At 45.9% G+C, this 142,368-nt stretch overlaps 8 protein-coding genes and 1 long non-coding RNA gene across 28 annotated transcripts in view; 4 read left to right on the top strand and 5 right to left on the bottom strand.

The window, feature by feature from the left end:
- The window catches only part of msi2b (musashi RNA-binding protein 2b), a 171,204-nt gene extending 166,202 nt beyond the window's left edge, over positions 1–5,002 (bottom strand). For 2 of the 5 annotated variants that reach the window (XM_072701571.1, XM_072701572.1), the window contains exons 1-4: positions 4,552–4,988; positions 4,169–4,209; positions 3,773–3,854; positions 3,130–3,214 (exon numbers count right to left, since the gene is read on the bottom strand). In XM_072701571.1, the coding sequence (XP_072557672.1) occupies positions 3,130–3,214; positions 3,773–3,854; positions 4,169–4,209; positions 4,552–4,613 (270 nt within the window). In that variant the 5' untranslated portion in view covers positions 4,614–4,988. Of the gene's footprint in view, positions 1–3,129; positions 3,215–3,772; positions 3,855–4,168; positions 4,210–4,551 lie in introns of all 5 variants that reach the window. The other 3 variants (XM_072701569.1, XM_072701568.1, XM_072701570.1) reach the window with 3 other exon arrangements.
- Positions 5,003–22,524: 17,522 nt separating this feature from the next.
- akap1b (A kinase (PRKA) anchor protein 1b) lies at positions 22,525–33,941 on the bottom strand. 2 transcript variants are annotated; one of them, XM_023801588.2, is made up of 11 exons: positions 33,633–33,941; positions 27,405–28,972; positions 26,345–26,481; positions 25,746–25,872; positions 25,523–25,650; positions 25,258–25,435; positions 24,409–24,559; positions 24,000–24,067; positions 23,796–23,869; positions 23,494–23,559; positions 22,525–23,240 (listed from the first exon to the last, which is right to left on the bottom strand). In XM_023801588.2, the coding sequence occupies exons 2-11, from the start codon at positions 28,945–28,947 to the stop codon at positions 23,178–23,180; spliced, it is 2,535 nt and encodes an 844-aa protein (XP_023657356.2). In that variant the 5' UTR covers positions 28,948–28,972; positions 33,633–33,941; the 3' UTR covers positions 22,525–23,177. The 2 variants fall into 2 exon arrangements, with proteins under 2 accessions (XP_023657356.2, XP_023657357.2); XM_023801589.2 differs by lacking the exon at positions 33,633–33,941 and adding an exon at positions 33,313–33,588.
- Positions 33,942–38,597: 4,656 nt separating this feature from the next.
- nf1a (neurofibromin 1a) lies at positions 38,598–109,897 on the bottom strand. Of its 6 annotated transcripts, none has more exons than XM_072701375.1 (59): positions 109,618–109,897; positions 98,466–98,609; positions 97,823–97,906; positions 95,999–96,189; positions 94,305–94,411; positions 94,141–94,208; positions 93,350–93,425; positions 92,939–93,096; positions 92,569–92,739; positions 92,322–92,450; positions 92,084–92,158; positions 91,386–91,517; positions 90,475–90,609; positions 89,223–89,321; positions 88,988–89,067; positions 88,776–88,899; positions 88,387–88,633; positions 87,882–87,955; positions 87,575–87,658; positions 86,379–86,723; positions 85,765–85,904; positions 85,339–85,461; positions 85,088–85,171; positions 84,595–84,711; positions 82,911–83,092; positions 82,431–82,642; positions 82,169–82,330; positions 81,778–81,881; positions 80,601–80,736; positions 79,592–79,654; positions 77,199–77,357; positions 76,938–77,035; positions 76,159–76,305; positions 74,874–75,020; positions 74,519–74,629; positions 53,559–53,991; positions 52,421–52,761; positions 51,754–51,956; positions 51,229–51,422; positions 50,730–50,870; positions 49,667–49,946; positions 49,032–49,246; positions 48,692–48,753; positions 48,330–48,471; positions 47,762–47,863; positions 46,809–46,949; positions 45,075–45,201; positions 44,721–44,852; positions 43,987–44,122; positions 43,192–43,349; positions 42,832–42,954; positions 42,618–42,745; positions 42,269–42,369; positions 41,998–42,140; positions 41,527–41,573; positions 40,987–41,203; positions 40,120–40,185; positions 39,629–39,682; positions 38,598–38,863 (listed from the first exon to the last, which is right to left on the bottom strand). In XM_072701375.1, exons 1-59 carry the CDS (start codon positions 109,675–109,677, stop codon positions 38,721–38,723), a joined length of 8,397 nt encoding a protein of 2,798 aa, XP_072557476.1. In that variant the 5' UTR covers positions 109,678–109,897; the 3' UTR covers positions 38,598–38,720. The 6 variants fall into 6 exon arrangements, 5 of the variants coding, with proteins under 5 accessions (XP_072557476.1, XP_072557475.1, XP_072557477.1 ...); XM_072701374.1 differs by having other exon boundaries at positions 92,569–92,742; positions 109,618–109,896; XR_011983287.1 differs by having other exon boundaries at positions 38,787–38,863; positions 40,055–40,185; positions 92,569–92,742; positions 109,618–109,896.
- Positions 54,999–57,401, top strand: LOC140579055 (uncharacterized). Of its 2 annotated transcripts, none has more exons than XM_072701381.1 (2): positions 54,999–55,207; positions 55,975–57,401. In XM_072701381.1, the coding sequence occupies exon 2, from the start codon at positions 55,979–55,981 to the stop codon at positions 56,693–56,695; it is 717 nt and encodes a 238-aa protein (XP_072557482.1). In that variant the 5' UTR covers positions 54,999–55,207; positions 55,975–55,978; the 3' UTR covers positions 56,696–57,401. The 2 variants fall into 2 exon arrangements, with proteins under 2 accessions (XP_072557482.1, XP_072557481.1); XM_072701380.1 differs by having other exon boundaries at positions 55,003–55,207; positions 55,972–57,401.
- Positions 58,752–62,186, top strand: LOC111838522 (uncharacterized). Its single transcript, XM_023801585.2, has 2 exons — positions 58,752–59,144; positions 59,978–62,186. The coding sequence occupies exon 2, from the start codon at positions 60,018–60,020 to the stop codon at positions 61,449–61,451; it is 1,434 nt and encodes a 477-aa protein (XP_023657353.2). The 5' UTR covers positions 58,752–59,144; positions 59,978–60,017; the 3' UTR covers positions 61,452–62,186.
- Positions 64,093–69,957, top strand: omgb (oligodendrocyte myelin glycoprotein b). 2 transcript variants are annotated; one of them, XM_023801586.2, is made up of 2 exons: positions 64,093–64,694; positions 65,809–67,637. In XM_023801586.2, the coding sequence occupies exons 1-2, from the start codon at positions 64,681–64,683 to the stop codon at positions 66,977–66,979; spliced, it is 1,185 nt and encodes a 394-aa protein (XP_023657354.1). In that variant the 5' UTR covers positions 64,093–64,680; the 3' UTR covers positions 66,980–67,637. The 2 variants fall into 2 exon arrangements, with proteins under 2 accessions (XP_023657354.1, XP_072557480.1); XM_072701379.1 differs by lacking the exon at positions 64,093–64,694 and adding an exon at positions 64,963–65,496 and having other exon boundaries at positions 65,809–69,957.
- LOC140579057 (uncharacterized) lies at positions 70,803–73,713 on the top strand. Its single transcript, XR_011983288.1, has 3 exons — positions 70,803–70,956; positions 71,747–72,681; positions 73,123–73,713. It is a non-coding gene; the product is annotated as an uncharacterized lncRNA (long non-coding RNA).
- A 5,298-nt stretch (positions 109,898–115,195) lies between the features above and the next one.
- On the bottom strand, positions 115,196–122,881 carry LOC111849793 (galectin-5-like). Of its 6 annotated transcripts, none has more exons than XM_072701455.1 (9): positions 122,649–122,881; positions 122,188–122,276; positions 121,130–121,267; positions 120,674–120,740; positions 120,512–120,544; positions 117,510–117,536; positions 117,307–117,395; positions 116,643–116,799; positions 115,196–115,461 (listed from the first exon to the last, which is right to left on the bottom strand). In XM_072701455.1, exons 1-9 carry the CDS (start codon positions 122,772–122,774, stop codon positions 115,315–115,317), a joined length of 873 nt encoding a protein of 290 aa, XP_072557556.1. In that variant the 5' UTR covers positions 122,775–122,881; the 3' UTR covers positions 115,196–115,314. The 6 variants fall into 6 exon arrangements, with proteins under 6 accessions (XP_072557556.1, XP_023678749.2, XP_023678751.2 ...); XM_023822981.2 differs by having other exon boundaries at positions 120,674–120,793; positions 121,060–121,267; positions 122,649–122,878; XM_023822983.2 differs by having other exon boundaries at positions 120,674–120,793; positions 121,060–121,267; positions 122,512–122,785.
- Positions 122,882–128,723: 5,842 nt separating this feature from the next.
- On the bottom strand, positions 128,724–135,452 carry LOC140579113 (galectin-9-like). Of its 3 annotated transcripts, XM_072701466.1 has the most exons (12): positions 135,315–135,452; positions 134,995–135,083; positions 133,492–133,699; positions 133,127–133,246; positions 132,958–132,990; positions 132,344–132,373; positions 132,060–132,080; positions 131,013–131,039; positions 130,810–130,898; positions 130,148–130,304; positions 129,151–129,196; positions 128,724–128,987 (listed from the first exon to the last, which is right to left on the bottom strand). In XM_072701466.1, exons 1-12 carry the CDS (start codon positions 135,351–135,353, stop codon positions 128,971–128,973), a joined length of 876 nt encoding a protein of 291 aa, XP_072557567.1. In that variant the 5' UTR covers positions 135,354–135,452; the 3' UTR covers positions 128,724–128,970. The 3 variants fall into 3 exon arrangements, with proteins under 3 accessions (XP_072557567.1, XP_072557565.1, XP_072557566.1); XM_072701464.1 differs by lacking the exon at positions 129,151–129,196; XM_072701465.1 differs by having other exon boundaries at positions 128,980–129,196.
- Between the last annotated feature and the right edge of the window lie 6,916 nt (positions 135,453–142,368).

The following is a 142,368-nucleotide window of genomic DNA, read 5'->3' as shown; positions in this document are numbered from 1 at the left end:
AAATAAATAAATAAAATAAAATAAAAGAGCAGAGAATATTTCAGATCCCCGGGGGGAAGACAGAGAAGGGAGGGTTCTGGCCCGCCACGCTGGATAAGCCCTCGTTAGTGTACATGACGTGTTTGGGCAGAGGGGGCTGCTGGTATATGGGGGGGGGGACAAGAGAGAAGCGGACCGTCGATTGCAGCAAGATCAGAGAGGTGCTCTTATCAGCGAGGCCACGGTTCACCTGCTGCCACTCAATTTCACAACTTAAACAGAGAGCGCTGCCGCACATGCACGGCCCCGACTGCCGGGACCGCTCCTCCGACACTCGCTCCCGCGTCCCCCACCTCCTCCTGGCATCGTCACCCTCGATCTGCCTCCCTGACACACCGATCGCAGCCGCGATGTTCCCCTCCACCCCCGCAGCCGAGCGGACCGAACCTCCAAGTGTCTCAAATAGGCAAATGTGCTACACTGATTAAATAAAAAGAAAAGGAAAAAAAAAAAAACATAAGCAGCATTTCGCACCCTTGCGATGCCAGGCTAACCTCCGGCATGCATTTTTACACACGACAACCCCCCCCTCATTGCCATTCTGCTGCCGGTCCACCCGTGTACTTGCCAAATAATGTTATAATGAGTTAAAGCCGTCGCCTCTGCCAGCGATCACAAGGGAGAACACAGGCACTGGATGGTCATAAGGCGCTGTCTCTCTCTCTCTCTCTCTCACACACACACACACACACACACACACACACACACACACAGGTGAGGAAGCTGAAGTAACGACGAGAAGCACGAGAACATTACGGTTCTCGCTCGGCTGATGAACCCCGCAGGCCACCGCCAATCCACCAGCGAGTAACGCCATAAATAAGAGAGAGACATAAACAGCCACACAGACAGCAGACAGAATGACCTCCTGCGGAGGTTAACCGGCAGTCGCTTTCACACACCTCTCCACCGTAGCTGAGCCCAGGTGCCAGGCTGCCTAGCCGAATATTATTAAAATTATAGGGCCAGGTATTTTCATTTAAAAGAAAAATTGACATCTATGAAAAGCATCCTTCTGCGGTTTGCACAGCTAAATTCAATCAGCTGGGGACAGCTGTGCGTACAGGTACTGCCTGTCCCCCCAACCTCCGAGCACATTCCACTCAGAGATCAACTTTTATAGAAACGCACTGAAATTTTTTTTTAAATCTAATTTTGTTTTAAACCACTTCTTCTGAGTTTGTGCTATTAAACGGCTATTTAAAAAAATGCACAATGTTATCGGGCACTACGAAAACGCGCCCGACAGATCACACCTGACACAGTGCACAGACATAGGAGCACAACATTTCAGCAACGCTAAATCAAGAGGTTTCAGCGTCCAGCCTTTATTTTAATCTGCAACAATTAAAAATTACAACACATGAGCGGAGTGGAAACAAGAAATTATTTATATGATCTACATGCACCTTTTGTGTTGACTAAAAACTGCAAGAAGGAGAACTGAGATCTACTCCTCCAATAATCAGAGTTTTCCAACAAGTGTTTCCTGTTAGTTTCAGCTAATGACAAATAGGGACTCAGGAGAGAAAACGTCAACTGAGTGACATATTAGGCATGGATGAACAACCTAGAATAACCACCTGTTTACTGTAACCTGTTTATTTTAAAAACAAAATGTGTTGTCATTTTATCCATGTCCAACATACCCTTTTAATAAATGTCCAGCATGACTCAACAATGAAAATAATTTTTTAAATGATAATTTTTCAAATTCAAATCCAACAATCCAACACCTGCATTTGTTACAAATTTATTAAACTGAAAAACATTAAAGAGCATATCTGAGTTTTAAATCATACATTTAAAAACATTCTGATCTTCAAAAACAAAAAAGGCAATAGCCTAGATGCCAAATTCAATACCAATATAACAGCACAGGGGGAAAAAAAACACATTTAGCAACACAATTGCAGACAAAATTGCATTCAATGGTTCAAAAGCTTCAAACTACAAAGAAAAAAAGCATCGTTCATATTTAGAGGATTTGTGCTTCATCAATACATTAAATCCAGAAGTGCACATGTATCCACCAAAACAGTATTTGCTTAAATTTTATTTAATAGCACAATATCAAATGTCAGAAACCCAGCAAGAGAATAAATGTGATCGACATGCAATCTGTCCACACATGAACACAGTCACATCATCACAGGCAGAGGTTTATTAAAAAATATAATTTAAACATGTGGACATATCTAGCCCAGTATTTCAGCAGTTTTGATTTCCTCAGTTAAATAGCTCAAGGAAGGTTCTTTAAAAGGTGCGCTGGCATAACAGGCGCTGCTGCTGTAAAAGGGTCTTAAATAGCCTTTGAAATAAATATTAACGTTTGAAGAAAGTAAGCCTTTATAACAACTGCCCCCCCCCCCCCCCCGAAGCTAGGCTGTGGGGTGGGGGGCAGCTTTTAATACCGCTTTATTGAAAGGTTTCGAGTAAGTACATATTAGGGGTAGGGAGGGGGGCGGTAAATTAATATGTTCCAGTAAACTGCTCTATCAGTGCTGGTAAGCTCTCTGGGCACATTCTTCACGCAGAGTAAAACTGACAAGTGTCTCGAACCATTATTACAAAACGCTCCCAGAGAATGTCATATCTACCCAGTTTTAAATACACACGAAGGCAGCATAAAGCCTTGTATCACCATTTTGACATCCTAGGGCAGACTAATAAAAAAAAATCATCCCATAACTAAAAGGAGTGGCAGTGAAAAGAAAGAGTGTAGGATACAATTTCAAGCTTAGCTAAAGGGAGGGGGGTAAAAAAAGCCACTTTTGAAAGCAATTAAGTGGTGCTTTAAGCGCACTGGGGAAGTGAAGGACTTGGGTATGGAAAGGGTTAATTGAGATAAGGCAGCTGCAGGAACACGGTACGAAAGCCATGAGTTGGAAAGCATAATTACTTATTTGCGTCAACAGTGTGTGTTGCTGTGTTAATGACATTACTTATAATGTCACTGCGCAACTCTAATGGAAACAATGGAATATGTGACAGTGGCCCTTTAAAAAACCACGTTAATCACAGACAGGCACAAACACCATCCAAAAATACATACATACATATATATAAAATCAATAACGAGAAACATACCGTCTTTGAGTCTAATTCGTGGTGTGGCTGAGCTAAGACTTTATCTACACTGGCAGCATCCGCAAACGTAACGAACCCAAATCCCCTAGAAAAAGAGAGAGAAAATTAAGTCAGAGCGGTTAGAGGAGAGAATAATTACGACACATATGTCTTGCTAAATATCATGGGAAAAAGATAAAAATAATAGCGCAAAAGAAAGACATGCATGTAAAACTAAGACGCCGATAAAACGGTACTTGGCGACTGCATAGGGGGAAAAAATAACGCTGCCTTTTAACACGCCCTCAGCCGTATACAAAAGGTTACTTTTTAAACAGTTACAATATTTATCAACAAGCGAGGGAAACATGGATCGGCACTTTGAAACATTTGTAATTTTGTTTGCTTAAAATAAACCAGACACTGCCGGCGAGGTAAAGCAAAAAGAATCCGCCTGAAGTCCCAAGTCAATGTCAAATTGTATCACCTTTGCAAAGCGCCGATTTAATTGCGGACAAAGCACAACTCATGTGTAAAATAAAAGTACTGGATCGCCACAGTCCGCCGTGCCGACCAATAGGAGGGAAAAGTACATCTGTCATTGTGTGAATTTAAAGTAAAGTGAAAAACGAGCACCCCCGAAAACACGTCCCTTTTTTTTTACCTGGATCGCTTGGTCGTGGGATCCCGCATCACCATGCATTCTCTGATCTCCCCGAATTTACTGAAATAGTCTCTAAGGCTGTCTGCAAACGAAACAAGAGGGACATTATTTTCTTAGTAAGCAGTTTCTTTTTTTTTACTGAACAAATGCTGTTTCCTCGATTTAAAAACAAGAGGAAAAGAAGAAAAGAGACGACGGCCGATGTGCACAGGGGTCGAATAGAGGACTCTAAATGAGTGGAAATTTAAAATAAGACACGGGCATATCCCGCAAGGGCAATGCACACGCCGCACATCGCGACTGGCACAGGCGGACTGGCTCGGCTGCAACAACAACACAACAAGACAACTCAACAACAAAGGCGGCCGCTCGGGCACGGACGGAAAAATCTCTCACCTGGTGAGGTCTGCCAGCTGAGGCCACCGATAAACATTTTACTGTAAGGGGAAAACACGGCACAAGTGAGTCCAGATGTCAGATCGGCCATTTTGACGTGCAGCTAACTACTTAGCTAGCTACAAAAAAAGAAAAACAGCGAGCTAAACGAGAGGCAAGGACAGCAGCGAGAGAGCTGTTACAGCTAGCCCAGAAAGCTATCCTGGAAAAAAGAGGGGGGGAGGCCCCGTTTGCAAATATGATCAAACAAAGGTGTAGTTAACTCACTGCGTCCAGGAGACACACATTTGCTTGTGCACAGGCGAGGACAAATTTGTGTCTGAATAATGTAGCCTCAACAAAATAATTAAGGCAAAAAGTGTCGCTATAATTAGCTCCCTTACCCCGGGTCGTGTTGTGAATCATTCGGGCTTCCAGATGTGGCTTGGCTTCCGTCTCCCTCCATAGCTAACCCAACTATAGCCAGTAACTAACAAACACACACAGACGCGGCAAAAGCTACACGAAGCCCCGCTAAGAGAATATTACTGAGCCGGGAATGCGATCGTCACACGTGGGATCAGCTCAGCCTGGCTCCCTCCCCCCTCCCTAGACCCACATGGGGCGGAGCAAGGGCTCGTCGCCTAACCATTTCGATTGACGTCAGCGCGTTGGCCCCGCCCACATTCAGCTGAAACGCCGGTTCTGATGACTTTTTTTTCTTCTCTCCCTCCCGTGAGAAGCGACGCGAGGAAACCATTACATCATTGATATCGCCGCGCGCAGTGAGCGTGCGTTAATCCCCCGTTTAAGAGCAAGATGTCTTCGAAGGTATAGCGCGAAAAGGCGTCCGGGGGACAGTCGGTGACTTCAGATATAGCCCCTGCGATCCAATGAGGTCACATTCCCTAAATAGAACAGAAAATAAAAATTATTCATCTCCAGCCAAGTCAGCATGTGATGCTATCATACAGATACGGACGGATATTAATAACTAATGTCAATGTAAAAACAGCGACAAACACTAAAGACACAATCCATTCATAAGTCAGTTTCGACAACAAAATAAAATGATTAAAGGGAAAAAAAAAACATATAGTCCTTCCGATTCATGTACTAAAAACAATGCTATCTATGCTTGAGGACTACCTTAACTGTCATTAACACTAAACATAAGAATGATTATTAGTGTTTGCTCGCAATTAATAAAATTTGTGACACAAATTACATCCTGTGTTGTTTTTGTGTAACAGTATACAATCATATGCAAAGGGCCGTGGTCCTATAAAAACCATACCATTTAAAATGAACCACTTCCAATTTCTCTTTCTGACAACGGGTATGTAATGCATCTTACGCGCACAGATGCTTGCTGTGGTCAGCAGCAGAAAAGCCTGATTCATGCACACGTGCCGTTCTGCCACAAACCAGGCCACAGAGGCAGCGGCAGCAGCTCTGCAAAGGCAGAACACAGCATGTCTGGCAAAGCTCAAGAAATACGGTGTTGGAGAAAGAGAGACAATAAGGCTTCGAGATAACACTGGAGCTTTTTGTCACACATTAAGGCAGAAACAAGAATTTGATTATTTAGAGAGAGAGAGAAAAAAGATTCATCCGTGTTCTGTGGCTAGTTCAAGTCCTGTGAAGTAATTATATTATTTGTACTGCATTTTCCAGCCCTGAAAACGCTGTCAGTGACGAGACAGTGAACCCCGAAAAAGACTCATTAAAGAGCATTGTTTCTTTAATGCATGCTACTGCCTTTCAGTCCTTACAAAATGGGCTGTTCCGTACACAGCAATTTGAATGGGGGGAGAAAACAGAACATCTGCAATCTGTGACTTAGCACAGGTGTATCAGAGGGAACAAGAGAGAAAGCGACCAAGTAAAGGAGATTGTACTGCACGTGGTAATTTTCAAAATCTCAATACCGAGGCTTTTATTGCATGCGCTGAGCTCGCGGTACTTGACCTTCTGTGGAGTGTTCATCTTATACAGGAATTACGAAACTACGTAAGGGTGTTCTGATGCATAGAAGACCAGTCCGCGGGTTTACTTTTTTTTAATGAGACTTGTGAAAATACACTGATGTGCAAAAGTCTCAGACAGTTTAAGAAAATTATGTTTAAATGATCTTCATGTTGGTGTAAAACTATGATATTACATCCATCGAAGTGTGTCAGCTTAGCCATTTCAAAACCTCTGGTAAAATCACCCCAGCATTTGCAGCAACCATCCAGTACACCAGAGTATTTTTTGATTCCACCACTACTAGCACACCTTGTTTGGATAATCAATACATCACTGAGTTATTTAACTAATTAAGTTAATTAGCTAAGAGAGTTGGTGATGAAATTTGACAAACACACGGAATGACTGAGTGGCCCCTGAGGAGAGGATTGGGGACCAAAGCGGTGCATGTAGCCACCTAAGAAGATATCGGTAACTTTTTGGAGAACAGAAGAAATTCTTGTTCATTTTTATTGTGTTACTCTCGATTTGCGTATGTTCTAATGTTACATTGTTTTTTTTCCTGAACAAATATACCATTACTACCAAGATAAACAGCTTTGAACATTTTCTTTGATTGCCTAAGACTTTCACACAGTGTTTTTTTTCTTTTATGATTTCCCACAGATGCACCCTTAGATGTAACAAACAGTTTATTCCCACAAAGTACACAACAGCAATAAATAGCAACGTGCAGTCCGAATTAAGACATGCCTGATCTAGACTTTGTCCAGGAGTGTCTATTATGAATGTATGTTTAATATAAAGTAAATATAGATGCACAGACGTGCCTGCATCAGGTATATCCATTTACATTTTGTATGCCATTTACAAACTGTGTGTCATCCATTTTTCATAAGAAGATCAAAATGACATGACGTCCAACAAAGAGCTCAAACAATCGAAAAGTCAGATTCTCCATATATGCAGATTCGGCCTCCCACAGTGTCGCGGCTCCTTCGGGATGACATTCCCTAAAATATAGCCAGAATCCGTGGCATTTTAACCAGTATCAGCTGCTTAAATCGTCCCAGTACGTCACTGCATGCTTCCAAACTCAGAAATGTACAGGCAACCTGAAATGAATGTAAAACCGAGGTCGCAGTCCACGGCACATGCAAATGTGCCTCGTCCGTTTCGGTTTAATCATTGAACGTAGCAGAGTTCCGCAACTCACTTCCAGAACTTCTACCCCTCAGTATAGCAGCTTAATTACAACTCGCTTTGACGTCAGTAGTCTGTACTGCTTCGCACTCACTAAACTTTCACAGGGAATAGATTTTCACACTTAGGTCTATTAAGTGTTAAAATGATGTTTAAGAGAGATATGGGACGGGGCGGATTGGGTGTTGGACTTTGGGCAGTAGCTAATACCGCGTCTGATTGAGCTGATCACCGTCACACGCACACACTGTCCTGCCTGTAATCGTGGTGTCGTTCGCTTAACCCACTGTGACGCGCAAGATTCCTGCAGCCGCCTGGTTTTCACTAATAGCGGCGCATGCTGGCCGTAGTTTATTAAGCTGAACCAAACGTAGATAAGCATCTTTTCACAGGGTTTCCTGAAACAAGCTCTTAAAATGTAATGTTTGAATGATGTTGTCAGGGGGGGAAAAAACAAATTTCTTGAGCTAGTTCATTTATTTTATTTGTTAAACAGACACAAACTGAGTAAAAAATTAGTATTCAGCTGAAGATTAATGCACAGTTTATAAAACTAGCTAATGGAATAACAATTAAATCTCGGCAGAATGCATTAAGCAGTTCGCTATGTGCCCAAGTTCTGCCAATCTAAACCTTAATATGTTTACAAAATAATCTGTAATGTGTTTTGCTTAGTTTGATTCATAAGAAACAAGTGGTAATACGTGTAAGATTGAAGTTAAAAATTGTTTTGGCTCTATTATTTCACGTTTCTGGAGCTTATGTAACGTCAGTAACAATTAACTTAACGTTGTGCTTGGAGAATTTAATAGTCCAGATTTTGATCTTTTGCTTCTTGGAAAGAAAAAAAATCATTTTCAAAGGTTAACGTATGAGATTAAAAAACTCTAGTTAGTCACCTACAATAAAACTGGTTTTACCTGAGGACGGGAAAGTAGCGGGGAAAATTACGATGAGTGTCCTTTTAAACGTCACAACAGTTCTTATCTAAAAGTCAATTGAAATAAATTGATATTGTGCAAGTACATTCATTACTGGGAAGAGTGTGATTTGAAGGCGCTTTTCATTCGCTTGAAATTACCCAGTCATTTCATGATAAAGAAATTGCATTAACTAGTAATAAGTTAGGACATGTAAACACATCGGTTTTCACTCGGAAACCTTGCAGCTCCACCGCTTCAAAACAGATGTGTGAAAATCAGTGAAGTAGCTTTTCAAGCTACCGCAAAAAATGTAATTTTCTTACGACTAAACCAACGGGTCGCGCCTGTCAGCTGACAACTATGTCATGTTAAACAATTGTAAAATAGCACATAGTTCTTTTTTCGAATTCGCCCCGTCGACGCAAAATTATATTTAAAAAAACTGTTATGTATAAAAATGACATTTGGCGAAGAGACAATACAGCATTATAGAGAAACAGAAAGCAAAGGATTGGAAGATCCTATTACAAGCTCTAAATATGCATGCTCATTACTCAGTAACCGGCAGAAGCGGGCCTGCTTTTCCATTAAATCTGAAAGTGAGAGCTCAATTAAGGGGAGCAGCTCAGTGGATTCGGAGTCATGCTACAGTGATTGCTGTTTATTTCCTCTCTCTTTCCGAGCTTCACGGCTCGAAAGGCGGCTTACCGTTCCCCTTCTCCCCAACCCTCCCTGTTTGCTTTTCATTTTTTTTGCCCCCACCCTCCCGAAAGAAATCCTCCAGACAGCAGTTAAGTTTTAAAAAATACTGGAGGGGGCACATCAAGGCAAGGACTAAGCTAAGTTGACACGATTCCCCCTGACTGGCAGGTGAATGCTGCTGTTTCACCTCACTGAGTAGATCTTAGGAAACTGCAGCAGTTACGATATATATACGATATATATATAACGCGTGTTTCCGCAGGTAATTTCAGCGCCCTTAATTATGAATACGTTCACCGTCTCCGTATTTTAGTGCAGAAATTTAAACAAACGTCAGAAAATTAAATGCAAATTTGATACAGGTTGGAATTAAAATAAACACAGTTTTAAAGTGTTAGAAAACCTCAAAACACAACGTTTTTTCTAGGTAGCCTAGGAACTGCACTGCGTTTTAAAAAAAATCGGAATTAAGCTGTGCCACCACGATTTCCAGCCAAGTGTGGCACTCGAAACTAAAGGAAAAGCTCTTCGAGGCCGAAGACGCTTAATCCCAACCTAATAGTTTGAAATCCCTTGCCCTCTGTCTGAAGGCTTGTTCCTACCGGACGGAGTTCAGTTAAATTCGGCTTGGCCCCTAGGGACCGTCCGCTAACCTCTGGGGCTTTGCCAAACAGGACGTCACTGTGGTCCCTAACCCCCCCCCCCCCCCCCCCCACCAGCACCACACACACACACACACACACACGCCCCAATCGCAGATTAAACCACATCTCAAGAAATAGCCAGAAATGTGAGGCGCCCAGAAGACGTTCTTGAAAACGTCTGGCATTTAAGGATCACCCTCCTTCCGCAAGCTGTTACTGCAGACCCATACATCCCCCCCGCCTCTTTGCTTTACAGGATTGTGAAGATATGACCGCTTCTTTTAACAGACTTCGCTCATTGCTCGTTATGTGTGTTTAAGAATTCAATGACACATATTACTTATTTATAAATGGGTCACTCGCTGACCTTGACCAGGATAAACACTGAAGAGATGAATGAATAGGTAGGCCAATTTAAAGTGAGATGCACTTAACGATGTCTAAACATGTCTATGCATACAGCAGCCTACTGGATTATATTAATAAAGTAGGTCTATTTACGTTTATTTACGTTTCCCGTATGACGGAGTTTGTCTTATTTACTCCTTGTTGTGCCAGGGAAAATGAGGTCAGATACTGTCTGAGGCAAACCCAGACTTCTGTTTGAAATAACTACCCAAGCTTCTTGGCTTCCATCGCAGAGGATAGGGCATCAGAGCATGAAAGGATGAAGAGGAGGAGAAAGGCGGGTATCCGGAGGAACAACCTGGTCATACAAGGACAGCACCAGTTAACCGATCAGGCCATGCAGCACAAAACACACACAGCACATGCGTTTGTAACAAATGACCTTCGGATAATACACAAACACACAAGCCGTAGATCCCTCTTTAACTTTAATGCGCTTTAAAATTACATTTTAAATTAAGCCCACTAGAATTATCATTATGAGACATCTATAGTAATTCAAATTACTCCAGTTTCTAATTAGATTTTCATTAGATAGCAAAGACGCAGGCTCTAGGTTATGATTTTACTAGAAATTGACTAATTCGCTCAGACAAAACGCCGAAAATCCCATTTGCTTTTCTCCGATTTCAAATGCGCGTCCTCAAATGGAGCCGCAGTAACTTATCATTCATGAGAAACGCATTTCCTGCGGCAAACTGCACACCCTTAGGACAGCACCGAGACCACTTGTGACGCCCGACTTAATCGTCCTTATTTTTTCTTCTTTTCCCCCAAGTGCACCGACACAATCCGCCATCCGTAGCGATGGAGTCACCGTTAACCCTTTCTGGCACTTAACGACTTAACACCCTTTCCCTTAGCAGCAGGAGCCCGACCATGTGTCCAACAGCACACTGCGGAGAGTACAAAAAATATCTAATATTAAAAGCCTATTTCGCTTGTCTTTACAGTCTGATTTTCTGTGGGACTTTAGGGCACATTACTTGACCTTCTACATTCACCCACTTCTGCATGATAGTCCTCATGGAAGCGATTTTTCTGCGACAAATGAGAAGTATATATCGCTACAGCCGGGAGCCGAGTGGGTGGGGAAACGTCAAATGGGAGGGGTTTATCACGAAGAGTAGGAGGGGTTTATGGTTATGGTATAGGTATAAACCCCTCCCATATTGCTCCTCCTACTCGATATTTCTCCTCCCACTCGGCATTGCTCCTCCCATTCGACATTCGGCTCCTGGCTGCAGCGATACGCCTCTCACAAATGAGGCTGGCCGGCAGGAAGCCGTGACGCACATGGGCGTCTTCGACGTTTAGAAAACCTGGGTTCTTCGCTTGTTCTCCCGTTGCCATCACTGCAACCATCACCCCCGCGCCGGCAGAGCAAAGGGACGTCTTCCATGTAATAAAATCCATATTTAAATGTGAATGCTAACTTGACTGCGACAAGAGCTCCTTGTGCGTAACGCGCAAATATATAGGTCAGCAAACAGACTAAGATATTACCGCTGGGCTGAGCACACATCACGGGGCAAGTGCTCACCGTGGATAAATCATTGTAATTGTGACAGCTGTTCTATTTATTTCAATGAAAACATATAAATCCGGGGTTTATGGAGAGTTTGTTTATTCTCTTTAATCTGTGCAGCTATCAGTGTTAAGTGAGTGTGGCAGAGAAGCCATTAAACCTTCAAAACAACATAAGAGATGGGAAGCTCTTGTGCTTCGCCAGCTTTTAGCACAGCTGTCTGTAAGCGCGTTTCTTTTTACCCATAAAGACCTGGAAACGCAGTTCATAGCGCCGTATTAATGTTCTATAATGAAAAGCACATGTCAGTGTTTGGACACGGAGGGCACCTATTTTCTGCTGAGCGATTTAAGTTAATATGTAAATGGAAGACTCCTGTTCGGGGAAGTGAGTCAGGAAATATAATTTATGAACATAGATGTATTCGCAAACACTGCCTGAAGCGAAAATGACATCTTTGTTTCATTATTAACTTGATGAAGTATTTAAGGGAAGAGTTTAAATGTTAATGTCCTACAGTTGTTAAATGTCATGAAGAGATAAATATGAGTCCCTATTACTGGAGAGGATGAATCCTGTCTGTGTGTTTCTATACAAAATTGATTTACTTGGCAAACGAAGCAGCGAGCGTCAACAGACATTGTGCCCTGTCACACTTACCAACACTCACGTGTGTCATGTGACAGTCACTAGTGGCATTCACTCTGAGGCAAACCCTGCATTTGCTTGGGGCCCCTGGGTCTAGGGGGCCCCCTGTTGTCTGCAAACAGTTACTACACGGGGTGGGGGGAACCCAAAGTGGCTTGGAGAGAGGCCCCAGATATAACAAACCCAGCCCTGGTGACGGCCGAGTTTCCGAGGACAGAAGCCTATCGTCAGTGAAGGCTGAGAAAAAAGAGGAAGTCTGCTGGGAATTATGGGAGAGAGGGACAGCCGGGGACATGGAGCACATGCTGCAGGAACAGGGATCTCCACAGGGCTGAGAACACAGGCGCAGCCCCCGAGAACCTCCTGACGGCACAGTTCCCCTTGTCTGTGACAGAGCTGATGTTCTAGCAGACTCACACGTTACACGAGTTCACAGGCAAAGCTGTTGCACCGACCTGGAAAAAAAAATGCAATTATTCAACTGTCAAAATGCACCCTCTGCAATCCCCCCACCCTCCGGGTGAAGGTTCAGATGATATCTTCATAAGTCCCTAAGATTATATCATGGGAAAAAGACACTAATCTGTGCCCATCCACTCTGAAATTAAAAAAGGGAAACGAATTTCAGCCTCACTTAGATATACCTGATCAGCCTGTTTTATCCATTATAATATTTATACGTATGTTTAGGAATAAATATGTGATGCAGTGCGGCCACCTTCCTGTCTGGATCCACCACACGCAATTATTTACTGATCCGTGCAAAACCTGCACTTGGTTCTTAGGAGTCGACACAGGCTGACCTTTTGGGACACTCGTCCACTCGCCTGTCCATTATCAGCAAAGACTTATGTGATGCAAAAATGGGGCCTTTCTTGGGAAGCATGGGGAAGATGCTGGATACATGGGACAGGACTTGTGCTTATTGAGGCCTCTCACTAGTGTCACGGGTGATTTAGAGTACCAGAATGACCCCCCCCCCCCCCCCCCCATAAGGGAGAGAGAAAATGTGGACTCTACATTTAAACAAACGCGTCATATAGTGTTTATGATGTTTGTAGTGCTGCTGTTGATCCATCACACGCAAGATAAGCGGCCACAGGATGTCACTTCCCCTGAAGGTCGTTTGGGAAGTTATGGGTTAAAACCTTCCAGCGGAAGCCCTTCATTTTCATATGGCACTGAACTGAATAATGCTCTGATTAGGCTGTAAAGCCATTGTTACAGTTGGTACGGAGTCCTGAATATATTTAAGGTGCAGTCTTCAGACGGGCGGACAACATTAGCGCATAATCTCCAGAGTGGAGACGCCCGGCGCAGCCGCAGCCGTGCGCCGAATGAGATTAAGCCAACTTAACGGCGCGGCGAGGATGACGTACGAAGATTGCCTGACATGCCAAGCGACAAAAGGTACAAGAATAACAGCTCTGAAAAATACGGCACAATTTAATGGCAGCTGAAATTATATTACATGTTTTATACACTCTTTTATCATTCTTTCAATTGTACGGGAAGAACCAATCTAGTCGCCTGGTTTAAAGATAGAACTGAAGTATTCAATAAGGGCCCTCAAGTGTATTTTTGTCTGTTGTTGGGCAAAGGAGTCTGTTCTATTATCTGAGCCAAAGATAATGAGACTGACAAACTGTGATTTAATTAATCAATGGGGGTCTTTGAAAAGCCATTTCATTTCACCAAACATTGAACACGTTTACTGCTCCGTTCAGAGCCAGGCGTGCGCACCTCTGCCGGCTGCTAAACACTCAGTGCGCAAATTAGGAGACACGTGACTGCGAGCCGCATCAGGACCGTCAGGAAGAGAGAGCAGGCAGCGCCATTTATAGTGGACTGCGACGCAGGCTGACGGAAAAAGCGCTAATGCTGCTGCAATCCCCTAAGGAAAGGGGACGCAAGGTGTGCATTTGCTACCCACCCCCTCCCCCCAAGAGAATAGCCCAGGCACGTGTTTTGAGGTCCAAAAGTGTCTAACGTGTTTTCTTTTCCCGTCTTGAGCGATGGCTTCAAAGGTACCAACAATTTATTTCCCACCTCTTTTCTAAAGCAATCTTTTAATCAGTGTCACGGAACTGCGCAATTATTCTCCGAATTTCACGGCTGAGTAAATAAAATTCCTGTTTGACAATCGGAGCCGGGGAAAGCTGTCAATATAAAGCGGGGGGAAAATGCCGCGCAAGCTTTTAAGAAACCTACTGGCGGGAATATTTTTAAAGCCGCTCCCCATTACCTTGCCCAGTAAAGCTAGGTTTACCCTCCTGAGTTAAAAGTGATCACAATAGGGACTGTTGCCACAGCAACTGCCGAAAATGGATGTAGAGCTTTCATGGGTGATGTGTGGTTCAGGGCATCCCCTGACTGGCAGTATCCATCAGCCCGTGATACAGACACAGCCGTCACCAGAAAAAAACTTTCCAGATTACTGTGACATCCCCTGTTGTTGTGCACACGGATGGATAGTGTGCTGTCAACGGGCCCCGTAGTCCGCAGGAGTCGACTAAACGCTGTAAATCAGCCTCTAAAGTAACTAAGATTTCTTGACACCACCTTCACCAAACACAAACAGCTATCTTGTTATTCTGAGCCAAATCGCCTTAGGTGCACATGTTCAATTTGCTAAGAGAAGGTTCAATGCCTGAAGTTTTCTTCTGCGAGGAAAAAAATGTTACCTCCAAAAACGGTTATTTCCAGTGTTTCTCTTCTTCTCTGGGGACATTAAATAAATCTTGATTTAATAAAAACGATGGAGACAGGGTTGGGCGGTTGTTTTCTATTGGCCAATAGCAGTTAGCTCTGAATTCCGAGTCCCACGCTTATTCATCCTGTTAAAAAACTTTACATAGCAAAACATCCTGTTTTATTACCTCCCCCCTTAGATCTTGAGAGATTTGGAAACAAACCAAAAGAATTATCTGTACCTGGCAGCTTCTAATCTGAGCACAGATTTATTTGTCAATGAAAGAAAAAAACACAGTGCACGGTGTGCCTTCATCAGCCTACTATTTAATGTTTTGTTTTGGCTGCAGCGTGACGTGCCGCGGATTTTATTTTTTCAGCCCAGTGAGAGACTGCCTGGCGAAGATCGCCCCCCGTTTCACCACGGGGCAGCAGCAGAAAAACTACATAAAAGACGTTTCATTGTAATGAACTCCCAGAGGACCGGAGGCCTTTTCATTCATAAGCTGAGGGCGAGAATCTCACGCCTACATTTTATTTCTTTGTATTTTGAAGTTGCATGCAGCATTGATGGATGGCGCCCCTGGAACGTTCAGCTTTTTTTCCATGAGTAAATGTTTCTGATGATATCCATCCCCACCCTAACCATTACAATATCACGGCTCGGATATAAGTGACAAAATGAGAGAATATAGTAGCGTTATCCATATGGCTGCGGCCACAGAGTCATTTTTCGCAGTGCGTAATGAAGGTGCCCTTTGGCGGGGGTGTTTCATCGGTCCCGACTGAACTTGTCCTTATAATAAAAGCATTTCGATGACAGAAGAATTGCCCAGAACTACGCTGGCTGTTTTAAAACTACAGTTTAAAATACATGCTCAAAAGCGACATCCCTTACCATCGCAGGACCGAGTAAACCCAGAACCAGCCCTGCTTTGATTGGGGTTCTTGTAAAATCGCGGGTACCGGTTCCGTCTTATTTGCGGTTCCGAACCCCTGGTCCCATTTCTTCCTGTGAACTGTTCTGCTCTGTTTGGTCAAACGATCTACGTGCAAAGAACCCACATCCTACAGGAATAAAATATTTAAAATCCGATAAATACGCTCATTCATCTGGCAATTTTGATTTAAAAATGTTTTGGGGGAGAAATATTTCAACAGCAACATGGTATGAAAGGAATCTGAGATAAAAACGTGCTGTTACCCGAAATGCAATTTGGGGGTTCACTGGAGTGCAGTAGCGCGAGTGTGGAGGAGATAACGCAACACGTCAAAGGCTCAGGGCAACACGTGTGAATTATCGTTAATCACCATTCAAAATATATAATAATTGCCAAGGATTCGAATTTCTATCGATCTCCTATGTTAGTCCGAGGTCAGTGCAATAACCGAATGTGTCCTGTAACTACTAACAACTGGTTCCCTTGGATACAACGTACCTTCTGTCATCTGGTTACATCTCTTGTCATTACCGTTGACCTTGGTTTACTAAGTGATCTGGTGTAATTTTTTTAATGCAGCTCCAGGGAGCGGCCATTAGGATTTGCTCGGGAGTAAAATGGGCTGTATTTTGGCGAGCAAAAAATTGGGAGACAATGCAGATACCTGGGAAGGTCTAACACAGTTTTGACTTAATTGATGTGCGAAATCTAGTCAAAAACGTTCTAAAAAGCATTCAAACAAAAATACCAATTTAGACCGTAATACAACTTTTGGCGTTTCGCAACAATAAATTGTTATAATATTGTGAGGAAGTATCAAGTATTGAATCAAAAGAAAGAAATTAAAATAAGAAATCAATCAATCAAGCTAGTTTTCATATTAAAATATATAAATAATTTCTATATGTATAGTACAAACCAATAGTTACAGCGTGAAGTAATACTGGTGAAGTTTACATGAAATAGTATCAACATATGACAGACATGGTTATTTAAAAGAGCCTGCAAGTATTAAAACACGGTGCCTCATTCATGCCGCTTTACTAAAATCGAGGGACGTTGAAAAAACTGCTTTAAATCTTTAAAAATCTAGGGGATATTTGTTATAAAGATGTATCTAGTCAAACACTCCATCAAATAATTTCTTTACGCTATTTTTCCTTCTGCTATATGTGAAATTTAAGCCTCAGGCGCCATCTGGTGTCTAAATTAAGCAGTTACACGCCTGTCTTCAGAGGTTCAGTATTGCATGAGAAATGTTGCTTTCATTCGCTTGTTTTTGATCATTTATCCTGACACATTCTTCACGTTTGCCACTTAATCCTGATCTGCATTTCTCCGAGAATAATAATATTTGCTTGGTATATAAGGTAGGATCTATAAAGGAATAGGGTGTTCATATTAGTTGGGCATACGTCTTCAAATTTACCATCTATCCACCCATAAATCCATCCAGCATCTAACGCTTATCCGGGTTAGGGTCGTCGGGACCCTGGAACCTTCTCTAAATATGTGCTTTTATGTATTTCTTTGTATTATCAAATATTATACTACGTGATACGATTGTAATTTATTTTATTTCTAAATATAAGATTGATGACAGTAAATTTCGACTGAAAAACTGAATAACTATAATTTATAACACTGTGGTCAGTGGTATTCAGGCGTATTATAGAAAAACAACATGCAACGAAAAGCAATACATTAAAACTTCAATGTGACAATCGTTCACTGAGACATAAATAACAGCAAATGAGGGAGAATTTATTATGGGACTGCAGGTACGAGTGCATGGCGTCATCAAACAGCTGAGAAGTGTAAATGCCTTTTACCTCTGCGTCAAAACTGTTAAACCGATTAACAGGTCACTTGCACTTCCGACTATCTGATGTCTGGCTCGTCACTCCTGCGTTCTCTCTTATTTGCCTTCCCATTACGCCGTACCGCTATAAGCAGGCTCGCTCGTTACTTACGTCAGTCTCTGGTTAGGTTCCCGATCAATTTTTTTTTTTAAATCTTCATTTCTTTAAATCCTGGTTTAATCCTGGTTCTGTTGGCAGAATGCTACGCTGAGCAGCAGGATGTTTCCAGGTTCAAAATTTCTAAGACAGCAGTACACAAGAATAAGGTGAAACTGGAGACACTGGGAACGACCAGAAACCAGCCAGTTAAAGGGCAGAAGCGACTTTCTAATGCCAGAGATGACCGTTAACTTATCCGACAGTTTCTCATGAATCTGAGGATGGCATCAAGTGACCTTCTGAAAGAATGGGAAACATTAAGTGCAGGTGTGAAGTGCACTGCTAGGGCAGTTAGTATCAGGCTCCTAGAAGCAGGACTGAAGTCCCATAAAGCGAGGAAGAAGCCTTTCATTAATGAGAAATTACACACCACACACCATTCACTCACACACACCATTCACTCACACACATCATTCACTCACACACACCATTCACTCACACACACCATTCACTCACACACACCATTCACTCACACATCATTCACTCACACACACCATTCACACTCACACACACCATTCACACTCACACACACCATTCACTCATACATGCACATTTGAACCATTTCAAATAACTTCAAATATAACAACCAAGTTGTCTAGATATAACCAAAGTTTTTGATGTCTCATGGTAAATTAGTGGTGAATTACTGAATTCTGTAATTATCCAAATCAAAGTAGGCTGATGTTGATCAGTTTGCTGCAGAAAGGAAACTGGAGCCAGCTGGTCCCAATGTAGGCATCTGGAAGGTTGTTGGAAAGCAGAATCACAGTAGCCTAATACAGCTGGACCCAGCACACCCATCCCCGGTCTGCCTAACCTGCGGAGACTCACCCTACCTCCTGGCAGTACAGAGAAGGACGCATCTGTAGGGCTGCCGGACCCCTTCACGAAATTTACTTCCGGCTTCAGGGCCCGATTTAGAGTAACAATAAATGAAATTGTCCTGCAAAGAGGGGAAAACAAAGCCGTTGCACAAGAATGCCACATCGCTAGCTTAACGTCACAGCAACACAGGTCTATGTGTTTAATGTGCGACTGACATATTTTCAACTTAACTGAGATTTATTGACCGACACAATAGATTTAGCTTTTGGCATGCAATGTCATACGGTCAAAATTGGGATTCACAGTAATGCCATTAAGCCCATTAAGGGACATCCTTGGGTATATTGTTTGCATGAACATGTGGATTTTCAACAGAAAAAAGGGACTATGTTGTCTACATGGAGAATATAGAGTTACAGGGTAGGTGTCAGGTTCTCTTTCATGAAGCGGATGGGCGAGGTGACCCACTGCCAACTGGCGGGTTTCCCCTTTGATGGGATTTAATCAAACACAAACGGCGGGCAAGAGCTGCAACCTGAGACATCGGCCATTAAGCATCCCATTCGTATTAAATTGAGCACCGGATTTTTACCCCTTCAGATTCACATAAGAAATTGCGCACCAAACGGGCTCGCAAGAACGACTCAGGCCTTGTCCGCACATGCACAGGTATTTTTTAAAACGTAGCCTTTTCTGTGTGTTCAGCCCATTTGTGCACATGCAAGTGGTGTCTCAGGTCACTGAAAATGGAGCTTCTGCAGAACTGCACTTCTTGGCTTGTCATGTCAGACCGTGCGCCGTTACCCACTCCGACATGAGAGTGTGCATCGTTCACTGTTTACATTAGGCGAGTCTGCTTCTGACAGCACGTCTTCAGCATTTTCGTGTGGACGGAGATTTTTCAAAAACAGCGCTTGCGTGGACAGAATTTGTTTTTATGACATGCAGGGAAAAACACCATTTTAAAAAACACCTGTGTACGTGTGCCTCAGTTTGCCAAATTTCCCCCCACAAAAGTAACATGTTTCAGTAAAATGCAGATAAAACATGCATTCTTTACCACGTCTCTCTCGTCAGCTTTAAGACTGAAATGTATGTACGGGGAACAATATGCCTACTTTAAAACATGTGCCGGTTAGAAATCGTTATAATTACTATTATAATTACCGTACAGATCTCCCCATCCCTTCAAAGAGCGACAGGATTTAAAATTTAGACAAGATCAAACCAGTAAAGAAACACCCAGTTAAACCAGAATACAGTAATCGGTTCCTGTTTTTTAAAAAGGTGTCAGGATACAGCAATTTAAGCTGCCGTTTCCAGTATCGCTTGCATTAAAAATGCAAGGGCAGAAAATAAAAAAAAGAAAGACCATTGAAAGCCATTCTGACGGCTCCTTTCATAGAGAAAAAGCACAGAGAACCTTTTTTTTTTTTAAATAATTTTATTTTGCTTTTTTTAATAGATCTTTACAGCCAAGAATCAAACCTTCCATGAGCCTAGCAGACTGACCTGTACACCTTGATGCTTTGGGCAGCATTGCTAACACACACACAGTTTAAATAATCCAATGATCAATTACCTAGCTAAGCAAACACTTCAAACCAGTCTCAACAGAGAACATTGAATGGGACGGCGGCGTACAATTATGTTCCCTTTGCGTTTCCTATCATCTTCAATGTTATACAAAAGTACAGTGAAATCTTATTTACAGAGATCCACACAAGTCAGGAAGCCTGGTTTAACAAATCAAGCTCAACGGAAGCTGGGGATGAATGGGGGCGCGGTGAGTAAAAAAAACAAAACAAAATTTTTTTTAATTTGAATATAGGAAAACGTTCTGAATCAAATATGAGAATATGGAGAAGGATCTTTGCATTTTTTTCCCTTTCTATAAGTGGTGCAGGGCTTTGTTAATACTAGGCAGGTGTTACATATTTGATCTGGGGGTGGCGTGGTGGGTGGTTTACAAAACACTCAAGGAGATTTCCATGACACGACTGTTAGCAGAAACAAGGACCACCTTCCCCGTGATCTCCTGTACTTTTAACACTAGCCGAGAGGTTAAAAATGATTTGCCGTCAGAGCAGCACGTGCGTATGGTTCTACGTCATGTGTTAGGGGAACCAAAACACGGCTGGGACGTCTAGCTTCACACCCCCACGGAGAACTTTCGGCTTAGACAGACACAGTGAGACTTTCATATTTATATTAAAAAAGCCAGTCTCTGAGCTGAACCCATTTCGGGATGTTACTTGGAAGATTTGATGCACACTAAACCACAGTCTAACGAAAAGGGCTGGACCATCGGGAAGAAGATCAGGGTGTCGTTCTTGGTTGTAAGGTCTGGTTAATGGAGACGGCCATCATCAGTCTGAATCGTGGTTGGGAAGGGAGAGGACACGACTTTCTCGCGGGGAAGAAGCGGCACCCTGGGCTCCACTAGAACTGGCCTGGAAGTGAATCATTTTAGCGTTTCGGAAAAACATCGTAAAAACAGGCGAGAAACTCTCTTAGCAGTCACACATAACGAACAGATGGATCAATCACACCAACAGTGGTAATGCAAATGGTCAAGGAAAAAAAAAAAAAACAACAGCGTCAGACATCTTAAAATCAGTAGTGTGCAGACCAGGTAAACAGTCGCAGAACTTACTAGACATCCTCATATCTTAGCAAACCCAGACAATCCCCTCAAGTCTGAGTTTCACTCCGCATGACCTGAAGATGGTACTAAGGCCCGCTACGCACGCAGGCAGATTCCCCTGATAACTACATTTCCAATAATGCACTGCGAGAGCCAGCGGTGGGCGGGGCACACAGGGAGACTGGCAGCAGTCACAGGTCACAGCTGAACGCAGCCACGGTGACGCCTTGCACCCCCATTCCGACTACTTAGCGAAGATTAAAAATCCCGGACAGGAAGTGACTCACTTTCAGAAAGCAGGCTTCCAGGGATAAAAACGGGAGGCACCGACGAACAGATTCACATCCCAACAAAACAGGGGTGGCCTCTGGGGGAGTGGAGGGGGGCACGATGACATGCAGATAACGCCGAGGCGGTGGTATGAATCACAGCAGGTCTTTCCAAAACGGAAGGATTAGCCTCAACAGAGAGCTGAAGAATTAAGAGGCCAGAAGTGATCAAAACGGGGAGTAACAATCCCACACGCAGGTCTCAGTGCAGGGACAGTTCCTTCTGAATCCACGTACAAATCCATACAGCGTTTGGTTTAGGTCCATGTGCCGAGTGAGGTTAGCAAAGACAGTCGTTGGTGCCATGGCGATATGAAACAAGGATTTTTAAAACCAGGTGCGGTTGTGTTCGACATCTGGGAGAATCGGAGCTCGTGTACAGTGTGAGGCAGACTGGCGATGTAGTAGTGGGCGTGTGTGGCGAACACGGTCTTTGTCGTCAGGCCAGTCTCAAAGGAAAAGCATTCACAGGGAAAACATCGCCAGGTCGGGGGGGGGCGGGTCTGAGGGCTTTTCAATCGAACCCGGAACCACAAAATCACAGACTCAATCCCTTTTAAGGCCACAATGTCCAACAGGAGACCGGCAGCAAGATGAACCCCCCCCCCCTCCCCAGTGCTGAGAGGAAACTAGAGCTCCAGTCATCCTCTTGGTTGGGGGGCGACCAGGGGTGCACATCCCACAGAAGAGTGGGGATGTGAACAAACATTGGGAGGGGGAAAAAAACCAAAAAAAAAAAACAACCCTGGATTTGTCATAGATGGATCTGAGATGCAGAGGTGACAGTCTGTCAGTTATAAAGGTCCTCACAAAGATGTCGGCGGCGTCCAGGGCGCAACCCAAAACGCCCTGGGTAGCCATAGTGATGACAATGAAAGGGGGAGGAAAAAAACATCTGGATTTGCATCAGACTTTTATAGGGGGGAAAAAAAACCTGTATGGCATGAACTATACAAATTTATACAATTACCATTGTAAGTACTGTACTAAATTCTTCATATACAGTATTGTGATTTTTCACTATACATCCACATGATATTCCACAGTCCGGTCTATACAGAAGCCTGAGTGAAAAAATTCAGGCAGGACGGAGTTCATGAGCCTTTATTACTGGTAGGTTTATTATTCCCCATTTACAAGAAGCATAAGTGCTTTTTCTTAGAAGGTTCTTTTTTTTCCTCAAATTTTATTTTTTTGATAGATATCGGGATAAGGAGGGAGTCTGCCTGCGGCACGGCGGGATTTCCACCCTGGGATGGGGGCAGCGGTGCTTTGAAAAAAAAGAAAAGGGGGGGGGGGGGCGAAAAATAAAGTGGGGAAAAACACACCCCCACTTCACCAAATTCAAGGCAAAAAAAAAAAAGGAGAGACTCCGGAGAACGAATCCAGTAGCGCAGAACCGCAGGACTACCGGGATTCCAGTGTACAGCAGGAAGAAAAACAAAGAGGGGAAAAAATGTGGGGTGGTGGGAGTAAAGAGGAGTGCGGAAATTATGGTCTTTGGGATGTAGTGGAAGGGACATCTGGTGGGCTGGGGGGGGGGTCAGGATCAGAAGCTGTCCAGCCAAGTGCCAAGTCCTCGTTCTATGAGTGTACGGTTCACCGACACCAGCTGAAAGAAAAGAGACAGATCATGACTGGAGAACCCGCCTTCCCATTGTGACATCAGCAGCTGTCTAAACGCACCATAAATGCCCCGTCATCCCTGCCCACGCTGTGCCCAAGGCTCCTAAGGAGCTCCTCAGTCTTTATCAAGCGCATAGACAGTGAGGCGAGGTGCATAAACCAAAAGCATCATTAGCAAAAGACCCTGTCTCTATACAGGCAGGGCCTACAGACCACAGGAACCAGGAACGACACCTCACCTCATCTCCGACCATGTTCCACATCTGGATAAAAGGCAGGCCGGTGTTGCTGTCGTAGCTTGTTACCTACAGGGATAGAGGATGGCGTAAAAAAGTCAAGGTACCACCAGCAACTTCCAGTTCCACCAAAATATGCTCCTCTCCCATCTGCTTTGCATGTCTCTGATCTACAGATGTTTCTGGTTCCGTCGCTCAATGAGTTTCTTTGATATAAACTAAGGTTTCCCCACTTATCTGAATCCCTCTGGCGGACCCACGCCAAAGTAGTGACACGAGCTCTATTAAACATCTGACTGGCTTACCTGTGCCAGTAACGCTACACCCCTGGTGATCTCCTCCAATGCTGTGCTGGCCTCCGCTGAAAATCGATCCGCTCCTAGGGAAGACAGAGATGCATATTTAGGCAGGCGATCACGGGGACAACCTCTGTGATACCGGACTTCCATCTTCCGACGCAAGGGACCCCCCCGTGCCCAACGTGACTGACGATGGGTGATGATGCGTACCTGGGAGGGGCGCCAGGTTGTCCATTAAAACTTCGGTCCCTTGGAACGGTAATGTTACAAAGTCCGATCTGTAACGGTAATGAAATCCAACAGTCACCAGAAAACTTTCCATCAGCCATTAATAAATCTGTTGCCGTAACACAGCCAGTTACTACTTCAGCCTACTGGTTTATGGGATCCCGACAAAACAGACGCCCTGAGCATGTGATTGAAAAACATCACACCTAAAGATAATTAAGGAATAAACATCCATTTATCCATCTCCCTGGGATTAATAAACAGCAGAAGCTTCTGCGCCCATCAAACTACTAATAGTACAATTACAAGGTTAATGAGCATACAATACAGTTACCCAGAACAGAGTAAAAATGAATGATACTTATGATGTATGAGTGTAAACACAGCTCACCTTATCTGCCTAAGGGTATCGACCTTGACCCGGTCATAGCCTCCATAGTCGACGTATCGGATCTCCACCTCGCTGGAGTCCTTGAAGTAGGCGATGACTTGTGCTCTCCACCACGCTCCTTCTCCAGCTGGAGCTGCACATATGACGCCCACTACAGGACGGACAGGAAACGTGTAAATTTTGATGGGGGGGGGGGGGATTGGGGTGTGGGGTTGGCTGGGCAGGAAACTCAGAAACTGGGGGAATGTGGCCCCAGGGCCCCAAATTGTAGGGGCCCCATTTTTTAATAAGCATTTTATGCTGTAGGTGAGGCCCCCACAATGACTTCAGCCCACCTCTATTCTCTATAGTAAATGCAGCTCTCTGTGTGGTGGAGGGCAGGCAAGGGGACGTGTAACGATATATCACGCTACAATGAATCGAAACATAAAAAGTTACATTGCGATATATTGTGGAAACAAACCGTGAAATAGCTCAAATTACGATGCGTGATTTCTTCATTTTTTCTAGGTGTAATTGCGAAGTTTTGACAGCAGGAAGCGCAATATGTGGCCTACCCCCCTACCAGCAGCCAACAAATGCAACCTGTAGAAGTAACACTACAGAATGGCGAAATGATTGAGAAAATGTTGAAAGTTAATATATTTTCATTGCTACCACATTTTATTCCAAGCTTCACAAATACTTGAAAATATTGTTGGTTTAGAACAATCAAACTTAAAAAATAAATAAATAAATAAATAAATTAAGAAAAGGAAGATTTAAAGTCGATAAAGAACAGGAATTTTTTTGGCAATAAACCCAATATGGTGAATCGGGTTTGTTACATGCCTCGTGGTGGGGGTTTACCTTCTATGGGGGATGGGAGGGTGGGGGTGCCGGGCTGCGAGTAGCACAGGAACATCTGCTGGTCGAGGCTTCGCAAGGCGTGGTATGTGGGGTGCGTGTGCTGCTGCACGAAGATGTGGCCCGCTGACACGATGTTGACGACGATGACCTCCACCGTCACCCCGTTAGGAAGCATGAGCTGAGAGGGAGAGCCATAGCCGTCACATACCGGGGCGGGGCACGCACACGGGGGCTGCCGGCGGCTCGCGGGTCCATGTACGCTTACCCAGGAGGTCATGGGCAGCGAGGGCAGGCCGAGGGGCAGCGGGGGAGGGGCGTACAGGTTGGTCAGGTCCAGGTCTTTGAACTTCTTGCCAATCAGTGTGAGGGCTTTGTCCACCTGCTGCTGCGTGCCTGGGGGGCCCACGCATGGCGACCTTGAGCAGTCTGCTACCTCACCAACCGCCCACTGCTAGACGTTTTCACTTCCAAAGTAAACAGGGACTCACCCTCTATGTGGCAGATCTGAAAATCCTGAGTGTAAGGCAATGTGGAAATGTAGATCTTTGCGCCGGAGGTCTGCTTCAGGAAGCTCACGTATCTCCCCTGCTTTCCGATTAATCGGCCAACAAGGTGCTATAAAAAGCAAAAAGGCAGGTGAGGTAGGCTGGTATCTAGCTATCTGAAAGGTTAATGCCACGTCAGTGTCTATGGCTGCCTCATGGAAAGAACTAGGATAATTCATATACCAACAGAAACAAGAGAAAATTAAATGATACGTAAAAATGGGCAAATAGTGATGTCTAGTAAAATTAGAACATAATGCATAAAAAAAATTGCGCAACAAGCTTAATACAAGGCATGCATCAAATGCATTTGTGAGGAAAATTAAGCACGAACCCTACTTGGTCACCCGTTACTAAAAGCACCTTGAAATGTAGCATCAGAGAATAATAGTTTTCTGAAGGTGTGATAAGAACAGTCTAATAAAATGTGCATTACCATCAGAGGGGGAAAAAAAGAAAAAGAAAATATTCAGGCAGGTTTCAGAAAGACGACCATTAAGCTGAAATGTGATTGGACAGTGTATACGGTCACATGGGCTCACCTTCGGCACCTCGATCTCCCAGATGATGAGCTCTGTGGTCTGCGAGTGGGGGGGCTGGCTCCCTGCGCCATGGTGCCCGTCTGCCAACCCCAGCGTACAGCCGCTGTCCACCGAGTCCATACTGTTCACATCTGATCCTGGGCAGGGGTGGGGGCACACGCATTAGCTACACTCGGAGTGCAGTCACACCCCTCCGAGCAGGACGTGCTCGGAAGATTTCTGAGGCGGCCGCAGGGAGATCATGACATCCAGGAAGGTCAGAGGTCAGTCTCCCTCATCTTCCTGCACCGTACCAACCTAACAGCCTCACACGGCTCAAGAATAATGGCCCAATGAGAATGAAGCGATCATCCTCCATGCCACGCTGGCCTGCCTGATTTCACACACCCCCCCCCCTCCCGAGACAGTTCAACGACTACCAGACCATTACCGGCCACATCCTGGGCCCACACATGCCCTGAATGGTGACGAGCTGCTTTTCAGGTTCAAACTCAGCATGCTTTAAGCTTGGACCCTGTAGCTGTCTGCAACTGCCTGATTGGCTGAGTCAATGAAGTCTGACATAAACTGACATAAACTGACATTTGGCCTCTTCCGGCATACACGGCACACCACCACTCTGCAAACGTCCTGTAATCCGACAGCTGCAAAGCTAGACCCTCCATGCAAAAGCCAAGACCGACTTGTTCTGAGTTAAACAGAAGTCTGCAAACTTGGGTGGTTAGGTATTTAGCGAGGGCGTAACGACACGCATGGTTTTTCGCACTGGTAGCCCCAGGGTAGGTGATTTACGCACATAAGAGGTGCACTGAGCAACAGGAGGAACGACGCCTCAACGCACAAGGGGCAGATTTGCCCCACGCTGTCAATCACTTCCTGGTTTAACCCACGGGGAAGCCACACAACACAAGGCGTAACGGCACGCCGATCCCACGGGCTTTTCCACATGCACTGAATTGCGACTTTCCCCTCCACAGACCTCGAAAACAAGGCCGACAGGCTGGCCTACCAGTTAGTTTAAAACATACTATGAAGAAGTATTCCAAAGCAAGTAACTCACCACCTGATTGGTCCGCCTCTGTCTCGATCACGTGACTCCCATTCCGCAGGCTGGTGTCATTCAGGCTCCTCTCCTCATGCGCAAAGGGATGAGGTGCCACCCTCTCTGGGACCCACCCGCATGCGCCTGAAAGATGCCTCGGGTCCTCCTTTCCGTTGGGACCGGCACAGACGGACCCCGCGCCATGTAGGACGTCCTCGCCGCCAATGCCGTCTTCCGACTGGCAGGTGCTGCAACCGGAATCCTCCGCCAGGGTGACGGCCTCCTCCGCCTGGAGCTTGGCTAGGCTGGGGGGCGTGGCCTCTCGAATTTGGGCGGGACAGATGCTTTCCGGTCCGTTTTCCGCTCTCGTCCAGCTATGGTCATTCTCGGGCGTCTGCCACACCAGGCAGCCGTTCACCTCCGTGGCAGCGGTGGCGGTGCCGCCCTCCTCCTGTGACAGCAGCCCTGCCAGGGCACCCTCGCCAGTTTCCACCTCCGCACAGCTCGCGGCAGGACGCTCCCCGAGAGATGGGTGGAGAGCCTCGACGGGTGTCAAGCTGGCGTCCCTCATAGCCTCCTGGACCGCAAACGGGCGGCCGTTGGTCACAGGGGTGCTGCTGCTGGGCTCCGATGGCCCACCAGAAGCCTCGTCCCGTTCTCCCTCCGCGAGCACCTCCCGCGCGGCGGCAGAGATGACGCCGGTGACAAGGCCCGCTGCCAGGCTCTCGATATCTTCAGCGGGCAGCCCGTTCTCCTGAGGCTCCTTGGCACCCGGCGCAGAGAGCGAGGGTGGCTGGGCGTGCCGGGGGGGAGGACTCGGAGCCTCTGCGACGGGCTCAGAGCAGAGCACGACCTGCCGGCTTGACCCACAGGCCTGCTCCTCGGCCACGGGCAAGTCCTCTTTGACCGCGTCCGGCTGTATGCTCTCCACAAAAGGCACTGTGGTTTTGTCAGCTGCCACCTCACCCTCTGGTTCCGGCCGCACCAGGTTGGGCAGCTCTGCTGCCACCGCCCCTACTGCTGTGCCGGGAGCAGGCAACCCACAGGGAGCTGGGCTGCTCGTCTGGATGCTCGCTGCGTCCTCCTCTGGTCCCTTGGATTCCCGGGTCTCTTCCTCCGCCGGAAGCGTGGCTACGGCCATCACCGTCACGGCTACCACGCTGCTGTTTTCCCAGTCAGTCGCATCGTCGAGCTGCGGGCTAGCTGCGGCGGCGCAACTGTCCGCAGTCTCCAAAGACTGAGCCGGGCTGGGCGGCTTCGCCTCCGCCGGCACATGTACCTGCACCAACACCTGTTGCTCCGCCGGTTTCTCCCCCTTAACTTTCTGTCCGTCTCTGTCAGACCCGTAGGGGGCACCAGCTACGGCTGGGGAGCAATGCCTTTCCATCAGGCCGTTGCTGCCTTCGCTGGGGGAGACGAGGAGATCCACAGTCATCCCCTCGGTGCCATCATGACCGGCAAGTCGGCCTTTCTTTCGGGAGGTGTACCACCACCAGCCTCCTAACAGCGCCAGGACACCGGGCACGGTGTACGGGACTAAGGAGCGAAACCTGAATGGCATCTCCTCTGCACCCTAACAGCTACACCTACGAAAGACAAAAAGAAAGGTCAGGGAAACAAAGCAACCACCCCCCAAACTCGCACATCCCCAAAAGTCTCCCCTGACTGTCGCCGTCACTCAGGACAGTCACGTAAGCTCTTATGCCCGGAAAGCACAGTAGAACAGAGGCTTTACAGAAATCCGAATAGTGCACCCAGCCCCACGACAGAACACCAGGCTCCCCAGGCTTGCGACACATGGCGGGACAGAGTGCGATCGCGAACAGGAATACGACAAAAATATTGCGCGCCAGCCCGCGGAACAGCGCTCGTGTTTTACAGCATGCTGTGAAGAGCGGCATCATAAAAGCCCGACTGAACAATCAGACATTGACTTTGCACGGCTCCTGATTGCTCGGCCTCAAAGACACAAGCGGCTCTGTGGTTTACGGGATTTCCCCGACACCCAGCACAACTAAAGATTGTTCTCATCTGCTGTGTCTCTCAAAAAATAATAAAATGCATCTGAAAAATCTGCACACACACAAATACGCATCTACCACGGTTCAGAAAAACAAAAGTTTGCCAGTCCACAAAGCATGCTTGCCATGCTGTAACGATGATTGTGATGCGGGCACGATAATTACTCCTTAAAGTGTCCTTACAGAACAGCACGTTTCTCTGCTTTAAAACTAAATCCAAACTGAGGGGTCGAGCTTTACAGAAAGTGGGACAGGAACCCAAGGTAGGAAAAAGGTAAACATTCATCCTAAAGTCCCCATCAGGCCGGCTGCAAAAGCCCAGGGGTAATATTTAACTCAAAGGGCTTCCTGACATACATGCAGGCCAGGGCGGGAATGGCAGGTTGCTCCAAGTTTATAAAAGGAAGAACAGACATGCCTTTCCTTAACAGAAACAGGGAGGCCAGCCCCCAACAGGGAGCAATGCATCATGGGTGATACCCGGGCCTGCTACAAAGTGGGGAGGGAGGGGGGCTCAGCTGCCTTCGCCCATCAAGACCAGCGACCATTTCTGTGCAGGCCCGGAAATGAGGCAACCACGTGGACTAAGCCCCCCCCCCCCCCAACGCAGTTACGGTGCAGCTACGTCCCCCTGATGGACATTCGCTGCAGTTGCGGTGCTGCTGTGTGTTGAGGTAAGCCGAACAGAGGTACAGTCATCCACAAAATACAGAATTGCATTCTACCAGAGCAGGACTTAAGCAAAACTGCTGCCATGGTATATTAACATACGACAGGCTGCAGCGTTAATGAAAAGATGCTGGCAAAAACACCTGCTTGTTAATTAAATGGTAGGAGGGTCATAACATGCAATGAACATTTTTCAAAGTCATCAAATCACTAATTTTTCTGCCTACCAAGAGCTTATATAACAAGCCTACCATCAAAATGGGATATTAACCGTATTAATGAGGAACAGATGTATCCTTAATACAAACATTTAAGATGAATAACGAATAGAAGTGAACTGTAACAATCTGTAAAAATCAAAGGAATTCAACTGTATTAGTATTGCAAAATGTTATCAAACTTTATTAGGTTAAAGGGTTATTAACAATAAAATTTACATTCAGTGGAAAGATATTCTGAATGCAAACTTAGGTCTGCATATGTGACAAGGTCAACTGTAATAACTCCCTATTGACTTATTAATTTAACATGTTTGTCCCTGTTGCCCATCACTGATTTCAACAGACATGGAGACCAACATACTGAAAAGAATGTACCAATGAACTGCCATCACAACCCCCCCCCCCCAAGAGCATGACTTAACCCAGTTTCAAGAATTCTCTAATGCCACAGATGACACCAAACGCTTCAAAAGAATCTTCAGACAGAATGTAAGGGCTTGTAATACAACTACTGGTAAGCAGCCCCCCCCCCCCCACACACACACATACGAGCAAGAGAGGGCCATTACAGATACAGCAGTGCACAAACCCCACACTGGACGACACCAGATTAACAGCAATCTGCCAACGTCATGAAATACGCCGCCCCGTGCGACCATGTGCCTTAACGTTCTGTCACCAACTGTCTCCACAAGATAACAAGAAATGTCAGGCAATCCCTGTGCACCCCCCACCCCAAGCTGATGTCATGTGGCAGAGATTCCTGGGCTGGGAATGGTGTATCCACCCCTATCCCAAGGTGACAGGGACCCCATCTGATAGGACAAAGGATACAGAGCACAGCACAAAACCATAAAATACTTTCAAATTGTGCCAACTAGGTGTTTGACCAATCCCCCCCCACAATTCAATGAATATGAAAATGCCACTTTGGAATATTTAATCCAGTACATTGGAAAATACACTCAAATAATTTATTGAGCCAGGAGTGTTGAGGGAAGTGTGACTTTGAAAGGGCACATGACCGAGTGCTGAGGACACAGGACAGCCAATCAGGACGCACAGGAGCCATAGTGATCCCTCCCCTAAACAGGACATGAACCAATAGCGAACTACACCGCCAGCAGCTCCTGCGCAAACTTACTAGTAAATATACTTTACAAACTGCTTACAGGTGGACAGGCGTGTATATAAACTTGCGTATCAATTTTGGCTTAGGGGCCCAAAATCTACTTATCTTTGAGGAAAGATGACACAGGACCAACTGAGCACGTTTCCATTATTTAACACCTGCTTTAAATTCAGGTGTGAAACTACGTACCAGGGGTCCTGTTTCATGTAATCTCTGATGCTATATCAGCAAGTCAATGGGCACAAATCTCACACGTTTCCAAAAAAAAACAGCAGCCTCTCATCCTTTGGAAACCTTAAAAGACGGACACAGAGATGGAGATTTAGTTTAACAAGATAAAAAATAATATTTCTTCAGTTAATCAGAACAGTACTTTCGCAAAAATGCTTGCGCCACGCCTCTTACAGCCTTCCCTGCATTAGCGGGTATGAAATCAGATTGTAAAGTAAATATTTCAGGCGCTGCAACTGCGAGACAGAATAAGGAGCCCAACGTGTGGCGGCGGCTGAACATCACGTGACGTGACATGCCGAGACGATTCTGATTGGCCGAGCGGGTAGTGTGGGTCAAACGCTAAAGCATGCACAAAGCTCAGCGCGTCCCGTTAACAAACTACAAGCTGAATCTCTGCCCAGGGAAACGAGCAGCACCCAGGTGTGCGCGTCACCTGTCCCGCGGTGGCATGCAACGTCTCCGTTATGGCAGGCTGATAGTAAAAATGACCCGCCGACACTTGGCTCCTACAATTAATGGGCCAGCCGCATTAAAAGTGACGAAACGCCCTGGGAAGGGAAGGGAAGGGAGGGGGGTTCTCCAACAATAAGTGCAGAGTTGGGGGGGGGTTAATCTGGTGTCCTCCCCAAATCGCGAAAGGCATCCACTCTCGGAAGGAGGTGGAGTAACGGGTGGAAAGAGTCGGATCGAGCCTCGTCGCCGTACGACCTTGGAGCCCGATAAGGGAAAGGGTCAAACTCCGTACCTGCCCGATATGCTGCCGGGATCTGGGAAGCGTAAAAGGCGGCGCATCGCAGCCGCTCCGGCACCGTCTAACACACCAAAGTGGTGCCCCTTTCCCCCATCGGCCGTGCTAACGCGCCGGAGCGCAGCGGCAGCCACATTAAGTATACATGCATAATGGGGGAGGTACGCCGGACACACTCGCCAAGACGAGGTGCCGCTTACGTTTCGGACAACGCTGCACGCCCCGGTGCGTGGGAAAGCCGAGACCCTTGCGCCTCCTTCAACGGGAGCGACGGGACCTGAGCGAAGCGTCTATAATCCCCGCCGATCCTCCGCGCCTGGGCGGCCAACCCCCCGAAATCCCCTTATGCTCAGCCCGGTGTTAGTGGGCCGGTGTGTATGCATGTCCCGGCGGCCGATGCGCTTCGCATCGCGTACGAAGGACACGCTTTTTGGACCAACACGGTCAAGCCTGCGGCCGCCAGAGCGCTTTTAACCTCTGTAGCCGTATTACAGTAGCGCTAGGCCGCAGCGCTAGGCGACCGGTCGAACTGAGAAATTAAAATACCCAACGGGCCGACAAGCCGGCGGAAATTTACTGTGCTGTGAACCTGCCGTTTCGGCGGGACGACAGGCAGCAGTAGCGGCAGCTGCTCCAATCTCGCTCACGGTCGCACCTTTGCGGTCCAGCCCGGGTCGCACTCCAAAGAAAGTGACAATTCATCCACGCCGCTTGCGGCGTGTAACCGCAGCACGCATACACCAGTGAAACGTGCACCTACATATTCTCCGTGATCGATAAGCGGCGATGACCGCCATCTGACACATTGTTAGGAGACCACGCATTACTATAAGCGTTAAATAAATTAGGAAATCACGTACATGTCGAGAGGTCCGCATCCCCATGCTGGCCTGGGACTTACCTGAGGTATCGAGTTAAATAATGGAAGCCAAATGGGTATCAAGCTAGCAAGCCTCCCCGATCTCCCAAGACATTTATTTTCTTTTAAAAGTCTCCTGCTGGCTTCGCCGCGGTGCCCGGCAACCGCACGCTCCACCGCGGACGTAGATTGAGTCGCGCGAGGAGCCCCCGTCGAGGATGTGCTCGGTTAACGAACATTAGCCTCCGCCTGCACCATTCACCACTGTGCAACTCGTCCCAGCAATTAAAATCGCCCGGCATCGGGATCCGCTATACGCGAAACATCGACTATGGGAGAATAAACAAACAAAGCACACTTACTGTTGTGAATTGTATTCCGCACCGCCACCGTGAATAGGTGCACGTTAATCTACGTTTTCTGGGCCCCAGCTCAATCCTTAGACGTCCCCTCTCTTGTATGCACGGTTCTCCTCCCCACGTGTTGACCGTCCGAACACTAGACTCTAAAAACAGACCAACAGCTGATCAAACATCGCGATAATTGGAGGACGGGACGAGGCTCGCCGCCTCTCGCGTAGACAGTCACGAGCGCAGTTGCAGCGCAACTTTTTTTTCGGCCACGAGAAACCGTTTACCACATGGCCATTTTGGCTCAACCTCTATCCAAAGTCAGGTGTCCTTTCGAATCACGATGGGCACGATTACAACTATCCGCTTACTTTTGAAAGGTTTTCGGTCACAGCTGAAGTATTTTATTTCCCCCACTCTTTGCGCAGGGTCTATTAATGACAGCAGCACACAGTTAAACTGTTTATTGGCAAGTCCTTAAATAAGTGATATATTCAGTGTGAATATAAATACGTGGAGATGGTAAAGCTGATATGCCAGTGTCGTATGCAAAATGAAAAGGTTAATGAAGCAAGGTCAACTTTTTAGCAGAAAATCACGTGATAGATGCAAATCCACAAATTACTTTTAGAAGTATGTACATATACTATAGCGTCTGAATGAAGAGCACGAAAACAGCGCGATGTGACAGGATAAATTTACATTTTACTTCCAAAAAATACATACTGTACATCGAGGGATGCAAATGACAAAATCATGAGGTGGGATTTTTTTTTAAGCAATTTTCACAATATTTAAAGAGTATATCATTCAGTTTTGACAGCAGTTCTCCCTGGACCATAGGTATGCCCCAGAGCTCTAAACGAGATTCAGGTGAATTCCAATGAGAACATTAAACGGATCATACACAGTGTGTTTAACACAGCAATTCAAATACCTCATTTCAGTTTTATTGTTTTTATTCTCAATATTTTAATGACACGATGCAGTGGCAGCATGGAGAGAAAAGTTTTCAATACTAACACTAGATAATTCAATTTATATGTTATACATGTACAGCAACTAACTGCTTTACAAAAAAGCAAAATAATACAATATCATCACATGTATTTACAGTGTAGTAAATATACCTTTGTCAAATTTTACACAAAAAATATTTACAGAAGTGAAACGTACGGCATTTTAAAAAAAAGTGGCCAATCCTTAAAAGAGAGAAAAATTTGTTTTGCATAACCTTAAGACATGACTAACAAAGGCATTTTAATCTTACATACTAAACATCTGACTGCAATTAAAGATCTATGGCCTAACACCCACCTTGTTAACCTTGCAATGACAGGCTACAAGAGTGCCTGGTGTTTTCTGTGTGTGTGTGTGTGTGTGTGTGTGAGGGGGGGTGAATTCATCTCCCCAGGGGTAAACTCATACAGTACAATCCTTCAACCAAAGTGGGAAACTGTCACAACGCAGCAGGGATGATCCACCAGGTAAGGCAACGGACACGACGAATCCTTTTAATTCAGTGGGTTTTAAGTCTCCCTCAACACCAATAAAAAGCCACTACAAAAGCAAACAGAGTGGTTAACAACTTCATTGTGCTACATGTAATGGCCCTTTAAGAAACAAGGGTTTAATTCATTGGCTGCAAGTGAATAATACAAGTTCCAGGTCACCTATAGCAGATTATTCGCAAAATATTCTTGGTTGTAGTTTTTTTACGAGTCATATTTGGTGTGGAAAAACAAGTTCATGTGCTGCACATGAGATGGTTTGACGAAACCAAGCTATAAGCAGAACAGAACACGAAAAGAAACACCAGCATCCCAAACACTAATTCTGTGCCTTTGCAGTGGAGCCCGGCCAGAAATTTCAACAGCGAAAGACAAACTATCAGTAGGTGAGCTCAGGGGTGCTCAGGCTGGGAACCTGACATAAAACTAGCTTTTAAGCTTCGCCGCTGCTCACGGACACACAGAAAGATGACTCACTGCAGACTACGGGGGGGGGGGTCGTTTGCACATCAAGACCACTGGGGTCTGCATCAGTTGATGTCACTCACCATAATACAGTATCGGAATCCAAACAGCAGGACAGTCTGGTGGTCAATTCACAAATATATAATAGTTCTTTGACTTTTGTTAATACTACCTGTAGAGCTGTAACACTTTTCATATACTGCTGTGGACACCCTTACCGTCACTCCTTGAAAATTACAGACTTCCCTTTATACCCGACTGCATTCAAAAGAGGTGTATTCTCACAATTCAAGTATGTAAAAAAAAAAAAAAAAAAAGATTTGTAAACAAAATTGGCCCTTTGGACATTATTTCACTGATCCCCCCCAATCTCTAATGCACACCACAAATACAACCCGAACACTTTGTGAAATTTAAGTGCATGAATCACTTAACCCACCCCCTCCTCCAAATACAATTACATTATAGGTGATGTGAAACGGATTGCACAGAAACTAGATGCAGTAAAAACAAGATTTAAAAAAGTTAATGCTTACTTGTTAAGACTAATTGTTTCTGAAAAGAGGCAGTAAATGTTCAGAATAGCATCAGTTTTGAAATCCTGCTTCTTCAGCCCCCCCCCCCCCCACCCCCATTAATCAGGACTTCCAGATAATTCCAGTCTATTCAGTAAATACAACACACTCAGGGCAACAAGAAACCAGTTAAAATTCGTAATGGAAAAGAAACTTGGCTAACGAAGCAGGATCACGGAGACAGAGCGTTCATCATGTCAGGAAATCAACGCATGTTGTCGTCATTATGCCCCCCTTGCACTGGGAAATTGTTCCTTGATAGATAAAAAAAAAAAAAAAAATTAAGATAACATGTCTGTACACAGCAGAAGCTATAGGAGAAGTCAGTCTGGACAGACAGGAGGAAATGACACGTCAGGCTCCACGCCGCGATGGCCAGCAGCAGTTTAGTAGGGCGGGAACCAAATGCTTATCATTTGCTACATAAACTTACGGAGGTCAAACAAATACAGAAGGGAGAAAAATCAAAATCACTTTTTTAACTTTTATTTTTCAGTCAACAGCACTAAATAGGTTTGATTTTCCTTTCGCTAGTGCAAGCTAGTCTTTGGTGCAGAGTGACTGGGGCTACTGCTGTTGGTCATGGGAGGGGGGTCGCCCCGTTCCCCAAACGCGTGTGTCCACGTGTGTGTGTGTGTATGTGTGTTTGGGATGCTGTGCTGGGCCGTCCTGCGCCAGGCCCTGTAGTGTTACCCTTAAAAATTTCACCAGCACCATCCACCCGCAACGCTGCCCCCGTGTGGCGGAACCAATCACTACACCTCTGACATTTCCCTTTGCCATAAAGGCTATTGGCACTGCATTGGACATCTGGGGGCGCCAGGATGGCTGAATCCTCAGTACGTGAGGTTGACCCCAGGGCCAGCCCCTGCCATTCCAGAACGCTCATCAGCGGAATGCGGTCGCCAACCGAGAATCAACAAATACTTAGGGTTCGTTAACATCTGAATTATTTCGGAGGCATTTTGGCAAATCTGTTTTGCATATTACCTAGTATGAACTGTCACCGTCGAGACTATGAACAAGTCGAGATGTCAGCGAGGCCTGCCAGCTACTCTCATCCGTTAAAATAAATGCGTCTCGCTATGTACACATCTGCTGCTGCATTTCTAGTGTTCATCAATCCTTCTCATACAAATAATGTTTTAAAAAATAATAATAAACCACTTCACTACCTTTGCAGTTTATATTTAGCTATACAGGGAAATTAATCTCAGGCAGAAGTGAGCCATATACTGGATAATTTTTAGGATACTGTTTAACTGTATTTACATTGATACTGAACACAAGAGTCTATAATTAGTACCTGTTCTTACTTTTCAAATTTTTTTCAGATTTTTTTTTTTTTTTTAAACAAACTATACACATCTGAATACCCTGACAAAGGCACACAATGGATAAAACAACATCCCAAACTGTGTGTGAGAAAAGGACTTCACTGTTATATATAAGCTTTCAAGATTACATATTTATATATATAATTTTAAACATGTCGTCCTCCCCACCCAGCACGAACATCATCATCTATGCACACGCAACGTCTCACTAGTTATGTCTTGGCTACAGACGGAGGTTTCACGCAGTCAGCATCACGGCACATCTCTGCAGCAGAGGGGCAGTGGGGTTGTTCTGGAAGTCCCTTGGTAGGGGTGGCGGGGCTGGGGGGTGGGGGGGGGTGCAATCCCATTCTTGAGGCCCCGCCTAGAGCATATCTTCCTGTTGCTGGGTAATCCAACCATCAAAACAGGGACTGGCTGTTGGTTCCCCAGCGTTGTCTTTATCTGGGGAGGGGGGGGGGGTTATAAAAGGACTTGCTCCACCCATTCTATGTCAAAGGGGGGTCGTGGACTCAAGTGCCACCCAGGCACCCTCAATCTTCCTCCCAGTGGCTACTCAGAACAGTCCTTACCATTAGCAATTCAGCTCGTTCTGCTAACCAAAAAAAAAGTGCATTTCACTCTGAGGAGCCGAGTTTAACACATGTAGATTCAATCCAGGGAGGGGGGGAAAGAAAGTGATCTGAAGGAAAAGTGCACAAAACAATAGGAGCAATTTTCCGATAACACTTTGTCAATAACGTAAAAGGTTAAAATAAAGGGAACAGTAACGTAATGCCTAATTATGACAATCTGCAGTGTTGCGATATTTCAGTGCGTTCATTCAGCTAAAAGATGAATTTAAAAATCCTGTCTAGTGTATTTTATTATGTGTATTGTTACATCCTACTGCCACAAAAAAAGGTCTTTCGCATAATGCTTCTGAAACAATGAGCAGAGTTTTAAAAAATAAAAATAAAAAAAGGAAAACAAACGGACGAACGAATGAGCCTCTTGTTGCGTCAGGCAGTTCACTGTATTAATGTTGATCGTTAGGCGGAACTGGTTGACTTGGCAAACGAGTACTATTAAAACACGAGAAACGGGGGGGGGGGGGGGGGGTGGTGGCTGACGAGGAGGAGAAGTGGAGAAGAAGAGTGAGGGAGGCAGCACAGCCTGACGACTGGTGCGTTAGGCCGGAGACCTGAGACCCGGCGGAGTCCCCCCCCCCCCTCACACAATCTTCTTGATACTGGGCCTCTTGAAGCTGCCAGCACTGCGCTGTTTCTGCACCTGGCTGGCCGACCCGTGGCGCGTGCGCCCGCTGTTGGCGTGGCCCGTTGTGGGGGAGAGCTCCACGTTCTCCTTGTCGATACCTAAGGGGGGACGGAAACAGGAAGAGGTGGTCCGCGTAAATTCACACCGAACTCCGGATCAGAGGTCGTCACGCCATCTTGCGTTTCAGGAGCAACGTGAGTACATACTAAAAAAAAAAAATCAGTTAAATCGCTGATTTTTAAGCACTAAACTGTTAATACTGTTAATATTACTTATTCACAATTATTTCAAAGCTACATTTGAAATAATCCTTATATATCTAGTCAGGTTAAGTGGCTGTAATTTTCAAAGCAGGTTTAATGGTAAAAGCAAGCAGTGCCTTGCCTGGTGATGAGACGCACGATCACCACTAGGGGGAGCAAGTGCCTAACAGCGAACTTTTAATTTCAACTTTTCATGCTGTCCTTATTTCTCCATCTCATTGTAAAAGCCCTTCTGATATATACATTAAAGCTCATTACAAGAGCAGATCAAACCGTTCAGGGGCATCTGCATCTGCATCTTCCAAACTGCTATGTAACCGTGCACATACAAAATCTGCAGCTCCTGCACAGATAGCCCCAGGACCTAGCCATGAGCCGCTCAAAGGTGAAAAACAGCACCGCGGCCAGAAGCGAGACATTATCGCACATTTCTGGAGGAGATCACGTGCTTGGAGAGCTTCAGAGCTGCCCAGGCTACACCTACAGCTGTACGCTTCAAGCGTCAGGGCGCGCTGTGCAAGGCATCGCAGAGCATGATGGGATGTGGGACGGGGTGGTTCGGGGGGGGGGGGGGGGGGGTGCGTTTCTGGGTCGTAGTACCTGGGCTGACGAGGGGCGACGTGAAAACGGCTGACTTAGAGCAAGACAGTGAGGCTTCACAGGCGAGAGAGCAGAAAAGAAACAGCGATGAGTAGCCATGGCAACCAAAAGGAAAAAAAAACAACCTGAGCTAACATGGGAGAGAACGAAATGAACTAAACAGAAAAGAAAAACTATGAGAATGCAGCAGTAAAGAAAGTCTAAGGACTAAAACTATGGAGGAAACTATGAATTAATATAAAATTCAAATCACTGGGCACGACAAAATTAGGGAAAAAAATGATATCGGCTAATACATTCTTATTTACACAGCCTAGATAGGTATCAGTAACAGACTTCCTTTCCTTGATAATGTTATCACAGGCAGAGTGCAAAACTTAAAGAATTACAGTAACAAAACAGGGAAAAAATAAAGTGAAGAGTTACCACTTTTATAAACTATAGGCTTGGACATTAGTTGCCCAGTACAGCTCTATAGCTCTTATTTGTACCAGGAATTCTTGGCTGAACCACTTCGGAGGACCTCATATGGGACAAAGTCGGGGAGCGTCTATAAACTACATGCCCGGCACAGGCAGGCATGTTGAAAACAAACAGAAAATGGGAAGGATGGTTCAGTGAAAGGGTACTGAAATGTATTTATGGCAACAAACAGCACAATAGAGAAAGAGGTTCACAGCAGAGAGAGGTTTCTGTCTTCGTGCGTGCGCATATAAACATGCAGGCGTACATATAAATTTAGGCTCGTTACATATATATATACATACACACACGTACATACACGTGGTGCCCTAAGCCTGAATGAAGCGAATACAGAGATCATGCATTTCTCAACACACCAGCGCAGTGACTGAAAAAAACCTGCCACTAGGGGGATGTGGTTTGATAGCGACTCAGCCTGAGGTCACACCTGCAGTGCTTTAAAGTGAAACCGACAACTAGTCTCTACTTCACAATCGCTCACGGGTTTCTTCTTGTAAGCTAAGCATATTTCCCATGATGAAGAGCTGCACTGAGTTGTCTGGTAAAGGTACAGGCTTATGCTGGGGGGTGTTAACTTATTAGCTGGGGGGGGGGCTTACTACCTGTGGCATATTTGTGAACTGGAGATTTGGCAGTTATTTCACCAAAATTGGGCCGATGTGAGGTAGATGTGAGGCAGTGTGAGGCAGTGTGAGGTAGATGTGAGGCAGTGTGAGGTAGATGTGAGGTAGATGTGAGGCAGTGTGAGGTAGATGTGAGGCAGTGTGAGGTAGATGTGAGGCAGTGTGAGGTAGATGTGAGGCAGTGTGCGGTGAGCGCGTGACCCTGGAGCCGCAGGGCCGAGAGGCGGAAGGAGGCGGCACACGCCAGCTCACCCGGGGAATGCTGGGAGGTGGCCAGCGAGGTCATGGAGTTGGAGAGGTTGAGGTTAGCAGTGATGCTGAGCTGGCTCTGGACGGGCGGCGGGTAGGGAGAAGTGGGCGTCCGCAGAGACTCCTCGCTGGTGTCCTCATCCACCCCCGGCAGGTAGGTGTCGATCAGAGCGTCCAGGAACTTCACGATCAGCTCTGCATAGTCCGGGATCTGGGTTTGCTGTCATGGGGGTGGGGGGGGGGACATATAGTCTGACCAACTCCTTTGTTGATAGCCGACAGGCCTGAATGCACGGCTCCATCGACTTGCACTGAGCATTAGGACAGAATGGTTACACTTTTATTTATTCAAATGCGAGGCTGTCGGACTGCATGGTCTGTCAGATGGATGAAAGTAAGGCGACGTTTCAAACACCATAAGCGTCATCACAACTGCCACAAACTGTGGGGTCGCTCTGTCATAGTTTGTCTGCTAGTAACTCAGACTAGTGAACATTATACACTACAAAGGAATAAGAAATAAAAAACATAATAAAAGGTTACCTTTGAGAATGGTCCAGCAAACCTCCACAGTCCATTGAAACCAAAGCCTGAGAGAGAGAGAGAGAGAGAGAGAGAATCGTCAGAGTATATTCTAGGTAACTGGACATCTCAGTGACACTCCAGGGAACACAAAGATTCAGTCCCTGGGTGTGTTCAGCCATGCACCATGATGATGATGATGATGATGATGATGAGGATGGTATCCTCATCATCAATTGAAGAGTAAATTTGCAACCTCAGCCCATTTTTTGTAATTGAGATGAGATGATGAGGCGTCCTCATATGTTACAGTATTGGGAAGAATTTTCGTTAGATTTACGAATCTCACTAAGTCCGTAGAGATTCTCTCTAAAACGTTTCCCGCGGACTGAGCGAGTTTTGGAAATTTACAATTGGCAGATGAATGACAATCGTAAGGCATCATGAATGTCAGACATGGACTGTGTCTGCATCTAAGGCGGCGGGCTTTACTCTGCAGGTAGGACGGCTGGTACTGGGGGGGGGACTCCTCGTGGTATACCACGCTCTGCACAATGCCGTGGATGGGGTTTAGCAGGTTGGGGTCCTGACATAGCGACAGGAGGGTGCTGATCTTCGAGTCTAGGAGGTTGTGGCTGGGGGGGGGGGGAACACGCAAGTCAAACATCTACTGCTTATCGGTAGCTGACCTTTGACTTTCCTGTATCCATTGTCGGATTACGTGTTCACTCGTATCTGTCGGATTTTCCGCAGAGACACTTACACAACAGGAAAGACCTTCGGGAAGACGACACTAGCCTCGGCCAGATACTCATACAGGATCCGCTGGTCAAACTCGTCCGTAGTGTATTTCACCAGGGTGGCCTGGAAGAGAAAGGGAACTCAGATGACCTACAAGAAGTTCACCTTCCACCAGCTAGTTGCATAAAGCAGATGAAGAGGTAGACATTGCTCATGAAGGATTTAATGGGACATAATCCAGGTTTTATAAAAGCATCGGAACAGCTAGAGGGTACGTGCATGAGCCTGAATGCTAACGGAACCACGGAAGGGAGAACGAGAGACCAGCAGAGCCGGCGGATGGGGGGGCAGACCATGGTCGCCTCTCTCACCAGGACTGTGAGAAGTAGCGCCTGGATCTTGGGGTCTGTCAGCACCTCCTCGTCCAACAGCACATTGGACTCCGACACAGACACCTTGCGCAGGTGGGGGTGTTGGGGGTTGGCTATTCTTTGGGTCTCTATAAAGGGTGGGATGGGAGTCGAAGGTCAGGGCGCCCTTGATGTACAGGTGATCCATGAACAGGTGACCAACAAGACCACTCACCTATTTCGTAGTCATTCTCAGCCACCCTTCTCATCTTGGGGGGCGTGGTGACCCCGGACTCCATCTCCGGCCGTTTCGGGGCCTTAGTGTCAGATATTAAGTGGTCGAAGCTCTTCCTCGTGCCTGAAACACAAAGGGCGCGGTGTTGGGTATTGTGCACCACCATCAGGTAGGGGGACCGAGATGAACAAGCCTTGAACCTCAAACCTCAGTTGGTGCTGACAGGGAGTAAACGTGTGGTCAGAAGGGTACGAGTTCATAGCGAAGAAGCTGCCGGAACCGCGATGAAGCATGGGCTGAATGCCAGGCCGACCCTGGAACTAAAGCTCCAGCAGATGGTGTGGTCAGGTGGGGCCTCACCTAGCAGCTTCTTGGTGTTAGCCTGTGAAGGCTGCCCCATGTCCAGGCTCATCGACTTGCGAGTGCGGGGACTGATCTGGCCCATGGTGGGGTAGCTGGCAGCCAGGTAGCGGTCCGACACCTTTGGAGATGCCCACAGCTGGCTCTCCCGGAGGGTCCTGGGAGAAGAGGCGGGAAAAGGATGAGGTCTGGACTATAGGATCAGCAGTCATCCATCTATCCATCCGCCACTATTTAATAATGGCCATGGCTACTGGAAGCGTAACAGGGCACATGGCAAGGAGACACCATGGATGGGATGTATCAAAGGGCAATGCGTTCGCACATGCAATCACACACTACGGGCAATTTAGGAAGGTTACTTAGCCTAACTGCATGGCTTTGGACTGCGAGAGAAAACCACTGCACGAGGAGAACACGGGAACTCCACAAAGAGAGCGGAGGTGGGATTCAAACACCCTACACTGCCGGTGGGAGACAGCAGTGCTTCTCATGGGGCCACCACGACCACCCCAGGTATAAAGCACTTAGAGTGAAATCCATGGCGAGGTTTAATTTCTGCATGAGGACGGTTCCTTCATCTTGCTTATTCCAGTTTTTGGGTAGGAGTAGGGAGCTGTGAGTGTGTTTTGTTTAAAAAAGAACATCTGCATTACTGTTGGTGGGGGGGGCGCGGTTAATATTATGCTAGAAAAAAGATCATTAATCAGCCCTGCTGATTCGTTACTGCTGCCGCCACAACACCGAGAAAAAAAAAAAGCGGAAAAAACCCCACTGGGGGAGAGATGAGCTCACCTGCAGGCAGAGTCGCTCCGGGGCACCGAGTACGTATCCATGGGAACATTCTCCATGGCAACCTCCGAAAGCAACAACGACTTCCTGTGCTTCAGGCTGCAGCGGCTGCGTACTTCCTCCGAGACGGTGAGCAGAGCTGTCAGACGGGGGGGGGGGGGCGATATGGAGCTCAGGAGGAAAGCCAGCCAGCAATGACAAAAAAAACAAACAAACAAAAAAGAACATACAAGCCGCCCCCAAGACGTTTTAAGAAAGAGAATCAGCATCTCTACATACATTTTAAAAATGGTTAACAATACATCTTTAGCAATGTTTAAACAGCGATCAAGCTCAGCTGGTTATAAAAAAAAAAAAAACACATTGTGGGTAAGCTGACAAAAACAAAAAGTTGACCGCTGAATTACAACAACAACAACAAATTTATTTTTGTATAGCGCATTATCACAACATGACATTGTCCCAAAGCGCTTTACAGCATCCCCACCCAAAGCCCCCAGTGAGTAAGCCATAGGCGACAGTGGCAAGGAAAAACTCCCCAGAAGGAAGAAACCTTGGGAGGGACCAGACTCAAAGGGGGAGCCCATCCTCCAGGGGCCGGCAGGGAGAGTCAAATACAGTTATTATTAAAGTCTAGCAGAACTGAGCTTGCTGACAGCTAGAAGAAGCACCACCACCAGAGGGCGCCGTTACTGCAGCTAATGGATCTGTAGTCCCCCAGGCCCGCCGCCACTCACCCGCAAGGTAGGCCACGCTCTGTGTGTTCACCTCAAACTTGTCACAGTTCAGGTGCTTCCCCACCAGGGCCAGCAGCACGTGGAGGATGCGTACGGTCCGCGCCACTGTGGTCGGGGACGGGTGGCGGTAACCTGCAAGCGGCACGTAAAGTTGGGGCACATGGGCGATAGCGCGGTCAACTCCACGATATGGGAAAAGCGACCGTCATGGGGATTTCCAGATTAGTAATAGGAACCCCCCCTCCAAAATTCTACAGGTGGGACACCCACACAGAAACACCCCCCCCCCCCCACACACACACACACACACACACACACTTCAGACATGAGACCGCCCTCTCCTCCCTCTCTCACCTTTCAGCAGGTGTCCCACTAGTGCAAAATTGAAGTTAGAGTTGAAGTTGAGGCCCACAAAATGGTCCATCTGTTTGCAGTGCCATTCCAGAGGCTTTCGGATCTCCATGAAGACCTCCTCTGGGCTCTGTGGGGCAGGAGGGAGCACTGAGACACGTAATTTACCCCGGGGATGCATGTTTTCCATTGCTACGCATCCGGACATGCATCAGAGAGGAGACGGCCAGTTAGACGCCAAGTTCCTGGCTCAGCAGTTAACGTCTGGTCTTAAAAACGGACACCCTACCATCTGGGTATCTGCAGCAGGTATAGGAAGAAAAAAACCCTGAACGGCAAATGCATACTGATATGTTACCTGACATGATTTAACAGTTGATTTAAAAAAAAAAAAACATTTAAATGATCTATTTGCAGTTAAAGCAGAAACGCTTCACTGCTCCACTGGTACCGGAAGGACATTTCCTGCTCTCGCATGATTGGTGTCATTACTGTAAATCCTGCCATTGTATATCTATATTTATTCCCCCCCCATCCTCGTTTCAGGCCATAATGTGTACAGCCACCAGGGCACAGGAGCTCCTGTATGTGTCAGAGTCCCAGAGGACATGTAACCGGAAAAAGGTCAGATCAACCCAACCCAACCCAAACCAACCCAACCCAAACCAAACCATCCATCCATCAAAATCTGAGCAGGACTTCGGGGCAAATAAAAACCAGATCGATGGACAGATTAATGAACGAGTGATTTTTTGGAATCTTGGCCAAGTAAACAAGCGTATTGGCTAGATCACGTCTCCCAAATGCTACGTTAAAATTCCCAGCTCTGTTGTCAAGGGGACACACCAGGACGTCACCGATGTGACTCAACCCTCCCTTGACCCTAGAACGATGACAATCATGAGCAAATGATATATTATTTTCTGCAAGCGATTCAAAGTTTTATTTGTTGCGTGCGAGGGTATACAGTCAAAACTGTACCCTGCAGTGAAATACAAACCTGAGAACTCAGCCACAATCGTCATCAGTTTCAACATCACTCAATAAAGAGCATGGTGAATGAGTAGGATCGAGTGTCGCTGGGGTTTTCACTACATCTGACTGACGGCTTGAGGGTGCAGCTCCTATGGAGTCTCAGGATTCGACCCCGCTGAGAATGACCTCACGCTTACGAGTCCATCTGCATGCATCGGCATGCATCTGCGTGCCGTGCATGATTCTGTGCAGCTGCAGCCCCTCGCCGCTGTGTGATTCTGCAGGTTAGGACGCTGTGCCTGTGGCTGTAAGGTCGCTGGTTCAAATCCCGTCGTCAGCAGAGTGAATCTGCTGCGAGGCCCCTAACCTCAATTGCTCGGGGCGCTGGCTGAGCCTCCTGTCTCGACTGCGCGTCGCTAAACACGTATTATAAATAAATAAAAGGTATAAAATGTAAGACCTGCGTCCCCCATGACCTGTGTCTGACGCGCGCCCGAGTGGCTTTGCATTTACCGCAATGTGAGTATATTTAAAACACATTTTTCAGGTGCCCACAATATAAATGTCAATTTTATAAATATCTCTGACTATTTGTCTGTACTCAGACAAATGGCAAAAGTCTTGTATTTTGTTTGGCTACTTATGGTTAAGGTCAGGGCTGGGTTGCAGTTAAGGTCGTCATTGTTGGGATTAGGGTTTTGCCCATAGAAATGAATGGAGGAGTCCCCACAAAGATACGAACACAAACGTGTGTGTGTGTACCTTGTCGTTGAAGACCCGCAGGTTGTCCAGGGTCTGCAGGTTCTGCTCCAGCAGTGCCGTCCCGGCCGAGTACAGATTCACCTCATCTAGCTGCAGTACGGCCACAGCCACCCAGAACAGGGCCTTGTGCATGGGGGAGTCCTGGGGACAGGTGTGGGTGAGACCGGGATGGGAATCACACACACACACACACACACACACACACACACACACACACACACACACACACACACACACACACACACACACACACACACACACACACACACACACACACACACACACACACACACACACTACAGCTAATTACAGGGCAGATGAATTCACCAACGATCCCTCAGATTCGGGTCGGCCCGTTACTGTCGACCATCCTGCTTATTTTCTCAACTGAGCCATTTATTTTTTTCAAGTTTATTTCAGTATCTCTAGACAAGCAGAGCCTGATTGGAATGCTGTCAACTCTGCTGGGTCCCTATGACGTCTACCAGGGTTGGGGCCATTCCGGAACGCATTGATCAATTCCAGTCCAAATCAGGAAATGGAACTGGAGTTGGAACTTAACTCTCCCTGAAATTCAAATTCAACTCCAATTCTGTTCCCTGTAGTTTTTTTTCCCAATCCCAGCTCCAGTTCCATTTCCTGATTTGGACTGGAATCGATCAATGCATTCCGGAATGGCCCCAACCCTGATGTCTACGGTCAGCAGCATCAAGAAGGCACGGGCACCCTGGCAGATACACTACAGACTGGAAGCGCTAACCCAGGTGGGGGCCCAAGGTGACATTTTGCCAGGGAGCCCAATTATTAGCGATGGCCATAAAGATATATTATTGGTGTCGGGGTCCGTGAACACATCCGGGGGGGGGGGCTTCGAGGTCGAGATGTTCACAACGGCCAGATGAAAACCTACCGGCGAGTACAGAAAGACACAGTAAACATTGGGGGTGCATTACCTTACTGAGAAGGGGCTGCAGTTTGGTCAGCGCTATGACTGTAGCCTCTATCAGAACCTGACTGTTGTAATTATCCGGCCCCTTCAGACAGCTCTCCAGGCCCTGCGGAGAAAACGGGTCGGCTCATCAGGTTGCGCGGGCCACTGGAACCGGCGCAGAGCGACGTTTAAGGTTAAAGCTGGTAAAAACAGCCCAGGATGGCAGCAGGGGGCGCTCACAGTCACACCCACTGGCTGGTGAAGTTCATAAAGCCACTAAAGCAGACTGTAGCCATCCAGGGAACAGGAATGGATACACAAAGATATAACCACCATGACGACAGAACCGTACTTTGTAAAACTGATGCTTTCTTTTTTTTTGCTCTGTACGACGTCATTTCCTGTATCAATTTCCTCTCTTGATGTCACTTCCTGTTTCTATTCCAGCTTATAGCCGGATTAGCATGAATTTCAGCAGCTGCTACCCAAGTTGGGTGACCATCCAAAACTAGAACGGTCACATACAAAAGGAAGCTGGCGTGGCTGTAGTGGCAGGAGCGAGTGGTGCCATGTTTTGGGTGAATACGCACGCGGTCGATGCTGAGCAGGGGGCTGGCCTTGCTCAGGATGCGGATGATCTGCTTGATCTGCCCGTGCGACACGCGCTTGCTGATGCAGCCAAACACCACCAGGGCCCTCGGCTGCAGCGACGGGTTGTACTGGAACGCAAACCTGCGCAGGCAACCAGAAAGAAGGGACCTGTGTTAAAACGGCACGCCCCCTACAGGGCTCCACATGTGCTACTCCTTATATCGAATGACAGGATGAATGGGACAATCAATCCAGTCAATCACAAGCTGCGGGCAAATGTAAATGGGGACAATATATTAACGTGACAGAGGCCATTTTCACGCTGCTGTGTGGCATCACAAGAGGAGCAGCAAGGACTCACTTTTGTGCAAGCTCCGTCCACTGGTCAAGCCACTTGCACGAAGGAATGTCCCTCATACAGGCCTGGAGAGGGGAAAAAAAATATCAGCCATATTCTCTCTCTCCTACAGACACACAGAGCAAAATGGGATGGAAAACAATTTTGCCAGTCAGGCAAGGGGAACCTCATTTGATACAGAACACAGAGGAAACAAGTCACAGGCAAAGAAAATAAAATTCTGGGTTCAGGGTGTTTTGTGTGTGTGTGAAGTCAACTATGAGAGAGCTCATTTAAATGCCACCATGTTCCAGAAAGTTCTCCGGAAGCCTATTTCTGCCCGACGCTTCAGCAAACTCCAAACCTCCATGATCTCCAGCAGGGCCTCGGTGACTGTCTCCAGGGACGACAGGGCGAAGGTCTCCCGTTCGTAGGAGCCGGGGGAGAAGGAGCGGTCGCGGTAGCTGGAGCGGAAGGCGATGACAGCAGCCGACTTCACCTTGCTGATGCCGAAGAGCAGGTAGAACTTGGGCAGCGAGAACTCGGTCAGACTCAGGCGCAGAACCTGCTTGGTTTCCTCTATGGAGGGACATAGGAGACGGAACGCAGAACCGGCCAAAGTCAGAGGAGAGATCAAGGCGTTTCTCACGGCTGCTCTTCATACGCACACAGACAGTCAGCCACGCAGAGAGGGGGCCGCGTGGCAGGGGGGCACACGGTGGCAACGGTGCACAGATATACAGAGAGAGAGACAGAGGGGATCATGGGCGGGCACCCACAGAGTAAGGGAGAGCGAGAGGGAGGGGGGCCAGTCAGAGAGAGAGATGGAGGGCAGAAAGAGAAGGGGCACAGAGGGAGAGAGAGAGACAGACAGACAGACAGACAGACAGACAGACAGACAGACAGACAGACAGAGAGAGAGGGAGGGCTAGTCAAAGGGAGATGGGGAGAGACAAAAATATGCATGCCAACCCATGCATACAGAGAGCACAGCCTCACCGCTGAAGTTGAGCTGTGAGCAGGTACAGAGTGAGTGGATGATGTTGATGACCAGGCCGTGGGTGGAGGCGCGCAGCGAGAGGGGGCCCGTAGCCACCAGCAGGGTGACCACGTGGAAGAGGTAGGGCAGGTGCGTGGCCACGTCCAGCGAGTTGTGGAAGGAGAGCATGAGCATATAGCGCGCCAGGATGGCGATGTCATCCCACATCAGGTGCTGCACCAGCGTCGGCGTGGGCGACAGGCAGGTCTTGTCGATGATCTTGCACATCCGACTGATCACCTGCGAGTTCAGAGGTCATTCGGGTCAGAGGTGGAACACGCCAGACATCAGCAGCCAGCGAAAAGTCCAGCAACCGGCAAACATAATAATTCCACCCTGCAGTGCATGTTCAGGTTTCAACACAACTGTCAACCATATAAGAAAAAAAAGTGAGCAGACATATAAATATAACAGACCAAAGTGCTGTCTGTGGTATCGTTCGCTTGCTTTTTTTTTTTTTAATCTTATCCAGCACGTTCTACTGACACCAAACATCTATATATAAACGCGGAGCATGTCTCTGATAGGGCATGTTTCGGCCTGATGCTTTTGTTCTTTCGGCAAGATCAGACACACACCACAAGAGCAAATACTGAAGGAAGCTTTGCTAAAAACATGCATTAAATTAAAAAAGAAAATATTTGCCGTGCTTCCCTGTGTAGACAGTAGGTCTGTGAGGACCACACAAAGGAGTTTCTTGTTCCTGACCAGCCACAGGTACCGCCCCTCCCCCCACCCATTGGCACTGCACACTTCAGCTGGTGTTGCACCAACCTCCCCGAAGCATTTAGAAATAAAGAACGCAGTGACCAGTGTGACGTTTCATGCAGACTACCTCCAAGCCCCAGTCACATGACTGCCACTCCGGCGTAACCTACCCGCTACTCGCCAAACTGGGCCCGTCTGTGGGGCAGCAGAGGGAGAGCAACAAACCCGAGGACAGGCAACCGACTTCAGCCTGTGCGACCTTTGGCCAACGGGTAACTGGCTTTTCCAGAAAGTTCCTCAAAGGCTCGGGCTCACCTTGCTGGACACCAGCTTGACGTTGCCGGAAGCCAGCGCCACCGCTGTGTCGGCCATCACCTCGGCCTTGACGGACCCCAGGCCTCCAGTGGCGCTAGTTTTGATGAAGCTGTCTAGCACCACATCCAGGAGGTCTGTTATCTTTAGGGGGGGGGGGGGGGGGGGAGGAGGTCATATGCTTTTAGTATACTTTCAATTTTCTCAAAAAAAGTAAAAAGCAGAAAGAGTACAGAAAGGGACTTTCTGGCAGTTTCATCTCACTTTTTTAGGTCTACGTGCAGACACCTAAAAGCACCTTCACTGCGCACATCTGGACCCCCCCGGGACACGCAAGCAGTTGCCGATCCGCATTGGTGTTACAATACGAAATTTCACTTCCCATTCAACAGCTAAGCAAGAGACAAATTAAGCTCAAGGGCACCATAGAGTGGAAAAAATGCTTCTGCCAGGCTTTCGATCTACTGTGATAACATGGAGGAGGACCAGACTCTGGACCCACCTGCCCCAGGCTGCCCCAAATTTTGGCCTGGATGGAAGGGTACATCTGCTTCTCGTTGATGGTCATGGTGATGAGCTTATCCAAGATGGCCGTCACCCGCTGTCGCTTGGCGTCGTCGTTGTGCTTGCAGAAGCGCACCAGGTTCAGCAGCCAGGGCGTCATGTACTCCAGACACAGGTGTTTCAGCTCTATACCTGCAGGGGGCGCACAGGGTCAGCCATCGCACCCAGGAAGTCTCGGGAAGAGAGCAGAAACGGAGTGAAGAATCACTACATTTCATGTCTCCTTCCTCCAGGCCTTCTTAGCCCCACGTGAAGTGCACCACATTAGCTAACGAGGCACTAATTTTAACCATTACACAGAGATGCTTTTGTTTAGTGTCTTATTTAAAACATGATGCTATATCTGTTTATGAGTGTTTTGGGTTAACTATTTTGAACAAGACCGGGGATTCGATTCATTTGAAGTCAATATGGACGTTGTCGCAGACGAGTACAGAGCGGAAGACCTAAGCGGTATACTGACTGGACTTGCTGAAGCCAGAGATGCACTCCTCCAGGAACTCCAGAGTGAGGTGGGGCTCGTTAGCCGCCAACGTCTTGCTGATGGAGACGATGAAGAGCGTGTTGTTGGCGGGGATGCACAGCCCCGACGTCTCCAGCAGCTGGCCCTCGATCTTCAAGTTGAAGGTGCAGGTCAGGGCACAGAGCAGGTTGTAGGCTGCAGACCTGCGACGAGTCACGACAAGTCCGAGTCAAAGTCAGAGTCAAGTAAAGGGGGCTTTGCCATACCATCCATATACAGGTACGCAGTGACACAAAACATTGCTCATCCAGAACCATGGTGCAACAGCATCTACAGGGGGAGGCTTTACATAAAACTCAAAGTCTAAAACACAGGGCAGGCCTGGCTAAAAATCTGACATCTGCCAGTAGTCTACAGATAGAAACAGCCCCACCCACAGGACCTTAAAGTCTTAATGGTGAGGCTACATTTTCATGGAGCTAGGTAAACTGCAAGGAGAAACATGAAGGGGCGCATTATCTGTATCAGGTTTGTTAAATGAGGGCTGCAGGGTGGTAGATCTCCAGCAGCAGGGCTGGTGACCAATGCTCCTGACTGTTGATTGCCATGCCGACCCTCAACACTCGAGCAGTAAGCTGAGGACATGGAGGCCCAGAAGGTGGCTGACCTCAGGCTTGGGTCGGAGCTGCCCAGATTGAGCAGGGCGATGTTGAGCAGGGTGCCGGGCACATCCTTGGGCCGGATTTTGGTATGCTGAGGGATAGAGTCGGGCTGCGAGAGCTCCCAGCGCGTGCGGATGTGGATGATCGACTGGACGATGGCCTCGCACTCCTGGTGCATGAATGTGAGCGGCGTGCCCTGGTTGGCGATGGTCAGCGTGAACTGGTTCTCATCCACCAGGCAGATCTCCTCCACCTCGGACGCGTAGTAGATGTCGTTGAGGAAGACGGACTGGCCCAGCACCCGGGTGCGTTCCGCCGAGGTCACCTGGACCGCTGTAGAACCCACCTGCGACACGGCAAACAAGAACAAGGAGCAGTCGGGCAGCAACCCAACATCATCAGACCATGTCTGTTTGCTTGACAAAAGTCACAAGAAAAAAAACCATGCTGCACTTTAAGAGCTGCAGATGTAATGCATGTTCTTACAGCTTTGCCATTCATATTAAGGTTAAGATACAGTGCTGAAATAAAGTATTTAAAGTAAAGGGAAATGGAACCCTTCATTATCAAAGTCCAGACTACAACTCTAACCCACTGGTTCAGGGGTATATGCAGGGGCGGGGCCACAGGGGCACTGGCCCCAGCCATAAGCTGATTGGCCTCTGGACTGCCCTCTCCCCTGTCACTCATTTATTCAAAACATATCACTGGCTAATGATAAGGATGGTCCTTAATATGTCCCCCCATCTTATCCTAGAATCGTCCCTGCACGGGCTAGAGTGTCTCCATCTGAGGGCCATTGGTATTGACTGCTGATGTTTAATTCTGTTGATTGTTACTAGATGTACCAGTAAACATAAAAATCTTATACAGTGCGCTGCATATTCCAGACGTACATATATTGCACCACATGTCTGACCCAGTGTGCCAAATAAAATGTCGCATGCCGCAGTCTTGGGCAAAAATGGTTACAGTAGTACCTGTTCATTCACCGGAAGCTCAGCTTAACTGCAGTTATGACTAGTTGACGTACCAGTGAAACAAACTGGACATTGCAAACGATCATGCTGGCAAAGACACACTTCCGACAAAAGCATCTGCTATATATGTAAATGTTAGTGCAGCCTTAGTCCTCACTCTCACCTTAATGGAGACCTTTGTGTCCTTGTGGGCCAGCTTGAGGGCATTGTGGAACACCTTGAGATCTTCCTCCAAGGCCAGGGTGGCGGCGGGCAGCTTCTGCTGGTCGGGCTCGACGTGCTCAGCCAGTCGCGCCGGCGAGTCGATGAAGAGCAGCTTCTTGCTTCCCTTGAGGCCGGTGAGCAGACGCTCGTGATACTTGGTGTACTCTCGCACCCACGAGTTGCAGTTGTAGACGTAGACGGCGGCCACATTCTCGTAGGCGAAGCCCGGGAAGACAACGAACCACTTGGACAGGAAGTCGGTTTTGAAGCGATTGCTGGGCCCGACGTGGGTTAGGTCAACCACGATCTCGTACGGTTTGGCGTAGTAAGGCTTCAGCGTCAGCAGGACGTGGTAGATGAGCAGGTCGCCATTGATTTGACCAGTTTTGAACCTGGGAGGGGGGGGCAAGCATCAGAAGAATTCAGTCAACCTGCCCCAACCTGACCTATAACTCTCTCGGTGTCCTTTGAGTCCGTTCACCCTCCCCGTTCACTTTGCGTGTGACCAGACGTTACATTTGACCGACATTTAGACAGACAGGGTCGTAAAAATTCAATCATAATCTATTACTACCTGTCATTTTGAATTTTCACTTTTAAATAAGACTTTATTTAATAGCATTTTCATTCATTTTCATTTCTAAATAATCAATATAGAGAACAAGCTTATAGATTATGCATTTATAAGGGCATATAGGAAAAGATGAACAAGTGACCGTGTGGTCACTTTTCATGTCAAAACCACAGGAAGCAGATGAGTTTTTTTTATCCCCCGACAGTAACAGCGGAACATATATTGTCCTGTAACACATAATTTCAAATGGAACTACACCCTCTCCCGCCCAAACCATGGAGGATGGAAAAAGTCATTTTGTTAGTTATCGAGGGGATCAATCAGGCAGTCTGGAAATACAGGACAAATCACGTCCCGTATTGGTTCAAAATGGAACACAGCATTTCATTAATATTTCGTTTACATAACCCACGACATGTTTATAATTCATTAGTTAAAAATTAAATTCATTAATGTAATAACTGAGCTACAAAAATCTCTGCTCGATTTTTGCTCCACAATGTCCAACTCTTTGCCCAGCTCTTCTGCACAACTTCCAAGATACCGGTGCTTATAGTCAATCAATAAGCAAATGTACCAGAATAAGACAGAGGTCATGCATGTGAGACCAAAAACAAACCTAGAAAATAGCCAATTGATACGCACAATCGCCACTGGACAGGGGTATGAATTTCTTAAAGTTACAGTACATCACCCTCAGTGTTATAATCTGTCAAGAAGACGAACGGCTTTCAATTTTTTCTGTCAAAAGACGGAACATATTCTGTTAACACGATGTGCGACAGACGTATGTGTGGCAGGAATTACAGCACCCCCAAATAAAACCAGCGCAGGCGTTAGGGGGGGAACAGGAAGCCTGTTGGCCACGCCTGACGACTCAAGCGGCAGTCTTGCCATCCGTGTGCCTCATACTCCGCTTACCTTCAGAGCACAGCTGTCACACGCCAGAGTCCAGGCAGCCATACCTCCCGGCCCACCGGACTCGACCGCGACCAGACCGGCCAGAGAAACCGCATTCCCAGGTCACCCTGCAGGTGAGTGACCCTTTGCGAGACTCCCAGACAGGAAGGTCCCTCAGCGACCTCTGAGGACCAACACTGGTGTACCTACTAGAGCATGGATGCTGCAACATTTGATTTTGTTACTATTTGAAATTACTTATAATAAAAAAAAAAAAACCTGACAATTACTTATTTGTTCAGATATGAAATTATTATGTTTGCTGCCTCAATTTTACTTTATTGGTAGAAATGATATTTTTACTTATAATGCTTTAGATGTAGTTTTACAGCCCGAATAATTTTATCTTCACAATCATCTTACAAATGCGATTATGAACTACACTGCCCTGATCAGACCAGAGTCATTTCACAGTTGTGTCACTACCCAATTCATCTGTCGCGTCAATGCGTGCCACCGTTCAAACCACATGGGGTTTTTAGTTTAATTCAAGCACGCAATTGACACCTCAGAGAACCAGACACTAAGATGCAAAAGCCAGCAAGAGGCCAGCATGCTTTAATCCCAACACGAAGTCTCTCTAGTTCAGGGAATCTTTGTGGAGAAATGACACTGTAAAGATCGCAGGTCATTTGTACTCATGCAGGTGGTATAAATCGCATGACAAATCGACAAACTTATCGTACCGAGGCGACTGCCCGTTGCAACCCCTTCCCCCAAGAGATGAGCTCATGCGAGGGACATTTTTAGTCCTTGTGCACTTCCTCTATGGCTGGTGATCTTTTAATGATGATCATTTGCATGCAGAAGACGACTACCTTTCTCCTTTTCTTCACAGCAGAGCAATGGGCTCGTCCAAGTTCTACCTTGCAGTCGGCTTCATAGCGCTGATGGCTGCGCCATTGGACTTTACAGAGGACGTAGAGACCTTGGAGGACAACAAGAGCAGCGCAAAGCAGCCCGACAACAGCAGCACCACTGTGGAAACCACAAACTCATCGACATCCCAACCTACTACTCAATCCAACATGTCACAGAAGAAAGAGAATTCAATGAACCACACAGAAAAACCTACAACTTGTACAGATGACAGTTTAATTTGCTGGATGGATAAGAAGGTTACACTGATGGGGGGGGTTGCGGTTTTATTATTTGGCCTGCTGGTCTCCAACATGGTGCTGGCCTGCTGCATCTGCAGCCTTAGGCGCCGCCTGTCCTACTGGGCTATCACCAGAAACGAGATCCCGACGGATGTGACGGAGGACCGGTATGTCGTCGGGGATGCCGGGTTGCCGGCTGACCAGGCAGTGGAGCTGTCTACGATCTACACCATGCCGGACAAAACCGTGCGGGAAGGGAACGCCGAAGAGGCGCATAAAGCGGAGGGCGCCACCGCCACTGAGGTGGATCCTGCTAACGGGGATGCCCAGAGTCCTGGGCAGGCTGAGGCCTTGCTTCCAGAGCCCCCCGCTGATGTGGCAGAGCCCCCCGCTGATGTGGCAGAGCCCGCTGATGTGGCAGAGCCCGCTGATGATGTAACAGATGTTCTCCTGGTCGTGTAGGACCTGTGGGATACACCAACAGCCTGACACCATCTAGCAAAGTGCAGCAAGTATGCTGCATTCAAGACGCCCTCTTCTGTGTGCGCCCCCTGTAGGTGAAACTAGAGAAAAGATAAAAGGGGAAGGACACTTATCCCCACATCCGGTAATCTGCCTGCTGTGAAAAGCTTAAGCTGTTACTCATTATTCACACAAGAGCAGTGTTCCTCAATCCGGTCCTCAGGGACCCCATAGTCGGTCCATGTTTTTGCTCCCTCCGAGATCCCCAGCAGACAGTTCACATTTCCCTACTGGGACCTGGGAGGGAGCAAAAACATGGACTAGCTTGGGAAGCACTGAAGTATAGATGTGTACTGCATAGATGTGTACTGCAGATGCAAAGTTATATAGAATTGGATTTCATAACATGGTGTGTTACTTTTGATTTATATTTGATTTATATGTATATGTTATGCTTTTGCTGAACGCTTATTTAATTGTTTATATAAAAAATGGTATGAGAACTGTACTCTTCGCAAAGAAAGATGTATTGGTGTGCGACGAACAAACAGTAAATCGGCTCTAATGAGCGACTAAGACTTAGATTAAGGCTGGATTAACAGATTTGCCGGCATGCTTACGGTACGACTTTCACTTCTTAACCCCTTGTAATCTGCCAAGACCTGCTGATTTAAAAACTAATAAACGATCTTGTTTGGAACGAAAATCCAGCAAATGCTTCCGCCTCTTATGTTCCGGCTGGAAATGGGCGATGCGCAGAACAGCCGACGAGAGCACCCACAAACCCCCGTGGTTCCTGGTGGGGGCCGACGGAATGCTCCTGTGCCTCTCTCTAAATTACCTTTTAAATATACAAGCCTTCCACCCAAACCTGTGAATCCCATCGTCCACGGTGCGGCCCTCTCGTGGTGGCCAGGCGGTCCGGGCCTTACGGATTTGCCAGCCCGCGGCTTTGAGCGATGAGCCAGACCTGGTTGGAACACAAGACCTGCCCTGCAGCTCCGTGTGTGTCGATCAGGCCGGCTCCAACATCATCAATAATCCAGTTTTTCCTGCACACAAATCATCTTCATATCCAAGACTCCTCCACCTGAAGATGGGCAGATAAGCCCCCCTCCCTCAGTAGCCCATGTCTACACAGGAACCTCTTCACATTCGTAGGGTTTGGGGCAGAAGACCCCGCGAATATGAAAATTCGCAAATAATACTTGACCCATAACGTCAAGCCATAACAGGCTGCTAGCATGAGCGACAACATAAAAGCCAATAACCAATTACTAAACCAGTACTGTACACAGTCAAATTACTCTGTATTTTATATAATATACAAAACATCTAAATTATGGGCCTGTATCTACAAAATTACTACTGTACGCACTGGGAGCACTAGGTTTTGGACTCACGTGCTTCAGTCACACATGTATACTAACTAGTCTGACATGAAAAATGCAAAATTCACAGCATAGAAACGTTTCCACAGCCAAAAACACAATTAAAATGTGAGTGAGGCTGGTTGCTGAGACAAAGATGCATGGCAATACTTTTAGTATTAAAGACATAGTATGCATGCACAACAACAAATGTTATGTTTACTAATATTTATATATTGTGATTTTATGTGATCCAAATCACTTTCAGTATTGTTTTTCGCTTACGTGTCTTCTGTGAGTTTCTGTGATCTTTCAGCAAGCTCCAAAAATATTCCTGCTTAATTGCTCATGGCCATCTGACGAGTAACGGAAACCGCAAATGTGTGTCTGGGTTACTGCAAATCCAAAAGCGGTACCGAGTGGAGAGTTGCATGCATTTGGGGACGGTTTAATCCTGCTAAGTGCCCACAACAGACAAGACGACAAACCAAACTCCCCATAATTACGCAAAAGCAAAACTTTCATTCCATTTATTTTGATCACTTCAGGTGCCATAGGAAGCGTTTACTGCAATGCCCCCCCCAAGCCCCCCCCGCCGCGACTGTGGCGCATTTCCTACCATGCACGAAAGCAAGCCACACTTCTCTGCTACAAGTGACCAACAAAGACGTCTGGGACTAGAACGAGCTCAGACCTTGTAACCACTGCGCACTTTCCTCCCATCAACCTTATTGCAACATGCCATTCGGTCAAATTGCGGCAGCCAGCATCGTTTAAGGCGTTCTGCACTCAAGGCAGCATTTCCACACTCCTCAGAATACAAAAGGAGATGTTTCACAAACACCAGGCTGCCGTTACTAATCATACTGATAAGAGAGGCTCAAATCATCAGCGCTGCTTCAGTCTCTCACTTCCTGCCTCCGGAGTAACTGCAACAGGTTCCGTATTTTACCGCACTCATGCCTCACCCCTAAGTAGCAACTGCGGAGAACACCAGGGTTAGAACGCTAGCCCTGTTCCGTTACGGACCATTTATTAGCAGAAGAAATGTCCCGATGGTGACCTGGGCATCTGCTGAGGTAAGTCAGAGGCTTTTCTCTTCCACGCAGAGAGACTTATTGCGCTCATTTGAAATGTCAGTGATGTCTGTGTCCGTCTCCTGCCCGAGGAAGAACGTGTTACAGGAGGCCAAGCTAGCAATTCAGCGTACACCTGCGGCACAGACAGTTAACTTTTTGACCAGAGTCGGGTTTATCCTTTGAGGTTGAGAGCTCACGGGGGGGGTAAAGTTTCTGCAAACCGGAACCTTCCCTCGACGCCTTAGATCAGAAAAAGCCCCCATTACGGGAGGATTTTATACACGCCCACAGTGATGACAAACACCTTGCTATTTCCCAAATGTCATGGCAGCCGTGTGCGTTTCCGAATTCGTAACGTGGCTTCCAAATTAGTGATTAGGAACGCCGCAATTTATGCAATGGCACCTGAACGTGTATTTTAACTGACTTTAAAAAAAATAAATAAAAATCCATTATGTTCCCCTTCTACTAGGTAATGAAAAAAACTATTACCATGTCACACCCCAGTTTGACTGCTTTGGTCACACATGTATACTTACTAGTCTGACATTCAAATTAAGGAAACCAGGAAGAACACAAAATTAATCTAAAAAAACTGCACACCCAGGAAGTGGTTTTTTTTTTTTAGAATAACTCAAAATCAATCATTGATATTATTCCTGAGCCACTGGTAATCATTAAGTCTGTTGCGCAACACTTACTGTCGAAACTCTAACTTGCGACTTCCGATGACAAAACAGAGAAGCTGGCTGTTGTGAAGCCCTCGTGCCCGGCATTTCACGAAAAATGTCGGACAGAAACAACCTCTCTCCATCTTGTTTTTCATGAATCAGATTGGTTGACACGCTGAAGTTGAAGATAAGGCCCGTCAGCATGATCACCTTCTGGTTGCTGGTGGCTCTCTGGACGCCGTCGGCAGATGGTCACCCACTCCTCACCACAGAGGCTGCGACCAAACAAACAAGTAATGCCAACCTAGAGACCAGAGGAAATGAAGAAGCGGGGCGGTCCGCTGCGGAACGCACGGCCGCAGGAACCGAGCTGACTTCAGTGGGGGGTCCAGCACTGGCATTTTCGACACCGAGCTACACTCAGAGCAAAGTTCCAGATGCCCTCTCCTCTCCTATGGTAGCCTCTAACACGAGAACCCGGCGAGACACCTCGCTGCAGTCCAGTAAACCATCAACAGAACCTGCGGAGGCTGCTCATTCATCTACCACAGAACATAAAACCAGTCACAGACCACAACGGGATTCTGCTGGTCTTGACTCAGGCCACGCAACCACTTTGACAACAACCGCACAAAGACCCCGTCAGACATCGGCTCTGCCAACTACCTCGGGAAAAAAAGTCACTCTGACGGAGACTATCGGAATGACCACGACCAGCACGAGAGCGACGACAGCGAAAATTGGTGCCACATCAGATCAGAAATCAAGTCCATTTAGCCAATCAACAACATCCTTATTAAGGGACAAGACCACCGTTACCAATAAAACTCCAGTCAAGTCAACTCCAAGCCGTACCACCTTTTCCACGCGTACAACTACTACGGACAACGCTTTAACTACCACCAAACTAACTGCAACGACTGTATCCTCGACCAGCACTGTGACTACTAAAGAAATATCCAGTACGACTCAAGAAAACAACGTTAGTGGTGCAGGCACTACAGTGGGTGCTATCATAGGAGGGGCAATAATAATCATGATTGGGGCAATCGTGTTCATCATGTTGCGGAAGAAGCGCCGGCAGGAGAGGAACAAGTACAACACCACATGGGCCGGCCCCACACCCTTCCTGGATGGTGAGATCCAGTCTAACATTCCTTTAGGCGAGGACGATGATGGCGGCAAGAGGCAGCCACACAAGCGAATCTCGGTGCCCAACTTCCTATCCGGACTCTCATCCAAACGCGAGTCTCTCCTCAAGGATGAGGAGGAACAGGTGCCCATGGAAGGACTGGTGCAGGGAAGCACCTTCAGCAGGCCTCAGGACGACGTGTCCCCACCCAGCAACGGCAGTGTCTTTAGCGAAGAAGCACAGCCTTTCGAGGCCACGCCCACGCCAGATCCTGAAAGCCCGTCACCGGATACCTCGACCAAGGGGGAAGACAACCTTGGACAAGATCCTATTGAAGATGACGCAATGCCCACTCCACCAAAAACAGAGACCCAACCTGACCCTCCTGCACCTCTAGTGGAGGTCGACCTCGAACCCCCACCAGAACAGGAGGCTCTTCCACCTCCACCATCAGATGGCCCAATTGTCCCACCTCCGCCCCCTCTACCGCCCTCTACAGAGTGACGCAGATCGTTGCAAGCAGCCCAGCCATAGTAAAGCATTCGCCTTAAGCCTTGGGGTTATTCAGTAAACACATGACTTCCGACTGCTTATTCTTTATATACAGCTTTGCCGTACATTGGGAAAAAGGGATGACTGGGGAGGGACATCTAGGTCAACACTGGTGGTGGTGGTGGTGGTGGTGGTGGGGGGGAGTTGGCGCTCTGGCAGGTGGAACCTCTCTCTCTTTGGGAAACTACAGCAATTCACACATTAATCCAGGGTGGCTGGGGCGCTGCTTTTGTGAGCCAATCAGCATACGGGATGTATGACGAGGGCGGGTGCAGGCTTATTTGTGAAGTGAGCAGGGGGAGCCTTGCAGGCCCGGAGGGAACACGTATCTAGTGATCGCAGAGCACAGGGACAGCGGGGGCCAGGGGCCGGAGATCGATGCAGCCCCAGTCACTGCAGCGCTGCAGTGCGAAGATCTGGCAGTCACCGCGGGGGAAAACCACGGCCGAAAGAGAACCGCGTCTATGTCACTTCGAGCCGGGACAGGAAAAGCCCATGGCAGCTCGCTGCAAAAAGGAGAACAGACTATCAAGGTTGCTAGAGCACAGACAACACTTACGCCAGCTACTGCCTTCGCAAACGTAAGGGGTGGTTATTAAAAACCGAATCCTCCAGCGGTGCCTCTGTATGCTATACATTGTAAAATAAGCTTCTGCAAACAAATAAATATGAATTTTTTAAAAATGATATCAAAATGCTCACATGGTCCTGAATCCAACAGTCTGTAGTATCTGTGACCCCCCCCCCCCCCCCGACCGAATTATTATTATTTTTATTAAACTGCATATCAGCCAAGCACTTCTCCTCAAAAATCACCACAGCCCAATGCAATCAGGGTGACCAGTGGTGAACAACCCCTCCCACGAGCCCAGCCCTCCACTAAATCTGAGGCGGCATGAATCTGTGGGGGGTGAGGGGGGGGCTGAACGGGGGACGAGCAAAACAAAAAAAGAGAAGAGTGGCACCTGTAAATAGGGACTGAACACTTCGTTTAAACCAGAGGTGGAGATTTCAGATCCAGAAATTCAGATCCAGGCCAAGGTTTTGTTTCAACCAAGCAGTTGAGTTTAAAGAGTCACAGAGTAATCAGCCGGTTGGTTGAAACAAAACGCGCCCAGCACAGAGTCTCCACATGCCGGCGACGTCCTTCGTAATCATTCCTTCCTGATCGCTCCAGAGGACCTCTGTCTAACCAGGTCCTGGCCCGGCTGCATGGCCCGGCATCATCCGGCATATCTGCGTGCCAATCACACCATCCGGGGCTATCACTGCAAACCGGCACCCACCGACATTTTTATAGTTCTAAGGGTCCTCAATTTGCACAATTGAAAAGAGGAACTGATCCTTAGACTTACTAAATCTCAGAGAGATTTAGTAAGTTCCCTACAGTATAAAACCACATGGCATCTCCATCCATCTTCAAGCGGTGTGGCTCACATATGAAATGAAATGATGCTTCATCTGCCATCTGCATAAGTACGAGTACAGATTGACCAGCATGCTTCTTTGGTACAGATACACTTATGCACATTTGTGACTGACGCCTGGGGTCCGAGCACAGGGTTAGCTATTTGTCTGCCACCCCTGGACAATTTCAGGGAGGGGGTGTTAAGGGCCATTCTCAAGGCCCCGACGGACATGTGACTCTACTCTGCCGAGACCCAAACCGCTGACCTTCTGATCACTGGCGCAAGGGTCTAACCGGCTGGGCCGCGCACCCACAAGGGCGACTTCCAAGTGAAACGCGAATGCAGAAGCAGAGGTAGCTGAGGTTCTTCAGGTCTTCATTTTGGTCGAAAGTGAAACAGTCGCCGCTCCCAGTCTCTGTCTTACCTTCTTCAATCACAGGTGGCTGACACATTGGGACTGTCAGCCATGACAGTCGTGCGACTGGCCGCCATGCAGATGATGCAAGTCACAGAGAGGGTGTGAACAGACCGATAAGCCGCCATTAAGTTCCTGAGATGGTGGTCGAGTAAAACAAATTATTTTAATAAAAGCATAGATAATTTATAATTAAGCACAGAGCTTAATTATAAATTATCCGCTCATATTATGCAGTCTATAATAAGCCATTGGGCACGAGGGGGAATCCTCAATTCGATACCCTCAAAAAAAGAAAAAAAGAGAAAAAAAACAGGCAGCCTCACTATTGCACAGCTGTTTGTCCTGCGACCCCGAGCAACGTGTGTGGAGAGGCGGAGATCGATAGCCCACGTCAAAGGCACGACAGGCGGCCGCTGCCTGCACAAGAAGGCCCTGTTTCCGAACGGATCCGTCACACAGTGCAGCAGGACGTTCCCCGAAATGCCGACACCTACCTCTAGGAGTCATATGCTTGCGACTTGGTGGTGGGGGTGGGGGAGACCAGCTCAGAGTCCGTAGTCCCCCCCCCCCCGGTGTTAGTCATCCCTCTGTCTCTCAGACCCCAGTGTCTTTGTGTGTATTTTACAAATTACAGAAGCATCATGGGAGTGTGTGTGTGTGTGTGTGTGAGAGAGAGATTCGTTGAGTGAGCAGATCCAGATCATAAAAGATTTGAGTCAGCAGCCCCCCCCCCCCCCCAACAACCTCACCCCTACCCTCCCCAGCAGCAGAAGAGGCCGTCCCTATGCTGCGTCCCTCCATCAGTCTCTCTCTCACTCCCTCGCTCGCTTGCTCCGCAACTACCCACAGAAACGCTGTGAGAGGAGCACTGAGGAGCCTGCAGAGGCAGAAGCCGGCATCGGCGGGGGAGACGCAGGGCGGCCATGACAGGGGGCCAGCAGCCGCCAGGCAAGGGGTGAGAGAGAGAGTGAGAGAGAGAGTGAGAGAGAGACGCAGTCCGTGAGAGAGACCCCACTTCCCCCCCCCTCCTCCTCCTCCTCCTCCTCCTCCTCCTCCTGTCACCCCCAAACACTACCGGAGGAAACAGGAGACCCCATGCCAGGAAAGGAATACTGAGGGGAACCCAGTGCCAAGAAAGGAATACTGAGGGAAAGAAAGAAAGAAGGAACGCGAGAAAGAGGAAGAGGGGAAAAAAAAGAACACACTGATTGTTCACTCTGCAAAGATCCACTATTGCTGCTCCAGAAAGCAAAAGAGAGCGAGAGAGCGAGCGAGAGAGCGAGCAAGAGGGAAGGAGAGGGGGAGAGAGAGAGCAAGCGAGCCAGAGGAAGGGGAAAGCGATGACTGCACAGCCATGAAGATTATAAGGTGAGTTATTTACAACATGGATGGAAAGACACACAGAGGCACACCCAGCTCAACACACGCTCCCATTCAGAGTGCCGGCGTGGTCGAGTCCCTGGCACGGCTGCCCGGAACACTGCACCAGGGGTGATTCCCCACCGCGGCGGAAAACCGCAAGGTTCCCCCTACTCCCAGGCCCCCACCCCTCTGTCGTCCGGCATGAATTCTTCCGTTCGTTCAGCCGATTTCATCCCTGAATTTGGCCAGCGGGAGCCTCGATGGTCGTTTCGACGGGGGGGGGGGGGGGGGGGGGACACAAACATGCCGGACGCAGATCGCCCGAGTCCCGCTTCCTTGCCAAAGGGGGACAGGCTCAAAAAATATAGATATATGTAAAAATCCCGTAATCATGTCACATAGCTAATGATGGTACCGCAAAGCGACATAGGGTAACAGATGTATGACGGGGGGCCGGTGGCGCAGAGTTCCGGTCGAGGAGCCTTATCGCTGTGATTTGCATGCTCTTTGCCTGACTGACTGAGAGGCGCCATGTTGCCAGCTGTGTGCCTCAGACTGGGAGTGGGTGGGAGGGGGGGGGGGTGTCGGTGCCCCACCTGTCCCTGATTCCAGGTGCCTGTCTGTGAGCGTGCGAGAGAGGACAGGAGCAGCATTTGACAGAGGGGGAGGGTGTATGCAGTGATGCAGCACAGCCATGTGCACGGCTGTGCAGCACCCGCTGCGGGACGGGAGCTGGGAGACACTGCAGACTGCCATGTGGACTCAGAAAGGAACTGCAAGAGGAACCGTCAGCAGTCCTGGGACTGCGGTGTGTTCCCTGCTGCCTGTGGACCTGCCACCTCTAACACTGTAGACGTCTGAGAAAATTCAGGGTTAAATCTCACCATTAGTTGCCACAAGGGGGCGCCAACAGAAACATTCAAAATTGAGATTCTACATGTTGAACTTGACATATAGTTATTGATCTAGGGGGTGGGGTCTTGTATACCATGTAGAACTCTGGTTTAGCCTACTTTGACAGTATCGAGATGAATAAGTACTAGCCAAGTTGAGTTGAGCTGAGAGGAGTCCGCGTTCTCTAGACCACCTGATTGCCCCCAGACCCATTTTTGTTCAACAGGAGAGCCCCGACAATGTCCCCGTTCGCCTGGACGACCAGCATCCTGCTGCTGCTCCTCCTAGATGTCCGCGTGCTGGCTGTGTGCCCGTCCATGTGCTCCTGCTCGCGAGGCCACCGGACTGTGGACTGCTCCGGCCGCGGCCTGACCCACCTGCCTGAAGGGCTTCAGCACAACATCCGCGAGCTCAACCTGTCCCACAACCGGCTCCGCGACCTGGACGGGCGGCTGAGCCACTTCGCACACCTGCGCATCCTGGACATCTCGCATAACCAGCTGCCGCGGCTGCCAGGCGCTCTACCGCGTGCCCTCTGGGACATCCGTGCGGCAGGGAACAGTCTACGGCAGCTGCACAAGAACGACACGGCCTACCACTGGAACCTGCGGGCACTGGACCTGTCGGCAAATGAGCTGGAGAGGGTGGTCTTCATCAACAACACGTTGGCCAGCCTGAGCTCGCTCAACCTGAGCCACAACAAGTTCTGGACAGTGCCCACCAACATGCCCTACAACTTGGAGATGGTGGACCTGTCGCACAACTATCTGATGCAGATCCTGCCCGGCTCACTGGACCGCCTGCCACGGCTGGCCCGCTTCTACCTACATGGGAACCGCTTCTCGGCCGTAGGCGAGGAGGCCTTTGCCCAGTTGGCCGACCTACAACTCATCACGCTCTACGACAACCCCTGGGCCTGCGAGGATGAGGAGAACATGACCGACCTCCAGGCCTGGATGGAGCACACCTCCGCCCGGGTGCTGGGCTGCCCCTGCTCCACCCGGCACATCTGCGGCGAGGCCCACCTGGCCAGCACGGGCCACGGCTGGCACTACGCCTCGTACACGGAGCCCCCACAGAGCGCCGACGCCCGCGATGCCAGCCGACCGCCCATGCAGGCCATCACGTCGGGGCACCTGTCCAAATCGGCGCCGCTCGACTCGGCCCCAGATTGGAGTGGAATTCCTGCAGACCGAGAAGCTGCCGGCACCCCCGTGCCCCCGACGGGCACCCCCCGCCCCATCTCCACGCAGATAAGCACAACGGTCCGTACCCGCAGCACCAAGAAGACCAGGCCCAACGGCGCGCGCAGCACAGGTCGGGTCCTCAGCGCGCTGGACCTGCATACCGTCACCGCCAGCATCCTCCTCACAGCCACCATCCTCAGCGCCTTCTGAACCCTTGCCGGAAATTGCCAGAACTTCCAGACACTAAATGGCATATGAAATAGTAGTACCAACTTCTTAAATTGAGTTTTCATTTTAAAATACTGTACGACTGTTACTGCCTCTGATACTGTATGCATCTGTAACTGCTTCCAACACACCAACCGCCTTCCGCAGAGTGTAGCCCATATAGGCGATGGCTATATTGTGCAGACACATCGATATAAATAACCTATATTACGTGTAAAGCAACACTAACAGCAGTCCTGTGTGCAAAGGGAATGTTCCTCCCTCCGAACTATGCTTGTCCACTGAAGGATACTGCAGCATTTTATGGTTTATATAATATACAGTTTAAAAAAAAAAAAAAAAACACTTCTGCATTGTGTACTTTCCATTGTGCATGATTCAGAGAGACATCTCTTGGTTCTGTGGCATGAAAACATGTGCGAGACCCCCACCCCACCCCTTTAAGGGGGCATTAGGTGCTAATACTAAGGTTACAGGGGAATGGTCCATAGGACCACAGGGGTGGGGAAGGGAAGCACAACCAGAGAAGTGCGTCCGTAAGGCTAAACGCTTCCGTCGTAAACACTGCAGCTAATTAATAATGTGTTAGAGGCACTCTGGCTGAATTCAGCATCAACAAGCGGGCAGATAAAAACAAGAGAATAATTGTCCGATGTCTATGACACTGAATGCCCCCCCCCCCGTGTAATACTGCATGCTGACCTAGTCTTTAAAGGCCTCGCTGCCCTTCCCCGAGCGATCGATCGCTGGCCCTTAAGGGGCTCAGCCGAAGGCTGTCGGACAGGTACGGGAACGACAGGACAAATGTAAGCAGGCCCACAGGTGCTGTAATTCCTTCCCGAAAGGACGGGCTCCGCCAGCTCACTCCTCAGCTGGAACTAACAGGCACTGATATACACACCGAGATCCCTTGGCCCAAAAACCTCCACACCTTACCGCACATTCCACGACGCTGTGCTGCCCTCAGGCTGTCCTGCACTTCCTTCATGTTGCCACCGGGTGGTGCAATCGACCCACTCAGGAAAGTGCCATCCAACTCAAGGACACTGGGCACTAATTGCAGTGGCGCTAACAAGCGGACTATGATTATTAGCCCTGATTCTTTTTTTTTCCTTTTTTTTTTTTAAACTACTGTTTATATTCAAATACATGACTCAGTTGCTGGCTGTAATTAAACATCAGCACTTAAAAATTTCCCCCACGCTATAGTCACAAAAGCAGAGGACTACACATCAAACATGTGTGGCTTAATTAACAGCCCAATAAGCAGACACACATTCAGCTTAGCCTTCTGGGATGTATCAAATAGCTGTGAATGATAACAAAACAAAACAAAAAAACAAACAAGAATAAATTTGAAACATTCAAAACATTTTAAAAAAACCCCTGCAACCAGGTTATAATGAACTAAGGTTCAATACCAAGCTCAAGGCAAACCACGGAGCAAATTATTACCTAATAAATCCCTCCCAAGACTATTTCTCTGGAATGATTTACAATGGATGTATAATACAGTTTATAATATGATGTTCACCCCTTATCTGTGTTTACCCCTTATCAGCTCTCTTTTACAGCAGATTTATGTATTAACCACAAACCCATTAAGGGCTAACCTTACTTCTGTTAGCTTTCTGAGCATAAACTGATCCTCTAACAGGAAACTCTACACGCATATCTAAAGTTACAGTAAGACTGCATTTCTTTAAAGCAAGCTTAACTGAAACAATAAAATTCACGTTTTAAGGGAGGAATGCAAGGATCACCCAAGTCATGGTTCTCAACCAGAGACAGGTAGACTGCCCCCTCCAGGTTGGGGATGAGTTACTGCGCCAAGTGGAGGAATTCAAGCATCCTGGGGTCTTGTTCAGGAGTGAGGGAAGAACGAAGCAGGAGACCGACAGGCAGATCAGTGCAGTGTCGGCAGTAATGCGGACACAGTACTGTTCAGTCGTGGTGAAGAGAGAGTTGAGTGAAAAGGTGAAGTTATCGATTTACTGGTCGATCTACGTTCCTACCTATTGTCACTAGATTTGGGTAATGACCGAAAAAATGCAGTCACTGCACGAGAGGCAGAAACGAGATTCATTCGCAGGGTGTCTGGGCTCAGCCAAAGAGACAGGGTGAGGAGCTCAGACATTCGGAAGTCACTGCTCCTCCGCATCGAAAGGAGCCGACTGAAGTGATTTGGGTATCTGGCTAGGATGCTCCTGGATGCTCTGGGCATGTTCCAGTGGGAGGACATCCAGGACATGGTAGAGCGCACAGATACAAGGCGCCAAATTTGACGAAAGCCGAGGGAAAATCGGCAGAGGAAATGAATGCGCGCATTGCGTGACGACTCACTGTGCGCGAGCCAATGTACGCGACAGACAGTTATTATTGTGTGCAAGAGAGAGTTCCACGTGAAATATGCTGAAAATCTGTGAGAGAAATCGAGAACCAGTCTGACACCAGCAAAAACTAATTATTAATACAGAATAAATAATAAAGAACAAATAAATTAAATCAAGTAGTGGAAAAGCATGCTTACTGTTCCCTCTCTACGTCCCTTTCCTCTGTTGCCCATTCTCACGCTCCCTTTCATAATCTCAACTCTAGAGAATCACATCAGGAGTTTGGCTGGAAAGCTAGCGAGCTAACTAACTATCTTAAAGGCAAGCAAAAACCAACCAATACCAACAGCACCACACTTAGGACTGACAAAAGCTTACTAGCATAAGATCTGTTGTCTTGGCTGGCAGCAGCTACTGTCAAACCTCAACTAGGACCACAGAACTACATAGTGCACAGCCTGGGTGGCTGGAGAGAATAACAGGTGAGCTTATCGGTCCTTATAAATCAGATATGATCTAAATAAATTTGAAGATGATACCTAAAAGTAGTCACTTATAAATCATACCTCACAAAGTAGCAAACTATTGCATATTGCTGCTTTAACATTCTTAATTTAAGTGACCATTAAGTGACCCCAAAGTGATATGATTATTAATACAAAAAATCCTCTCACACACACACACACATTACAAAGGCTACAGAAATCTGGTTGGCATGTGTTCTGTGTTCTGTTTATTTGTGATGAAGCAGAAACTGATAGAGTATGTACCAGGGGTTCTGTTTATTTGTGATGAAGCAGAAACTGATAGAGTATGTACCAGGGGTTCTGTTTATTTCTGATGAAGCAGAAACTGATAGAGTATGTACCAGGGGTTCTGTTTATTTCTGATGAAGCAGAAATGTACCAGGGCTATACGAGTGAGCCAGGTGTGAAGCCTCTGCAGCCAATCAGAATCAGTAATTACTAAACAAATTACCTGGTAGAACGGAAAACAAAACCTTTAACTTGCACACACTTTCAACATCTCTCGCGTGGAATCGTTTGTCGCGCAGAAAAATTACACTCTGTCCCGCACATTCCCATATCTCTTAGGTACATTCTCTCAATTTTTGCTCAGCCTTTGTGCAGTTGTTCGGTGCCTCATACACAGAGACAGGGATGACAAGCAAAAAAAAAAAAAAAAGCAGTTACAGTGGCAGAGAGACAGTTGTAATAAAATCCATTACCACCCCCCCCCCCAACCCCAATCGGATGAGCTGACATAGGATGACACCCTCAAATGAGGCTTTCTGCTGTTTGCTGCCAAGTTGATTTGCAATACCATGACCGACCGTGACGACCATGACCGCCGTGACGACCATGACCAGACCTCAAGCCAGGGTCAGAACTCAGGAGAGAACCAAGGCAAGAAACAGAGAAAGAAAACCAGCGGAAGTTTAAATTGGGACCCAGACTGTTAGTGGCTGGGGAGGGAAAGGGGGCGGGAATTCCTGGTTCACACCAACGCAGGGAGGCAGGGATCACGAGCGCATTAAAAAGGGCGCGTTCATGCATTCTCGACTCAGCCGGGACCAAACGGAGGGACTCTGTCAATCTCATCATTCTCACCCACCAGGCACAAGAGGTGAGTGACATCAGTCATTCTGCTTTGCTTTTTTGGGGGGGGGTTCAGTAGCGCTAGGGCTGGGCGATATATCGATATTGCATCGCGCATGTGCAATAATCACCAGGGCTTCAGATGACAGGCACAACATTTGGCCTAGTACCAGCTTTTTGGTGCTATACGGACATTTATTTACGCCCATAATTTGTTAGCAGTTTAGTAGTATGGCTAAAATATTAATGAGGCTTTGTATGACGGCCAAAAGTCATTATCACTATAAATACGATATAAATATCCTTATGTTTAAGAAATGTGTCAGACTTTGAACTGCAAAAAGTTCCACCACACCGCCGACGTCTTTTTACTTTGTTTATCCACAAGATCTCCTCTTTTAAAAGATGATGTGGCTGCTCTTCTTCACCGCGACTTCAGCGCATATTGCACTGAGCTATACCAAACCGTAGTATACCAAAACAGTATTATGTGGTGTGCTCCGCTAATCGAATTTAAGAAACAAAGTTTATACAGATCATTAACAAAACGCATCTCATTAATATTTAAGCCATACTACTAATATTCTTACCAAATTATGGGCGTAAATAAATGTCCGTATAGCACCGAAAAGCTGGCATCCGGCCAAATGCTTCGTCCGTCATCTGAAGTCCTGGTGATTATTGCGCATGCGCGATATAATACCGATATGATGTCGCCCAGCCCTAAGTAGCGCTATTCAGGTGAAACAAAATGGATATCCTTAAGCAGAGGCTGTAGCAGAAAGAGCTGTAATGAATATCATACTGCCCCCCAATAGGCTGAACTGACATAAGACGAAAGCAGGCTTCCTGTTGCTGTTGGTGGTCATGCTGATTTGCAGTATGGTCGTCGTAAGAGACTCTCAACCCATACCCACGACCACGACCACGACCACGACCACGACAAAGACCCCACCAAACAGTGGAAGCGCCCCCCAGCTGGCAGGACACCTCCTGCTGACCCTGGGACCGGCCGTGATGCTACAGCGCCTCCTGTCGCCCTTCTGAGCCCGGGACAGCGGCCAGCAGCCGCGGCGAACAGCGGCACTGTTTTCATTTGCATGTTTCTCCCCTGACTTGTCTTGCTCTTATTTTAAACTTCCTCCTGTACGCATCACAATGTGAAAAGGAGCTGCTTTTGTACACCTGCTGCATGCAAAGGCGCTTCCAAAGGAAACTGCTTGTATCTTCTTAGTGCTCTACTATCCACCCCCCCCCCCCCAAACAGGGGTGAGGCCTCTCAGTCATGCCTACTGTCGCACGCCAATCTGTATTTGTAACCAATGAAGTTGCTGGGTGTGAGTGATGGTGAAAAGTTTTTGATATGACTGGGGAGGGGGGGGGGGTTATCTTCAATAAATTACCCCTGACCTACGACAAATCTGTGTCGCATTTCCCTTTTCTGCGATTCTACTCACACAACGAAAGCTTAAAGCAGCAGATGATCCAGGACCATCAAGAAGCAGAGAAATCTGGGGGCCCCCTTTTAATTTGCAAAGTTCCTGTATTAACAGAGAAAGAAAATTGGGGGAAGTCTATATTGGGACCCAGACTGTTAGTGGCTGGGGAGGGAAAGGGGGCGGGACTTCCTGGTTCACACCAACGCAGGGAGGCAGGGATCACAAGCGCATTAAAAAGGGCGCGTTCATGCATTCTCGACTCAGCCGGGACCGAACGGAGGGACTCTGTCATTCTCACCCATCACGCGCAACAGGTGAGTGACATCAGTCATTCTGCTTAGTTTTTTGGGGGGGGTATTATTCAGTACTGCTAATCAGGTAAAACAAAATGCATATCCTTAAGCAGAGGCTCTCATACATGAAAATAAAATAAAAAAAGACCTTTGGCAAAGTCAGGGAGGTGGGGGGGGGGGGGGGATGCATGACAAATTTTGGTGGACTGCAACAAAGACAGTCGTCGTTTTGATTATTCGGAAAATCTTCGCGCAACCCCTCCAAATTATTGTTTGCGGCCCGCGGTTTCGGACCCACTGTCTGAAAGAGAAGTACAGACAGCTTAGGACTCAGAGCCCAGCACGGGAGCAGAGGTGAGCGCTCGGGGAGGCGGGGGGCCATGTAGGAGCCCGAGGGATACGGCCAAGTAGTTTTTGCCACAGAAAGAGCTGTAATATATACCCCCCCCCCACCCACAACAGGCTGAGCGGACACAGGATGACGCCCCAAAAACGAGCCTTTCTGCTGCTGGGTGCCATTCTGATTTGCAGTATGGTCGTCGCAAAAAACGCTCAGGACATCACATCAAGCAAAAACCAAACCAATACCGAGACAAAGAGTGGAAGCGCCCCCCAGCTGGCAGGACACCTGCTGCTGACCCTGGGTCCGGCCGTGATGCTACAGCGCCTCCTGTCGCCCTTCTGAGCCCGGGACGGCGGCCAGCAGCCGCAGCGAACAGCGGCACTGTTTTCATTTGCATGTTTCTCCCCTGACTTGTCTTGCTCTTATTTTAAACTTCCTCCTGTACGCATCACAATGTGAAAAGGAGCTGCTTTTGTACACCTGCTGCATGCAAAGGCGCTTCCAAAGGAAACTGCTTGTATCATCTTAGAGCTCTGCTATCCCCCCCCCCCACCCCAAACAGGGGTGAGGCCTCTCAGCCATGCCTACTGTCGCACGCCAATCTGTTTTTTTAACCAATGCAGTTGATGGGAGAGAGTTGTGATGCCGAAATCTTTCTGATATGACTGGGGAGGGGGGGTTTCAATAAAATAGCCCCACCCTATGAAAAAGCTGTGTCTTCCTTTTGTACAATGCGACTTGCGGAGAAAGCATCTCGTGCGTTCGTGTATCGCACGGGGGGGTGGGGTATGGGGGGGTGGGGGTTAAGTATAAACACACTGATTCTGATTAAGCACCCCCAACGTACCTTGTACAAAAACAGCAAGGAATCTTATAACTTTATTGCACATAAAGCACATAAAGTCACTAAACAGGCCTTCAACACCAAAGTGGCTATTTTCAGTCCCCCTACCTAAAGCAAAATGGTTCATTCTTGTTTTGTGTCGTTAAGTTTTTTCTAGAAAATCTGCACAATGCGCTTCATATTAAACTGCCTTTCTGCGCAAAAATGCACTTGCTCAGAGGCACAGCGGTACACACAAGAAACCCAGCCACAAATCCACTTCCGGTACTACTGCTGTCAAGACAAAGAAAAACAAGCACACGAAAAACAAGAGGAAGAAGATGAGGAAAACGATAACGGAGAACGGAGTGGTACCTAATAACTAGCGGCTGCCCGATTATTCAGAGATCGTGTGGAACACAGGGAAATGCCTTAAAAAAAATGAATCATTCAATGAACATAATTCAAACTAAGCAAATCATGTGTCAATAAATGCATTCCAAAACGGGCAAGGCACAGACGTCTCAAATATCTCTCCACCCACACTAAGTGTGAAAACCACAGTCTTTTTTCTTATCTTGGATGCGTATGCTGTCATGACAGGCAGTGAGGAGGAGCGCGAAGGCATGTGTATGAACGTCGACACGCTCGGTTGAAAAGGGGAACTGGAGCGTGTGGTCCTATCGACTTGCCTTCGAGCGACATAGTAGAACACAGGATTTCCATTCTTGGACGTGCCGGCCTGGTAGAAGATGTTGAGCGTCTTCAGAGCTTTGAACTCCTCTTTCTCGTGGACTTGATGCCTACAAACATGAACCTTCTTAGCCATGTAAACTCACTCTTAAAAGGAATCAGTCTTTGCATGGTGCTTGCAACGAAATACAATAGCCAGAGAACAGAGTGCCAATTAGCTTAACAAGTCAAAACATCTCACTGTATACATACAACATATAATACATCAAAAAATGATGCACATCACATCTTTGAGATGTGTAGGATCATAACTATCCAAATCACACTTCAGAAAGCCTAAAAGTTTGGCCTCACCTGGTCATGAACTCCTCAAACTTTGAGCTGGTGAGGTTCAGACTGGACCAGTGGGTGTCTGCCACAGGCTTATGCTCTGGGGGGCCCAGGTAGGCCAGGAGAGTGGCCATCTTATCAAAAGGCCGTCTCCCTACCGCCTTGTGGTCCCTGGGGACAATAAGGTACCGCTGTCATCACACTGGACATACCTCTTCGGGTGAAATTCATTATTTATTCACGCAGATGTTTCAGTGTGCGAATAACAGGAAACTAGATTGTGCGAACGACAATGTATTCCCAGAGAGGCCCCGTTACTTCCCCCCCCCCCAATCCCTACACCTCCCACACCCCCCAACACACTCTCCCCACCTCTCCAAAAAAAATCTTCATTTTTTTTTTAAATTAATCTGCATTTGTGGCTGTCCGTTTATCTACCACCACTAAGTAACACTTCAGTTTCGGTCCGGTGTCTCAAAATGAAACAGACCCGAGCTTATCACCCATACAATGTGTCTGCAAAGTTTGAAAAAGATGCAAGAAATATTTTGGATTTACTATGTTTACGAGACCAAGTGTCTTCTAAGCTGCCATTTCCTTCCTTTGAAACTATTCTATTTTGGGACAATTTCTCTTGAAATGAAATTAGGTATTGCATCAACATAATGTTCTTATGAAGCAGTAATAAGATCTATCAAATACTTTAACTCATCGCATTGGTTAAATATCTGAAAGTCGTCCTCCCCTTTGCTGCCACTGTGCAGCATTGCTTCAGTATTTGTGCGATGGGTCTCAAAACCTGATCGGTTCCAATTCTGCACCCAACCGATGTGCCTTGGTGAGCTTTTGATCTGTCAAATACTTTTCGAGTTCTCTCTCCTGCTTGCCCACCATTCATCCTTTGGACTTTATCAACTAAGATGTTTCATCTTGTTTTGATTTCCTCTGCCTACCCCAAAAGGATGCCCCCCCCCCCTCTGAATCTGGTTCCTCCCAAGGTTTGTTCCAAATAGGGATTTATTTCCTTGCCAGTATCACTTCTGGCTTGCTCACTGGGGGGCTGTAAAGCACTGTGAGAAAATGTAATGTGAAAATGCTCAATATAAATAAATTTGGAAATGAAAAATTGAAATTATTGCACTAAGGAGATCAAGTGTAAATATGATCGGCGCACCTTGGTCTTGATTTTTAAATGCTTGATGTGTAAATCCACAACCTCTACCCCAAAGTAAAATCCAGCAAACTCAGTGCATACAGCTCCCCCCCCCACCCACCCCCCTTCTGGTCATGCTCACTGGCCCCACGTCACCTGTTGCTGGAGAGGTACTGTCCGATCCTCTCCTGATTGTTCCAGAGGAGCCGATGCAGGGCCAGCACATTGCCATCGCTGATGAAGGACAGGCTGTGGTTGACAGAGTCACTTGGGGGTGAATCGGAGGCGATGTCGAGGAAAAACCTGAGGGCCAATTAAAACCGCCGTAAATAAATGTGACACCTGTGCCATTGTCACTCCACCAAAAAACAGAAAAGGCAATAATAGAGGCTACTTGTTTCTGTCAGGCTTTCATTTATATACTGTGTTCCGTTTTAGAGTTTTATCCAGAATCCTGCACCCCTGAAACTGGTGCCAGAACCAAGAACAGTGACCCCCCCGCTATATCGCGGATTTTTCCCCGACGCATCACAGTCCTCTGCTTATCGCGTACCTTGCTTGTGGTCCAATTGTTGTGAGCAAACTTTTTGTGAACTTTTCATTTTGTTTTAAGCCCTACGTTTTTAAGGCTTAAACTATATTAAAAAAAAAAATTATTTATATGGTCTTTCTATATCGCAGATTTTCACCTATTGCTTTTAAAGCGTGTGGGAGGGGTATTTTAGGGCTTAAACTATTAAAAAAAAAAAAATTATTATGTATATGGTCTTTCTATATTGCGGATTTTCACCTATCGCTAATGGGTCTGGAACGTAACTTCTGCGATAGGCAGGGGGGTCACTGTAATATCTACCTGCTGGCCTGGTTAACCCATTTAGCTCCAAGGCGGCCACCAGTTATTTCTTACAACAACTGAAGACCCTGGTTCGACATACCGCCTAGCTGCATCAAAGTTGCTCTTCACAAAGTCATTGAAAGGTCTCATGTGCTCCTCTTTGGTGAACAGGACGTGGTTCGCTATGCTCTGCAGGATCTGCAAACAGGAAGAGATATGTGCAATCACCACATCTGCCATGTGGCTTGAAAAGAGAAGGCAACACAAAGGTTGCTTGTCTGGTGAGGTAACGGGACGGGAGTGGAGGGGACATGCAGGTGACTTTAAGGGAGTCTGTGGTCCGGGGTGAGGGAGGTGCTACCTTGGACATGAGCTTTAGGCCTCGCTCTATCCTGGGTGGGGGCTTTTTGTCCAGGACACCGGCCTCGTACGGCGACACGATGGCAGGGTTGATAAAGCGAAGGAACATGGCGCTGCCTACTGCCCCAATGCTGTTTTGGGGGAACCTTAGGCTCACCACCTGTGGGGGGCAGTGGGGGTGGGGGGTGGGGGGGGTGGTACAGGGCACGGTTGGTCAGCTCCAAGACGCAGACCCCAGAGAGGGGAAGAGTGGAAAAACCGCCACCGTCACTCCCACCATTCTCATAGGTCAACCAAGAATGGGTCAGCAGTCTCAGCCAGTCAGAGCGGAAGCAGAGAGAAGAGGGGGACACTAGAAAGCGGGCAGGCAAAGCAGAGTGAAGAAAAGCAGATGTAAGAGGAGAGGTGCAAGAGATGTGTACAAAAAATATAGTGCGATCTAGACTGGAGACACTACAAACAGTGATCATTACATCAGAAATCACAAGATGCAATAAAGTCACAGGACTGACCGCTGCCCTTCCGCTGAACAAGACAACATGCTATCTTGAGTTTCACAAACCATGTATCATCTTTCAGGGCTACCCTGCACACTTGGTGAAGGACAACACGCAGGCTGGCAGAACAGGTCAAGATCAAATCACTGGAGCTTAACTTGGGCAGTGAAAGACTGAATCAGCCCAAACCTCTTTGAAGCACGTATACTTGCAGCTTTCATGCAATTTTACTCAAGGCCTTGCCGGTGCACGATTTGGTTACATTCTACAGAACATTCCAGAATGTCTTCAACGTAGAGAAACACACTCTGGTGCTAACACCGTAATGAGTTGTGCCCAACTGGTTTTTTTGTGTTTTTTTTTTTTTTAAGTCAGTCCTGAAACTTTATTGAACTGCCAAATCACGTGACAGACTTTTGGAGTTTTTTTTTCCCCAAGAACACAAATGACTTTCCTGACCCCCACCATTTAATACTAAACACGCAGAGATCACCAACTAAGGATGTTTTTTTTATGCCAACTGTGGGTTGCCCCAGATATCCAACCACATACGCCTTTCCCAGAGAGAGACAGACTGACCCGATCAACTGAGCAAAACCCAACAATATGCAACAGAAAAAATAAACACCGGCAATTTGAGGCTTTTTTAAGTTGACCGTCAAGTCAGACATACGGGGTATTTCCATTGCATATAACATGAATGCAGTAGTCACTGACCCAAAACCGATAACTGCGATACATGAGAATGACGTCAATCAGACAGATAAGAGATGCAGATACAACATGGGTTGAAAGTCTGATGAGAAAGTCAGTTACACTTGATGAACCCAATACCGAGCATTACTTCAGAAAACTGGCAGGGGTGACCACAAATAAGTCCCTCTTAACAAGACAGTCACAGATCTACCGGAAGAGACAAGCAGATGAAGTTTATTTCAAGAACAAAGTCAACAAGAATGGTGAAGTACACCCGGCTGCGAGTTTTAGCAACAAACAGTGAGTGTAACTAACAAAACATCCAGGTCTCATAGCTCTAGCAGGTAACCACCTGAAAAATGTGCTGTGCACCATCACCCAAGAAGGCAGCTTGTGCCCGCCCCCCGTGAAACTCCAACCATCCGTCTGCCAGCTCAAATGTCACAGATGCGCCGGTGCAGGAGATCCGATGACTCGTCGATTCGGGGTGGTTCTGCCCCAGAGACGAAACCGCTGACACCCTCTAATGTACAATTAAAGGCAGCAAGATTGTGTCCTAATACATCATAAGCATTCTTTGCCTTTTATTTTTATATTTGCTTTTTCATGATTCCAACCTTTAGTTATTTTCCTGCAAGTAGGCTGCTGGCCAGGTTACACTCACAGAACTCCATTGATTTTGTGGGACGAAGACAGACGTGTATCTGCCCCTAACCCCTGGCTTGACTGGGCGGGAAGCCCCGCCAATTGCCAAGACAGCACAAGCCATCCCATCGGAAACACAATGCCTTGGTGTCGCAAATGCAGGACGTTTGAAGGAAAAGTTATAATATCACGTTATAATAAAGCAGACCCTGGGCGATTAGTGACCCAGAAATACACCTCACAGAAAGTCTACCTCACTGTCTCGACACTCAACGAAATGACTGGAGGACGACGAAACACCACAGAGCCACTACTATCAGTGTGTTGAGTGTTAACTGAAAAATGGAGGGGGGAAAAAAAAACTACTCAAAGCTGCAATATTAGTACGATGATTTCAAGTGGAAGTTGAGCACAGACTGGAGTGTGAAGATGTTTTTGGATAAACAAAGTTATTCATTTAAATTAAGGGCAAATAAAAAGCAAAAAAAAAAGAAGCTTTTTTTTTTGCTTCGTAAAAGAAACAAAAAGCGTCTAGTGAACGGTTCTCCAAACTTACTGATTTTATGCCTTCCAATTTTTCTTTAACTGTGGCTTTACTCAGAAGAGAGTGGCAAGTTGCCTACAGGATAGAGATGAGCACAAACAGGTCACAGAACCGGCTACACAGTCACACGAAAAAAAAAAAAAAGAGAAAGAGAATCTCACCTACACAGAACCTAAGAAAGGACACGTGACAGGTGCGGGGGTCGGGGAGGGGGGTGTCTGCACAAAGTCTACATAAGAACTAAGCCCCGTTTGATATTGTTCAGCCACAGTAACCTTTTACATAGTGTGGCGTCTCCCAGTAAATAATCACAATATTCACTGCTGACACACAAACCATCTACTACCCAAGCTATTCTGGGGCATAGGGAGTGCTGACACATGATGAAGATGCCTGTGATGTCACAGGCCCTGGCGCGGAGCTGAGACTGAAGTACAAGTAGAGCAGGGGTGTGGGAGGGGTGGGGGAGGCTGTGGGTTTGTGCAGCAGCAAGGTCACCTGCCGGTTCTGTGCAAGCAGTGCAGATGGGCACTTTGCTGTCATACCATAGCACTTGCGAAGCGGAAAGCAGGCTGCACGCAGCGGCACAGACGTAATCATTCTCTCTGCCTGAGCCCCAAGTGAAGGTGAGATTTTAAGCAAGCCAGTAGTGGCGGAGGTGTGGGGGGGGGGGGGGGGCGGTGTTGTAGGTTTCGGACTTTGTGAGCGTGCGATGATCGCGGGCCCAGAACTGCCAACAGATCAAGCTGCGGTTTGCTTCATGCCGTGCACAGGACCTGGTCCTGCAACGTGCACGGGGCTGTCCAAGTGCACGGAGGTGCGGGGGTGGCCGGGGCCACCACTGTTTTATTGTGGAGAAACCGCGGAATGATTAATGGTGTGTGAAGGAGAGGAAGAGAGCAAGAGAGGAAGAGAGGACTGGCGATGTGTTAGCGCTGCATGGGAGACAAGGGGGGGGAAAGCACAGTGGGCACTATCACACACCCAAGCACGCACAATGCACGGGGGGGGCGGCGCGTACCTGGTACAGGCAGTGACACACACTGCGCAGCTGTGGGGGGAAGTCAGACGAAGAGCTGATGATGGCCAGGAAGAAGCGATCTGTGATCCTCAGCAGGTTGCGCTGGTTGTCCTCCAGACACTCGCTTGGTTCTAGCCTGTAGGCCGGGGGGAGACAGTTAGTAATTGATGGAGGTCTACCAGTGATCGATCGCCCCAGTCTTGGCACTGCTCCACCACACCAAGTACTTTCGGTACTTTCTCTGTTTCATTGACTTCTGGCTGAGCACCAGTACCAGGCGTTCCAAACCAGCTGGGTTACTTGGTACTTCGGCACTTTGGGGTGGAACCAGAAATACTTTCTAGTCAATCTGATATGCAAATAGCCAACCTCTTAAACACCATACAACCTCTTAAACACCATACAACCTCTGAAACACCATACAACCTCTGTTACACCATACAACCTCTGTTACATAATCAGGATGATGTGACAAGAAATAAAGTATTTAAATAAAGACAGCTCTGCATTGGAAATTTTTCATAATATCGCAAGATAATTTTGTTGTAATAAATATTGGGGTATTTAAATAGCAAAAATGAGTTTAACAAAAGCCTCACAAACCCATCTAGGAGTGATTTAAACAGCAAGGATGAAAATGATTATGATCTCGGAGAATCATGCAAAAGCAGCAAAAGGTAAACTTTAAATGGATTTTTAAACATTATACTAAATCTTGAAAAGGAATAATCATTAAAATGGAAAAACGTGCTGTTTTTTTTTCCTATGACAGAGTAAAAAATATTTTAGCGAAGCTGCTATAATGCCATAAAGAATGAAGGTTAGGAATGCTGGTATTAATATCGCACATCGTCCAGCCCTATAATATAATACAGCCATTTTTCAAATTCCGTACAAAATACCTCCTCTCACATTGTGATGTCATTCGGCGCCGGTACCAGTTTTTACATCAGTGGATAACCGACACCTTGAAATACCGTACTTTAGGTACTTTCTTGCAGTACCAAAGTTATGGTACCTGGAGTGGTGGAAAAGCGCCCTCTGAACCCAAAATGTAGGAAAATGATCTCTGAGAGCGTGGGACCAGGCGCAGCGTCACGCTGACCCTGTCACGAGGGTCCCTGTTGGGTACGACCCACTGGGGGGGGTCACAGGGACGGAGAAATGGCCAACCTACCTGGTCGGGTCAACCTCAAAGCTGATCTGCTGTGCCTCTGGCGTATTGATGACTCCTCTGAGCAGGGGCTCTAGCAGCTTCTGCAGATAGGTGGCGCCGTAAACCTGGACCATGAGGGAGCCGTCGTTCAGCGGACTGATTGGCAATAAACCTACGCTGACACTCAACAAAAAAACCCTCAGCTCCTCATTTAATTAATCTGACACTTTTTTCTAAAGTAACTTACAGTAGAGGGAAGGGTTACAGTTAAAGTGTACAATGTGTACAATTACAATTAGATCCCATGACCAATGCTCTCTGCCCGTTGAACTACAGGAACCATTTGTGGCATTTAAAATCATTTTATTTACAGCTGTGCACTTCGAAAGGTGGTGAGGGAGACTGTGCGTACCTTAAAGCAGAAGGTCATTATTTTACTGGCTAGGCTGTTTCCACGGAAGAGCGTCTGCATGGAGTCAGCCAGCTCAACCTCCTTGGAGAACATGTTCCACAGAAGCTGGTAAAGCAGGTGCCGGGAGTCGAACAGCGTCACCAGCACGCGGGCCAGCTCGTCCTGTGGGGGGGTGGGGGGGTGATGAATACACCGACTCCAGTGACGATACCAACGGCAACATCCACAAACCGGGGCAGAGGGTCGGGACAGGAGGACGCACCCACTGCGAGCAGGGCACCACGTTGGCCAGCGCCATGGCGATGGGGAGCTCTCCCTGGTCACCCATCATGGTGACCAGCTCCACCAGCCTCTCGAAGCGGTCGGCCAGCACGGTCTCGGCCAGAGTGTCAAACTCCGTGCCCTGCTGCAGGATCTTGGTCAGCACCTCCATGAAGGTGGCTCGGGTCTGCAGATCCTTGTGGTAGCCCAGGCCTGAACAGGCAGAACAAGGAGACATCAAGACACTTCCTGAGAAATCACACGCTGCTTAAGGACTAGTCCTATGGAGTAGGACCTACAGAGTAGTGTCAGACCTACGGAAAATCTGACAACCTCATTAACTTAATAAAACTTATTTACTATTTACGGCTAATTTGCCATCAGGCTTGAAAGAGGTTGTGACTGTATTTTCCACCAGCTTCTTCATAAATTGACATGTGGCTACAACAGAATATTCCGGAACAGCCGCAGGCAGACTCACCAATGGAATGCATGAGGCCGCTGTCAACATTGGCATTGAGCAGGTTGGACATGGCCAGCACGGTGCAGTGGCGCAGCGAGGCCAGGCGGCGGGACATGCCCCGTTTACGCCCACCCACCGGCTGCCCGTCGTCTTCCACCTCGCTGCAGTCATTCAGCAGGTTCATGAACAGGGTGAAGTACCTACGGGTGACAGCAGGGGGTGTAGCGGTTAACAAACTAATCACTTTGATGAAAAGTCTGTACATCTGAATCCCAAAAGAGGTCAATGTACATCTGACTATAAAAGTTTATTTAGAGCAGCAGCATCTGAAACCAGTGGTCGGTATATTTAACATACCAGTAAAATAGACAGAACCCACAGCACACTTAAAATATCACAGTACACAAAAAGACCTTAACAACGCCCAAGCCTAAATCAAGTTTTTAAGCATGTTGCATGGGGGTGTCCAATGTACCATGACGTGGTACGGTCACGGGACAGGAACTTACACACCTTTAAAAATAAGTTCGTTTTACGCACTGTGTGTCCTTAAATGCCAGGGCAGAGATGTAACGAACTGGTCACCTCAAAAACATAGCGAGCAAATGTAAAGTCACAGAAGTGTTACCCTCAGTTAAAAAAAAGCTGCAAAAAGATGCCAAAAGCAGAATGGAACCATAACATCAGAAATGCATGGCATTGACAGTTGGCGGGTGTGCAAAAACCCGGCAAAGAGGGTGCAACTTGTTTAAGGAGAATAACAGTTTAGCCAAGCTTTTTTATTGGCTTGTTGGTTGGTTAGTTAAAAGTCATTCCATATTCAGTTCACCAGATGGAGAAAAATTTGAAATTTTTATAAATTTTATGTATTTTGCCAAATGAGCCTTTCAGTCCAACTTTCCACAGTTATAGTCCCTTTGATATGGCATTTACACCTTTGCGACTTTTGTCTGTACAATTCACAAAAGTATCTCATGCACCTTTCCTCCTACAAGGCTCTGAATATGGCTGAAACGTTGTAAAACGCTTCTCACTCAGACAGGAAGCTCCACAAAGCACTCAAGAGTTTTTTTTCTTGACATATGAGGCAGTGATGATCTGCCACCAGGTCGTGCATATATATGTGTGAAACCAAAACACACCGGCCAGATATTTCAGCGTCACAGTCTTACCCCTGTATATACAGTGTCTACTGATTGACTGTAATATAGCTGTTAACCAACTGATATCCGTAATAGGACGGGGGGGAAGAAACACTGATCATGCTTCCACATTGTGGTTACATATGTACATACACACACAATATATATATATATATATATTTTTAGAGGTGTCTATCGACTATGGTCCAGATTTCTTCCCGGAAGTGAAAACGTCTCTCTATTATAGGACAGACAATGTAAAATACATTATGCAACATAAGATACAATATTACACACTTTGAACTATCAGTTTGTTTTGGTTCTTGTCGCATGCCGCACACACGGCGAACTACGTCAGCTAAAGTCCACCACTTCTGCTTTGGATGACTCTCGATAAATTTTTGGGAGGTATATACAATAGGACATTACTCGATAAGCCGCAAGTCAGCGCATCACTGAAAGCGCGCGTGTGTGACGACTGCTACAGAGATCGCGCCACGGTCTCCATAGCGCCACCTGGTGGGATGCATGAGAAAGCCATCAGAGCGGAAGGCGCTTACTTCAGGAAGAGCTGTGACTTGGCCTCCATGAGCTCCACGCCATCCCCCTCCTCCGGCTGCAGAGGCAGCCCTGCCAGAAGGGAGACGACAGCCTCCATGCTCGCCTGGTCCAGGTCCCTGTAGGAGACGAGCCCTGGGTTATACCTTTGCTGTTTGACGACACTATTGAGTGCAGTTTCACTATTGCTGCTGGTTTCAGGGCGCGACAGAGAAGACACTAAAAGTACAATACGGTGTAAAAGTTACAGGCTGCCAAAGAGAATCAAGTTTAAATGATTTGCAGCGTTGTTGTGAAATTATGATATCATGCCCGTCAAGGTGTGCCAGCTTAGCCATTAATCAGGAAAAATAAGCAAATCAGAATCTTGTGTCTTAAAGTAACCGATGCCTGGACATTTCCCCCAAACCCAGACTTGGATTAAACACAGCATGTGAGAACAGGCATAAGGAAGGGCCTTCACAACGTGACGGTGAAGAGGTGGATTGTGGGTACCTGGTTAGGCACTTGACATCGTCATCGGCTGCTTGGTTGGATGTTCCCATCACCCAGTCCGTCAGGTACTCCACCATCTTATTCCTGGAGGAACACAGAGACCGTCAGGTGTGTACTTTCAAGTATGCCAGCCAGGGTCACTAAGGGTGATGGATATGTACACGGCTGCAAGAATCACCATATTTGTTTATGCTTTTTTAAAATCTGTAACTAGGCCATCTGACAGGACAAAAAGGTGCGCCTCGTGTCACCTGAACTTCATCTCCTGGCAGAAGGAGAGATCGTCCCTACGCTCCATCATCACTTCTACCAGCTGGCAAAGCTTGGTCTTGATCTGGATGGCGTGGACCATGTTGCCAAGAATGCGCACATACCTAGGGGGTGTTGGTGGGGGGAGCGGGTGGAGGTGAGACGTGACATCTGGTGAGACTTAAACTTTAAACACCTGTTTTCCTCCCATTTCATGCAAGAAACATAGATATTTATCATTCTGTGCATTTAATAAATGTAAATATCAATGTGATGGCTTTTAACAGTAGTTTCAACAGAGTCTGATGAAAGTCGGCATGGATAAAGTGATTGAATCCGTTCATTGTGCCAGTGCGGATACATAAGGAATGCTTTATTAGAATGCTCGATATGCATTATTTGTGCAGGCCTTGGTTAGTCCTCAGCACCTGACCAAGTTGAGCATCATGGTCTCGATGCTGGCCTGGCCCAAGTGCTCAGAGCTGCCCTCGGTGTGGTTGTCCAGAAGGTTCTTCATGATGGCGATGGTCTGTTCCACGAACTGGGTGTTGGTGTCATTGATGGGAACCTGCGATGAAATTTGAGATCCCCCCCCCCCACGTTGGTTTAATTTGAATGACGGAAAGCCACAAAATCAGCAGGCCGGTGTTTTAAGCTGCCCATTTAAAATGTGACATAGCAACTTACTCTCCAAGTGCAAAAACCCGCAGCGTTTTCTGACAGCTTCACATTTTCTCGTAAATCACACATCTTCACGTTGGGTTAAAGGCTGATTGACATTTTGACAGTATCCATGAACCCTCTGGCAAAGCTGCAAGTCTGTAGTGGGCCTAGGGAATGTTATGATATTGCAGCCCAAACCGTCACTGATCCACCCGTTTCTAGGGAAGTACGCGCCAGGGACAACGCAGGGTACGCAGCTGGCGGGCGAAGATTCTACACAGAGGTATGAATCAGCCTAGAGAGCACGAGCGGGATTATGCTAAATGCTAAGCGGCACACATAGGAAGGCATCGGACGGCAGGACGGAAGGGCCACCCACCGGACCCTGAGTGTCAAAGAAGCGGCTGATGCTGTTCTTGAGCTTGTTGAAGAGCATCGGGTAAAGCGCAGGACTCAGCTCCAGGCCCACCAGGTCCTTGATGTTGGTGCGGATCTGCAGGCCCACCTTCTCGTGATTGCACACCATCAGCGACAGCAGGCGGTCCAGGAACTTGCTGAGCGGCGTGTCCACGTTGCCCTCGCTGGACCCCATAGAGATCATGGAGCCCTTGCGCTCGGCCAGGGGGCCCATGGGGGGGCTGTAGGTAGGCTGGCAGGGCGTGCTCCTCTGCTGCAGGCACACGCCCCCCAGGGCGCACAGGAAGCCCGTCATGTTGATCCACTCCTGCGGGCGAGAGAGGTCCAGTCCCAAGACCCATTACTATGTTTGGACGGAATTTGAGTTTTACTTTCAATATGCAATGATGTGGACCAGATGCAATTCAAGCTTACCTTTAAAACAAGCCTTTAATCAAATTATATTTAATTGAATTTAATAAAAATTTTATTGTCCATTATTCATTTGGTCTGCCAGTATCCTAAACAGTGGTATGTTAGTGACATTTGTTTGATTCTTCAAGTACTTTGGGGCAAACTTATTAAGAAAGGCACTATCCAAAAATCCTTAGCTCAATAACATCGATTATATCCTGCTTATTTCTGATTGGTCACTCATCCTGACCAATAGCCAGAAAGGAATGATTTCTCTTGCGCAGGACACAAGCCACATGCAGGGGCATCGAAGGGGCATGAGTATCCTTGCGGATTCAAGGGGCCCAGCACTTAATAGGGGCCCTTAATTTGGGCAGGGCTTCCTGCACCTCCCAAAATTTCGAGCTACTCCCTGGTCACATGACAAGTCACATGACGAGGCAGGAAGCTCAGAATGAAGACACCAGTTACACATCAGTGACCTGGACACAAATTCTGGTCAATGAAGGTCCTTTAAGTAAAATAGCACTGAGTGGAGCCAAGTAAGGGTAAAAGCGCCTGAAATGCAGCCATTTACTGAAATTTACCCCATGGCTATCCGTGTGGGAATACAAGAATTTATTTACATATAAACACAAAAATTACTGCTTCCACCACAGAAGGAAGACAGAGCACCGCATTTAGAGTACATAAGCCGTCCCTCCCCAGCAGTGGTCATTCCTGCGACGTGGGTACAGGAGGGAAGCCGCGGGACGTGACCCTCACCTGGCCGTCCTCAATCTTGATTTTCGGGTGGCTAAGGATTAACTTGGTGGCCTGTTCCCATTTGGCGTACGTGTCCTCCCAGGCCTGCGCAATGGAAGGGCACCGTCAGACAGAGAAGACCTCTGCGGTCGTCACCTTCCCTCCCTTGACAGTCTGATCAGATAGAGGGTCCCGCCGATGGCCAACGAGTCCGAAACAGCTGCCCAGTTCGCTTACACCTCGGGCCGGCCCGGGCCCCCTCCCAGACAGCACAGGACGCTAGGCTGGGGGGTAAAGCCTGGACAGGACCCCAGTGCCTCACACTCACCTCAGTATTTCCTGCAGTGGGGTGTTCTGCCCTCCTCAGCAAAGCCATCACTCTCTTCTGCAGGGCGGCACGACCTGCATGCACATAGAGGTCTGCCTTCAGTGGCGGCTGTACACTGATAACACGATCTAAACTACTGCTTTGTGAAAATCCCCAGAAGGGTTATCTGTCAAAATAGGTTCTTAATACAGCAACTTGCAAAACTTAATGCTGCTTAATTACTATAGATGTTTAGCAATTTGCTTACATAATGTATTCACCTTACACTCATTTCACTATATACTCAACAGCCATAAACACATACATCATTCTAGGTAATTGTGCAGCAGTCATTACAGCTGCACAGTAAAGAGATTTTTGTGGACATTGCTGCCCTCTAGTGCTACGGAGGTAGATTGCGAAAAAGGAGGCCATCATCCCTGTAAACATTTCCAAACTACAAAACAGAAAGGAAACAAACTAAAGGATGGAGGGGGTTGGTTTTTGAAGCAGGTGACCCACCCACCTGTGGACATCATGTTGCTAACGGAGGCAAACTCCATGAAGGTGTTGTAATTGGGCAGGATATTCTGCACCGGCACCTCGTCCACACTGCAACGGATGTCGGCCTCCTCGCACAGGTGCCGGAAGCAGGACATGGCCACCAGCACGGCTTCCATGTCGGGGCTCCACAGGAACATGTAAAGGGACACCTCTAGTTTGGTCTGGGCCTGCCGGCAGATGGGGATGCCGCTCCCCAAGGTAGCACACTCCTAAAGACCAGGAGAAGGTGGGAGGTGTGAACCAGTTTGTTGGCTGCAAAGTCAATCCCACCATGAATAAGGTCAAGTTTGGCACTGGAATTTTGGGATGTCCAGCTTTGGCAACTCATGATGCCGCGGCACATGAGCCCACCTTGTTCTTGAGGAGGAACTTGTTCCTGCAGATGAGGATCTCCCGCAGCCACTTGAGGATCTCTGTGCTGTTAATCATCTGATGGCCAATCAGCTTCTTGCAGATAAGGTATAGGACCTGTGAGCTGGGAGGGGTTGAGTCGACATCAGAGCAGAGCTGAGTTAGCTCACAGTCATATCTGTACACATTTTAGGCAGCAGAAACAGTGATACCTGATGTCCCAAAAGGTCTCCATTGGTGCATCTGGGTTCCACAGCGCTATGGTTTCAGGTTGGTGCAAGACGAGCAGGGCCTGTTGAGGCAGATAATAAGCGCACCCTATGGCAGAATGTTTCTAGCAATGCTTTACGACAGATACTGTAAAGGCAGATCAGTACTATGACTGGCCACACCCAGGGCCAAGAAGCACAATGAGCAATAACAAGCTGAAGAAATAAAGATACCAACCTCCATGGCCTCCTGGGAGATCTCAGGCATGCTGGCCAAGGGCACCAACTGAACAAGGCCCATGATGAGGTCCACTGTGCTGTTCTGCATCTCCTGGCCCTACACAGATGACAAAGCTCACATGAGGCCTTGTCCTCACCCCAGATGCAGACTAGACTATTGAAAATAATCCACTACCTCCACCCAGCCAAAAAACCAAAACCACCTACTGATATGCAAAACGAATACAAATTCCAGTCCCGGCTCAGTGCTGCGAAGTGCCAACGTTTTCACAGCAAGAAGTCACCGCTGGCAAAGCTCGTCACACAACAGGTAACAAAATCCTGGCCTTGACTCAACAACTTCCATTAAATGAGAGCTGGGAGGTCGTTCCCAGTTCTGGGATAATCTGCGATAAATCTTGCCCTTTCAAGTGGATTGACCAAAATAATCCCCTGCCCTAAATGAGCACAAACCAAGCATTTCAAATCAGCTTTCCAGCAACGAAAATCTTGGATGGTGGGAGAAGAGAAAAGTCAAGAAGCGAACCATGAAATTCTTGATTTTTCTGTGTGATGTTTCACACGGTGAATAACAAAGCTCAACTGCGCTAAACTCAGGACAGTGCTGAAGCCCAAATTGGGACGACTGCTCCATGTCCCTCCATCCTCTCACCTTCACTGTGCCTTAGATATCTTTCGGAATAGAGGGCATGAAAACTCAACCAGGACAGTACACAATTTTGATGCTTCTCCACTGGCATTCAGGAATCGAGCCCAACCGCGACAAGAGACCAGTTCCAGCTTGCTTCGGCTTTCCATTGCAAAAGGGTCGGCTGAGAAAAAGGTGTTGCTGAATTTGGAGAGCGACAATGACGTGAGACCTGCTTATTTACTGTTCACAGAGTATTCATCATGATTAACTTTGTGCTATTTTCTGCTAGCACGTCTAGGAGACTCGTACATCGCAATGTGCAATACTACTAATAATTAATAATATATAGAATATGCCCTTTATTCCTTCAGATAATTCATGCCTATCGACACAGAACACCAGTATCTCCTTGCATTAAGCCTAATTAGATGGTGCCAATGCAACTAGCCCAGTTTGGTCACACTTTCAGCCCCATGTCAGCTGGGGTATAGCTTGCACAATTTACAACGGGAAACCGTCAGTTCACAGCACGGCTCAGTTCTCAGTGGCAGTGGCATGTTGATTTGGTGTCTCAGTTTGTAGCAAGAGACATCTAGTGGCACGACCCTGTGAGGCTTACATGCAGCATGAGCTTTGGGTCGGCGTGGATCAGCTTGACCATGGCCAGCAACAGGTGCTTATGGCTCCTAGTGTCCAGATCAGTGGTCTTCTCTTTGAACTTCAGGCTGGTCATCTTCTCCTTGAATGTCTGGCTCTATTGGGTGTGGAAGAGTGGACAACAAAATAATTGTCTTCCTTAGCGCAGGAAGAACACCAAGAAGAGCTTTAAAATAGAAATGGTCAAGGTGGGTTGACATGGCAACCATCCTCTCCCCTGTCCTACCCAGACTTTAAACAGGGGTTTGCTTTTACATTCCTCTTTGGGTCAACAGATTATATTTCCTGATCAGAAGCAGCTTAATTGGTATGACAGTAATTAAAACCAGAAAGCGGGATACAGCTGGAACCAAACCAGAAGTAAGCAGGAGTCTTGAATATGGTTGCAAAATTCTGGGAATTTTCCATTAATTCCCATATATTCCTGGTAATTCCCATGGAAAGTTTCCAACTTGGAATATTCCCAAAATTCCCTATCTTAATTTCCCACGGAATGGAAAGTTTCTGGAAAGTTTCCGGAAATTTAACGCACCTTTGTAACCCTAGTCTTCAAGAAGGATCTTTGTTGAGTAAAGCATAATACCACCAAATGAAATGGCCAATGGATCAAAATGACCAGAAGAGAAGATCCCCAGAACTGACAAAAATATGCCTGCTACAGCAGAAAAATGGAGAGAATTTCCCAGCTAACCATGGAGCAATGAAAGGATTGCAGGGTCAGGCCACAGAATGGAAGAGTTCCCGGATGTCATATTATTCATACACCTTATGGCTTCCCCACATGGTAGAGTGGTCTGTCACCTAGAAGGTTCTGGATTAGGGAGCAGGGTCACGCCACCTGGACACCTGAGGGAAAGAGGCACAGAACCTTACCGGTGTCATGCGGAGGGGCGCATGGGTCCCAAAGCCCTGTATGACCCGGCCCAACGTGTCGTTGAACATAGACCGCAGTTCTCCAGAGTAGCAGTAGACAGCATCGATCTTGGGCCACCAGTCCAGAGGAGACTATATGGAGAAAAGTCAAGTGATAAGAACTTCAACAGTCTCCTGCCCACCATTCTTTGCTGTAGTTTATGCATCGGGGGGGGGCTTGGGGGAGTGCCTCAAAGAAGGCGGCCTTTCAGAGGCAGTGAGGGGGAACTGGCTCATCCCTGAAAGCTCGCAGACACACACAACCCAAAAAGGGTCTCAACAGAAGAAGCACTGAGGCTGTCAGGGTCAAACAAATGGCACGGACAGCCAGCCACACACACACACACACACACACACACACACACACACACACACACACACACACACACACACACACACACACACACACACACACACAATGCCTATAAACATCTACAGCACTCCTCTTCAACACAGGGCAATATGCCAGACTTGCATACAACCAACAAGTGACATGAGGCCTTGATGAATATGAAAGTTAGCATAGTGCAAATTCCAGGTCCCCAACCCTATAGTGCTTCAAATCCTGCAAGATCTCATTTCAAGTTGTTAAATGCGAAGAGTCTGCAGTTTAACCGAGACACCCCCCATATGGCCTGGTCAAAGAAGCGGGTGCTTACGTTGGTGATGATTCTGTGCAGGGAGTTGACCAAGACAAAATGAAAGGTGGGTGGAGACGAAGAGGAGAGACAGACCTGCCAAAAGAAGAGATGCAATCCAAGAGATTAAGTTGACTGGTTGACTGATTGCGGATTATTACTTTTCACATTTGGTCTAATCATTCAGCGAGACTTGGTTTTTGTGGTGTGCATTTCCAGCTAAATTTAGAAGGCAAAATACGCAGGCAAGCACACCAACCTTAAAGTGCTGGTTGTTGTGCGGGTTGATGCGGAAACAGGAGACAAAGCAGTCAATCATAAGGTCCACATCGGCACTCTGGCTGCCTGCTCCACGCGAGAAAGGCTTTGTGGGATTGAAGAGTAGGGCCTGATAGGAGACACCAAATCAACTAGTTGGTCCGGGTAGGGGGAGTGCAGGGTTTATTAACCCAAGCAGGGGGGTCCATGCAGACTTGTGGCTTACCACAGTGACCTTGATGCCTCACCTTGAGGTCAACCACGATGGACTGTACCAGGACGAAGATGACAGAGTGGTCCTCCCAGTTGACGTAGGTGGAGGCCTTGCAGAGTTTCACACAGGCAATGGCTGCACTCTCCGTCAGTTGTTTGCTGCCACCATGACCCGCCAGTGCCTTGCGCAGGTTCTCCAAGAACAGCTTCTGCAACGACAGCGGCTCACTATACACGGCCTTACAAACACAGCCCTGAACCCAGCTCTGGCATTTATGATCATCTCGTACATTGATTAAGACTTCCCCATTGACTTCCTTTCAGTGTCATTCGCTCCTGTTATAGCCAACATTATTCTGGACAGAGATGTTGGATTAACCCAAAGCAAACCCAAGGAAGCCTCACCTTGTTGGCCGTGCTGTCTTCCACCACATCGCGGGAGATGTTCTGCGTGATCTCGGGACAGAGGATGAGGAGGATGATCTGGAGGGGCCAGACAGCGGCCTTGCGCTTGGCACTCTCTGCGAAGCTGTCCACCAGGTCGAAGAGCTTCTCCGCACAGTCTGAAGAAGGTGAGAAGTGGGCATGGGGGATAATGAATAAGAGGACACAGACCAAAGCTTTACCTGAAGCAGGTTTATTGAGAACAAAACAGGACTGACAACCACCCTTTACTATGCTCTTCAGCTGGTAGATGGCATAGGAAACAGCAGAACCGGAAACCTAACAGATGCACACCGAAGCACGACAGGGTTGGTTTGTAGATTCGGAAAGCAATACAAAAGAAGGTGCGGACCATGCGGAATCTTCCTTTACCTGCCATGTCTGTCTGGGGGCGCTGGTACAGCATGGTGAACTCATCAGGATAGTTCTCCACCCAGTTCCAGAAGGCCTGGACGACAAAGATCATCAACGCGTTAAACGTTATGCCAGGGTTCCTCGATTCTGGTGCTGAAGAGGCAGTCTGCCTCAAACACGCTTATTAAATTGCGTCATCACCTGAAAGGCAGACAAAAATATCTGCGTTTTTTTAAATGCTCCCAGGGTGGTGAAGATGGCAACACTCGCTCTCAGAAGAGCTCAGAGAGATACACTGCAATGACCAAAACTGCTCACTTTGTGGATAATTGTCAAAAAGAAATGTTCTGATGTTTAGTTCAGAAATGTCACGAGAGCAGCTTTGACAGTATGAACAAGCTAAGTGGAATTTAACTCTTGACTTCACAAAACCGATATCAAACACCACAGAAATTTACCGAGAGGTTGCTTTCTATCACCATGGAACTATGATACTTTTATAACTTTTACCCAACAGGTAAGAAACAATGACTAAGTAGCATTTATTACAGACTGTTCAGTACAAGTCTTTGACTCCCCTAACTATAACGAGATATATCATCTTTAAAATAAGTAAACAGAATAAACCGAGTTTTTAGGCACCTTACTTTTCAGAGTATTAGAACAAGCTTCAAATATTTCTCATTTGCAGACTCATTTCTAAACCAAGGAAGAAGCTATAAATGGCCACCAGGGGGCAGCATTAGAATCCCTGGCAGGAAAGGCTGCGGACAGTATTCAGATCGTACAACAAAAAAACAACAACAGACCTTCTCCAAACTGTTGATGACACTGAGCTGAGCGGGTTTCTTCAGTGTTTTAAATTTGAACACCGTTTCTGCAGAGGAGGGGACATAAAAACACATTCATGTTACAAAAAGAAACATCTAATTTTTCCCTGGCTGGGAAACGCAACTGTTGGCTGAGCCCCTACCCTGGAGAAGTCTTTTGAGCTTGGAGCAGTCCACGTTGATGTACTGGATGAGCTCGATGTCGTGGACGTCCACGTTGTCTTCTGAACACACCGTGAGCTCCTGCAGCCTGAGGGGAGACACAGGCCAAGTTCTCAAAATAGCTCTGTCATACATGCCACATGGTTGGCGCGGTTAGCATCGTGCCTAGCCTGCTATCACGCACGGTGTTCAATTAGCATTTAGCATCTGTGCTCTTCCAGATCCAGGATAATACATAGTGCAAGGTTACCATTTAGCAGACAGCTACCTCAACCCAATAACATATAGCATAAAGTTAGCATTCAGCACTCAGCGCAACCCCTGACCCACTACTATATCTGTGGTATGCACCTAACGTTTAGCCAACGCTCCTGGCCAGGAGCTGTGAGAATGCATTTCCTGAATGGATCTGCACTTCCCGAATCAGGCCAAGATATTAAACACCACTTCATGGCCTCTGCCTTCGAGCCTGCATACTGGTCAGCTGACTGTGACAGCCAATCAAAACTGAACGCTCGACAATAATACATTTCATTCGTCAACGAGTGGCTCCTAGAAAATGAAGTGTCATTTGTCATTTTGAAAAAAGTTGCACACAAAAAACAATTGCCAAAATGACGATATCCTCAAAACAACAGGATACATTTGAATTCATCACTAGGCAGGCTGTATCTAAAGAGGAGTTTTTTTTGTAATGCATTTACTGCAATGAATAAAAGCATAAAACAGAAAATAATTAAGCATGACGAGAACGTGAATAACATGATGCAGGGGTAAACTTTTGAAGTTAAGAAGTTCATAAAAAATGCCTCTTACTTATACATAAGTAAGTAAAAGCCAGAACTAATGTAAACTTTTGCCACCATAGTGGACAGTTATGGTTTAAAAGACAGCTGCTAAGTTTGTTTTGGTAACACCATAAATTAACCAAAGTCATACCGGGAGGAGGAAGGGAGAAGTTGTACTTCACTTGCACTAGGTCAGATCTAGTCTCACAAAGGCTGCAGACAGCTTTAACACCCACAGAGAAGCACAAAGTGAGTCTTTATGCAGAAATCCGGAGGTCCAGACACTACCACTCCCCGCCACCCAAAATTCCCAACCAGGCCCAATCCCCCCCCCCCTTCCCCCACCAAGTCCCCTCAAGCTACCAGCTGCTTCACAGATCAGCCCTACCGCACTATGGGGCAGGAAGCAAGGGAGGGGCAGGTGGAAGGGGACAAGGGCCAGCAACAAAGATGCTAGCGGGCCGAGTCTCTTGGGAGGAGAAAAGGTAGGAGAGACATAGAGGAGGGGGCTGGGAGGGAGAAAGATAATCCTCCATGTCAACATTCTCCGTGTTTTGGTGTAGTACCGTGATGCTCCACCAGGGGCTCACATCAAAGAGAATGGACACGCCAGACAAATTTTGACGTAGAAATATTGATATATTTCGTAATGCTAAAAAAAATAAGCACTTTAATTAGGCTCATCTGCATATTGATGTCTCAAGACAGAAACAAAACCCCCCCCACCAGAAAACTTAAAATAAACTAAAAAAAAAGAAAAAAAAAACATGGAACCCTGGTCCCTTCATGTGCCACGGAGGGAGCAGAGTGTGTCCCGGAGGTGGAGGTGTCGCGGAGGCTTGTAGCAGCGAGTTGCAGGAGGAACCCAGCACTGCCCACATCGCTACCTGGTGGCGATGCGGCTAAAGACGGCGTTGAAGTTGTTGCAGCTGAGGGAGAAGAGGACCCCCGAGGCAGAGCTGCGCAGCTCGGCCGCGTGCGGGTTGCCGTCGCGGTACGTGTGGATGAAGTGGCAGATCTCTGGCAGGAGCTGCTTCACCAGCATCGTCTCGTCCAACCGCATGCAGTCCTTGGGTTGCTGAAGAAGGTGGGGTAAGGGGCACAGGGAAAAACGAGGTCAAAGAAACAGAAATCTCATTGGAAAGCTGCTGGGCGGGGCAGAGGGGCGGGGACAGAAGCGACGACCAATCACAGGCTTTCACATCGCAGGCCTTACTTTGGCCAAACTGCATCGGCACCAAGGCCCCAGTCACAAATAAGAACAGCTAGGTCAGATCCATGAGGCTCAACCCCTAATCTGAGGGGCAAGAACAGAACAAAAATCTAAGTGAAATTTTTTTTAGGGCGGAACCAGGCATAACGGACTGATCATCCTGTTTTGGTGGCATTTTTAACAGCTGGTTATGGAATCGAGCGGACGGTCTACAATGGACAGGCCAGCCCCGGGTTCCAGCATGAAAGAGCGGCACACTCGAAACCTCGCAAACAGGCCTATTAACGAATCGATACGAGCTCAGGAGCTGCAGTATACCCGCCCACCACGGGCTCTACGCCGGCGGTCCAGTGGAGACCATTGCAACCCATCTCCACAGAATAAATCGCCAAGCCTGGAGCAAAAATCCAACCCATTTTTCGAACGCTGAATGGGGGGCTGGGGCCTGGCTGAATCACACGGTTGATGTACAGCGAACATCACAAAGATGTGGAACATGCCAGAACACGTGCAACAAAAGGCAGTCAGCACCGAGGCAAGAAGGCGGGGCTGGCGAGCTGACTGCAGGCCGACAAACCCCCCTCCGCTTCCCCACCCAGGCTTCGTGAGCACCGGCCTACGGCTGCCACGAGAAAACGTCTCGCTCACGACAGATCTCAAATCTCAGCTGAAACGTCACCTTACCATTGGCGCAGAGTGGGGGGGGTGGGGGGGGAGCATCAGACGCCACAGATCATTTTTTGAAAGCAGCCTTTCTGCTCACGAATTAAGGCGCTATATCAGGTTCTCTCTCTGTGGCTTGTGGGCCACGTCGGCAAAGGCGGGGGGAGGGGCTTCCTATTCCATCACCATGTCGGAGAACACCAGGAATCGGCGTTCAGCTTTTTTTTTTTTTTCACATAGGAGTTTTCCCTGCCGATGGCATGGGGTTCGGCGACCATGCAGCGGCGCATGAAGGCCCGGCATTCGGGGGGCACCGCACGCAGGCAGGAGGGCCGGAGTCGCGCAGCTGAGCTGGCTTCCATCTCAACGCACCCATTAATGCGAAGCCTACGCAGGAAACTCCCAGCGATCCCATCGGAGGCTGTGCAAGCGCTAAAACTCGAGGCACAAAAACACCTGCAAAAGTCATCTAGTGCAGCACGAGAGAGAGAGAGAAGGGAGGATGACAAGTGGAGGGGAGGGGTTGAGCACATTAACAGAGATGCATCTGAACAACCCCCCCGCCCCCCCCCCTCCGAGTCTCCTCCAGGTCCAAATTCGCTCCCTGGCCAAACACTGAACGGCCCCAAGGCAGATTCCGTCACGGGCCACAGCTATCCAGCTGCAGTGCAGTCACTGGTCACATGATTGCTTCCATCCAATAAGAATGCAGATATGCGACGATGGCGAGGGAGGCATGATGGGATTGCCATGTGGTAGACTCAGGGACAAAGCATGCACACGTACACGCTTACGGACACACACACAAACACGGGCAGGGAGTTGGTCTCCTCACCCCAGCCAGGCACTTCTCCAGTGTGTCCAGGATGATGAGCTGAGAGAGGTAGAGGTTCTTCTCTGCATTCTCCCCAAATATCCGCTGTAGAAGGGGACAGACACAGGAGAGAGGAGTCTGGAGAAGATCAATGGCACATACCAACCAGGACCACATGCCCTGATATGGGGGCGGGGGGTAAGACTGCAGCTCAAACATTCCTTACTCATGACTCTACTACCTGGGCGGCTAAGACTCATAACTGATACAGAGACTCTTACTCAAAGGTGCAAAGGTGCATTCTGTAACAGGGGACATAAGCTATGCAGCAGGGTCTGTCCTAATATGAGCAGTCAACTGGGATTGCAGACATAGCGACTCCCGACTCCCAACTCTACCCTCCCCCTCCCCCCCAACCAACAGATTATAGCCACAGGTGACCTTTACAGCCTGCCAGCTCCTACCTCACCTCCTGGTCACTCGGTTCAGAGTCTGGCCAGGAAGTGACACGCAGAGAGCAGCGGCAGAGTCTCACCACAGGTGACAGTACTTCCGAGCCAATCGACAGACTCCCTCCAGGGTCTAAGACGAGGGCACAAGCGAGAAGCCCGTGCCGACCATACGGACGACTCGGGCCGAGGAGAGCCAGGACCGGCCCACTCACCATGTTGTTCACATTCTTCAGTATGTTGGTGAGGCCGCTGATTACCAAGGAAAACTTGTACTTGGAAATGTTGATCAGGCATTCCTTGTTGTGCTCCGTGCTGACTTTGGTGTGAGTGTTCTGTGGCCCCGCTTTGATTGGAAGCTAGGAAAAAAAAAAAAAACACAAACACAGGGGGGACTGATTCTGCGTTCGATTATCTCTCGGAACTCGGAAATTCCCGTTCGAGCTACCCACATCTCGGAACAAACATGGCTGCCTTCATGAACACGCTGCTGTGTGTTGTTGCTTTATATTTTAGCAGATTATTATTTATAAGATTATTTTTTCCAAGACAAACAAACAAGAAACGCAAACTAGTCAAACCACATTAAAATCTTTATAAAATATTTTAGTACATTCACAGCAATATTCTTTTTTCGAGAGGCAAACAAAGTACAAAGAAACAAAAGACACTAACAAGTCTGGTAAAAATCTGATATTACATGCTAGGATACTGTTCACGGTCATGATATAATATTCTCTAAATCGAACACGTGCAATTACATTTATAACTAATAAAACATTTAACAAAATAAACAATTTCAAAGATTTATGAAATAGAATTACTGTTGACTGTGTAAGCCGCCATGTTGAAATTACGTCACAGGGGAAACTCGGACAACAAAATCTTGTCCAACATCAACGTCATAAAAGAGGCATGTTTCCGACAGGAAGTGACGTTTTCATCCGAGTTCCGACTCAGGGAGAAATAATCGAACGCAGGATTAGTACATAAGAGCAGGAAGACTAACTCAACTCAAAGCACATCCTGGGTCAAAGGTCCGCAGAAAGCACTGACTGAATGTGGTCAGTGGACCAATCACAGAACACCAGCTATTCCAATAAACCTCCTTATGATGTATATCCTGTTGACCATAGATTTAATTATAATTTGCTTTTAAGTAAATATGCTAAAAGTTAATTCACAGTCAAGAACAAACAAAAAAACAAGCCTCTGGTATGCATATATGATGCATTTATAACCTTCTTGTATATCCACCAATTCCTGCGCAAAAAGTTATTATAAACAGTGAATCACAAAGAGCAATATAAATTTTACGATTCCTGCTCAGCACCATTTCGATTTTATTGTTCCGTTTTGTCGCAAGTCCTGCAAGAAACTGAATTTCGGAAATTAGAGCTAAAAGCACGCACAGCAGCATGAGAGATTTAGCATTAACCATCAGAAAGATCAGCCTTATCACCTTTGCCCGCAGAGAATTAAGCGATTATGCTGCATTAGCCGGAGCGCGGAGGTGGCCTGTTTGCGGCCTGTTCCTGGAAGGCAGTGCTTCGGACGCAGATGGTGGACGGCGGCCCTGGGGTCTCACCGACACCTGGCCAGAGGCTGACCTCACCTAGACCTGGTCGCTGGCCAGGTCACGGCCAACAAATGCTGGCACGGCACGGGACGGGAACCCCCCCCCCCCAAGCAAGCAATGGGTCTAGCAAAGAAACAATCACGACACTTTTCAGAGACCCTCGCAGTGGGTCAGTCCTCCGTGCCACTGATCAGTGAAGGTTGTTGATTCGAATCCTGCATTCAGCAGAGAACCCCAGATGGGACTTTGAGCAAGGCCCTCAAACCCCTCCAAAAAACTAGGGAATAGGGAAGCCTCACCCAGACAAACCATGAAATACATGTTAACTCACTCAGCTCAGAAGCTTGAGGAAGCTAATAGAGCTGATTGCAGCCCTCGCTTATCTTCCCAGCCCAGAAGAATCTACATGCTCACCTGGAGGGTGCAAACCCACCCAGGGCAGCCTTCCTTTCCAGGGAGAAACAAAGAAGCTATTCTTCTCCACGCCCCCACCCAAATCAGTCCCATCCAACAGCAGAACACCTGCAGGTCCGCATCTTCGCGGCCTGGAGCCAGACGGGCCGAGCCGAACAGGAAGGGATCTCCCATACGCCTCATTAAGGAAGCTTGTCTGGGCGTAGCAACAAGCCCCGCCCACAATCTCAAATGGCGGTTACACCACGGAGGTATGCGGTGCCTTCCCCGTGGATCCAAAAGAATGTTCGGCAAGCTCGAAATCTACCGCGTGGGATTACGTTATGCTTTGTGTGTAGGGATCCAAGTTCTTAATTTCGTAATAAAACAATATTCCAGGAGATTGAGGTTCGAATGATATGTAGAGGAACGTGGCTGTTTTGGCCTGGAACAGGACACGCTTGATCTGAAAAGGGATGTCAGTGTGATCTGGAGATCGCCACTCCGAGAGAACTTCATATGAGGCCAGGCTGGTGGTCACTGATGGTGGAGTGACCTCCTTGTGTGAGAGGAACTGACGAACTTCCTCCTCCCCCCACTTCAAACCCTTACCACCCCCCCCAGTACGCTCCCTTCTGGTTCCCAGTAGAGAAGGCATGTGCTGAGATCTCTGGGGGGACGGAAATGAGTGTCCCGAGACAGGGATGAGTCTGCCATGCGAATCCCCCCCACCCACCCCCACACATACACAAACATACACACTCAATCTTTTACATTTATAACTTTGTGGGGACTCTCCATTCATTTCTATCGGCAAAACCCTAATCCCAGCAATGACAACCTTAACCCCAACCCAGCCCTTAACTATAAGTAACCAAACAAAACACAAGGCGCGCACACACACACACTCACACAAACACACAGCCTGGCTTGTTGACATCCATATTCATGGCGGGAACACAGACACTGAGCACTTTGTTTCATGGGCCGGACTCCACATTCTTGGAAGGTCACCAGCTTGCCTCTTCTCCTTATGCACACTTATGCATAGAGGCAGCAAGAGTCGAGGCAGATGCATGTGCATTGTATGTGCAGTGAGAGCAGTCACTCGAGGACGTCACTGTCAGCAGAGCAGGGATGCTGTGCTCCAGAGCTGACATTTGGGCTCAGCCTTGTAAGGATGCCCCACTACAGAATTCCCCAACAAACAGCTTCCAACTTTGAAGGTCCCAGGTGTCAAAGCAGTGCTTTGCAAAAAAAAACAAAAAACAATGCATTTCAGAAAGAGGGAATGTGGACAAAAAGCTCGGGATGCACACAGTTTTACAAAGGAGGAGAAAAATGCAAAAATCCAGAACAATCTTTCATGTTGCAAAGGCAGCCTGAACGACGCAAGGAAATCTCCCCACTTCCATCTGGAACCCCCGCACCCCACCAAAAAAAAAAAAAAAAAAAAGCAGAGAAAGTTTAACAAAGGCAGTAGCACATGCACCGGAAGGATCTGGACACTGATGTTCTCATCGCAGGGACCACAGTCATAAAAAGATATTTTTTTTAAATAAAAAAAACACCAAAATGAATGCACAGAAATGTGTGGAGACTACCATGTCATCCGAGTATGCACTGATCCTTCATGCCCACTGTGACGCTACAGAGACACATTCCTGTCAGAAGAAAAAAATAACCGCTCATGGATTTTGAACCAGTAACCTTCTGGTTCCAAAAAAAAATAAAAAATCAGACCCCCCCCTAAGTATGGTGCCAGGATCAGGCTTAAACAATACCCTGCAGAACAGTAGTACCTCCATCAGTAAGAAGGGTTAGATGAAAGCCTCTGTAGCAAAAACAAAAGCAGACGGGATGGGAAAGAAGGTTAATTAACGTTTGTTGGTAAAGTTATATTATCCTGCTTATATAGTTTGTACTTAATAAAATGGGGGAGGGGGCTATGTATCAGGATATGGATATAATTAAACTGAATTAAAATAATTAAACAAGCATTACAAGAATTGACAGTAGGTCAATGGGGTACTTTACAGCACAATGAAAAACACCGCGCATCAGCTGCAATACCACGGTGATCTGTCGGAATCTGTTGATGACAAATGTTTACACAATGGCTGCCACTAAGGGAAACAAGTTTTTAAAAACTATCTACATTAGTACAAAAACACGCTTTACACCGGAATGATAAGCCTGTAAGATACTAGGGTGGATAACACAATATTATCGATAATCAACAATATCAGACAAGTAACCTGCTGTTGACACCAGAGAGTAACTAATGTTGCTTTTCCACTGGCATACAAGATGTGAACTGTACTCGAGTCGTACCGCGAAGAGACACTTGTTACAGGGCGGCTCCAGTTCGCTTCGGCGTTCCACTGCACAATGGTCCACCTGGCATCAATTGGGGAGCAACACTGACATAAAGCTGAAGACACTTTACAGTTCACATGGTGCACATTATCGTTTACTGTGTGCTAATTTCCTCATTTTCAAGCACGTCCGTGAGAATCGCGATATTTTGTTAGCATCAAATGCTAGCGAAACAGGCATTGGCTTGCATAAATTTCCAGGACGAATACAATTATCGGGACTCCACCAATACTTGTATGGAATACAACTTTTTTACTTCAGATGCGCAGAACAGCAGTATCTCTGTGCATTTCGACCTATCGGATAGTGGGGACGCAAGCAGCTCGGTTTGGTCACACTCTAGCAGAGCCATGTCAGCGCGGTTACAGCTCAATTCTTCATGGCAGTGGAAAAGCGCCACAACTGGCAATAATCACTTTTATCGGTGAAGCAGGCTTAGGCTTCGCGCAAAGTAAGAGATTCACACAAAGTAAAGATTTATGATTTTATAGTTGGCTTTCAGTTCAGCCTAAATCTCTGACAACGTTGAAACCAAAACGAAAAAAAAAATCACTTTGCCATTATTATTTTTTCTTTAACTCCTCATATGGTACGTGAAGGTATCGGTATGCGTAAATGTCGGACATAACGGTGGTATCTGGCTAGGGAATACTGCAAGTTTGTGAACCACTATGTAATTAAACTGTAATTAAATCCGGTTCACCGATCCATTACTTTCCACAGATAATAAAATACGATCAGCACCGCTAAACAGCAGCCCCCTGCCGCCGCCAGTCAGCGAGTTTTAATGGCAACTGTTCACAGGATTTCCCATATATCGTTGCTTACGCTTCTTTCTCTCTTATGCAGTCAGTCCTGCTACTACACAACAAATGTGTTCCTGAAAACTTCACGTTCATTAAAGTTACATTCTAAAATACACATAACCAATGAAGAAAATAAGGTTAGGGGAGTTCAACTCCATAACTTAGTAACGCCAAACAAAATGAATTAAACAAACAGTAATACCAGTGGCTAATGTAATTATATGCATTTCAAATAAGAATTAATTACACATTAATGAATTATATCATTAACATCTCCTATGGGTCTTATAAGTCTCCAGAGGATTGCCTAGTAACTTCAACCGAATGCGCGTAACTTGCTAACTTGTCAACTGCCGAGAGTTGGGCAGTAGTGAGCCATAGCTACCAAGCTGTTGGGCATGCGCACAGCACAAATACATCGGATTACGGTGTGCAGGGGGGTACTGAAGGGAACATGGCTTCAGAGAGTCTACGAAAAGCAAATGTAAGTGAATTTTAAAAAGGCTGCACCTAGGGGTGTAGCGATGCACTCGGCTTACTATTCGATACACAGCTCACGGTTCGGTGCACTTCACGAAAGTTCTAACAAATGTAATTTCAATCAGATGTCTTAGACCCACCTCCTCTACAATCTGACTGGTTCTCTCTCTGAACCAATCACTAGTTGTACCATAAAGCTAAATGCAAACGATCTCTTAATAATAATTAATGAAAAGACGTCTGCTGCATTTTTAATCGTATTTTATTGTTGAGAACTCATGCTACACCGCTAAATGTGAACTGGAAGCTTTACAGGGTCACTTGAAACCTATGGGGTACTTTGAAACATATGGGGTACCTTGAAATTGGATCATCACGATTGCATCACTGGCCTAACAGCTGAGCGATAGGTCACAGGCGGAAGGAATTCGGACGGAGGAAGAGATCTGGCATGACAGCTGTCATTGACAATTAAAGCACAAACACTCAATAAGTCACATTTTGCGACGTAGTGCAACACGGCTTGACCACTGCGATGCGTATCAAACCATAACTGAATTGTGAAATTTCGTGTCACGAATTTTCATTACACCCCTAGTTGCTCTGTGTTTCAATATGATGATTTGCCATATATTTGGAGATTTTTAGAATCTGAGACAACTTGAGCAATGCGTGAATGTACAAAACAGTACGTTTCATTCACTGAAAAGAATCGTTCACAAATTGGATATCACTTGGACAGCCGTTTCTGCATGCAAGTAGTATTTTTCATTAAGACCACAGTGCATTGTAGTTCACGTACTGTTTTTCTCTCTGGCTGAATATCATGCAAATATGAATGCGATTCCGTGTCGTATTGGACTTGGGTACTAATATATCTATTGTGTTAAAATGGCATGTGATATCATATGCTGTAGCAGGACTGACCATTTAAATTTTAAAATCCTATAAAAACACACAACAAAACTTAGTACCAGCATTGATACCAAATGAATCCTGCAAAACATTCTTATTTAAATATTATTTTGCTCTGAAATAAGCCTATTTATGAACTAAACCAACAGGAATAGAAAATAATATTGGTGAAATACATATAGATCAGTTAAACTCCACTGAATGCATAGAATACCGTTACAAAACTTCATCAATGACACTCTGACGTTTACATTTGGTTTATATTGGTGTTTGTTCTGTGCGTGTTTTCGTCACTGGGGAGAAGGATATGCATGAAGTTGCATGCAGACTGAACATGACTTTAAACAGAAACACTAAACTTAATAACCATGAAGTTACATGACTATGTGTTACATCAGTTACCAAGTACACCTGATGATCTTTAAACTCCTTATATAAATCAGTGGGAGTGAGAGACACTCAAGCCATGTTGCAGCAACTGCATCTGGGGCTGCAGGTTCACCCTTTTTATCGGGTTAAAAACCAAAATAACACCATATCTAACTTTTGCCACCCTGCTTATCAACTAGATTTCAGTAGTGGGTCATGCTGGTTTCCATCTTACATCTATGCAGCCGCTCCACAAAACAGACAAGCGATTGAGACTGTCTGCCCAAAGTGCAAATTAGACAGAAATGTCCATTACACAGCGTAGCTTTTAAACAGAAATGTACAGCAACTTTTCATTTAAATATGGAAATTAGCAATATGATAGAATCATACGGTTAAAAATTTTTTGGTATCGTAATACGATACTGATACCAATATATTGAATAACGTTAAAACACACACATGCACACACACACAGATCAGAACCACTGAGGTTGCCGAAGCGCCTTGGGGCTGCAGTTCCCGGACAATTCCGGAAGTACCGACCATCACAACACAAAAATGACCCACAGGAATGCATCACTGAGATGGGGGGGGGGGGGGGGGGAAGAGAGAGAGATGGGGGCTGGGTTGGGCCAAGGCTGGGCCTGCAGCCCAGGTGTCAGCTGTGGCTACAATCACTCCCACAGCGCTCTCTTCTCCTGAGGCGGACTCCAGGAGAAGAGGTCTATGAGGTCTATGACTAGACGGGAGGAGGCAGGACTCCTCGCTGCACACATGCTATGCAGCAGCCAATCAGAGCAGTGCAGCAAACAGCCACATTTTATCACTAAAAAAAAAAAACAAACATGGGTACTTAACAGGCATTGAGACACAGGGACCACCGAAGACCGTTTCTGCTGCAGGAACATCCTTATAAACCCCCCCCCCCCCAACGTCATATGTTCAACTGAAACAAAGGCAACGGTACAAACCAGGTACTAAGTTCAGTCACTGACCTCAACCGATACAGGGCAGACAAATGGAACACAGAGGACATAGATGAGAGCAGATTTCAAACAAATAAGGCATTATGAAGAACCTGCTGACAAACGAAGACGACCAGATAGATTCTTGAGATGGTTTGTGTGATTCTACAGCAACAAGGGAGCACAGGACCGTTTTCTCAAATGATAAGCTTGGAGAGGGGGGATGCCAGTTCAAACTCTTGTGTGTTTATACAGAATTCAACCAGATTTCATCCACTTTGACATGTCATAATTTTAACAAACAGCAGCAATAACAATAATAATACTAAAAAAACTAGCTAGTCATTCAGTGACATGCAAAATATCACCGTTCAAAATTTCTCTACATGATCGGGATCATTATTCACATCCTTTCTGACAAACAAAAATTAATTTATTTGTTCATGGGGAGAATGACATCACCCACTGGCGTGAAAGATAGAGTAGCAAAAACCCAACAGCTTTGGCTAGACCTGAATCTATGCTCACATCCCGCGAGAAGCCCCCCCCCCCCCCCGAATGTGACTTCACCTCCAAGGAAGCTTTTACACACTGCACAAAATTAACGCTTAAGAATGCACTTCAACAGAGAAGTCTGCTGAAATTTCACAAGGTGGACGAGATAACGTTTATTATGAGTTTAATGCTCCGTGTGACACAAAACAGGGACTTATTATTTAGTGAATGTGTTTTTGTTCACGTGCCGTAAACTTCCAGGTCAGGCCCTCTCCAGCCAACCAGAGCGTGACATGGGTGGGACATACACGTACATCAGCCAATGCTATGCTCTCAAGCATTTTTTTAATCCTGATATTTCAGAGGAGGGAAAGTGAAAGGAACCATAAGTCCTCTCTCTTGCCGGCCAAGATGTTGAACCCGACGCCAACGGCACGACCCCGCTGCAGCCCGGGCGAACGGCACGATCCAAAGTGGCTTAGCGGCAAGGCACGGATTTGATCGCCATTATGCTTTCATCAAACCCTAATGAGCCTCGCCCAGCCTCTAAGCCTCGGCACAATCGCCGCTCTGTGGCCTGTGAAATCGGAGGCAGGCGCTAAGCCCAGCTCCAGTACGAGGGCAAATTCTCCTCCAAGCCACGGAACAAGGAGGAGAGACAGTAAATATATCAATTCCAACACACCTGGAGAGAAAGAGCTCAATGCAAACAGATCATCCACAGCCCTGATACAGGAGTGACCAGGTACTTTGCACCAAGACAATCCACAAGTCTGCTGAAACCTGGAATACCTTTTTGTCAATAAGTCCACAAAGTACCAGAAACAGCGCAGGACCACTGAACCCAACAGGCACCTCGCAGCTTCAGTTTACATGTGCGGAACAACAAGGGGTGGGACTCAAGCATAGAGCCCAGCACAGGGCTAGGCTAGTGGTGATAGAGGTGTGATATCTGTGGTCATCTTCAATGCTCTCTTTGCCTCCCAACAATCTGACTGTGCACTGTGGGCCAAGAGCGGTGGAGGGACTGACAAGCATCATCACAGCCTCACAGCGGACACTGGCAGGCTGAGACACCCCCAGCTTCCCCCACAGCTCAAAATCCTCAAGCACAGCGAGGGTGCGGCAAGAAATAACCCAGGCCCAGAAAGCACCTCGACACCTACACCACGGGGGCACGCCATCTGCCTCTGACCTTGCAGGGAAAAGACCGGCAAGATCCCCTTCGTCCAGGCCAATACTCACGGGAAGCACGAACCAGAATCACTCTGACAACGTCCATACTGGCACAAATGTGGGAATCCCCCACATGATCTCATACTTGACATTCAGAATCTTAAAAAACCTCGAGATAACGAAAAACCACAGGGTGTAGGAGAGCCTACAGGGGATGCTGCATTACAACCACATTCCAATTCAAACAAACAGCAAAAGATAAAAACTTCAGATTCTTTTAAACCATGAGGATAACTTAAGGCAGACCGACTTGGTGTGACTGCCATTCTCTGTTGACACAGAATCAATAAGCATAGTTTTTTTAACTGAAAAATTATTAACGTTTAACTATAATCAGGAATCTCGATTATTCCCAATAAGAGTCACTATTTAAGGGCATTTAGCGTGCATGCAGATTGTCATTTAAAGATGTTTTGTATGAAATGCATTTAACCCTTTAACTGGTTCAGAATATGGCATGAAAACACATCAATCTACACTCGTTGGCAAGTTGGATACAAAAGCCATACTTCTCAAATAACATTATGTTGTTGAAAATAAAATGGTACACAATGCTGAAGCAATCACACACAAGAACCAGTTTTTTTGACAGAATTAAAAGTACAAAACGGTGAGAGGAAAACAAAATTCATATTAAACGAGCAGTTTATGAACTTTATAAATTTTATATTTGATGGCATCTTACAATGCATGGATGAATTTAAGCCACTACTTTCAATATTACTTTTTATTTGGTGGAAGGTGCAGATCTTAATACTACATACTAACTGGGCTATATCCGTTAATCTGAACATAATTAATTACATTTGCCTTGAAGGAGGATGGGGCTGGTTATTTCGGTGATCCGTTAATAGTTGCAGCAGGAAATACTCCAATGCACTGTAAACTTTAATACCAGAGCAGTAAGTACCCACACCTCCTTCATTATAGCAAAGGCATTTGCGGATGGCACAGAAAACGTCACTTCTACAGCTAAGCACAGCTCGCAAAACCGCCACAAAATTAACCACTCCAATAAGCTATCATGAGATAGTCCTGCAGTAAATCTGACGTGTTTCATGTAGTTTGGATAGATATCTACCTGTCATCGCCCTTAAATGACACCAAAGCAGCTGCTTGTCATTTTGTGATCACGGTTATTTGGCGACGGAGAGGAATAAATACTATCTAATGTATTTTGAAAGCAGTCCGCTGAAGAGCGGAGCGATGATTTAATGAATGTGGCGCAAACCCCGGTGGCCCAAACCCAGGGCGCACGGTCACCTATGCCGTGCAGATGCCCCGGCCGCCGATCTCTCCCGTGGAGCCGGACGGCCAGGTGAAGCGCATGGCCATGCCGCCCCCCATGCCTTTGTTTATATTCGCCGGCCCTTCAGGCGGCTGTGCACCGCCGGCTGTACAACTCATTCGGGCCGGACTCGAACGCAAAGGGGGATCTCTCGTGGAAATGTCTTCACCCACACTCGTCGATCGCCCGTCCATTCTCCTTCTCCTCCCCTATACGCTACATCCCCGGCTTTTAAAATAACAACAAATGCGAGAGCCGCTTCTCGGCGTCGTCTGCAAACAGCTCGCCATCGTCCAGCATAGTTGACTGGCTTAAGGGACCTGGCTATCATCCGCCTGCAGCCCCGGCCAACATCGGAACGGCTCCCCGCCGCTGCCACGGGCCCTCTCCACCGGCAGCTCCGGTTCCTCAAACACGGAGGAGCAGCGACAATCCCTCGATCAAGCTCCCCATTCTTACCTGCTCGTCGAATCTATTAATTACGGCCTGAACCCATTCCACGGGTTTGTGCGCCGCCATGGCCGGCCGGATGGGAGCCGCGGTGGGCTACGTGCGATCCCAGCAGTAATAATGTCTTTCCCCACGATTTTCCAGCCGCCAGAGCCCAGAAACCGTTATCGAATCGGACGGTGGGGGTTGGTTTTTTTCCCCTTTGAGCAGAGTCTACCATGCCGCCATGACACCACCGGAAGTTTGAATCCTCCTTTCCAGTGTAGCCGTAATGAGACTAGCTTGCCGAGAGATGGTCACTGCGCATGCGCCGTTCGGGATCTGCGCGGGGGGCTGGGGGCCGTGTCAGACCGAAGCCTTTAAGCAAGCGGGTCCGTCGCTGTGTGTCACCAATGCAAGCCAAAATGCCAAGAGAAACTGATGTCATTTTCTACTTATTTGACCGATAAACAATGATGCCTTGGCAGGGAAACTCAGAGAAGGATTTTCTGAATGTTGCTTTTTAGAGATGCGTAACTCCGCAGAAGTGATCCACCTTTTCTGTGGCGCGATGACACGAGTATTTATATTTTTATGTTAAATACATTGCGCTTGGGGTATGTTTATATCTGATTATTCTTCGGCGTACATCGTTATAACATGAGCTGGGTGTGCGTGAAGCTTTGGTCGGGCTGGAAACACGTAACGATGATTTAGTTGCATCTTCTGTCTTTTAATGGTCGTGCCCCTCCCCTTACAGGTAAAACGGGACATTTTCATTGAAGGCGATCTCATGTGAAGCCTCGTTATTTGTGAATGTGTTTGTGAAAGGAGTCGGGGGAGGGGCCAGAGTTGTAAGGACGAGAGAATGTGTGGGCTGGATGTGTGTGAGGAGGAGGGGAGGATTTAATTTAATTTTCGATGCCAAGAAAGAGTGCAGTCTTCAAGTGTTATGTAAGATACAACGGTTGTCAGTATCCCATCCCAAATGATATTTCCTGGTTCTCATATAAGCCCTATTCTAATGTGATCCATATTTTAAAGTAATTAATCATCTTCTGTGTGCGGACAGTCCAGATGCACTGTGCAATGCAGCATTACAGTTCAAAGAAGGTTGTCTCCATAACTTCTGGAGCTCCTCCTCCAATCACGTGCCACACAGAAAATGTAGTTAATCTTACCAACCGCATAATGTACAAAGTTTGTCCGTGCAAATAATGTATGCAAAAGTTAATGGTATGGATGGAAAGCGCGACAAATTCTTTAGAGATGTATGCAATTGTGAATGCAATGCATGCGTTATTTCATAGAATATAAGATTGGGAAATAAGATACAGTACGTCACTTCAAGATGTCTACGACCCCTATTCCAAATGTTTTACCAAGGAGGAATGCAAAGCGTGATTAATCAACTGCTAACCAAGGCAACCCAGAGGAGAAGCTAATCTTTAACCATGCCTTATAAGTTCCCGGCGTTTCGGGTTTCAGCTCGTAATTACTGAACATTGGCACGGTGAATTTTTGAAACAACATCGCTTCCAGCGCCGGAAAGGTACACGCCACGCTGCAATCGATAACAATCGGCGAAAGGCAGTAGGGTAAGGCGAGGGGCTGTGCCGCGGGGCCCACGTGGGAGCGCGCTCTAAGATGTGAATGGAGGAAAAAGCCTCAAATTATGAATGGGCCAGAAGGGAGCGCTCCCGCACAGTGCGCGCACTCCAAATATATGCAATCTACATGTAGTTTCTTTACGTTTACTGGAGCTAAACTGGACATTCAAGGAGATCGTCGCTCATCATTGTATATGTAGCTCAGTATGTACCCAGGGCAGGCTTTAGCAACGCGACAGACATCTTTTAAACCGTATACGGCAACTAAAGCAACGAGACTGGTGTTTATTTTCCAACGTATTTTATGTATAAGACTATAGTAAAATTTTTGTATATGTAATGCGCAGAAATAAAATGGCTTTACATGCATGCCTGGTTGTTCACAAATATACCAGAAGAATATATTTCTGACACTAAATATTGCTGCTTTATGCATTTAAAATACAGTATCGTTATTTATATATTACAATAAATTATATTTAGCTGAAATATAAATTCATAGTTGTAAAAATAATATCAACAATACAGGTTAATTTTATTTTTTATTTTAATATGCATCCTTCTTCCACATATGAGACTGTCCCAGGGAACGCCCCCACTTCAAAGTGCTTAGACAGCGGAAGGATGGATGGATATTTATGGTGGGGATAACATAAACAATGCCATTCATTTCTATGATGATACATCAATATTAAAACTCAAACATGCTGGTAAAATCATGCTGGGAATACAGAAGGTATGACATATTTAATTAACCAGGGATGGAAGAAAAGGCTCTATGGCTGAAAATATGGACTCCTACTGCCCACTAGAGGTGAACTTTTGCAACAGCACTAGCAAATCGACACTGGGACATGAGTACTTGGGCTAGCAGATCGTACAGCAGAATCTCCTCACCAATACGGTCACCAGGAACGTGGGTATAATGGTTTGGCAGATGAAACTCCTTACAGGCAAAACCAATTATGAAGGAAAGATGGATTGTAGCTGTTTAATGGAGTTGGATCTTAAAAGATCAAATGAAAGTAACAGCACACACATTTGATTTCTTAGATAGTAAAGTCATATAATAATATTAACTACCAAATAAGAATCATATATACAAAAGCATCATAAATGAAGAAATCTGAGAATATACAGAAAAAAATGACCACCCTCTCCTGGTGCCCTTCTAATGGAGAAAACGTGAGGGAGTGTCTCACTGAGTGCCCTTTTAATGGGGAAAACGTGAGGGAGTGTCTCACCGAGTGCCCTTCTAATGGAGAAAACGTGTGGGAGTGTCTCACCGAGTGCCCTTCTAATGGATAAAACATGAAGGAGTGGAGAAAATTTGAGATCGACTGGCAGTTTCACCTTTTCCATTCTGTTTTACAGATGCAAACATGAGGGTTCACAAAAAATTGAAAATATTTGAAAAATTGGAATTTAACCAACTCCTCCGCAAAACCCCAGCATTCCGCGGCCCCCCTGTCCTTCCAAGTGAGCAAACATGGGAAAAGTGCGCTTGTGATGGAGAGAACAATATCTATGATGTGTCACGCCCACAGGGGCGGGGCAACACAGCAGCTAGCAATTGCCACAAATCCCAACACAATATTTCAATCCAAAGCGAACTACCGAGAGTGCGAAGTATTGTTGCCATGTTAATGACATATACTGATCGCTCCTTTGTCTCGTGTCTTCCTTGCTTGCCCTGCCTGCCTCATCGTGCCCTGCTGTCCTGCCTGACCTGCTTGCCTTCCCTGCCCTGCCCATCCTCTCTACCATCCCATCGTCTTCATGTCTCGTCTCTGCCTGTAGGACTGACTTCTCCGGCTTTAGACCTCCCGCGATCGCCCCAACTACCCGCTTGGATTTCCCTTTTGGTTTTTGGTGCACCCAGCTTTCTTCCTAATAAACCCTTCTCCCGCATTACGGGGTCTGCCTCTTCTCTGGTGCCCAGACACTACAGAATACTTCGCCTTACCATGGACCCCGCAGAGAATCAGAGGCTGCAGCAGCAGGTCTATCACTTGACGTCTCTGGTATCTCAGCTCATGGAAGCGTGAGCGACTCCGATCAGCTTACCTGCCTCCCCTCCCAGAGCGTCCGCTCCGGTTCCCATCACCATGCCCGAAGAATATGACTGCAATCCGGATCACTGTCAGGCTTTCCTGATGCAGTGCGGGTTGTACATAGAGGAACATCTTTCCCATTCCATCATGTCCCAGGTCCCATGTGGCCTACCTACCTTGAGAGGTATCACCGTTGTGCTAACCATTGTGGACCATTTTTCCAAAATGTGTAACGCTGCTTAAACTACCTAATGCTTCTGACCTTGCCGAAGTCTGGAATCCCTGAAGACATCGTGTCAGACAGAGGCCCTCAATTTACATCCCGAGTATTCAAAGTCCTTTGCAACAAGTTGAACATCTCGCTGATGTCTGACTTCTGCTTATCACCCACAGTCCAACGGCTTGGCCGAGAGGACTAATCGAAAGCTCTCAGGCTTCTGTGCAAGGACAAGCCTACAGAGTGGGCAGTACACTTGGTCTGGGCAGAGTACGCGCTGATCACTTGCACAAACCCTGTTACTCACATGTGTCCCTTTCAGTGCATCCTAGGATATTCCCCTCCGCTCTTCCCATGGGAGGCAGATCCCAGTGTGGTACCCCAAGTGGAGGAGTGGTGCCGCGGGGCTACACGTGTTTGGCAGGGGGTCCAATGAGTCTTCTCCCACCAGGGCTCTAAGCAAAAAGCCCAGGCCGATAGACGGAGAAGACTAGTACCGCCATACCAAGTGGGTTAATGGGTCTGGTTGTCCACCTGCAACCTTAAAAATGCCCTCCTACCGTAAGTTGTCGTCTCGATTTATTGGGCCCTTCAAGATTGTGCGAAGGGTGGGTCCTGACTCCTTCCAGTTGGATCTACCACACATGTACCATATCTGCCCTACTTTTCATTCTTCCCTCCTTAAAACTGTTCGTTATAGCCCAGCTCACCCACCGATGGACGTGGCGATTCCACCTCCTACCGTGCCAGATGGCTCCCAGGTCTACCAGGTTCGGACACTACTATACTCTTTGGAAGAGTATAGTACAGTAAAATCCCATTATAACGGACTTGGCAAAACAGTCAGTTATATCCAAAGTCTGTTATATCCAGAGTTGCTGTATGCCCAGAACATAACCACAGGACACCATTTACTCATGCCACACCCCAGCAGACACACTTGTGGTGTAGATTATTATATTGTACATGTAATAATCCAACTTTACTGGACCAGATGCCTGACTATTAATAATCCCAACTACGTATCTGCGCTGGATATCATCGGCACGCCACGCACCTTGTAGGCGGAGCCTGCATGTCCGTTATAGCCGAACAAGAAAGAAGCGTCCCTGGGGACCAAATTGTTTGTCCGTTATAAGCGAAAATCCATCATATGTGAATCCGCTATATCCAATGCTTTTTCTGCATGTTCGTAAAGGCGCACAGCCGGGACCAGCGGACCTCGTCCATTATAGATGATATTCCGTTATAAGTGAGTCCACTATAATGGGATTTTACTGTATATAAACTTCAGTTTTTTTGGAGGTTTGTAACCTATGTTTTATTTAAATGTGTTGCACCTGCTCTTGATTGGTAAAGAAAATGTCAGATAAAGTTGGTTTTACAGCAACTAACTTTCAGTAAATTGCTATTTGTATCTCTTTCAAGTCACTTTATTTTTAGACCTGTTGAAGTGAGAGAAGATCATGTAACTTAGTGGAATTTGGAAATTGTAAAGTCTATTAATTTCTTATTATGAAAATAAAATTTTGCATTGAACAAAAAATTGTTTTTGTTTGTATACGCTATGAATTATAGTTCTTAGATAGAAAATCGGAATCGGCAAAAGTCGGCAAAAATCAGAATCGGCCAAAAATTTGATTGCATTATGTATGAAAGAATTTAGCCAAAGCTTTCAATAAATATGAATCACTGCTGGTAAAGTTCAGTTAACAATGAAAAAGGAGTATAATTTCAACATCAATTTATTCATGGACACATACAGGTAAAGTTGGCAGAAGTAGGAATATATTAGATTGTTTTTTCATTTGTTTTATCATATAATCTGATAAACCGCCTGCCTTCTTCAGAACGTTACTGAGGTCAAGGTCAGATTTCCATCCACTTCCAAGATACTGATCTGCCGTAAGTTCCGGTGGCGGTGGTTGAAGGTGAATGCCTGTACGCCATTGACGATAATCCTGTACAAATGACTTTCACAAATGACAATCATCTGAAAAGAAAGAATGAGGCCTCAGAGAAGAAGCAGATATCTGAAGACATAGAAGCAAAGCATGACTAGTGACACGGCCTCCTGCATATCTGACGTTACTTTTATATGGGCGGAGTTTATTGTATTTAAATCATTGATAGCTTTAATATCCATAGTAACACTCATCTATTCCGCCCATTTTTCCACACGGACTCTTCCTGTACTGGGTTGAGTCTGGAACCTATCCAATGAAAAACAGGACACAAGGGAGGAGACATCCTGAAAGGAGTGGCAGTGTATCACAGAGCACATGTACAATATTTGAGCCAAACACTCCCTCTGGTGGTGGATGCAGCTAATACCGTGTGGTGATTTGGATAACGTGACATGCACTTGATTTAGGAGGCGGGAAGTTCATGAATTCTACAGTTTGTCCAGAAGGCAGACACATGAAATAAAATTCATTTATTTGTAGTACTGTTACAGTTTTAATTTTTTAAAGCAAAAGGAAGTTAGGAAAGTGATGTAAGATTTCAGTAAATGGTTTATTCTAATATCGCTAACCGTGTGCTAGCATACCATGCATTTACGGCTAGCGATCTATATTGTTTTAAATTGGTGAACTTGGTTATTAAATGTATATGTGTATTTCTGAGTTTTATTGGAGAGACACTAAATATTTGTAATTGTAAAATTTCTATTTTAAACTTTGTTTTCACGGTGGAGATTTCAGGTCCAGAGAGTACAAATCCAGACCAAGATTTTGTTTCAATGAACCAGTTGAGTATAAAGAGTCACAGTCACAGAGTACTCAACTGGTACTTTGTTTGAAATACAAATATTCCAAGATACACTAACCAAAGAATAAATACTTTGCAAACACCAGCATCAAGCATGGACTCGTTATGTGACCATTGCAGTTAAAGTGGGGAGTAGAGAACTTGGAGGAAATCCACAGTGACACAAGGAAAACATAGAAACTGACACATGTAGAGTAAGTGTGTGATTCTGTGTGCCCTGCGATCACATCCAGGATGTACCACTGCATTGTGCCCTATGCTGCCTAGGACAGGCTCCAAACTCCCCACGAACCTGTACTGGAGAAGTAGTTGGTAGATGCTTCAGTATCCAACCACAGTACACTTGTGACACAAGACCTCCAGCAAATTCAGTGGGAAAGGAGTAGAGGTGGCGCCCGTTACCGTGAACATCTGGCCTCGGCTGAAGGGCATGCCTCCGGAACGTTCCTCCGTGCCCCATCTGCCTTGTTCCTGGTTATTGCACACCACTGTATTCTCATCAAAGCGGGGGTTCAACTGCAAGGCGATCCCTGACACATAGCTCAGGTTGACGTGGAACCTGTGTATAGATGTCAAGAAGACATTATTTTTTTGTTATTTCTCCTGTCCTGTGTCTCCTTACCTCTAACCCCCAATGATCAACAAAGGGACAAAGCACATGATTCAGAGAACAAAACCTCTCTTATAAACTGATGGAATGACCTCAGGCTGAAAAAAATTGCTTTCAATGCATAAAGTGACTGTCATCACCATTGATGTGTGCAAATAGCTAATTAAATGCGTGAAGCTACATCCTGGTCTCACACACACCATGGGGCCGTGTGTGGTTCAGCGGGTTAGTATGCTGCGCCTGTGATCAGAAGGGGGTTGGTTCAAATCCCATGGTTGGCAGAGTGATTTCAGTGTTGGGCACCTGAGCAAGACCCTTAACCCTCAATTGCTCCAGGAACTGTCTGATCTGGTTTTCTCAATTGTATCTCACTTTCGATAAACGATCTGCTAAATAAATCAAATGTAATATAAATGATCTGTGTCACACAGGTGTGAGATCCTGCTCGCACCAGACCTTTTAGCGTCCGGATGGACCACGCCCTGGATGGTGATGTTCCTCCCCGCACGAAGTCCACCTCGAATGGTGGCCTTGTACGGAATGACCTGGGTGCACAAAAAACAATTGGAGTCACCAGGACACTCTGGCCACGCCCACTGTGATGTGAGCACCATGGCAACGATGGTTATTGGATGGTAAATCGAGGGGGGTGTACTTACAAAGGAGGGAGAATATCTAGGCATGGCCTGTAAAATAAAGAGTTACGGCAACAATATTAAATTAAATCAGTCAGGTAGGAAGACAACTACATCCCTGTAAGGGAATATTTTCTTAGCCACCTCTTCAGATGATGTATAATGTCTGACAGAATAACAAAAACATATCTGATTGTGGCCTTTCTTCCCAAGAAGTAATCCTGACAAGCCTCCTTTGCAAAAAAAAAAAGTACCACTGAAAAGGGAATATGGGAAAGGTAAATGGAAAAAAAGAAAAAATTCAAAACAAAGAAATTTCTTCAACTTTTAGTTCTATTGTCATGCTATGAGAGCAGATTGGTAACCGAAGAGCAAATTTCTAAAAAAAGTTCTTCATTGGATCACAATGAGGACTGAGTGAGTTTTGGCTCTAATTACTGCAACATACAACGAGGAAGCCTGAGTTTAGGTCATTCGCGGTCAAAGGACTGAAGGAGTTCAGGAAATTTGCTATTTAAATGGAAAGAAAAACGTAGAAGAGGTGAATTGAAAAAGACAAAATGCCCAAAATAATTGTATCTACCAGCCCACAATATTTACTCATTTTATAGTCATGCACTAAGGCTGACATTCAGGATGTCCTAGTCCAGTGTTTCCCAATCTGGTCCTCAGGGGAATCACAGACAGGCCACATTTTTGCTCGGATGGGAGCTACATGCCTTAATTTTGCGTTGATGTAATTTTTACAGGCACGTTTCTCTGCTATTACAGCATGGAGTGGCTTGAAAGTGTCATGAAAGTATCGAGTATAAATCGGCTCTAACCTGTCAACGTGTGTGAACCCGACCTGTTTGTCTTAATAAACACCCCCTATGTACGGTTTTCTTTGAACGCAGTCTGCATTTGGGTCGTGCCTTGTTTGATGAGGTGACAAGAATCTGTGTTCAACAGCCTAGATAGTGGATATGTTAATGAAACAGTGTCAGAAATCACCGTCAGAAATTCAGTCCCACTCCGGCCCTGACTACTTTGCTCCTATTACTTCACTTTCTCCAAATTAAACATATGATTCAGCATATCAGACAACACAGTGAACCTCTTCATTTCAGTGGTTATTATTAAAAGCCAAAATATCATATAGTAACCAGTATAATGCATTGCAGACTGAACACCATGAACCATAAGCCATCTCTGACCTCTCATTTCTTTTATGAGAAATGAATACAACAAAAAACAATCCCCTATGTGACAGATGACAAGTCAAACAAATAAAAAAATAGTAAGCTGTCATTCTTTGGAAATTAAATTCAATTAAATCTGCAGCTAAAACAATAAGAGAACACCTTCCAAATTAGCAGTCTCTTTTTTGTGTGTTAAATAGTAAAGCTAAATTTTGGTACCTAGCGGAAATGCACCATACTGTGACTGAAATAGTAAAGAAAGTCATTTTGTTAATAATACAAACAGTTATTCATATTCATTAGAAGCAAACACAATTGTAGTGTTTCTTTAGTTCACTTTTTTGTATTTCCCTTTCCAATATGATTTCCCTTGTTGTAAATGGTTCATTTCATTTTGTTTTTATAGAGTTCTCTTCCCAGTTGCCCTAAGGCGTCTCATGACATCTAACGACAGCACTGCAGAGCGCCACTGCACTCCTTCAGTTAACACTGTTAGTGTGTGAATACTTACAGGAAAAACATGTGGAGGAGGACGGTAAGACTAAGGGTGTTTTCACACTTGGTCCGTTTCATCCTTTAATGCGAACTCAGATCGATTGGTCAGCATTTTTCGAGTATACGTGAACACGCCAAACGAACTCAGGCCCCTTTGAAACAAACCGAACTGAGATCACATCAGGAGGTAGTCTCAGTCCGGTTCGCTTTTAGTCCACGTCACGGTTCGTTTAACTTTGCATTATGAACACAAAACGGTCCTGGCTTGCTTCGACAATTTTTACCTTTTAGGCTGTAGGCAGATCACGTGGTACAATCCTGATAAACAAGCAAAAACAATGGCTGCAAGTGTGGGACGTGGAATAGTTTGGTCAGAAGAGGAGACTAAGGCGCTTCTTGACATTTGGAACGAAGAAAACATAAAACGTCAACTATCTACAATACACAGGAATTTGCATCCATTTTGCAGGACTCTTGTTTGAAGTGAAAACTACCCAGAATCCAAAGCAGTAAAGGTCTGAGAGCTCCATAAGAACTTGAAGTATGAACAGAAAAAGGACTGAGGCCCCATCTGAGCTGAAGTAAACCAGAAAGAGAACGGAGTCCACTTTCAAATGAACTCGCATTGTGAAAAAAAAGAACTGAGCCCCCTTTCTGTTGGTCCACTTTTGGAACCACTTCTAGAGGTCTGAGTTTGGTTCCTTTAAAGAGGACTAGCCTATATGTGAAAACATCCTCAAAGAAATGGACAAAAAAACATGACTTTTAGAAAGTCAGGTCAATGACACATAAACTCTGAAAATAAAACCGTTTTAACAATAACGTGCCCAAAGAAGGTTTCAAATTTCAAACAAAGGCAGCCGTGAGCTGAACTAAAACGGTCATTTTTTTAAATTAAACCAAGTTATGAAAGCATGTGAATACTGCATGAAACCACTGCCTTCGCATGATACACCAGTTTTGTCTGCACACTGCCATACGTCAAATTGCCCTTAAGTTTATACATTTGAGAATTATTAAAGTGCAAAAGTGTCAGGTGATCCACGACAGCCAAAGCATTGACACTAAGTCAGGGAAGCCCAAATCCAGTCCTAGAAGGCCGGAGCCCTGTGTAGCTTAGTTCTTTCTCTGTTCCACCACAAATGATTCAGCTCAAGAGATGTGTGATAATTAGCAAAAGGAGTTGAATCAGGTGTATTAAACGATTCAAAAAATGTGCAGAGTTTGACACCTCTGCTTTAAGTCAATCCTGACAATGCAGTATAAGTCATTTTCATTTTCTTGGGCAACATAAGTTAATCATTTTGATCATGTGCGTTTTCGGTAAACTCATTCCAAGTTGATACATACAGGAAATGTTTGCCGAGGTGGCATATATGGAGCCTGCAGAGGGAAAAAACACCATTAGCATTTAATGTTACGCAACATTTCTTTTCAGATCCTACAAATTAATTCAATGTGCAGCTAGTCTTGTTCAGTAATTTTCAGGTTGCCACCTGCCCGTTAGCTCACCATGGGATTTTGGAAGCTGATGGAGGCCAGCTCAACTCCACCATCCACTGCGATGGTGTCCATTTGACTGAAGGGGATACGGTGATTAAATTCCATGAAGTGGTTCCCATTGGCTATTAACTGAGGATGAAGTAATTACACTAATTACAGTTGACCTTGAGGTCTATTTATTTGATTTCATGAAATAAAACCAAGTAATATCAGTACTTTAAGGCATTTTTGATGGGGCATGAAATGTGCATATAATATACTCTTGACTCCCCCAATAGCAATTAAAATCGGCAATAACACAGTAAATAGATTAATAATTATATGATCTATTCTATATGTGATGGTAATGACATATAGGCATGGACTGATGTCGTAATGGGTTTCATTCTTCTGACCTTGTATTTGTCAGGACTGACCATGATAGTCAGCATGAATATGGAGCACCGAGGGAAAGGAGCCTCGTACTTTCGCTTCTCTGCGCCCCACGCTGAGTTCCTGCAGGTGTTCAGGACCACGTATGCAGGATGACTATCAAACCTCTGGTTGAAGTGAAGTGCTACGTCCGCTCCAACCCTCGATCCGCACTGCAAATTCACATGGAACCTGGAGTAAAGTACGAGATACAGAAATGAGATTTCACTCGCATTTCAGCTGACACAATCCCTTTTCTCCCCATGACTTTACGACTTGTGTTAGTACAGGGTTTCTGCAGGTTTCAACAAGTTAAATTGAAGACTTAAGACCATTTCGAAACCATTGTGATCGCAATTTAAGACATATTTCACATCCATGCTGGAAAAATAAGTGTTTAGGATGTGAAGGAAGATAAGAGTCCCGGAATTACTCACATAGTAAATTTATTTATTCACATTCATTATGAACATTAATTAATTAATTGTTTTATTATTATTATCATTATTATTATTGTTGTTATTATTATTATTACTGAGAGGAGACGCCCACGGTAGCCCACACACCATATCGCAAAACTAACTGCTCCGATAAAACTCTGACTGGGCTACACAGTTAATGATTAGCAGGTAGTAATTATTGGCTCCATGTTGGTTTAGTTTTGTAGTTTCGTTAAAGCGTAATAAATATTTTTCCCCCAAAACACATTTAAAAGCGAGACTTCAATTAATGCAGCTTTATAAAACTACAGTAGCCCCCCCGTATCCACGGGTGATGCGTTCTTAAGACAACGGATAAGTTCCCTACTCAGCGGCTTACAGGCTGTACTCGCGTGCAGCGCGATTTTAAACTTAGGAAGCCTGCTGTCATTTTTAAACTTTTTTTCCGACAGCAGTAAACTGCAGATAGTTATAATTGGATTCGTGATTTTAGTTAATAATCCAGTCAATTTCTAAGACCTCTGAAAATCGTTGGCCGCTGTCATTTTAAGGGCTAAAATTCAGATTATTGGATTTCAGACTTTTTAACAACTTTCAAGATAGCGGAAACCCTGTAGCCTACTAGTATAGAAACTGATTTAGACCTAAATCAAATCAAATTAAGTCCAGAACCTCTTCGCGTTGTGTTTAACTCTTCCGGTAATGGTGATCGTTTTCCAATTTTGAAGTCCACCTTGAAAATGACCGGTGAAGGGGACAGTCTGTGGAAATACGTGATGATATATTTAGTATGATACGTTAAGGATGACATATGTTCAACAACGGATTGTGTAATTGGCATAGTCATACTGTAAAGTCAAAAGCTGTGAATTAACATTGTCTAACATTAAAATACTGAATTAAATGCAAAGTGAAAACTACGGAGATCATATTTTCCCCATCACTATAAATCCGTTAAATAGCATGTTTTCTAAAGCCATATGTAATTTTACTCACCGGGTTAAAAAACGGTTGCTGGGTGCGATACGACATCGTTTGTATAACGGCTGCTCAAGTGATACAGGTTTAAACGCAACTTATCCTAAAGCTATACCTCACTTCTGCTTCCCGAAGTTTCGTTTTCCTGGGCCTACCTGCGTAGTGGTGTCGTGACGTAAAGAACTAAGGACTGGAGGGGAGGCGTGGTGGTGAAACAAAGAGGAAAGGTTTATTGCTGTAAATGGACAGAGACTGGAAACGAAAGGATCACGAGGGATCATAGACGGGTGGACTTCCAACCAAGAAAGGCAAAAGTAAAAGGCAGGCACGATGTCAATGACCGGACTGGGGCTGACGAGACAAACAGGTACTTAAATACAAGGACCGACGAGGGGTAACAATTAAGCAACAGGCGTGGCTCAGCAGGGTCGTGTTAGGGAGGAGACAGGAGGTTCAGGTGTGAAGGACGCGACAAGTGGAGTGGATAATAAAGCAACAAGTTAAACAATATCTGTGTACGTTTCAACTACATTAAAATTTCCGGCAGCATACCCTATCGCAAATATTTAATAAACGCTTACCTTCGTGTGACAACCTGACAAAGCAATTTCACTCTAAATTATAATATCATTGTATAACCATGACGCTGTTTCTGACGCAACTGCACACATGGTATCCTCTAATGTTAATTCGGTCGCATGAGTTACTCTAGTGATTCCGCTTTACATTTTTGCTGGCATATCTTACTTCTTTAAAAAAATATCCTCAGTAACAAAAAAAGTTAAGCACCCAAATGGAGTGGTGGAAATGTAATGCATCTGCATGTGGTAAAAGGTCATGTGACTGTGACACATGTGGCACTTTAAAGCCAATGATTATAATATCAGATGAAATGGAGAACAGAGTTGGCAGTATTGGCACACTGTTGGTTACATGTTAGTAGGGTTTGGCACCCCCCGGGCCTGGATACATGCAGCGATATGGTGCAGAAGGGAGTCGTACAGCCGTTGTATTCTCTCCTGCGGCAAGTCGGCCTACAGCTGTTGTAACTAGCCCTCGAGATCCTGGAGATTGGCACTGGGTCTAAGTTGGGAAAGATGCTGATGCTCAACAAGGTGTGAGAGAAAAAGCACAGACAAGATTCGAACCCCCAGCCTTGAAGGTGTGGAGCACAGTTCAAGCACCAGTGTGCCACACTGAGTCATATGACACTTGAAATGAAATAGCACTTTATTCATCATGAGTATGTAAGAACATAAGAAATTTACAAACGAGAGGAGGCCATTCGGCCCATCAAGCTCGTTTGGGGAGAACTTAACTAATAGCTCAGAGTTGTTAAAATCTTATCTAGCTCTGATTTAAAGGAACCCGGGGTTTTACCTTCCGCTACACTAGCAGGAAGACTATTCCATACTATAACTACATGCTGTGTAAAGAAGTGCTTCCTCAAATTTGTTTTTAAATGTTCTCCTGCTAATTTTCACTTATGGCCAATTGGGAGTTCTAGTATTTAAACTCAAAAATGCTTTTCAATTCAATTTTTCAATTTTATGTATATAGCGCATTATCACAACATTACATTGTCTCAATGCGCTTTACATCTCTGCCTCGTAAGGACCCTCCAGTGAGTAAGCCAAAGGCAATGGTGGCAAGGAAAAACTCCCTAAGAGGAAGAAACCTTGGGAGGAACCAGACCCAAAGGGGGAGCCCATCCTCCAGGGGCCGGCAGATGAGTCAAACAAACAAGATGAAATGACTAAGCTAATACAGGGGTTGAAATATATGTTTCAATGCAGCGGCCGACCGGTGCAGGCACGTGGTGCTTGATGCACGATGGCTGGATTAATAGAGGCACAGCCGCAGGGAAGGATGGCGAGGCATCGTGTTGAGCCAAGGGCAGGCAGGTTGGAGGGTAGTTGCCGGTGGTGGAGGTAATTGTCTTGTAGGCAGCAGAGGCATAAATTCTTCAACGACATTGTGCTCCATGGAGCACACCCCAGAAGGGGTGAGGGAGGAAGTAAGAAAAAATTGTGTATTAGTCACAGTTGAGGAAACCAGAGGCAGTGCAAGCAAACTGATCGAGTGCAATATTCGTCTAGGCTCCGGCAGATCTGAGTATAGCAGCATGAGAAAGAGGGAGAGACAGGCGGGAACACAGGCATGGGGACTCCCTGAACATCAGCACTCTAGTGTAAAGCTAGAGTGACAGCACTGACGCATCAGTTTATCCAAAGCCAATGACACCGATCCCCACCCAGCTCATCACCTCATACTGTTAGTCTGACTGGGAGTGAGGGACTAGCTGGAACCAGAACTAGGTTTCCTATACGCTAAGCTATACAAGTGCGTTTTTAATCTAGACTTGAAAAGCGAGAGTGTGCCTGAATCCCGCACATCCGCCGGGAGACCATTCCACAGCTGCGGCGCTCTGTAAGAGAATGCTCTGCAGCCTGCCGTAGCCCTGTCTACTTTAGGAACTAATAGATATCCTGCTCCTTGTGAACGAAGCAGGCGAGAAGGGTTGTAAGGGACCAGAAGATCATTAAGATATTGTGGTGCAAGGCCATTCAGAGTTTTGTAGGTCAATAGCAATAATTTGTAATCAATCCTAAACTTGACCAGTAGCCAGTGCAGGGAAGACAGGATAGGGCTAATGTGATAAAATTTTTTAGTTTTTATGAGAACTCTGGCAGCTGCATTTTGTACTTTTCACATATTCCATACTGATGTCCATGAGAGACACAGACATATATACCACTGAGAGCAAGTTTTAGGATCTGAGCCCAGGTCAGCTAATGTCCAGCATCCCTACAGCAGCTGTCACAGTCAAAGCCCAACAATATCATTCTAATGGCCACAGGATTCAAACCCACATCCTTTGGGATAGAGGCACAGGGTCCTAACGCCCCCACTTCAAAGTGATTAGATAGGGGAAGAATGGATGGATATTTTTGGTGGGGATAACAGAAATAATGGCATGTATATCCATGATGGTATATCAATATTAAAACTCAAACATACTGGTAAAATCATGCTGGGAATACAGAAGGTATGACATATTTAATTAACCAGGGATGGAAGAAAAGGCTCTATGGCTGAAAATATGGACTCCTACTGCCCACTAGAGGTGAACTTTTGCAACAGCACTAGCAAATCGACACTGGGACATGAGTACTTGGGCTAGCAGATCGTACAGCAGAATCTCCTCACCAATACGGTCACCAGGAACGTAGGTATAATGGTTTGGCAGATGAAACTCCTTACAGACAAAACCAATTGTGCAGGAAAGATGAATTGTAGCTATTTAATGGAGCTGGATCTTAAAAGACCAAACGAAAGTAACAGCACACACATTTGATTTCTTAGATAGTAAAGTCATATAATAATATTAACTACCAAATAAGAATCATATATACAAAAGCATCATAAATGAAGAAATCTGAGAATATACAGAAAAAAATGACCACCCTCTCCTGGTGCCCTTCTAATGGAGAAAACGTGAGGGAGTGTCTCACTGAGTGCCCTTCTAATGGAGAAAACGTGAGGGAGTGTCTCACTGAGTGCCCTTCTAATGGAGAAAACGTGAGGGAGTGTCTCACTGAGTGCCCTTCTAATGGAGAAAACGTGAGGGAGTGTCTCACTGAGTGCCCTTCTAATGGAGAAAACGTGAGGGAGTGTCTCACTGAGTGCCCTTCCAATGAAGAAAACGTGAGGGAGTGTCTCAGTGAGTGCCCTTCTAATGGACAAAACGTGAGGGAGTGACTCACTGAGTGCCCTTCTAATGGACAAAATGTGAGGGAGTGTCTCACTGAGTGCCCTTCTAATGGACAAAATTTGAGATTGACTGGCAGTCTCACCTTTTTCATTTTTTTTGCAGATGCGAACATGGATGGTTCACAAAAAATTCAAAATATTTGAAAAATTGGAAATTAAGCAACCCCTCCTCAAAACCCCAACTTTCTGTGGCCCCGTGGAATACTGGGCAAGAATCAGTACCGGTCTACGATCTGGGAGTTGGGATCTCTACTATAAAGGGTACGCATAGTCTCAAACGAGACAAGAAATTGTGATGAAGTGCCCAAACAGCTGCCCCTCCAGGGGGTAAAGTGTAAATTATTGCTGTATAGGGTGTCCGTCCATGTGTGAGAATGTGGGGGATTGTCCTAAGGGAAGCACCTCCAGTGGATAGAATGTGATGCAGTGCCATATAAGGTAATATAACTGGGTAAACTTGAGGTGTTTCCCTTAGAAAGTAGCTCATGCAGTGCCCTGTCCTCCCGAGTGAGCAAACATGGGAAAATTGCGCTTGTGATGGAGAGAACAATATCGCTGATTGGTGTCCAACTATGACATGCAGTTTCTTACACATGCGAGAAGACCACCATACATAGCATATTATTATACTTGGGGGGGATGATGCACATTATGCAATAAGTGCCCCTTTTATTCTTTTTGCCCCTGCCTTACGAACAGCTTGATTCTGCCACCGGTCATACATGTAAAATGGATTACAAATACAGTAAAACCGGTCTAAGTCGAGACTCGCGGGGCCAGCTTAAAAGTGACGACATAGAGAATTGAAACATCATTAGGAAAAATCAGGACTTTTGCTTGAGCGTCGACTTGTGGACATTGACGAGTTACAAGCCGGCGACTTAGACCAGTTTTACTGTAAATAGAGATGCACCGACCGACCGGCCAGGCACCTGAATCCACCGATTTTCAGCGTCCTCTGCACGGACCGGAGATCGACTGATCAGTCTCATGTATTTCCAATACCGAACGGGTCCGTTTTACGCATGCGCCATACGCACAGCGGCGCAGGCAGTAACCTCAGAGCCACGAGCACACTCACGGCCACACGAACAGAATGGAAGTATGGAATTTCTTCTGTGTGAGTGAAGACGACACAAAGCTTGCAATTTGTAATACATGTAAAGCCAAAATTAACCGTGGGGAAAACATGGTGGAACATCGGAGGTAAACTTTACATTGACTATTAAACATATACTAGGCTATGTAATCTTGAAAACGAATAATCATTAATTTGCAGAACTAGCCGAGGTTTTTTTTCCTATGACAGAGTAAAACCATTTTAGCAAAACTTTAACCCTCTGCGCTATTAATGTCTGTACAATTCGAAGGTATGAAACAGCCGGATCTTAATCTAGCTGACTAGCGATGTAAGAACTGTAGCCTATGTAGGCTACATAACATGCGATGTTGGTATTAATAATATTACCCTGCACACCCCACGACAGTATAGTACAGTAAAATCCCGTTATAACGGACTTGGCAGAACAGTCAGTTATATCCAAAGTCTGTTAGGCCTATATCCAGAGTTGCTGTATGCCCAGAACACAACTACAAGACACCATTTACTCATGCCACACCCCAGCAGACACACTTGTGGTAGGCCTTGGGGCCCTGGGGACCAAATTGTTTGTCCGTTATAAGCGAAATTCTGTTATATGTGAGTCCACTATATCCAATGCTTTTTCTGCATGTCCCTTATAGCCGAACAAAACTACAGCTAGAAGCGTCCCTGGGGACCAAATTGTTTGTCCGTTATAAGCGAAATTCCGTTATATGCGAGTCCGCTATATCCGATGCTTTTTCTGCATGTTCGTAAAGGCGCACGGCCGGGACCAGCGGACCTCGCCCGTTATAGACGACATTCTGTTATAAGCGAGTCCACTATAACGGGATTTTACTGTAGGCCTATATAAACTTCAGTATTATTTGGAGGTTTGTAACCTGTGGACTTATGTTTTATTTAAATGGACTTTGTTTTATTTAAATGTGTTGCACCTGCTCTTGTTTGGTAAAGAAAATGTCAGACAAAGTTGGTTGTATAGCAATTAATTTTCCGTAAATTGTTATTTGTAACTCTTTCCAGTCACTTTATTTTGAGACCTGTTTAAGTGAGAGAAGATGATGTAACTTGGTGGAGTTTGGAAATTGTAAAGTCTATTAATTTTTTATTATGAAAATAAAGTTTTGCATTGGAGAAAAATTTGTTTTTGTTTGTATACGCTGTGAATTATAGTTCTTAGAAAATTGGAATCGGCAAGAGTCGGTATCGGCAGGTCACACTTGCAAAAAAACCCGAATCGTTCAAAACGTTGCAGTCGGTGCATCTCTAGTTACAAAAATTTGGTTGTATTATGTATGAAAGAATTTAGCCAAAGCCTTCCTGGTAAAGTTAATTTAACAATGAAAAATTAGTATAATTTCAACATCAATTTATTCATGGACACAAACAGGTAAAGTTGGCAGAAGTAGGAATATATTAGATTGTTTTTTCATTTGTTTTATCATATAATCTGATAAACCGCCTGCCTTCTTCAGAACGTTACTGAGGTCAAGGTCAGATTTCCATCCACTTCCAAGATACTGATCTGCCGTAAGTTCCGGTGGCGGTGGTTGAAGGTGAATGCCTGTACGCCATTGACGATAATCCTGTACAAATGACTTTCACAAATGACAATCATCTGAAAAGAAAGAATGAGGCCTCAGAGAAGAAGCAGATATCTGAAGACATAGAAGCAAAGCATGACTAGTGACACGGCCTCCTGCATATCTGACGTTACTTGAGTTTATTGTATTTAAATCATTGATAGCTTTAATATTCATAGTGACACTCATCTATTTCACCCATTTTTCCACACGGGCTCTTCCTGTACTGGGTTGAGTCTGGAACCTATCCAATGAAAAACAGGAAACAAGGGAGGAGACATCCTGGAAGGAGTGGCAGTGTATCACAGAGCACATGCACAATATTTGAGCCAAACACTCCCTCTGGTGGTGGATGCAGCTAATACCGTGTGGTGATTTGGATAACGTGACATGCACTTGATTTAGGAGGCGGGAAGTTCGTGAATTCTACAGTTGGTCCAGAAGGCAGACACATGAAATAAAATTAATTTATTTGCAGTACACTGTTACAGTTTTAATTTTTTAAAGCAAAAGGAAGTTAGGAAAGTGATGTAAGATTTCAGTAAATGGTTTATTCTAATATCGCTAACCGTGTGTTAGCATACCATGCATTTACGGCTAGCGATCTATATTGTTTTAAATTGGTGAACTTGGTTATTAAATGTATATGTGTATTTCTGAGTTTTATTGGAGAGACACTAAATATTTGTAATTGTAAAATTTCTATTTTCACGGTGGAGATTTCAGGTCCAGAGAGTACAAATCCAGACCAAGATTTTGTTTCAATGAACCAGTTGAGTATAAAGAGTCACAGTCACAGAGTACTCAACTGGTACTTTGTTTCAAATACAAATATTCCAAGATACACTAACCAAAGAATAAATACTTTGCAAACACCAGTATCAAGCATGGACTCGTTATGTGACCATTGCAGTTAAAGTGGGGAGTAGAGAACTTGGAGGAAATCCACAGTGACACAAGGAAAACATAGAAACTGACACATGTAGAGTAAGTGTATGATTCTGTGTGCCCTGCGATCACATCTAGGATGTACCCCTGCATTGTGCCCTATACTGCCTAGGACAGGCTCCAAACTCCCCACAAACGTGTACTAGAGAAGCAGTTGGAAGATGCTTCAGTATCCAACCACAGTACACTTGTGACACAAGACCTCCAGCAAATTCAATGGGAAAGGAGTAGAGGTGGCGCCCGTTACCGTGAACGTCTGGCCTCGGCTGAAGGGCATGCCTCCAGAACGTTCCTCTGTGCCCCATCTGCCTTGCACCTGGTTGTTGCGCACCACCGTGTTCTCATCAAAGCGGGGGTTAAAATGCAGGGCGATCCCTGACCCATAGCTCAGGTTGACGTGGAACCTGTGTATAGATGTCAAGAAGACATTATTTTTGTTATTTCTCCTGTCCTGTGTCTCCTTACCTCTAACCCCCAATGATCAACAAAGGGACAAAGCACATGATTCAGAGAACAAAACCTCTCTTATAAACTGATGTAATGACCTCAGGCTGAAAAAAATTGCTTTCAATGCATAAAGTGACTGTCATCACCATTGATGTGTGCAAATAGCTAATTAAATGCGTGAAGCTACATCCTGGTCTCACACACACCATGGGGCCGTGTGTGGTTCAGTGGGTTAGTATGCTGCGCCTGTGATCAGAAGGGGGTTGGTTCAAATCCCATGGTTGGCAGAGTGATTTCAGTGTTGGGCACCTGAGCAAGACCCTTAACCCTCAATTGCTCCAGGAACTGTCTGATCTGGTTTTCTCAATTGTATCTCACTTTCGACAAACGATCTGCTAAATAAATCAAATGTAATATAAATGATCTGTGTCACACAGGTGTGAGATCCTGCTTGCACCAGACCTTTTAGCGTCCGGATGGACCACGCCCTGGATGGTGATGTTCCTCCCCGCACGAAGTCCACCTCGAATGGTGGCCTTGTACGGAATGACCTGGGTGCACAAAAAACAATTGGAGTCACCAGGACACTCTGGCCACGCCCACTGTGATGTGAGCACCATGGCAACGATGGTTATTGGATGGTAAATCGAGGGGGGTGTACTTACAAAGGAGGGAGAATATCTAGGCATGGCCTGTAAAATAAAGAGTTATGGCAACAATATTAAATTAAATCACAGTCAGGTAAGAAGTCAACTACATCCCTGTAAGGGAATATTTTCTTAGCCACCTCTTCAGATGATGTGTAATGTCTGACAGAATAACAAAAACATCTGATTGTGGCCTTTCTTCCCAAGAAGTAATCCTGACAAGCCACCTTTGCAAAAAAAAAGTACCACTGAAAAGGGAATATGGGAAAGGTAAATGAAAAAAAGAAAAAATTCAAAACAAAGAAATTTCTTCAACTTTTAGTTCTATTGTCAGGCTATGAGAGCAGATTGGTAACTGAAGAGCAAATTTCTAAAAATTCACTGTTAAAAGTTCTTCATTGGATTACAATGAGGACTGAGTGAGTTTTGGTTCTCAGTACTGTAACATACGATGATGAAGCCTGAGTTTAGGTCATTCACAGTCTCATCTCAAAAATCACAAAGAAAGGACTGAGGGAGTTCTGGAAATTTGGAAAATGGAAAGAAAAACGTAGAAGAGGTGAATTGAAAAAGACAAAATGCCCAAATAATTGTATCTACCAGCCCACAATATTTACTCATTTCATAGTCATGCACTAAGGCTGACATTCAGGATGTCCTAGCCCTGTGTTTCCCAATCTGCTCCTCAGGGGAATCACAGACAGGCCACATTTTTGCTCGGATGGGAGCTACATGCCTTAATTTTGCGTTGATGTAATTTTTACAGGCATGTTTCTCTGCTATTACAGCATGGAGTGGCTTGAAAGTGTCATGAAAGTATCGAGTATAAATCGGCTCTAACCTGTCAACGTGTGTGAACCCGACCTGTTTGTCTTAATAAACACCCCCTATGTACGGTTTTCTTTGAACGCAGTCTGCATTTGGGTCGTGCCTTGTTTGATGAGGCGACAAGAATCTGCGTTCAACAGCCTTGATAATGGATATGTTAATGGAAACAGGGTCAGAAATTCAGTCCCACTCCGGCCCCGACTACTTTGCTCCTATTATCCAAATTCTGGTACCTACCAGAAATGCACCATACTGTAGCTGAAATAGTAAAGAAGGTCATTTTGTTAATAATACAAACAGTTATTCATATTCATTAGAAGCAAACACAATTGTAGTGTTTCTTTAGTTCACTTTTTTGTATTTGTCTCTCCAATATGATTTCCCTTGTTGTAAATGGTTCATTTTGTTTTTCATAGAGTTCTCTTCCCAGTTGCCCTAAGGCGTCTCACGACATCTAACGACAGCACTGCAGAGCGCCACTGCACTCCTTCAGTTAGCATTGCTAGCGTGTGAATACTTACAGGAAAAGCTTGGGGAGGAGGACAGTAAGACTAAAAGAGAGGGAGAAAAAAAAACCGTTTTAAAACAACAAAACCGTTTTAACAATAACATGCCCAAAGAAGGTTTCAAATTTCAGAAAAAGGCAGCGGTGAGCTGAACCAAAATGGTCATTTTTTAAAATTAAAAACTTATGAAAGAATGTGAGTATTGCATGAAACCACTGCCTTCGCATGATACACCAGTTTTGTCTGCACGCTGCCATACGTCAAATTGCCCTTAAGTTTATACATTTGAGAATTATTAAAGTGCACAAGTGTCAGGTGATCCACGACAACCAAAGCATTGACACTAAGTCAGGGAAGTCCAAATCCAGTCCTAGAAGGCCGGAGCCCTGTGTAGCTTAGTTCTTTCTCTGTTCCACCACAAATGATTCAGCTCAAGAGCTGTGTGATAATTAGCAGAAAGAGTTGAATCAGGTGTATTAAATGATTCAAAAAATGTGCAGAGTTTGACACCTCTGCTTTAAGTCAATCCTGACAATGCAGTATAAGTCATTTTCATTTTCTTGGGCAACATAAGTTAATCATTTTGATCGTGTGCGTTTTCGGTAAAATCATTCCAAGTTGAAACATACAGGAAATGCTTGCTGTGGTGGCATATATGGAGCCTGCAGAGGGAAAAAACACCATTAGCATTTAATGTTACGCAACAAAACTAATTTCTTTTCAGATCCTACAAATTCATTCAATGTGCAGCTAGTCTTGTCCAGTAATTTTCAGGTTGCAACCTGCCTGTTGGCTCACCATGGGATTTTGGAAGCTGATGGAGGCCAGCTCAACTCCACCATCCACTGCGATGGTGTCCACTTGACCGAAGGGGATACGGTGATTAAATTCCATGAAGTGGTTCCCATTAGCCATCAACTGAGGATGAAGTAATTACACTAATTACAGTTGACCTTGGGGTCTATTTATTTGATATCTTAAAATAAAACCAAGTAATATCAGTACTTTATGGCATTTTTGATGGTGCATGAAATGTGCATATAATAGGAATGACCCTTTACTCCCCCCCATATCAATTAAAATCGGCTCTTACACAGTAAACTGATTAATAATTATATGATCTATATGTGATGGTAATGAAAGCGGTGTTTCATTCTTCTGACCTTGTATTTGTCAGGACTGACCATGATAGTCAGTGTGAATGTGGAGCCCCGAGGGAAAGGAGCCTCGTACTTTCGCTCCTCTGCGCCCCACGCTGAGTTCCTGTAGGTGTTCAGGACCACGTATGCAGGATGACTATCAAACCTCGGGTTGAAGTGAAGCGCTACGTCCGCTTCCGCCCATGACCCGCACTGCAAGTTCACATGGACCCTGGCGTAAAGTACAAGATCCAGAAATGAGATTTCACTCGCAATTCAGTTGACACGATCCCTTCTCTCCCAATAACTTCACGACTTGTGTTAGTACAGGGTTTCTGCAGGTTTCAACAAGTTGAATTTAAGATGTAAGACCTTTTTAAAAATTTTAAAAACCATTGTGATTGCAATTTGTTGAGCTATTTCACATCCATGCTGGCAAAAAAGTATGAAGGATGTGAAGGGAGATAAGAGTCCCGGAATTACTCGCAAAGTAAATTTATTTATTCATATTCGTCATGAACATTCAGTTATTTATTTTTTTGTTATTGCTGAGAGGAGACGGCCACAGTAGCCCACACACCATATCGCAAAACTAACTGGGCGTGCTCCGATAAAACTGGGCTACACAGTTAATGCTTAGCAGGTAGTAATTATTGGCTCCATGTTGGTTTCGTTTTGTTGTTTCGTTAAAGCGTAATATTTTTTCTCCCAAAGCAAATTTAAAAGCGAGACTTCAGTTAATGCAGCTTTATAAAAGTACAGTAGCCTCCCCGTAGACACGGGTGATGCGTTCTTAAGACAACGGATAACAACAAACCACCCGCGGACCCCATACACAGCGTGATTTCCGTGTAGCCTTCATGCGTATGGTAAAGTTGAACTGATAAATTATGCACAGTAAGACATTACCACACAGTAATAATAAAGTACATTGTATATTATTATATAGTGCTGTACAGTGCGGTACTCGTTTGAATGAAAGGGACTATGACATATTAGACTAATTCACAAGAGACGATATAGCAATAAAAATAACACATATCCAAGGCGTGGCGGCGCAATGAAAATCATGTTTTTTACACTCCCCAAACGACTAAAGAACAATGAAAAACGTAGGCAACTTACACATTATGCAAAGAAAAATAATGTATCAGGTAATTACCCATACATAACTTGAAATAGGAAAAAATATATATATATATATCTTAGCTTATAATTGTGGAGTAGCCTACTCAGCAGCTTACAGCTGGCTGTACTCGCATGCAGCGGGATTTTAAACTTAGGAAGCCTGCTGTCATTTTTAAACTTTTTTTCCGACAGCAGTAAACTGCAGATAGTTATAATTGGATTCGTGATTTTAGTTAATAATCCAGTCAATTTCTAAGAAAAATCGTTGGCCTCTGTCATTTTAAGGGCTAAAATTCAGATTATTGAATTTCAGACTTTTTAACGACTTCAAAGATAGCGGAAACCCTGTACTAGTAGAACCCGGTTTAGACTTAAATCTAGTCAAATTAAGTCCAGAACCTCTTCGCATTTTCTTTAACTTTTCCGGTAATGGTGATCGTCTTCCCATCTTGAAGTCCACCTTGAATAGAACCGGTGAAGGGGACAGTCTGTGGAAATAAGTGATGATATATTTAATATACTTTAAGGATGATATATAGCCTATGTTTAACATCGGATGGTGCAATTGGCATAGTCATACTGTAAAGTCAAAAGCTGTGAATTCACATTGTCTAACATTAAAATGCTGAATTAAATGCAAAGTGAAAACTACGGCGATTATAATTTGCCCATCATACATAAATAGCATGTTTTCTAAAGCCATATGTAATTTTACTTACTGGGTTAAAAAACGGTTGCTGGTTGTAATACGCCATCATTGTATAACAGGTGCTCAAGTGATACAGGTTTAAACGCAACTTATCCTAAGGCTATACCTCACTTCTGCTTCCCAAAGTTTCGTTTTCCTGGGCTTACCTGCGTAGTGGTGTCGTGACGTAAAGAACTAAGGACTGGAGGGGAGGCGTGGTGGTGAAACAAAGAGGAAAGGTTTATTGCTGTAAATGGGCAGAGACTGGAAACGAATGGATCACGAGGGATCGTGGACTGCCAACCAAGAAAGGCAAAAGTAAAAGGCAGGCACGATATCAATGACCGGACTGGGGCTGACGAGACAAACAGGTACTTAAATACAAGGACCGACGAGGGGTAACAAGCAACAGGCGTGGCTCAGCAGGGCCGTGTTAGGGAGGAGACAGGAGGTTCAGGTGTGAAGGACGCGACAAGGGGAGTGTATAATGAAGCAACAAGTTAAACAATATCTGTGTACGTTTAAACTACATTATTACACGGCTCTCAGGAATGCCTGATTCTGATTGGTCAGTTGAGACATTTGCAGGTTCATTCTTTTCAAATAATAACCGCTCCAAAGTAATAACGCATAGCCGGTACTACTTGTATGTTTAAAATCCCTCCGCGCCAACAAAGATTACCGTTTAAAAATGTTAATTTAAAACAAATATGCCAATAAAATGTTTCAAATTCATATTCATGTCTAGTTTTTTTCCTTATGTGGCAAGTAGCCGTGTAATAAGCGCTCCGCTTCGCGTCGGGTCCTGATCACACTGTCGGGGCTTATTTCTGCGATAACTACCGGCTGCCTGTACATTATCCCTTACTTAAAATTTCCGGCAGCATACCCTATCGCAAATATTTAATAAACGCTTACCTTCGTGTAAGAACCTGACAAAGCAATTTCACTTAAAATTATAATATTATTGTATAATCATGACGCTGTTTCTGACGCAACTGCACACATGGTATCCTCTAATGTTAATTCGGTCGCATGAGTTACTCTAGTGATTCCGCTTTACATTTTTGCTGGCATATCTTACTTCTTTAAAAAATATCCTCAGTAACAAAAAAAGTTAAGCACCCAAATGGAGTGGTGGAAATGTAATGCATCTGCACGTGGTAAAAGGTCATGTGACTATCATAATGATTATAATATCAGATGAAATGGAGAACAGAGTTGGCAGTATGGGCACACTGCTGGTCTCATGTCAGTAGGGTTTGGCACCGCACCCCCAATCATACGCCCACACAATGGTCAGCCGGGGCAATGCAGAACCAAGATTCATCGCTGAACAAGGTACGATACCATTTGACATCAGTCCATGCCTCCCAATTAGGGCACTACTCCAAATGCAGCTGTCTCTGTGCTGGCAGACTATGCATGGAAAGGGGAACCCATAGTCATGCAAGGTATAGAGACTCATTTTCGTGTAGGAAAATACAATTTGTACCACAAAACACATTATTTAATGACAAAGTCAAATAATGCCTTGCTGCATTCTGTCCAGAAAAGCAAAGAGACTTCACTTTTTTGTGCACAGAAATGAAAAGGAATGTTTCATTTTGTGCACAGAATTGATATCAGCACTTTGCATTTTGTGGACAGAAGAAAGTCATTTTGTGGAGGAAATGTATTTTGTCCACGAAATGATTGTTTCACTCCCTATCCAAACAACAGCATACAACAAAAATGGCAACCACGCACCTAACATACACACTGAACAAAGCGTCAAACTCCGAGGGGCGCGCAAAGACGTAAACCAAAACCAGGCGAGAGATCGAAACCAAACAGCTAATAAACCAAAGCGAAGGTACAGAGAGGGCCAATGCGAAAAATCAGAAATCCAATAAAACCAAAAACCGTCATACACAATAAATCGACCATTGGAAGCAAACCAATCATATCAAAGTAAATGACCAGAGCTCCCGAGGCGTCTTCTTGTCAGCTTTTCACTTCTGAAGACGTAAGTGACGAATGGTTCGGATGGCGAGTCGTGGGCGGAGTTGAACAGGTTGGCGGGGCGAAGGATTACTGAGCAGAGAATTGCAGTGGGCGGAACTGAACTTAACTTAAAACTTAAATTTTAACCTTTCCAAGTCACTTTGGATAAAAGCATTAGGTAAATGTAATGTATAGGCTGGGGTACATCTTGAATGAGGTCGGTCCATTGCAGGGGACCGAGAGATACCAAATAACCAAACTGCATGTTTTTGTTCCGCAGGAGGAGAACATGCAAACTCAACAAGGTGTGAGAGGAAAAGCACATACAAGATTCAAACCCCCAGCCTTGAAGGTGTGGAGCACAGTTCAAGCACCAGTGTGCCACACTGAGTCATATGACACTTGAAATGAAATAGCACTTTATTCATCATGAGTATGTACACTTGCATGCCCATATGATAACCCATGAAATCCAATGTGTACATATGTGCAACACGATATATGTGAAATTTGTGATATGTATGATTGAAGGAGCTGGAAACACCTAGATCTGACATCAAAGTAATAGGTGTCTCTAATGTTAGTGTGTATTTTAAAAAGTAGCCCAAAAACAATGTTTAAGGCAGGTCAAGAACATAAGAACATACTGTAAGAACATAAGAACTATACAAACGAGAGGAGGCCATTCGGCCCATCGAACTCGCTTGGGGAGAACTCAACTAATAGCGCAGAGTTGTTAAAATCTTATCTAGCTCTGATTTAAAGGAACCCAAGGATTCAGCTTGCACTACGTTATCAGGAAGACTATTCCATACTCTGACTACACGCTGTGTAAAGAAGTGCTTCCTTAAATCCAGTTTGAAATGTTCTCCCGCTAATTTCCACCTATGGCCACGAGTTCTTGTATTTGAACTAATGCTGAAGTAGCTATTCGGTTGGACAGCATCCAGACCTTATTGTGCTGTGCCTGCATAACAGTGCAGTCAAGAAGTTAGTTACTGAATATGAACATCGCACGTGACTGGGTAATTATGTCAGAAATAAGACACAAAAATCCATTGTAGGTAGGATTACTGTGCTCTTCCAATAATCCATAGGTTTACGGAATGTTATCATAATGGAAATATATAATTATGTGAGATGGGGTTGCTTTGCCTCACTAGTAATTAGCAGGTTCAGGCTCTTCTTTATTTAAGCCTATTAGGTTAATAAAAATCGTCCAATAGGGGGAGAGCTATAACTCAAATTAACTTACAGTTCGCCAACCATTGGACATAAAAAGATGAAATTTTGTATCCGCGTTCATGCCCACGGTCCCAACAAATCAAAGTTAATCTACTCATCAAACATGGCTGACAACAGCCAATCAAACTTCAGCAAGCTATAACTACCCTTGTATATGACTGAGAATCATGAAATATTCATCATATTCTTTTTTTTTATCCTTTCCTTAGTTTGTTTCCTTGAATTTATGTAATACACTGCACATCTGTACCTGTCCGCTTGTGTAATATGTTACATGTCTATCATGTGTGCGGGCGCCAAGTCAAATTCCTCATATGTGTAACATACGTGGTGAAATAAAATGATTCTGATTCTGAAATTTGTTGATGCAATATTCCTTCCACTATCCAGGCCAGGAATAAGATACAGGCATAATAATAATAATAATAATAATAATAACTTTTATTTGTATACATACATACATGTAGCCCAAAGTGCTTTACATAAATTATAATATGTTTAAGATAAAGAGACAAAAGAAATAAAATGACATAAGAAGAATAGCTAGAACAGTCAGAAAAGTACATGAATAATTACCAGAGAGAATAAAAGAGAAGTAAAATATAGACATATTAGTTTAAATGAAACAAGATTAAAACAAAAGCAGATATACAATAAATTCCACCAAATAAATATGTAACAAGTTACAGTAGATAAAAGTCCAGTACGATGAATGAATGTGTAACAAATTGCGGCAGATAAACGGACTGTACACATTGGTTGGCCTCATGGTGGCGCTACAGTCCATAGGCCCTTATACAGTAATGCAGATATTCAAAAGCCATGCAAACACTAAATGTTTCCACACTTTATGCACATTCATTTACAGACATTGTAATGGATCATTTGATGTTAAATGTGGCCAAAGCATCTATTAATGCCATAGTGTTTGGACTCCAATAATAGCTGCCTGTGGCAATACTTCCTACAATATTTAATTAATAGTCTTATAAACAGTATAATGTATGTAATATGCATGGCTTTACATGCATGTATGGTTATTCCCAGTTAAACCAAAGAAATATATTGCTGATACTGTACTGCAGATTTCTGTTTTGTAAATTTAAAATATATTATCATAATGTAGCTGAACTATAAATATATAGTTGAAAAACTACTATCAAAAATACTTTTCACATATTACATACTGATGTCCATGAGAGACACCGACATATATACCACTGAGAGCAAGTTTTAGGATCTGAGCCCAGGTCAGCTAATGTCCAGCATCCCTACAGCAGCTGTCACAGTCAAAGCCCAACAATATCATTCTAATGGCCACAGGATTCAAACCCACATCCTTTGGGATAGAGGCACAGGGTCCTAACGCCCCCACTTCAAAGTGATTAGATAGGGGAAGAATGGATGGATATTTATGGTGGGGATAACAGAAATAATGGCATGTATATCCATGATGGTATATCAATATTAAAACTCAAACATACTGGTAAAATCATGCTGGGAATCCAGAAGGTATGACATATTTAATTAACCAGGGCTGGAAGAAAAGGCTCTATGGTTGAAAATATGGACTCCTACTGCCCACTAGAGGTGAACTTTTGCAACAGCACTAGCAAATCGACACTGGGACATGAGTACTTGGGCTAGCAGATCGTACAGCAGAATCTCCTCACCAATACGGTCACCAGGAACGTAGGTATAATGGTTTGGCAGATGAAACTCCTTACAGACAAAACCAATTATGCAGGAAAGATGAATTGTAGCTATTTAATGTAGCTGGATCTTAAAAGACCAAACGAAAGTAACAGCACACACATTTGATTTGTCAGATAGTAAAGTCATATAATAATATTAACTACCAAATAAGAATCATATATACAAAAGCATCATAAATGAAGAAATCTGAGAATATGAAGAAAAGTTGAACTGTAGCTGTCATCGGTGGCTAGTCATTAAGGCACCAAATGAAAATGACAGGACACAGTTTTGATGTGGCTGATAGTAAAGACATATGATAACATTGATTAATAAATGGGAGACATGTAAAATCACACAAGACCAAATGAGAAATATAATCTAACCGAAATGAATGTATGAAAAACTGTATAAGCCAATGAGATGGAAAGGAAAAGTAAATAAAGAAGACGTAATGCTGCATTCGGTATAATTTGGGATTATACAGCAAGTAAAGGTTTAAAATGTTTATTTGAATGGGAAAATGGAATGTAAACTTTAAAATATAGAGTAATAATGTGTAGCACACGATCATAGCCCCTGGTGGGGGGCAACCGCCCCCTCCTGGTACCCAAATGATTGAAAAAAATCACTAAACTGCCCTCTACAGTGGCAGAAATTCCATAATTTGCTGGCCTTCACAAAAAAAAATTGAGATCCATGTACGGTGCCCAATTAATGTGAGAAACTATGATGATGTGTCGTATTGAGCAAGAAAATATGAGAGAGTGTCTCACTGAGTACTCTTCTAATGGACAAAACGTGAGGGAGTGTCTCACTGAGTCCTCTTCTAATGGACAAAATGTGAGGGAGTGTCTCACTGAGTGCCCTTCTAATGGAGAAAATGTGAGGGAGTGTCTCACTGAGTGCCCTTCTAATGGAGAAAATGTGAGGGAGTGACTCACTGTGTTCCCTTCTAATGGACAAAACTTGAGGGAGTGTCTCACTGAGTGCCCTTCTAATGGGTAAAACGTGAGGGAATGTCTCACTCAGTGCACTTCTACTGGAGAAAACGTGAAGGAGTGTCTCACTGAGTGCCCTTCTAATAGACAAAACGTGAGGGAGTGTCTCACTGAGTGCCCATCTAATGGAGAAAACGTGAGGGAGTGTCTCACTGAGTGCCCTTCTAATGGAGAAAATGTGAGGGAGTGACTCACTGAGTGCCCTTCTAATGGACAAAACTTGAGGGAGTGTCTCACTGAGTGCCCTTCTAATGGGTAAAACGTGAGGGAATGTCTCACTCAGTGCACTTCTACTGGAGAAAACGTGAGGTAGTGTCTCACTGAGTGCCCTTCCAATGGAAAAAACGTGAGGAAGTGTATCAGTGAGTGCCTATCTACTGGACAAAACGTGAGGGAGTGTCTCACTGAGTGCCCTTCTAATGGAGAAAACGTGAGGGAGTGTCTCAGTGAGTGCCCTTCTAATGGACAAAACGTGAGGGAGTGACTCACTGAGTGCCCTTCTAATGGACAAAATGTGAGGGAGTGTCTCACTGAGTGCCCTTTTAATGGAGAAAAAGTGAGGGAGTGTCACACTGAGTGCCCTTCTAATGGAGACAACGTGAGGGAGTGTCTCACTGAGTGCCGTTCTAATGGACAAAATGTGAGGGAGTGTCTCACTGAGTGCCCTTCAAATAGAGAAAATATGAGGTAGTGACTTACTGAGTCCTCTTCTAATGGACAAAACGTGAGGGAGTGTCTGAATGAGTGCCCATCTAATGGAGAAAACGTGAGGGAGTGTCTCACTGAGTGCCCTTCAAATAGAGAAACTGTGAGGGAGTGTCTCACTGAGTGCCCTTCTAATGGAGAAAATGTGAGGGAGTGTCTCAGTGAGTGCCCTTCTAATGAACAAAACGTGAGGGAGTGTCTCACTGAGTGCCCTTCTAATGGAGATAATGTGAGGGAGTGTCTCACTGAGTGCCCATCTAATGGAGATAATGTGAGGGAGTGTCTCACTGAGTGCCCTTCTAATGGACAAAATGTGAGGGAGTGTCTCACTGAGTGCCCTTCTAATGGACAAAATGTGAGGGAGTGTCTCACTGAGTGCCCATCTAATGGAGATAATGTGAGGGAGTGTCTCACTGAGTGCCCTTCTAATGGACAAAACGTGAGGGAGTGTCT

This window comes from Paramormyrops kingsleyae, chromosome 17, assembly GCF_048594095.1.
Source record: "Paramormyrops kingsleyae isolate MSU_618 chromosome 17, PKINGS_0.4, whole genome shotgun sequence".
NCBI lineage: Eukaryota > Metazoa > Chordata > Actinopteri > Osteoglossiformes > Mormyridae > Paramormyrops > Paramormyrops kingsleyae.
Note: the sequence above shows the minus strand (reverse complement) of the source record. Positions and strands in the feature narration are given on the sequence as shown.

What these genes read in the sequence shown, in the direction of transcription:
- akap1b (XM_023801588.2), bottom strand. Translation starts at nt 28,947, where the DNA reads ATGCCATTCAGGTTTCGCTCCTTAGTCCCGTACACCGTGCCCGGTGTC. An exon ending in CAACCTGGCGCCCCTCCCAG is followed by an intron (nt 23,870 to 23,999) that starts GTACGCATCATC and finishes TGTCTTCCCTAG; the next exon opens with GAGCGGATCGATTTTCAGCG. An exon ending in GGAACATGGTCGGAGATGAG is followed by an intron (nt 23,241 to 23,493) that starts GTGAGGTGTCGT and finishes CTTTTCTTTCAG; the next exon opens with CTGGTGTCGGTGAACCGTAC.
- LOC140579055 (XM_072701381.1), top strand. Translation starts at nt 55,979, where the DNA reads ATGGGCTCGTCCAAGTTCTACCTTGCAGTCGGCTTCATAGCGCTGATG.
- LOC111838522 (XM_023801585.2), top strand. Translation starts at nt 60,018, where the DNA reads ATGATCACCTTCTGGTTGCTGGTGGCTCTCTGGACGCCGTCGGCAGAT.
- nf1a (XM_072701374.1), bottom strand. Translation starts at nt 109,677, where the DNA reads ATGGCGGCGCACAAACCCGTGGAATGGGTTCAGGCCGTAATTAATAGA. An exon ending in ATGATGCTCAACTTGGTCAG is followed by an intron (nt 85,462 to 85,764) that starts GTGCTGAGGACT and finishes AACACCCCCTAG; the next exon opens with GTATGTGCGCATTCTTGGCA. An exon ending in TTTGGGGCAGCCTGGGGCAG is followed by an intron (nt 50,871 to 51,228) that starts GTGGGTCCAGAG and finishes CCCCCCCTAAAG; the next exon opens with ATAACAGACCTCCTGGATGT.
- LOC111849793 (XM_023822981.2), bottom strand. Translation starts at nt 122,774, where the DNA reads ATGATCCCTCGTGATCCTTTCGTTTCCAGTCTCTGTCCATTTACAGCA. An exon ending in CACCTCGGCAAACATTTCCT is followed by an intron (nt 117,537 to 120,511) that starts GTATGTATCAAC and finishes TTTATTTTACAG; the next exon opens with GCCATGCCTAGATATTCTCC. An exon ending in CTAGATATTCTCCCTCCTTT is followed by an intron (nt 117,396 to 117,509) that starts GTAAGTACACCC and finishes TTGTGCACCCAG; the next exon opens with GTCATTCCGTACAAGGCCAC.
- LOC140579113 (XM_072701464.1), bottom strand. Translation starts at nt 135,353, where the DNA reads ATGATGGCGTATTACAACCAGCAACCGTTTTTTAACCCA. An exon ending in AGCAACCGTTTTTTAACCCA is followed by an intron (nt 135,084 to 135,314) that starts GTAAGTAAAATT and finishes TTATTTCCACAG; the next exon opens with ACTGTCCCCTTCACCGGTTC. An exon ending in TACAGTATGGTGCATTTCTG is followed by an intron (nt 131,040 to 132,059) that starts GTAGGTACCAGA and finishes TTTATTTTACAG; the next exon opens with GCCATGCCTAGATATTCTCC.